The sequence below is a fragment of the Drosophila serrata genome, unplaced genomic scaffold (assembly GCF_035046125.1).
Source record: "Drosophila serrata isolate PLE 108 unplaced genomic scaffold, ASM3504612v1 contig_273, whole genome shotgun sequence".
In the NCBI taxonomy this organism is placed as follows: Eukaryota; Metazoa; Arthropoda; class Insecta; order Diptera; family Drosophilidae; genus Drosophila; species Drosophila serrata.
Genome location: NW_028257171.1, coordinates 1,584,117 through 1,728,295, shown reverse-complemented (window position 1 = coordinate 1,728,295; position 144,179 = coordinate 1,584,117). Strand labels below are relative to the sequence as shown.

General features: G+C 35.7%; 8 protein-coding genes, 1 long non-coding RNA gene and 1 other non-coding gene across 11 annotated transcripts; 5 read left to right on the top strand and 5 right to left on the bottom strand.

Annotated features, from left to right (window-relative positions):
* Nucleotides 1-46,856: 46,856 nt before the first annotated feature.
* Nucleotides 46,857-63,800, bottom strand: LOC147643452 (uncharacterized). Its single transcript, XR_015272115.1, has 2 exons — nucleotides 63,528-63,800; nucleotides 46,857-49,636 (listed from the first exon to the last, which is right to left on the bottom strand). It is a non-coding gene; the product is annotated as an uncharacterized LOC147643452 (long non-coding RNA).
* Nucleotides 63,801-65,825: 2,025 nt separating this feature from the next.
* Nucleotides 65,826-69,303, top strand: NijA (Ninjurin A). The gene is made up of 4 exons (XM_020945839.2): nucleotides 65,826-66,298; nucleotides 67,155-67,233; nucleotides 67,490-67,875; nucleotides 68,886-69,303. The coding sequence occupies exons 1-4, from the start codon at nucleotides 66,221-66,223 to the stop codon at nucleotides 69,069-69,071; spliced, it is 729 nt and encodes a 242-aa protein (XP_020801498.2). The 5' UTR covers nucleotides 65,826-66,220; the 3' UTR covers nucleotides 69,072-69,303.
* Nucleotides 69,304-69,485: 182 nt separating this feature from the next.
* ND-13B (NADH dehydrogenase (ubiquinone) subunit ND-13B) lies at nucleotides 69,486-70,235 on the top strand. 2 transcript variants are annotated; one of them, XM_020945781.2, is made up of 3 exons: nucleotides 69,486-69,583; nucleotides 69,704-69,865; nucleotides 69,925-70,235. In XM_020945781.2, exons 1-3 carry the CDS (start codon nucleotides 69,563-69,565, stop codon nucleotides 70,114-70,116), a joined length of 375 nt encoding a protein of 124 aa, XP_020801440.1. In that variant the 5' UTR covers nucleotides 69,486-69,562; the 3' UTR covers nucleotides 70,117-70,235. The 2 variants fall into 2 exon arrangements, with proteins under 2 accessions (XP_020801440.1, XP_086690868.1); XM_086834742.1 differs by lacking the exon at nucleotides 69,486-69,583 and having other exon boundaries at nucleotides 69,674-69,865.
* On the top strand, nucleotides 69,937-70,841 carry LOC110178596 (uncharacterized). Its single transcript, XM_020945782.2, has 2 exons — nucleotides 69,937-70,532; nucleotides 70,616-70,841. The coding sequence occupies exons 1-2, from the start codon at nucleotides 70,286-70,288 to the stop codon at nucleotides 70,660-70,662; spliced, it is 294 nt and encodes a 97-aa protein (XP_020801441.1). The 5' UTR covers nucleotides 69,937-70,285; the 3' UTR covers nucleotides 70,663-70,841.
* LOC110178594 (guanylate kinase) lies at nucleotides 70,821-72,619 on the bottom strand. The gene has a single exon (XM_020945780.2). It carries the CDS (start codon nucleotides 72,456-72,458, stop codon nucleotides 71,772-71,774), a length of 687 nt encoding a protein of 228 aa, XP_020801439.2. The 5' UTR covers nucleotides 72,459-72,619; the 3' UTR covers nucleotides 70,821-71,771.
* Nucleotides 72,620-72,840: 221 nt separating this feature from the next.
* On the top strand, nucleotides 72,841-74,711 carry Gr63a (Gustatory receptor 63a). Its single transcript, XM_020945882.2, has 3 exons — nucleotides 72,841-73,172; nucleotides 73,226-73,375; nucleotides 73,439-74,711. Exons 1-3 carry the CDS (start codon nucleotides 72,963-72,965, stop codon nucleotides 74,555-74,557), a joined length of 1,479 nt encoding a protein of 492 aa, XP_020801541.2. The 5' UTR covers nucleotides 72,841-72,962; the 3' UTR covers nucleotides 74,558-74,711.
* Nucleotides 74,712-74,842: 131 nt separating this feature from the next.
* Nucleotides 74,843-77,796, bottom strand: Fie (Fire exit). Its single transcript, XM_020945822.2, has 4 exons — nucleotides 76,940-77,796; nucleotides 75,807-76,188; nucleotides 75,603-75,739; nucleotides 74,843-75,547 (listed from the first exon to the last, which is right to left on the bottom strand). The coding sequence occupies exons 1-4, from the start codon at nucleotides 77,081-77,083 to the stop codon at nucleotides 75,458-75,460; spliced, it is 753 nt and encodes a 250-aa protein (XP_020801481.1). The 5' UTR covers nucleotides 77,084-77,796; the 3' UTR covers nucleotides 74,843-75,457.
* LOC147643451 (U11 spliceosomal RNA) lies at nucleotides 76,483-76,756 on the top strand. The gene has a single exon (XR_015272123.1). It is a non-coding gene; the product is annotated as a U11 spliceosomal RNA (small nuclear RNA).
* Nucleotides 77,797-119,702: 41,906 nt separating the features above from the next.
* On the bottom strand, nucleotides 119,703-140,583 carry Awh (LIM/homeobox protein arrowhead). Its single transcript, XM_086834741.1, has 6 exons — nucleotides 139,851-140,583; nucleotides 124,528-124,709; nucleotides 122,072-122,289; nucleotides 121,057-121,278; nucleotides 120,714-120,839; nucleotides 119,703-120,527 (listed from the first exon to the last, which is right to left on the bottom strand). Exons 1-6 carry the CDS (start codon nucleotides 139,854-139,856, stop codon nucleotides 120,466-120,468), a joined length of 816 nt encoding a protein of 271 aa, XP_086690867.1. The 5' UTR covers nucleotides 139,857-140,583; the 3' UTR covers nucleotides 119,703-120,465.
* Bfc (Booster for Crq) lies at nucleotides 123,371-124,341 on the bottom strand. The gene has a single exon (XM_020945811.2). It carries the CDS (start codon nucleotides 124,122-124,124, stop codon nucleotides 123,462-123,464), a length of 663 nt encoding a protein of 220 aa, XP_020801470.2. The 5' UTR covers nucleotides 124,125-124,341; the 3' UTR covers nucleotides 123,371-123,461.
* Nucleotides 140,584-144,179: the final 3,596 nt, after the last annotated feature.

The following is a 144,179-nucleotide window of genomic DNA, read 5'->3' as shown; positions in this document are numbered from 1 at the left end:
TGTAAGAACAAGAAGAAATTGTGCCCCCGAAGGCAAAAGGAAAGTTTGCCATCAAATGCAGAATAATCCCAATCCAAAAAGCAGCAGAACAGCTTCTTTGGTTTCTTGGACAAATGAGTTCCCAATGCTAATGAGCGCATATCTGACAGATACAATTTATAAATTTGACAAGTGCAAAAGCCAACGAACAACAGAAAAAACGAGAAAACCAAAACAAAAACCCGCGCAGTCAGCCAAATGGAAAAATAATAATAATAATGCAACCCAGAAGGGGACCAAATTCCAAAAGCCAAACAAGATTCAAATACATATATGTATATATAAAAAAAGAGACAAAAACGAACCCACCACAAACAATACAAATATCTCAAACAAAGGCAAATTATTTTGCATAAACGAAATTGTTGACAAATTATGATTTAGTACTGACCGCATTAACATATATCCGACATAACATATATATACATAAGAGAATACAACACGAATATTTATCTGGGCAGTAAGTTATGTGTTTGGGCCATCTGTTCATAAATTTCACGCTGCTTAATTAAAATTTTGAATATTTTATGCAGTTCGGGGCATGGCAGTAGCCCAAGTAGCCGAAACTAATGCCCGATAAACTGTCTGACCTTTTGACCATTCCTCATTTCCATAGAGAGGCAGTTTTCGGGCAAAAGTTTGATACCCATTGATATATGAGAGAGAAATGGGGTAGATTAGGCATTCGATTTAGTTAAATTTTGTGCAAATTAAATGTATATTTAATTACTAACAACTTAAGATTTCTTTAGGTTATATTTGTATAATTTTTAGAGTTATTAAAAATATATAAAACAACTTTAAAAACTTAGTTATTTTTTAGCTTACTTCCCTATAATTTGAAAGTTATTAATAAATATATTGAATTACTGAAAATTGAACTTTTTTTGGGTTACATTTCTTACAGAATCTTTCTCTTATTTGCACTGATTTTTCCATTTAATTAAATATTTTTCAGAATATACAATTAATTTTCTTATTTATTACAAAATATAATGATTAACTTTAGCTCATTTAAAAATATAAGAACTCCTTAATTTAATATTTCATATATTCCTATTGATTCTAGTTGAAAAACCTTTCTCTTTGTATTAAAATATAATAATTTTCCAAATTACAGGTCACTCTCTAGTCTCTTCCCTTTGAGCTTCATTCAAAATATTGCGAGGAAGCAAACATTAAAAATGCATTTTGAATAAATAAACACATAAATCGATGAGCCCAGCAGCAGTAGCACATGAATATATGTATATATATGGATATGTATATAGGAATAAAGTCATATGCATTTGAATATTACGTATACGTAGATGTCTACTTATGCAAATATTCTTGACCGCGAGGTGTTTACATTTCACTAAATCGACATCTTGACGATAGTTTTTTGTGTTGCTATTCTCACCTGAAAGATCCCTCGATTTTATGCTAAATAAATCTTTATCCGCCCCACTGTCCCTCGTTTGCATTAATTTTCTTAGCGATAATCACCAAAATTTACGCTTAAGTATTCGAAATTAACTTTGTTGCGGTCGCTCTTGTTTCCTGTGTTCTCTCTCTCATTTTGTGATAAATATTTGTTTTGGCTTTTGGCCCTGACGTGTGTCGTCGTGGGTTGTTTCTTTTGTTGCTCAGTGTAATTGATTATTATGCCAACTTTTTTTTTTTGCTATTGTTTGTTTGCCGGAAATTTATTTCCAACACGCGCCAAATGAATTGTTTGTGAAGTACAACATATCAGACATAGGTTTGAGGATCAAGGTTTTTGAGTTGGAAATTTTTGTCTAACTTAATTTGTTTATCTTTTAAATAAGGCCTAAGGAGTTAGCTAACTTTGGCTTGCGAGGAATATCAATAAGAAATTAGGGAAAATATCATTAGGGTTTAAATTAATATAATATATTTTATTTATAGGTAGAGGTCCCCAACAATGAAATTTAATTTTAAACTTAAATAGAACAAAATTAAGAAGCAAACAGACGTTAAACATAACTATTTCCAGTTTTAAAAGTGGAAAAATCACAAAAATTAAAGGTATAAGTTATAAGAAAAATAGATAATATACAAAATAAATTATTATAGAGTTCGTAAAGCAATGTTAAATGAGGTTTTTACCATAAAGTACATTAGTTTTCAATATTTAAAACTCTAAATTGATTTTAAAAAAATTTTATATACATCCGTTTAACAATTTACTACCAAATCTTTCTTTTTATACCATTATAATAATTTTTAAAATATAGAAATATATAGTATAAGATCCCTGACAATCAGATTAACCCAATCTGGCACCATCGATTGATCGATTTGCCAAAGGTCTAGACCGCAAAATCGTTAACCGGGTAATGATCAATCTTCGGCTTTCAGCTTTCATCAATCAACGATGGCCATTCAAAAATCTGTATCAGAATCGGAATACAAAATGTCAGCACTCTGTCAGCAGTTGACAGCGGGAAAGAAGCAATTGTCAGAAAAATGGGGGGAGAAGAAAGATTGAAATAATAATAAGAATAATGAAAGAGAACCGACAGTGTTTCCATCTTAATCTGTTTAATTTGCAGATGCAGTTGTCCAGATACCAGAAATGAGCAGGGAGAATAAATTAAGGAGCCGCGTCTCTCTCTCTTGCCTCGTTGAATATAATTTATGAGTCAATTTCAGACAATTATTGTTAAATATTATTAAGCATTCGTTGGGCTGTCAAAACACGCGCTGCCATCGTCTCGAATGATTTACAAGGAATTGAAGACAATTGTCACTCTTGCGAGTGTTGACAAATTTTAAGTGGATAATCTTCCATTATATGAAAACTGCGATTGAGCAATGGACTTCAACTTGAAAAAAAGAAACAGGGACGCAAATTAATGTCAACTTTGATTAAGCCTTGCAACCGCTCCTCTATGGGCCAGTTATTTGCGGGGGACTTCCCCGTTCTTCATCCTCGACAAGAAATTCCACAAATTTACACGGCGAAGACGCGTGGCTGCCAATTATGGTAAAAAAAAGAGAGAGGAACGGATAAAGAGGGAACTAAGGAGGAAATGGTGAGTAAAGACAGCCAAAACGAGACCAAGACAGATGGACGGGTTTATTGTCAATTTGCCCAATTGAGTTTGGATTCACAAGAACTAGTCTTTAGAGATATAAGGAAATTAAAAACATAGTTTTATGATAGAAAATAGTAGAAGAAAATAAATACAGAAAGGTATAGACAAATAATATAAAAGCACAGGTATGGCAATAAAAAAATATAAGTATTCTCCCTTTTTACAAAAGAATTAGATATAAATTAGTCAAAATAAAATAATAAAATAGTCTTATGATTGATTTAAATGCTATATACTATAAAGATTATGTAAATATATATCCTAAAAAATGTATTATATTTTATTATAAAAGTCAATGCCTTACTTTCCCTTAAAAAAATATTTTTATATTCTATAAAGTTTAATTTTTAAATATAACATATTTCTAAGGTATTCTAAGTTCATTTAGAAGCTTGTAACGCCTGAAGAAGTCATTTCCGACCCTATAAATCATATATATTCTTAATCAGCATCATAAGCCGAGTCGGTCTAGCTATATCCTGTAATTTTTTATTTTTTTCAAAATTTTTTTTATTTGGTTATATAAAAATAAATTTGTTAAAGTGTTAAATTTAGTAAGGAGATTTATTAATCTACTAAAAACTAACATATTACAGCTTTCCGAATTAAAATTAAAGCTTAATTAATTATAAGTATTTTAAAATTTGATTTGTCGAAAAAATTGTCATATCAAAGTATCGATAAATATTGATTTAAGTAATACGAATATTTTAATCCTTGTTATAATCGATTTCAAATACAATTCTATAAACCAATTGCAGCGTTAAAAGTATATAATCTTTGGTTTCCTTTCTGGTTTTAGCATAAAATTTTACAAATTCAAAACAATTTAAGGCTCTGTAACTTGTCTAAAAAATCCCTTATTATTTAAATAATAAAATAATAAATAATAAGAAATTCATCTTGTCATATTAGGAATAAATTAACAACGTAAATAAATCAATAAACATATAAGAATTGATTACATAAATCTCTCACAACAATCAAGGACTCGTAAAAATGTTAAATTCGCTTCTGAAATCCCAGCCAAAAACCTGCTACCTTTCCCCCGTATTTTAGCACCACCAACAAACAAAACCCTGTTAAGTAAAACAAACAAATTAAGACAATGGAACTCTACGCTTTGTCTCAGATAAAAATCAAAAGTAAACACAAAAAAAAAAAAAAAACAACCCAAAAGCAAAGCCAATAATAAAAAGCAACTCAGACTCGGTTCGGTTCAAATCAGCTCAGTTTGGATCTGCTCAAAATGTGTGAACAATATCGGTGTGCGGATCTTGCCCGGCAACCAAAACAGAGAGCTAACAGATATATATTTAAAAGGCGGGAACTCTGAGCCAAGTTGGGGCAACGTTTGTACCCCGAGAGACCTGTTTAAAAACCTGTTAATCAGCCTGAGAGCAAAATCAGATATATATTTATATATATGTATATATATATTATTGTGTATGTGTGAGGAGAAAGATTGAGAGAAGTGCAATATGCTGCATTTGTTGCGCTTTTGGAGCAACTCAAGAGCTGTACTTTTGCATAGTCATTGGGGGGGAGAGAGAGAGAGAGAGAGGAGAGTGAGATGGTTACCTTTCTCACTAAAATCACATATTTTTTAGTACTCTTACCCCCTTTCTTTCTCTTTTACAATTTTCCATTTCCCAATAAATAAAGAAACAAAATAGATGTGACACAAAACAGCATTTGCAAAAAAATGTCAAACAAAAAACACTACGCGTAATGATACCATTTCAGTCCATGTCACAAAAATATTTCAATTCAAATTCAAACAGCTGGATACACTGGGAAAAATTAGGAGAAAATTACAAGAGACCTTATATAATACAAAATAATATAATAGAATAATTCATAAAACGACTATTTAAAAATTAAAAGGATTATTATTTAGAGACCGTAAATAAAAATAATAATAAATATAATACAAAAATTATTATTTAGGAACCGAAAGTTATAATTATTTTATTTCTTAAATTATTAAGGAACCGTAAATAATAGATCTTTTATTTTTTAAAATAGACTATTTATGAATTTTTCTATAATCTTCCAAAACAATCAATAGGTTTGGGAAAAAATAATTAAAATCTTAAATAATCATAATTTTTAAATTTGTTTTTGTTGATTAAAAATCAATAATTCTTATATTATAAAAGGCAAAAGAAAAATATCTAAATATAATCATTAACATTTCATTTTTATAATATAATTTATAATGCTACGTTTCTTGGAAATATATAAGATATAATTAAGGTAAATACTTTTCAACTTGTAGTATTTTTCAGTATTTTCAAATAGATACAAATTTTCAAAAATTGTATTATAATTTTTATTTTAAGTGTAAAATTCCTGCTACACCCTTGATAGCCAACCAATTCAAGGGGGAATCCAATCAGCCACGCGTTGGTGATAAAATGCGTTAACAATACGTGAAAAGCTTTTTCCTAACTGTTTTCCCTTTGCTTTCCGTTTCCTGTTTTGTGTTTTGCCCCTTCCCTCTATCAGCCTCGTCTCGATTTTCGTATCCTTTTTGTTTTTTTGTTGGTTGCTTTTGCGGTATCTGACAGATTTCTGTGGGTTAGCCTAATGGGGGAAATAATGCCGGAGGTTTGCGGATGAAGGAGAGCAAAAGCTTCTTTTGAGGGATTGTAAAAACTTTGGATGAACAGGGGGAAGGTGGGATGTATCAGATTTTTTGGGGGTAGTATTACATACCGCATCACACCTGATTTTTGAGGGTAAGAATAAGGGGAATTTCAGGGTTTTAGCTTTGAAAGTGGATGAAAATTTGAAGAATATTTTATTTTTAATCAAGAATTAGCATACTTAATGGATTGTTTCTTAGGGGGATTTTATTAAAAGAATATTTTTGGGTTAAAGGAGAAAAATTTGAGTGAATTTTAAAATAATTATGAAGATAAATTATATTTATATTAAAAGAAAATTATAAGAATATAAAGATTTTGAGCTAATGTAATGTAAATATTATGTTATATAGGGGAAAAATAACTAAATAACAACCTTTAGTGCTAAAAAGAACATTTTAACTAAATAAAATAAATAATAATACTTCTTTCTTTAAATAAAATAATGTTATGACTTCAAAAAATATTATAAAACTAATTTAAAAGCAAAGTTCCTAACTGAAAATAAAACCTTTCCTTTAATAAAAAATTTTTCTTACCTTTAAAAACATTTTACAACCAATTTAAAGACCAAGTTAATACCATATAACACTTCCCTTTAAACACATGTTTAATTTTATACCCATTTCATCATTAAAATCATTACCCTCTTAAGCAAAATCAATTAAATAAAGCTTGTGGGAATAATTTGTATAATGCGATGAAGACCTCCTTCCCAGATTCTGACTACCAGATTTTATGAGCCGTATCGGATAATCTTAATTTAAATTGGTTTCCATTCCCCATTCCCAGTTTCCAAAACGACGAGGGCTTCTCTCTTCCCTTTCATTGCGCCACAATTAAGCATTCAAAAAATGGCTGATCATGTTATTTAAGCCAAACACTTGTCACAATAAATCACATTTCAATCCAAATATTTGCGCAATTCCCCCAAGTCAAATATCCCCCCTTTTTCCCCGCTGCTGTTCTTTCTTCTTCCCGCTTGCGTCCCTCTGGCGCATCGCTCATACGCCCCGTGTACAAAAAGCCGAATTGTCCACAGGGCAACCACCAGCTTGCAACAACAAAAGGAAAGTAAAAAACAACAACAACAACAAGAACAACAGTAAATTTGACTACAAAAAGGCAGAAAGAGAAGCAAAAGCAAAGAAAGTAAAGCGAAGTAAAGCAAAGCTTGAAGCAAACAAGGCAGAAAAAAAAAACAAAACAAAACAAACGCAGCTTCCATTTGCCCATTTTGAACTCCGCTACCTCTTCCCCCCTCCCCCTTTGGGATATATTCCCAACTCACTAAAAATACAAAAAAAATATATATATATATAAAAAGGAAAACACTTTTAAGCAAAATCAAATTCACAAGCATCAGAAGGGAAAAAGGATCAAGAAAGCGACTAGAAGGATACTCTATAACTTTAAATAAAAGGATATTTTTTTAAATTAAAAATATTTTCTCTTGAAATAATATTAATATTATAATCTATTAATACTTAATTATACTATAATATTGTTTAATATATAACATTTATTTAATTATTATTTTATTAAAAAAATTGGACTTAATGTAAATAAAATGTAGTTTGTTGTCAATAAAGAACAAAATAATTATGAGTTTGGAATTGTAGTGAAGCACAAACAGTTTATTCTATAGACTCCCTTTGTAGACTTTAGTTTAAACAAAGAATTATATATTTACAAAAATTTATTTGCTTAAAAAATTGCCAATATATAAGAAAATTAATATTTGTACCATTATTTTGCTTAAAACAGATTGTAAATATTGTAAATAATTACGGATTAACCATTTAAATTGAAAAAGAATTTAAATAAATGATTAATTGAACTATATTACTTTATCAGTGCTCTAAATTTAAGTTTGTTTAAAGGATCATTACTACCCTAATCCAAACAAATAAATTAAATAAATTATTAGTTTACGTTTTATACATTATAAGTTTATTATTTAAGGTTACTTTACATTTCATAAATAAACAAAAATATTAAATTTCATATTTTTCAACAATTAACATACCCTTTTCTTACCCCCAAAATAAAAGGGTATCTATTTTGTATTTTTTTGGTTGTAACAATCAAGCGCCCAGCTCAGGGAACGCTGCGTTTGGCGAGCATGACGAAAGTCCTTTCGCACATTACCACATTTTTTTGTTGTTTTTGTTGTTGCTGTGGCTGCTGCCACCCAGTGAGGCGAAAAAGCAACAACAACACCAAGAACAACAGGCAGCAACACGAAAGACAAAAGCTAAAAGCGACAAATGAAATAATAAGAGAGCTTAAATAACTCCACACGAGAGCGGACACACGCACACTCAGGCACAAAGGGGAGACTCCAGCGCACTCATACAAATATACAAACAAGTGGATATGGTGGGAGGGGGGGGGGAGGAATATGGGGATATATTGTGTTTGCATGTTTGTTGTTACATTGACTTCCGATGACGGGCAGCAGCGTCTCCCCCTATCTCTCTCTCTCTCTCTCACACTCTGTAGCTCGTTCTCTTTGCCCCTCAGGCTCTCTCGCGGTGGGTAGCATAGCCCCCTCCTGCCCCTCGCACCAACAACCACCCACTCGGCGGCAGCGCTGTTCGCTCAGAAGCTGCGAACTTGTTTGCTCAATATGTTTCACACACAAACGACACACGCACACACACACACACACATAAACACAGAGGGGGACACACGAAGCTTTTACATTCCACCCCCACCGCTCCTTCAACCTTCTTTGCCATAGTCGTTACACTGAAAAAAATTGTAAAATGAAAATGAAAAATAAGAAGAAAAAAAAATTAAAAGAAAAAACTGTTACTTCCTGAATGAAAATTACGGAGAAACGTTTAAAATTTTATATGAATATTCCAAGAATAAACTTATTAAATAAATTATGTTTTAAGTTATAATTTTTAACAGTTATTTCCTGAATGAAAATTACAGACAAGGGTTAAAAATTTAATATGAATACTAATAAAAAAAAAAATTATTAAATAATGTATGTTTTACATTAAAATTTTTAACTGATATATACATTTAAATTGTTTGTCAATCATTTTTTCAATTCTTAATTAATGTTAAAAAAAAGTTACATAAATTTATTTCTATTCCAGATAAATTATAAACATTTATTTATAAAATTTATTTCTTTTATTTAGATTACTAAACCTATTTTAATTTAACTTATTTTTTGCAGTGCACTTTGCTGCCACATTGCACGCTAAATAATGACTGACAGTATGTTGGTGCGCTTCCCCAACCCCTTTCCTCTTCTCCAATCCCGCTCCCTCTTACGGTGTGACCCCCAATTGCTCTCGCTCCCACTAAACTGACAATCCCAACAAAAACGCAAACAAACCAAAATCGAAGCTAGCTTAAAGCGTGTGAGAGTGACGGAGACAGAGAAGCTTGGCTCTCTCTCTGGCCCCCCAATCTCTGTTGTTGCGACCTAGCAGGTTGCATCGAACTTGTTGCGTTGCGCCACCTTGCGCCCGCGCTGCCTCGGCCGACGTCGCTGCCAAAGCTCTCGTGTTGCTCTTTGTGCTCCCAATTACTTTTTGCATGCTACCTTGGTGCCCCCACTTCACCCCACTTTGCTTTTGTTATTGCTTTTTACATTGGCTTTTTTGTGATTGCTTTTGGCTTTGCTTGGCTTTTGGTCAGCAGCAGCAATGACGGCGACAGAGACAGAGACGGAGACGTCGACTGCAGCCACCCGGCACAGGCATCGCAATCGTCATCGTTGTTGCTGTGTTGATGGTTCTTTTTTTCTTGCTTTGGTTTTAGTTTGTTTTTGTTGTTATTAGTTTGCTTTGTTTTCTTTTTTTTTCAATATAAGTTTTTTTTTTATGTGATGCTTTAGGCTATATAAACGTAATCCCTGTGGCGATGTCGGAAAGTGACGAATTCAAATGTGTTCCCCACTGTACTTTTCTTTTAGGCGAGTGTTTAGCTATGAAATTGCACTGAAAACAATGCAGGAATTAAAATGGGAACACATACTTCATTATTATGCTTAAGAATTTAATTAAAAAGTTTTAAACATAACAAAAAACAACTTAATTTCTATTTAAAACTTGTAAAGAGCAACTGTAAAAAAAGTATTGCCTACATTTTGGCGTTGGAGTGGAAATAGAAAATTGTAATATATTTATTAAATCTTTATACTTTTATACTCTTTTCTCTCAGTGTCGAAGTGAGGTTTGTATTTCAGGCCTGATATGCTATGTGAGACCCCCCCCCTCTCCCTCCCCTTACTCTTATCCCCCCCTCCCCCTGACGAGATTCAACATTTCGACCGCAAAAGCACTGGGGCCATGTTTTCACACAGAGCTTACACAGATAAACTCGCAAGCAGAAAGAGATGGCAATAGCACGAGAGAAAGAGAGGGAGCGAGAGAGCCCTGCGTATATGTGTGTGTGTGTGTGTACACATTAACATATCAAATCCAAAGGCGAAGGCATTCGAAAAGCGTTCTCATTTCGCAAATTGACTTTAATATTTTTTGTGTTTCTGTTTCTGCTGTGTGTTTGTTTGCCTTTTTGCCTTTGTTTATTTTGTTGCTTTTTCTGCGTTTTAATTTTATACGATAATTGTTTGATACGAAAAGAGAGAGAGAGAGAGAGAGAGTTGTGCAGACGGGTCCAAATTAATTGATACAATATTATTATTTATTTTTAAATGCTAATGCGACACTTTCGGCATTTAAACATACAGCTCTGGTTTCGCAAATTGATGGTCGATAAAAATGATCAGAAATTCGATTTTTATGGTTGATAAATTGGCGATCATTTGTCTGAAATCGATAAAAAGAAAGTCAGTCTCCGGATTTTAAGGTTTTTATCATGATTCTAAATTTAGCTAATTGATTAATTAACTTAATTTAATTAAAGATTTTTTTAATAAATATTCTCAAATAATTTTAAACTTAAAAAAATATATAAACAATAAAATGATTGTCATTTTTAGTTAATATTTGATAAGTTAATTTTTTCTATTAATTTTCATGCTATTATTAGCATATATAATTTTTTTAATAACTCTATTAATATTTAATTATCGATTTTATAAATAAGTAATAATAAATCCTTCTTAAAGTCAAAAATTAAGCAATTAATAATAACAATTAAATGCTACTATTATTTTTATTAGTTAATATTTGTAAAGTTAATTAATTCTATTAATTTTCTAATTTTCCTGTCACATTTTTTGTCATGTTTTTCGCGCTGTCAAAACTATTTAATCTAAATAACGGAAAACCGCAGAGTTTCGCCCAAAAAAGGGGGGCAAAAAACAATATAACACAAAAGCGCACACCAACGCGCACAAAAACAAGCAATAGCAACAACAAAACAAGCGAGAAAATACAAAAAATATAACAGCAAAAACAATACAGGCAACAACAAAGGCAAAGAGCAACAACAACAACGAGAGCGCAAACACCGCAAAATAATAAACCAGCTCGACAAGTCTAAATCACACTCATTAGCAAAAGCCCCCCGAAAAAACAACAACAGCAACAAACGAGTGACCCCAACATCTCGCTCTCTCTCTCTCTACCTCCCTCCCTCCCTCTCTCTCTACCACACAAATCAAAATACACACAAACACAGGCACACACACACACACAGTCACACCATCATATCTCAAATTGTTAAACGATGAGAACGAGATGAGAACCTAATAAGAAACCGAATACAAAAGATAAACACAAGCGTAAACATTTAAGTAACAAAATTGGCTTTTTGTTATGCTGAGCGAGAGCGACAGAGATAGCAGCATGCCTCTCTCTCTTTCCCCATACCTCGAACACGAACGTCAGAGAGCGCGAGAGAGAGAGCCAAGTTGCAGCACGGCCATATTGTTGCAGCACGGCCATATTCTTTTCTGAGCAGCTCGGCCATACTGTTTTTGAGAGCAACAGTATGAGAGCGAGCGCCAAAGTAACGGCTCATGTACGCCATTGAGTGTCTGTGTGTGTGTGTGTGTTTATGTGTTGTCTGTGCAATTGTTTTTTCAGTGGGACAGATTGGCAATTGATTGTTGTTGCTGGCGCTCGCTCGCTCGCTTGCTTGCTGCTTCTGTCGCTGCTGCTGCTGCTGCTGCTGTTGGCGTCGCCGTTGCCGCTTTACGCTTTTTGTGCGCTTTTCGGTTTGTTTTTTTTCACCACCCCCCCCCCCACCCAACATTTTTGTTTTTGCTGCCGACAGCGCTGCCTTCGGGGGCATAAATGCTTGCTGCCTGCCCCACAAGTGCAAACATACACACATATACGGCAAGCAGAGCGGCGGCACACACACTTTGATATACAGTGGAGGGTCAATAAAGATGTCATTTTTTTTAAGGATATTAATTATAATGGGGATTTTGTTGTTTAAGTAAATTATTAAATAAAATGATGTAAATGAAAATTAATAAATAATTATATATTTTAGCAATAACTTCGCGATATATGTATTATAAATTTTCTTTTTAACCTTAATAAAACCTTATATTCCTCAATTTTTGCTTCTTAAAGTCTTTTATAAAATAATATTTTATAATTTAATGTAAAATAAATATCGATTATACCAATCCCTTCGCAATAGATTATTAATTTCTTTTTTAACTTTAAAAAAATCTCTAAATCTCTAATATTCCACAATTTCTGACCTCGATGAATTTTTATAAAATATATCAAAATATTAATTAATGTTGTTGTCCTTAAATATTAAAAACTATCGTCAATGATTAAAATTTTAATTTTTTAATTGCGATATTTATCAATTTTAATAGAGGAAATCTTTAAAATGAATAAAATTTTTACATATTTAGATATCAAATTATTCAATATTAAAAATTTTCTTACTAATATTGCGACTAATAATACTTCCCAAGTTCAATGTATCGAGATCTAACTGTTAAATGAAGATAATAAATAGAAAATATATCAATATTTACTAATTGTAAAAAATAAAGCTATAAAATAAAGCTTTTCATTAATAAAACTTTAATTAAAATTATTGTTACAATAGTTGCTACTAATATTTCTATTAATAATAATTCCCCAAGTTCAATATATCGAGATTCAACTGTTATATGTAATGTGTTCGAGTTTGAGGCTGCGTCGTCGCCTGTTGTCGTATTTTCCATTTTCCATTTCCATATGTTGGCTGTGCTTTTTCTGATATTGTTTTTTGTTGTTTTGCCGCTCTGCTTCTTTTTCTTATGTTTTCTCAGTTTTTCTTTTTCTTTTGCTTTGTTTTTTTTCTCTCTCTTTTGCTCTGGTGTTGTTGTTTTGTTGTTGCGCAAAAGTTGTTAATATATTTGTAAAATGAAATTCATTTCGGAATTGCTGTTTGTTCTTTAGACACACGTGTGTGTGTGTGTTTGAGAGGTGGGTGAAAATTGGAGGGGGGTTGGTGGGTGGTGGGGTGTCTCACTTTGCATAAATGGGTGGAAAAAGGGACCAAAAACAGGGAAAAGGGTAACGGGAAGCTGGCTTCGCAGGACTTTTGCGGGCAACCAATTTTCACTGAATGACAATTTTGATTTATGATTCGTGATAAACACGAAGAGAAGTGAACCACAAGAAGGACACTGATGCTGAAGTTCAAAGGTCTACAAAGGTTACAATACGAGAGGTCTCTTGTATTTATGAATAAAAGGACTTAAATAGAACTTCTAATGAAAGAGAGAACTCCCTCTTATGCTGTTAATCCGTATCATCATTCGTTGGTTTCTTGTAATAACATGTTTTGTTTGTAGGAATTAATTATGATTAAAGTGAGAACATAATACTTGAATTTATTAGGGGAAATAATATAATTATAGATAGCAATGAATAAAACATTAACAAAATTAATATGGGGAATGAATATTTTCTGAAATATATAGTTTAATTTATCATTTATTGTTTTAGAATATAAAATCTTTTTGTTAAATAACTTTTACTTAAAATAAATGTAGAGCCTTAAAATCGTTTCAAAAAGCGCTGAAAAGTATGCAATGAATTATTGTTATTGTTGAATTTACAAGCATGAGACGTTGTTGAATAATTTTTGAAACCATTTTTAACAGATTTGATGTGCAAAATATATTTTAATGGGATCTATTTATACCCTTAACTCTCCCAATTAAAAACACCTTTTAAAAACAATAACAAATGCCCCAATAATGCTAACCAATCTCAAAATCCCTACAAACTCTACTTAGTTATACAGATTTAGACAGTTATCTAAGCGTAACTTTAGGACCTGGGTGCCATAATCTGTTATGGATATCATAAGTAACGATAACATTAGCCCAAATAGACCCATTTCCCAGACACAAACACATGCATACAAACGCCCGAGGAAAGTGAGGAAAACTCTTGTTGGTATATGTGTGTGTGAGTGTGTGTGTGTGTTCGACTTTTCAAAGCACAAAACCGCGCCAGGCTCCATTAAACACCCAAAGAGTGGGTGTTAGGTGGGTATGTGTGGGAGGTAGCTGTGGAAAAAGTGTAGAAAATGGGTTGTGGGTTGGATTTTCTGGGTGGGATTCGGGTCGGTTCGCTTGCCAAGAGCCAAGTATAAAAGTGTCAAAACTTTCTGTTGGATTTCGTTGTTTTTTTTTGTTATTGTTGTTGTATCCTTTTGTTATTTGTGAACACACACATACATATACAAACAACAAAGAGAACAAAAATAAAGGAAAGAGGCAGAGTGAAAGAGAGAGAGAGAGAGAGAGATGAAAGTCGCGCAAAAAGGAACAACTAAGGCAAAAAGCATAAGCTTTTGATACCCTTTAAAGGGAAGTGTTAGGATTTTGATAAGTTAAGTGTACAAATAAAAATAATTATAAAAGAGAAACTATATAAATCTTAAGAAAATATATAAAATAGATCAAAATAAATAATAATAATATAATAAATATACCTAGGGAAAGATTTCTTTCTATGAAGAGACTCCTCCTTTTCTTTGCTTATCAATTTTATGGCTTTATTTATTTGTTCATTACTTTATCATTTTATAGTATTATTTTTATCCAAACAAATAAATCGGCAGAACAATATTCAAAAATTCTAATAAAGAGTATTTCAAACTTCGATCCCTTAAAAAAATCATTTATTTCTTCTTCACTTCTGGTTGAGTTAGAAAGAGTGCGATAGCAACAAAGTGAGTGTGAAAGAGAGGCAATGACCAAGGAGAAAGGCAGAGCAGGGTGTGAGTAAAACAGAGAAAGAGAAAGAGCGAGAGTGACAGAAAGAGGGAGAGAGAGCGAACCGTGTGAGATGCTCGGACTTTTGTGTCGAGTTGCTCTACTCTTCTGAGCGCCCGTTCAAAACACAAACGGAATGATAATGATGTGCGTTAAAAAACACACAAGGATGCAGGATAAACGAAGTGATACAGAGAGAGAGGGAGAGGGAGAGAGAGAAAGCAGTAAAGAGTGTGAGGAGAAAAAGTCAAACAAGTGTCGCCGCCTGCTTTCTCTCCCTCTCACACCATTTTCTCATTATATCGCACCCATTCCCGCATATATTTTTATTTATAGCCAAAGCGCTTTTCCTTTCCCATAGTTGTTGTTGTTTTGGTTATTTTCCCCCCTGTGCATGTGTATGTGTGAAGGATATACACGGGAAATGCCTTAACACAATTACAATAACTTTGACATGAAAAGTGGAACAATAAACCAAACCAAACCAAACCGAACTGAACTGAACCGAACTCAACTCGCTGGAATTGAATTGAATTGAAGAGGGAGTTGACACCACAGGAGGCAATGGCGGTTTGTCCTTTTCCTCTACCTACTTCTTCTTCTTCTCTTCCTTCCCTTTTCCTTTCCTTCTTCCTCTCCCTCTCTCCTGGTCTTTCGCTCACACGCGCTGCTCACTTCCGCTTTTCCACACATCCATGCACTATGAAATAAAAGTTTGTCTGAAAAAGATTTTTAAAAGGATTTTTAGAAAACTTAATGAAAATGTTTAACATACTTATTTGGAAGAATTTCAGGTATTTTAAACTAATATTTTATTACTTTATACGTTTTTTTAAATCTTTAAATGTGTTAAAGAGTTTGAATATAGTTTTCTTTATGTTTAACTCTTTTTTTTCTGAGTGTCCTTGTGTGTTTGTTGGTGTGAAATGAAGCGACAGCCGTTGGCAAATGTTTCCCTAAACAACCAATACAAATACAGCAACAACTACAAGGACAAAAACATTTATTAAATGAAATAACAACAGCTAAAACAAAACTAGGGAGAAGAATAAAACATACAGATGCTCTGCATAATAAAAAAAACATATAGAAAAGTTATAGGAATATCGCAAAAAGTATATAAAATACATATATGCGCAAGGAATTCTAAAAGTAAATATATCAAATATTATTATTCAAATAGATATATATTATATACAAATAATATAATATTTTAATACAGTTTCAAATAATTATTTTAAAAACTCAAATTTATATTTAAATAGCATAAAAAGGATTTTGCATTCTGCTAACTAATACATAGATTAAAAAACTAAATACCAAAAATATTGATGATTTCTTCAATAAAAAATTAAATTTATTAAAAACTATATCGAATAACCCCATAAGCTAAATGTAGAGCAATCGCTGCTTGAGCAACTTATAGTTATGCCTCCAGCTGAGTTCTAAGCACGCAATATGCTCACACCCCTCACTCTGAGTGCCCATCTCTGCCACCCTATTACCCCCCCCCCCCCTCCAGCCCTATGCCCGCCTTTTATTAATTTAGGTTAGTGACTTAAGTTTTAGCATTTGCCGCAATTAACTTAATTAGAAATGCATTTTGTGGTTGGGCCAAAAAGGAGCAGCCAAAGTCAACGAATGAATGAATCAATGAGTGTGTGAGTGAGTGTGAACGTGATGGAGAGTGAGTGTAAGAAACTAGGGGGGGGGGGGGATATAAAGGGGGTACATATGTATAACCCATAAAACATTGTGGGTGTGTGGGTATGTGTATGTCACTTGCCCACTTCATTTAACTGAAGCAAAGGGAAAATGAATGAATGAGCGAGTGTGAATACAAATGTGAGTATGCTTTATGACCCATTATGGCAATGGGAAATACATATGAACATACGTAAAGAAACCTAAAAAAATTGTTTCAAATTCCAAAAACAATAACAAGATATAATACTAATGTATACATAATATCCTTTTAAAATATTTCTAGCTTTAAAATAGTCCTAAATGATGAACTAGTTCTTCTTTATTAGAGTTAAATCTTTTTTTTTATTGTTTATAGCTTTGTTTTTTATATAATTTTCTTTCAGTGCTTATACTCATTCTTATGAAAAGGCCTCCGTTTCGATTCGATTAACTAAATGCGTAATTTTACTCTATTTTTCTGCGGCAACATGGCGTATACGTCATGCCGACAGGCATACTTGAGCGGAAGTGAAAAAGAGCAGAAATTGAGGGCTAAATAAAGGAAAAGGAAAGGGGGGTTTGGAAAACATACGTGTTTTGTGGGTGTGTGTGTGTGTTTAGCTACTCAGTGACACATGGCTCTGCGGCGGGTGTAAATGCGTTGAGCATCCAAGCGAAAACTAATCCAAATCAAGCGAAACAAAAACCCCAAAAAAAATATATAGAAAACATAGAAAAAATCACACAAAAAACTTAAAGTTTCAATCCGGTTTCCATGGCTTGGCTTTTATTTTGATTTTTAGTTTTATTTTTTGGTAGAAATAAGTGAATTTTTTCGGTGTTATCCCACGCATGATCCGGAGCCCCCTTTGGACCCCCTTCTCTCTCTTGAACTATCCATCATGGGCAACACGTTTCGCTTCAACTTGTCAAAAGACTTTTCTGTTTTTTTATATTATTTTTTTTTTTGCTGTTTTTTTTATAATCATTTATTTTTATTTGATTTTATTTGCTTCCTCCGCATATTTTTGCGGTTGCTCGCTCTTGTGGTATTGCCAAAAAAAAAACAACAAATCAAATAAAATGGCAATAAAAAATTAGCGATATCTGTATAAATCTTTCAAAAACCGCATATTGTTGAGAGATTTGAGTGCGAATAGCAGTTGTTACGCAATTGGAATATGTTTTATAAATGAAATGTGTTGACTTTGGATTTGTTAAAAATATTTCATGCTTCTCTTGAATAAAGTTCAGTATAGAAAATTGATAAATATATAGAACCTAAATAGGTTGGAAAAGAACTAGCCGTTCTGTAAATTAAATAAACTATAGCAAATTATTAAAAATATAAAATTTATATAGTTTGTAAAAGAATTGAGCTTGCTATAAATTAAAAACATTCGATTTCCTCTTTTTAAACCTTTACAGGGTATTTCAAGTTCAGTCACAAGCTTATAACACAATGAAGGAATCATTTACGACCCTATAAATCATATATATTATTGATCTGCATCAACAGCGGAATCGATCTAGCTATGATTGACCAAAATTTAATTTTTTTTAAATTTTAAAATATTTTTATGTTAAAATTTTTAAAAATTGGATAAAAAATTTAATTTTTTTATATTTTTAGTTAGGTATGCAGATTTATTAACCCTATAAAAACTAACATAAAACTGCTTTCCGAATTGAAATTGATGCATTTTTGGCTTAGCTATGAATTTTTTTAACTTTGATTTGTAGATACAATTTTCACAAAAAATTGATAACTATCGATTCGAAAAATTTAAATATTTTAAGCTAAGTTATGATCGATATCCGAAAACTCAATTGCAACAACTCCGGCTTTCCAACATTAGTTTTCTTTTATAAGTTTTTATTTTTTAGGAATTTAATTGTAAAAAAATTAAATTTGTTAAGTTTTCTGCATTAAAAAAATATTCCTACATGTCAGATAGCTCATAGAAAAATCAATAATGTTTTTGGAAGTACCAAAAATACCTTAAACAACCTAACTTCATCCATTACCTTAAACTCCTTGGCATTTTAACACCTTTAAAGGTCAAATACATATGTTAGTTAATCTGTGAACCCATTAACCAAACACCACCCACAAGTCTTAAGCCTTTCGCAGTCATAAACATAATTCACGGAATTGATCCCATTTACAGCTTTCACTTAAAGTATTCATTACCATTACCAAATAACCAAATATCGAATAATACACACACACACTCATTCATTCGAATTTCGAGCACTTTGAGACTCGGCTTTTGAGCTTCGTCTCTCTCTGTGAGCTTCTTCAGCTTCATCTGTTAATTGTCTTTGAAGACTGGAAACCGAAGATTTGAAGACTGGGTCAGCCACTGGAGAGTGACTTGAATGGAAGTCAAGTGGAGCTAAACAATGGCAAGAAGATATAGACAGAGTATTAGGAAACGGCGACTCCCCCGCAGAGATATATATATTCACAAAATCGAAGGAATTATGGACAGGGAGAGAGGGGTAAAGGGGGATGGTGGTCGTAGGTGGCTCAACAAATTAGCATAACTTGTCATAAGTTGAAAAATCTCATTAGGCTAAAGATTCGCCTTTTGTCTCGTTACAGTCTCGTTTTGTCTTGTGTACAGTGAAAGAAAAATAACATGAACTTATGGGATTTTTATCAGAAATTATTATGACTAAATTGGGTTGCTTTTAAAATAATTTCAATAATTAAAGTTTTAAGTTGTTGAATTGAACATTAATTTAAGTTTCTTAAGAAACTTATTATTAAATATCTTTGCAAATTGAATTCCTATTTGTTTATACAGGGTTTACTTTTGATTATCTTTACTATGCGTTGACTTTGATATTATATAGAAATTAATAAGAGCTCATTAAAAATTACGTTTTCATCTTGTAAACCTATCAAATATATTTTATAAATCATTTAAAGTTATCTGAATAAAATAAAACTTTGTGAAATATATAGTTTTATTTATAATCCGTTCAAATATATTATAAAAATCATCTCAGATCTAAAAAGGGCCTAAAAACTCTCTAAAACGTATGATTTATTTACATACATGCCAAATAGACCTATTTTTCTCTGTGTTTCTTCCGATTGTTTTGTTTTGTTTTCTTTTTATTTTTTTTTGGCATCGTTGAAGGCTGATCAGGGCAGTCGATCATTAAGAAATTAACATTTTCCGCTTATTGGATTCCCTTCACTTCTCAAAAAAAATAATGCCAGACGCAGCAAAACCAATTAATTTGCATAACTACACAATGCAAAGATCTATTTCTGCCTCTCAACGAAATTTTATGTACCATTTCCATTTACATCTAAGAAAGCCGCAGAATGGTCTCAGCCTCTAGAGTAAGGGGGCGGGGTCTCTTTTATAAACCTTAATGATATCGATTAATTTGCATTTTCCTTAACCCCCCCCCCCCCCTTTCCCCTCCCCCCTCACACAGCTTCCAAGGTGGCGGTAACTTTTGCGTTGCGTTGTAATTAAAACGCCAAAAGGTGCCACACCCAAGTTACCCCTCCTCCCCCTCCGTTCTGTTTCGATATTTTATATACTTTGGGGCAGGACTCGGATGTTTTAATGTCTGGCAAAAGTTGGAGCAACATACAAAAAAAAAAAAAAGGAAATCCTCCCAACAAGAAATAAAAAGAAAACAAGCTGGGAAAATAAAGAGAGCAGAAAAGTAAAAGAAAGGAAAGTCAATGGCTGAAGAAGAGGACAAAGTTTTATGGAGCCCCCCCCAAAAAAAAAAGTAATAGGCAAAGGATGGGAGGATTGGATAAATTTTTCCCGGCAAATAGGGGGGGTGAAGGAGGAAGTAAATTTTCCGGCGAGTCGTAAGTAGCATTTAACAGCCAACTTATGGCCACTCGGTGGGTAAAGAGAGGCTGAGCACAAGTCAGCCATGAAACCCCATAAAAAGTTATACGTGGAAAAAGCCTCCCAAGAACATCACCCTCCGGAAAACTCCAAGCTTAAGTGGTGAAAAATATCATTCCGGGGAGGAAAATCAAAGCCGATTTGCAGTGTTGATCAGGGAAAGCCACAAATGAAGATGGCAGAAGATCCTCTTTCCTGAAGAATGAGTTTTCCTTCTTGAAGATACATGAAAATTTCATTTAGATTCTTTTTCCTTTCGTTGTTCTGTTTCTTTTTTAAGGAGTTTTTGGTTTTTCTTTTGTAGAGAACCAAAAACTTTTTGCAGCCTTTAAATTTGTCTGGCTTTTCTTTCTTCTCTCCTCTCCTCTCCACTGTATATATACCTTTTTTCCCATTGCAATCTCACTTTGGCTGGAAAAACTTTGTCTGCATTTCTGGCTCCTTCTTTTGCTTTTGGGGAGAGTAGGAAAAACTTTTGCCTTTGCTTTTTGTCATATTAACAGCAGTCGAGTAAAGGAAGAAGGGGTTTAGGAGAGGGGTTCTTGAGAGATGGTTATCAGACACAGAATGGCGAATGCTAAAAATAATTTCTTGCTTTTGGAGCTTGAGAAGTTTTCCACCCAACAAATTTCCCTGACCACTAGCTAGACTTTTCCTCCCATCCAATATCTTTTGGTCACTTTAAGCTGATATATATAATATGTTAAACTTTTGTAGAGATGTAAATATATATATTTGAGATATATATGAGATAGAGGAAGCCACAGCCGCAGGAATCGAAGAGAAGAAATCGCTCAGCAATCAAAAGGGGATAAAGAAATGAAACATTCCAAGCGATTCAATGTGGGAATATATTATATTCAGTGGTATCCTCTAGATACTCTACTTTTAGGAAAAATTTAAAAAGAAAAAAATAAAATAGTATATGCAAAGAATCATAATAATCCTTTAAAATAATGAAAGCAGTGAAAAATGATTATTAAATATATAAATAGAAAATAATAGCAAAAAACTAAAAGAGTCTAGATAACATTTATAGAAGTTGGAATATTGTTTCAATTTATTATTTTCAGTACTATAAATATTTATGGAAATAAATATTTAATATTTATTAAGTTTTCTTGTTTTATTTACTATTTTTATATAGAAATTTCCAGTAAACATAGTTAATTAGTAGAAAACAGATATTAAATATACATATGCTTTATATTATTTGTATTTCCCCAAGGTATATGTCTGCCGGAATAGTTAACTAATGACAAATTATAGGTTAAAAATCAAAAACCTAATGAATACTTAAAATTTTAAGGTATTTTATATTTATAATTTAATTTTTTTAGTTTTTCTATATAAATAAAATTCCATATAATATCGTTTTAACCCAGCTAATCCTCCCTTTTACTCCTTAGAGTATTCCCAATCTGTGACTTCTTTTCTCTGCCACTTTTTTTCCCTGCGCTTCGTCTTGCTACATCCTCGCCTGAGTGCATTAGCGTCTGTTGTCCTTGCCAGCACACTCGCACATTTAGTCACTAAAGGAGATTCTCACACACACACATACACTGACATACACACTCACACATAGACACACCCGCGAGTGCATTGGCAGCTTCCTTTTTGGCTTCTTTCACCCATTTTCTTGCACTCTGAAGGAGATTTCTTCAACGTATACGAACGACTATACGCCATTTCTTACTCAGTTTGTTCCCTTCTTGTTGCTGCTTTCTGGCATGTGAATGTACTTGAAGCATTTCCGGTGCACATTACAGCAGAGAAAAGCTGGAAACGGCGACGAGGACAACGAGAACGACGACGACAACATCGCCCATTGTTGGCATATACCACCTCCCAGGACAACACCCTGCCTTCTATAGCCCCCTTCTTTAGTTTTCTTCTTCATGGAAGAGTCAACTTTTTCTGCGCTTTCTTCATTTTATTCCCCAGTACAGTGGGGGAAAATTATGTACATAGAATTATCATTCTAAAGAAAATTATTATGGTTTAAAAAACAAATTTAAATTAATATTTTTACCCTTGCATGATATTTTAATTCTAGTCAGAAGCCTGTATATTGTGAAGGAGTCATTTCCGACCCTATAAATCATATATATTCTTGATCAGCATCAACAGCCGAATCGATTTACCTATGTTTGGCTAAAGTTAATTTTTTTGATAATTTTGAAAATTTTATAAGGGGTAAAATTGATTAAAAAAAAAATGATAAAAATTTTAATTTTTTTTAATTTTAAACTGAGTATGCAGGTTTATTAAACTTATTAAAACTAACATGGGACATCTTTCTGAATAAAAATTAATGCATTTTTGGCTTAGTTATGAGTTTTTGAAACTTAGATTTTTGGAAAAATTGTCGTTGTAAAATATCGATATTTATAGATTCAAAGAAAGCTATTATTAGTTAATTTTAATTATTTCTTGTTTAAAAAAAATTTAAATGTGCTTTATCTATTCTTCAGTAAATATGAAAAGGAAATTTTGTTATATTTAATAAATTGATATATGTATATATAAATATTATAATATTATTAATGTGTATTATTAAATATAAAATTATAATTAGTAATATGAATATTATTATATATAATATATGTATGTATAAATATAATATTATTAAATATGAATATTTTTATATTAATAACATTATTTATATATTTAACCTTTATTTTTTTTGCTGTCTTGCAACTTTTGCAGTTGCAGTTGAAAAGGCAAGGAAAAAATTATCAATTTAATTTTGTAACTCAACTTCCGTTCGCTGGCTTGACACCCTTTCCCGTCTTTCCCCCTTGACCACCCCACCCCACCAACCCCCCCTCCGCCTGCTCACTTAGTTGAACTGTTTTCCTTTCTTTACACTCCTCACACACTCGGTTTTCCTTTTTTTTTTTTTTTGTATATTACTCCCTCTGCTCTTTCGCTGGCTTTTCTTTGCTTTTTTTTATTTGTTTGCTTCCTTTTTCCGCCTTGCACACTGTTGACACTGCCACCCACTAACCCCTTTCGCCGGAAAAGTCCCCTTGGTCACGCCCCCCCTCGTTGCACACTTGTGGGTTACATAAGCCATAAGGAGTGTGTTTGCACTGTGCTACTCCTGCTCCTTTTGCTCCTGCTCCTGCTCCTGATTTTCCCGGCTAAATAGCAAAATGCAACGTATACGCAATATGCGCAAATTACGTATACGTCGTGTGGGCAAATATGTGTATTTTTTCCTTCTTTTATATATATAAATATATATTTGTATATATATGTATATACTCCTCTATAGATATAGCTATATAATGCTTGGCTTAAAAATTCATGGCAGCGCTCGGGAAAATAATGCAAAGTGCAACCTTTTCTTGAATAAGTTTCAGTGCAGTTCAGTGTCTTTATTTCTTTAGTTTTATCTTTAGAAGTTGATGATTGCATAAAAATGTAGGGAAGAGATTTCTTGGAAAGAGTTTTCAAGGATTGACACAGAAGAATATAGAATTATATAAATAACTTTAAAGGCAAAATTCAATGTATTTTACTTAACAAGAGATAATATAATTCTACAATAAGTCGTTAATCCTTTCTTCAATGTAAATCCTTGCAATGATTTAAAGTAAAATTTTATTATAAATTTAAGAAGCTTAATTCTTTTCATTTTACTTAAAAAGAAATAATGTAATGTAAGAGTTATTACAAATATGTAGTATATACAAAAATATCAAAACATTTTAAATTAATAATAAAACAAGATATATCAATATTTTGATCAATAAAATTGTGATTTTCTTTAAAATTTCTTTTTTTAAATAAGCAACATAACTATAATGATCATTTACGACCATAATCAGTTATAATTAATGAAATTAATTAATAGAAATAGAGAAATAGGGAAATCTTTGTTGTTAAAATAAATAATTCCTTGAATACATATTTATATTTAATAATCAACATAAAATAAATAATTATTTAAGACCAAAATTATCTCAAATTAAGTCTTTTGACTATTGTTATTAATGGCTGTTTAACTTGAAAACTTTCTTTATTATTAAGACATAAAACCTGCATTAGCACAAAATTAAATCCCAAACAAGGCCCAGAAAGGTTCGTAAACTCCAGTTCAAGTTAAGATACAAGATTAATGCTTAAATAGTTAAACCTTTTAGTAACTTTTGAGAACTTTCAACTAACCATTAAAATATCAGTAAGAAAGCATAAAAACAAGTAACTAAAAAAATATATAACCCACTTTTACTTACAGCTCTCTTTTGAGTGTACAATAAATTCCAGGTTACTATATCTTTTGTCTTTAATTTCCTTAGATTTTATGACCTCTACAGGGTTTTTCCAGTGCTACCTTCGTTTTTTTTTGTTGTTTTTCTGCCACCAGAGACAAGTTTCATTTCTCATTTATGGCATTTCTTTTTTTTTGTGGACTGCAGGGGGAGGAGAAACTGAAAAAGTTAACTGCTGGCAATTTTCAAACGTTTCGCCATTTTCTAGTTTTGCTTTTACCAAAAATTTCCTTTTATTTTTGCACGCTGCCATTGTTGTTGTTGTTGTTGTTTGTGCTGCTTTTAGCTTGGTTTTATGCGTTTGCCAGGTGAGTGGGGTAAAGACGGGGGAGTGGGGTGTGTGGCAAGTGAGGAGGTGAAGGTGAAACCACAGTAGCAACAACACGCAACGCAGAATTTTCGCAAAACCCACAGCATAAAACATCAGTTAGGTTCCCCTCTCCTCTCACCCCCCTCTAGGCACGCCCTTTTGCCGCCCCCTCACTTGGGGATTGCCTGAACAAACTCTCCTTTCCTCTCCTCTCTCCCCCCTCGACCTCTCCTCGGCTCCCCGCTTTCCACTTTACGAGCTCTGAATACAAAATGGGTTTTCCGCCGCTGCTGCTGTTTCAGCTCCCTCTTTTCTCTTTCTCTGTTCGTGTTTCCTTCACATTTCCATTTCCCTGGCAGTTGCCCGCTTTTCATACTCCTCACTCCGCTGCACTCCACTTCGGCTCCATTCCATTTTTCGTGCCACATCCTGTCGAGAGTGTGGAAGCTTGCCGCGTGAAATTGCCACTTGCTGCACACGCTTCTCGCCTGTTCAACTTGGCCTCCGTCGTGGCATCGATGTCGACGATTGCCGTGTCCCCTACTTCACTACGCCCAAGCGAGAGAGACCCTCTTTATCCATGCACTGAGAGAAATTTGAGGTATATTTATAGAGTATTTAAGTTATATTAAAATTATACAATAAAAGGTAAACCATATTTAAATACTATCGGTTTTAAATGGGACTGCAAATCAAGATAAATTTATGATGTTAGCCTTTCATTTTCAAAAGATTATAAAAATTAAAGAAAAGTGCTTTCAAACTTAAATTTGATGTAATAAATAACAAAATATAAATAAGTAATTTATAAATAATAAAATAATAATAAATATAGGTTTATCCTAAGAAAACGGAAATACATATACTTGGATATTCTCTAGATTTAAGTCTAATAAAAAGTGCCGTTTTCTACAATTATTATTTTAAAATAAAAATAAATAAATAAATAAAAAATTCATAAAAAAATATAACAATAAATATATACCTAAAGAAACAATGTTTAAGATTTAAGTTTACAAAAGGTTTTTTCCTTTTAGCTTCAGGTAACATATCACAATCATAGTTTAATAAATAAAATTCATATTATAATTACTTACTTTATATATTTTTAAAATTTTAATATATATTTTGAAATGTTATTGTAATTTCTCCCAGTGCACCCTTTCTCATCCTCAACTAGCCATAAAGTTTATTTCATTTTCGCGCACATTGCGTTCCCGTTGTCACAGCCACTCTTGCACCATCCCACCCTCCCTCCAGCTGCCTGCAGCATTTCCTCCAACAATTTTCCTCATTCCCTACTTTCCCTCATCCCTCCCTCCCTTCCCTCTTCTTATCCCGCGTGGAAAACAAAAGTGAGCGAAATGGCAGCGTCATCGAAGTAGAAGAGTGGCGAGTGGAAAGGGGAAGAATCGTTGTAGGAAAAGGGAAAAAGGGGGGAGGGAGAGGGACCTCTGTAGGAGAATGAAGAGAGAAAAACCGAAAATCATTTTCACCAGAAATTTCCACAACTGCAAAAGGAGGCGGTGGGTGTGGCGCCTATTGTTTGTGTGTTGGTGCGAGGAGAACTCGTTTTTGTAGCATACTTTTATGGGCAAACAGAAAGCGAAGAAACAAGCATGAGAATTTCAGTTTATCTTTGCCAGATCAGGCCTTGCCACACACCTCCTCCCCTCCCCCAAGCCACCTTAATATTTAACCCACAAAGAATGAAGCAACAAAATTATAACAACAACAACAGCAACAAATAAAAAGAAAAAACATTAACAAAAAAAATACTAAAGAAAAACATAAAGTCAACAACAAACACAGCCACATACAAACAGGCGGACAGGAGAGACAGACAGCTGAGCTAAAGAGAAAAAAGGGAGAATAAGGAAAGGAGAAAGGGATAGGGGAAAGGAGAAAAGAAAAGGGAGAAAAGAGAAGAGTAGCAGAGACAGCAGAGAGACAACAACAGAGAACGCAATCAACGCAGCTATAAGCAAAAAAAAAAAATAAAGAAAAACAAAATGGAAAATAGGGAAAAACTTACAAAAAAAGAAAGAAAGAAATGCAAGTGCCAGGAAAATCATAAAATAAGTAGTTGCAACTACTTTTTAAAACAGCCAAAGGGATACTTAGTGAAGAAATAATTAAATAAAGTTAAAATGTGAGTAAAATTTAAGTGTTAAGAATTTGTATAATAATTTTAAATAATCTAATAATATGCGATAGAGTTTTTATAACAGAAAGAAAGTTTTATAAAGTAAAAGCTATAATATCAATATTATATAATATATAATCAATATATAATACCAATTATATAAACATAGTATAATAATAAGTGTTTAAGAGATTGTATCATTATTTTAAATAATAATTTAAATAAATAAGTAAAGGTAAATAAGAATAGTTTATTCATAAATACAGTAAAGATATGATATGATATATATATTATATTTTAAAGTGCCTTTTCAAACAGATGTACTTATATGTATTATATTTATATCTTTACTGGCAACACTTTGTATATATATTATTCCCTATAATATATATTTTTCTCACATCCTAAGCTCATTCCCTATGCAATCCTACTCAGTCTTTAAGACAAGTCATTTCTCATTTTTCTTCTCTCACTCACTGAAAAATAGTTCACATACCTATCTATCCTGTTCCCTGGTCCTTCTACAAGTCCTTTTTCTCCTCCAGCTTCCCAGAACCATTTGCAGTCTTTCTGGACCTGAAGAAATAAAGGATCTCGTTTGCCTCATACAAAAAAAAAGAAAGAAAACGAAGAAGCAACAGCAGAAGTCGCAAGTAAAAAAGAAAATGTGGGGGGAAAAGCGTTGGGAAAAAAAAACGGAGAAGCCAAAGCCAAGCTCAGAAAAAGCAACAATAAAGAATAGGGTCTGATGCAAAGAGGGGTAAGAGGGGGTGGCAAGAAATGTTGATTTTCTTTTTCTTTTCCTTGTTTTTTTTTTTTTTTTTGTGTTGTGTTCATTTTTGTATATATTGTGCCACACTGGGGCATTATAACGTTATCCTTCTGGTTATGTTTCCGCTTGCCAGTCAAGCCCAAGCGATGACACGAGCCAAGGGAAAACGTGGGAAGGGAGAAGGGGAAGGGGAACGAGGGGGGAAATGGGGGGGAAATGGGGGGAGTGGCAAGGTGGTGTCCTGGAGGCGGTGGGTTGTGGGTGTGTTAGCAACAATGGCTGACTGACTGACTGCCAGCAAACAGAGGGAAACCAAAATCAAACACTGAGATTAAAAGACATATTTTTATAAGATAAATTAAGAAGATTTAATTGAGAAATTAAATAAAGCCTTAAATTGTATTTATTTATTTAAATATTTTATTAAATTTATAGCTTGAAAATTATATAAAGTATTACTAAAAGTTAAAAAGAAGAAAGTTTTACTATCTCTTTCATACTTTTAAGTCAATCAATAAATATTTGGGCTCAAGAGAAAGACAATTTGTATTTAAATATTAAATGAATTTATTATATTTTTAGCTTGAAAGTAATATAAGAAATTATTGAAAATAAAAAGAAAAGAGTTTTACTAGTTGTTCATATATTTTTATCAGAAGACAATACGAAAAGATCTTTATGCTCAACATAATAATTAAATAAAACGTTAAATACTTTAATCATTTATTTATTAAATGCATTTATTTTATATAGAAGATTATATTTATATAATAAAACGTTTAATTTAATACTTTATTTATTAAAATTATGTAAAGAACTACTAAAAGTTAAAAGGAATAAAGTTTTACTTGTTCTTCAATTCTTATAAGTAAAAATTTAAGTAAGATAAAACATAAAAACGAAATCAAAAATTAAAAAAAAAGCTTACCAATATTTTAATTTAAATTTAAGCATTAAAAACACATTTAATTTAAATAAATCCACAACAATTTTCCTTTCAGTGCACTGCCACACAAGCAAAGCGAGTAAACTTCTCTTATTTTGATGGCACAAAAAAAAGGGGGGAAAATGGGGCTGGGACAATAAGGAAAAGCCGAGGGGCAGGGGGTAGGGGGTGCTGGAAAATCGTGGCACGAGTGCAACTTATTTTTATGAGCCTCACACACACACACACATACACACACACTCAGGCAGAGGCAAAAGCAGCAGACACACAGCATCGCTGCCAGTGGCAAGCTCATAAAATTTATAACACAACGTCCTTGCCGCCTGCCGACTCCTTGCGGCTTTAGCTACAGCTACAACACCCAACCGCCCAACCACCCAATCCCCCCCCCCCCCCATAAACACCCACCACCCCTCTCCCTCTTCCTCCCCCTCTCTATGTGTGTGTGTGCGACTTATGTTTGAGTTTCGCTATGCGTCTGTGTGTGTATGTTGGCGGCTTCGTTTGCTTTTTCATAGCATTTTATGCTTTTTGTGTTGTCGGTGGCTCTTGTTAAAGAAGATTTGCCCAAAATGTCAGTTGGGGAAAGAGATGGAGGAGAATGAGAGAGATAGAAAGATAGAGAGAGAGCGAATGAGAATGCCGCCCACTTAAACGCTAAGTGGTGCAACTTTTCCACGGGCAAAAAACCCAAAAAACTGGCATGGGTTGGAAGTCACAGTGGCACCTGTCATGTATGTAAAGGACATAAGACGATGTAACTGTATGCGATACTTAATAATGCAGATACATAAGTTCAAGAATCTATACATTATATACATAAATATTTCCATGTGGCAAAATGCCAAAGTAAAACCAAGAAAAGCAAACTAAGAGCTCAAGAATACTTTACTATATCAAAGTAAACAATTAATTTACATAAAATTCGGCTCTTTCTAAAAGAGTTTTATCATGAATTTAAATAATAATATTTTATACCTATAAAACCCACCTTAATTATTTCTTTTAAAGCTCCTGATGATTAGCACATTTCACACAAACATCAAGGCTCTGACATGGCAATAGTTTTTTCCAGAATTACACCCATTCATCAGCATCAAACCCATTTCAGAATCATCAACAAATACGTAAAGGTCTCATTGGGACTGGAGCTCAGAGTATGAAATAATATCCATGTTGCCAGCCCATACCCTGGAGATACACACAACACACAGGATGTGTACACACACATACACATATGAAAAGCAAGGATTTTTTTGTTGGCCGAGAAAAGAAAAAGTTAAAAATTTTTGCTTACAAATTGCCAGGCGAACAGAAAACAGAAACAGCAAAAGAGCACAGAAAATGATGAGTTGCGTACCATTGAGAGTGAGAGAAAGAGAGGGACGAGCAGGGACAGGGAAAATTCACATACAGGACGAAAAGGACGACGATGACGACGACGACGAGGACTACAACGATTCACATGCAGGACTCTCGAACAGGTCAGGCTCATGTATACGCATCATACGAGTATCCACCACCAGGACAACACATCCTTTTTGCTTTTTCCCTTTCCCCAAACATACACACACATCGTCATTCACTTTAACCCCAGAGAGTTTTCTGTCCGAGTATTTCATGGGAAGGGCAGAAGGAGGAGAATTGTGAAGAGACCTCATTTTTTTGGAAAAGCATCGAAATTGCAGTTTGTTTTTGAGTATCAATGAAATGGTAAAGCAAAAAAAAGGTTAAAACTGAAAAGCAATATGAGAAAGAAAAGTTAAGGTTTTTGGTTAAATAAGAACTTAATTGAAAAGAGTTATTAGATTTTATTAATATTAAAAAGAACAAAATTAATTACTATTCAAAGTTTTTAAATGCCTTTAAAGCTCAAAAACTCCTTAGTCTTCTCTCTGCACATCCTAATCCTGCTCGAAGGACCAAAAATACTACAAAAGAAAATGATCGTGGTTTCATAATTTCTTGTTTAAATATTAACATACTTTTATATACTTTCCCCCTATTAATTTCTTTAAAATCTTTCATTATTTTAAACTCCATTTAACCTGATTTTTTTCCCTGGCTTATAACCCTCCCCTCATCTCTTCCCCAAAATTTCCTGGAAATTAATAAAGACAACAGCAATTGGTATCAAGGCAAACATTAACCGGCAAACATTCTCTCGATTGTCTGCATTTGCCCTGCAAATGTTTACAGGGACATTGCAGTCAAAAGGGGTTTTTGGGGGTGCAGAAGGATCCGATTTCGAGGACCAAAATGCATTGCCAATGTCTGTTTCACATAGTGCAAATAGGGAATCGAGGGGGGACTCCAGTGAGATCAACATTTATATAGACAACAGTCGACACTTTGGCCAAAAAGGGAGCAAAAGGACACACACACAAGGAGGATATACACACATATATATATACAAATTGTAACTGTTCCATGTCTGCCTCATGTGTGTGTTTGCCCCGGTTCATAGAGTGTGAGGAGTACTGGTTCCTATCTACTCCTGCCCCTCCTTGCAGCGTTACAAAAAAAAAAAAAAAAGTAAAAGGAAAAACTTTTGAGGCAGACAATGTGTGTTGCTGCCTTATACGTGCCCATATCTCTCTCTAGGTTCTCCTCCCCCTGTCTCTATTAATGTTTCTGTCTCTGTCTGCTCTACTATCTCTCTTTCACTCTCTCTCCCTGTCTATCTCTCCCTCTCGCCTCTTGGCTTTCCCCATTTGCAGCTGTATGTGTTTGCATAAATAGACAATGAGCAAACAGCTTGCGCACTGAATGATAACGCTGGAGCAACTGAAACGAGGACCCAGAGTCACAGCAACAAACTATGGGGCCTTCCTTCATTGTGCGCCATGTGGCAGGCAAAATGGCAGCAACAACAACAACAACAACAACAACAACAATATAGCACAGAACACACACACACTTACACGCAACCGTGTCACCCAAACACACACATACTCATACACAAAAGTGTAGATGAGATTCGCATTCAATTCGGAGGGGACTTTTCCTTTAACAGAAACTTCTGCATCCTTGTGAGATGAGAAAGTCCTGTGGTGGTACAAGGAATATTTAATAGTCTGAAGCAAAGATGCTCAAAGTGTGGATTTGGGAGCTAAGAGAGCTCAAAAATGATCTTAACTTCGGTCTAGATCTAAAATTCTAGCAATTTATCATTATTATTTAACAAGAATCCAATTTGATTTATATTTTTAGACTCTAACATATAAGAGTCCAGAGCTTATTTACCTTTAATATTCGGTTAGAAACAAGTTTTATATTTACTTCTTACACATTTTTTAAACTTCTGCACTGATCTATTAAAAATTATAGCAATTTACTAAAATCATTTAAATACAAGCAATCTTGATTTATATTTTTAGACTTTCCTAAACATGTTTAATTTTCATTTTTGTATATAAACAATAGTTTTATTTACCTTTGAAATATTTTTTAAACTTCTGTCCAGATTTATTTAAAATTCTAGCAATTGATTATTAATATTTCAAAACAAGCAAACTTGATTTGTATTTTTAGACTCTTTAAGACTTTCCCTAAGTTTATTTACTTTTACTTTTTTATCAGAAAAAATAATTCTAATAATTTCTTAAATATTTTTGTAAACTTTTGTCTAGATCTACGTAAAATTCTAGCAATTTATAATTAGTTTTTTAAAAACAAGCAATCTTGATTTATATTTTTACAACCTAAAAGACTACCAATAAATATTTTATTCGAAACAAGTATTATATTAATTTCTTAAATATATTTTTAACTTTTTTTTTAATGGTTTTTGTTTATACATTTTCCTCACTTTTACCTAGAGAAAAACATTTGCTTCTCGCAGTTACCAGAACCCCCCTAAAAAACCAAATCCCACACTCACACCTCCCCTTTTCACAAAGCTTTTGCTTTAATTTTCATTTTCATAGATTTTTCTCTTAGCTGGTTTTTCTTTTTCTTTTTTTTTTCCTGCTGTACGTTTTCCCTCTTTGTCTTCAGTTAGCTAGGCGAAACTTTTTGGCATTTTTGCAGCTCTGCTTAAACTTTTATGCGATGCTCTATATGCCAGAGAGTGTGTGTGAGTGTGTGTGTGTGTGTGTGTGCCAGCGAGTGTGTATTTCCGTGCGAAATTTGTATAAATGTTTTTTGGCAGCCTCTCTAAACGGCAGAGCAGGAAGTAGCACCACCACCATTGAGGAAAAACCAAAAAAAAAAGTAATAACAAAGGAAATAAAAACAAACAGGAGCGAAAAAAAGCAAAGCCAGGAAAGCGAACAACTCCAAAAAAACGCCTGGCACAATTTGCGCCTTTTCCAACTGTGAGTGTGTATATGTGTATTGTGTGTGTGTATTTGTATGTGTGTGTGTATTTGTATGTGTGTGTGAGTGAGGGGGCGGCGCTGGGGCATAGCTGCTTGTGTGCTCAACGGCCTTCGCACAATGTGGCGTATGCGTAATAATTAATACGCTTGAATTCATTAGTTGAGCAGATTTTGCATGCCATGACAAAAACGATGAATATACATATGTATGTGTGTGGATGTGTGACTGTGAGTGTGTGTGTGTGTGTGTGTGTGTGTGTGCACAGTGGGGGATGAGAATAAATTACTAAATAATTATTAAACTAAACTTAAAGTGGTTGAGAAATATCTAGGTAATTGTGGGAATTTAATCCGAAGATAAGCAGCTTAATATTAATTAAATTAAAATGTTTAGGATATGTTTGTTAAAGGCTTTAATTTATACTTATTTATTCTTCTAAAATCTCTTTATTTTGTATTTAGTACAAAACAAATCATTGCAAATTATACCATTTTAGGGTATTATAATTTTAATCAGAAGGTAATTTCTTTGTGAAGAAGTCATTTCCGACCCTATAAATCATATATATTCTTGATCAGCATCAAAAAACGAATCGATCTAGGCATGCCTAGGAGAAATTTTTTTTCGAAATTTTTTCACAATTTTATGAGTTGTTAAAATAAAAAAAATCATACAATTTTGAATTTTTCAACATTTCAAATTGAGTATGCAGATTTATTAACCCAATCAAAAATAACATAGGACCGCTTTCCGAATTAAAATTAATGCCTTTTTGGCTGAGTTATGAGTTTTTTTAAATATGATTTATGGAAAAAAATTGTCATAGAAAAAAATGGATTTAAAAAATTTAAAAATGTTAAGCTTAGTAAAGATCGATTACCGATACTATCATATAATTTAAAAACAAACTACAAGGGTAGTTTACTTTCTTGTTTTATATGTAATAAAAGAATCATTTATGTTTAAAAATAAAATAAATAATATTAATATAATTTTAATGAACATAATTATTCATTTCCCTCAATCTTACTAAAATAAAGTAAAAGAAAAGTTCTACAAATTAAGAAATCAACTTTGCCTTCCCTTTACCCTTTTTTTCCTTTTTGCTGCAAATATTACGTATACGTAAATGACGAATTTAAATATTACATTTTCTCGTTGCTCAAAGAGCAAACATTTCACTCATTAGCCTTTTTCTGCTCTTTTGTTACAATTTCCCCCTCCTGTCACCCCTCAGTTTTAACCCCTTTACAGACCCCCGCCCCCTTCCAGTGACTGCCATCAGGCGAAGGCGTTTTGCAATGAAATTATTATTTAAATGAAAACAGCAATGGAAAAGTGAGGCGTTGGAAAAGGACGATGACAACAATTACAATAACAACTAAATGGCGGCAACAACAACAATTGCCAGTGGGGGGAGGGGGAGGGGAGTGGTGAGACAGGCGGCAAGGACGATAATGTCGACAGAGTGACAATGCCAACAACAACGCCAAAAGCGGCAAGAGAGGCAGTGAACATAACAGCGAAAATGTTAATAATTACATAAATAACAACAACAGCAACAGGAGCGAAACAATGGCAGGAAAATGGAAAAGGACCCTCCCCTATATATATATATATATATACATACGTAATATATATATATATATATATATATATCTGTGTGCAGAGCTATAAATGGAACCGGGGAAAATAGAGGGAGCTGGCTTGGTGGGGCGGGAGGAAGGTGTCCTGGGTTTTTTGTCATTGTTCGCGGCAGCGGGAGCTCCAAAAGTGACAGCGCACAATATGTAATTATGTTTTCAACGCACATACACACACACCCGTGAACAAGGATATGACTGCATACACACACACACACACACTGAAACAGTGGGTGTACAGAGGGGGTGTTGTGTGGGTGCACACAAGAAATATGGAAAAAGGATGCAAAAACGTTGGCAATTTGTGTCGCGCCAAGAAGAAAAAGCAGCTCACTGGCTGGGGAGTTGCTAAGGCACTGAGAGAAATCAGAAATGGTTTTTTATAAAAAAAAACTAAAAGAAAAATATATAATTTCTTTAGAATTCAAATAAATATTACAAAAATTCATATGTAAATCTCAGTAAAATGAAGAAAATTATTTTTAAAATGGTTATTACAAACAATATCTTACTTCCTTTATTTATTTATCTTTTAAGCTCAATTTTTTTCTCCCTGTGTAGTCTAAAAAGAAACCATGGTACGTAGGGATCCCTTCGAGGGTATGTCCTTGTGCATTGTAAACTGGCATTGGCCGGGGCCGCCCTTAAATGTAAAAGGCAATATAGACCCAAAGGCTCAAAAAAAAGGTGAACTGCGTGCGACTTTTATTGCTCAAAAAAACAAAAAGAAAAACCAGAGGAAAGAGGTGCAGCAGTGCGGGGAGGTGGAGGGTATGAACTCGAGTTTGTTTTCGGGGTAGCGGAAAATTGGCGACAGGTGGCGCATGTGTTGACAACGCCGGCGGGCGCATAAAGGATTTCATATTCAAGGGGTGTGTGGGCGGCTGATCTCCGATACCCCAGAAAGTATGCTATAAAAGGCCAACTTCGTTAAAGGAGCCTCAGCAACCCCCTTGATAAACAATACAGCCGAAGCTCAAGCTTGGTCCTCGCCTTGCCTTGGTTCTCGGTTCGCCGGTTTGCTAATTAGCAAACGCGCAGCGATAGAAATTTTAATTTAAGAGTATAAACCACCCCCAACCCTCTGCCCGACTCCCTCTGCGAAAATGTCAATTGAGCAACCTTTAACCTTACCAGCGGGGCGTGAAACGCAACCAATTAAAGGTGAAGCAAATATATATTTTAAAGTTAAGGAAACAGTGGTGAACTTCATTTTGATTTATTTTTAAATATAAATAATTTAAAACCATTAAAAATATTATAATTATGCACTTTTTGTTATAATTCAGTGAAGAAGTCATTTCTGGCTATATAAAGTATATATGTTCTTGATCAGCATCAACAACTTCTTTGGTCTTTTTAATTTTCTGACTAGAACAAAGGTAGGAACGGGACGGATCGGACGACTATATTATATATCTGCCATAGGAACGATCAGAAACGATTTGTTCCTAAGCCTCTGCCTCTCGCTCTCCCTGCCACTCACTCTCACCCTCCCTCTGTATGACCATCTGTTTCTCGAGAGAAATCTATTTCACTCATACCCTCTTGCGCTCTCGCTCGCTCTTCTCTGCTCTGCTCGGGGACTATAAATAGAGGCGCTAAGGGCGCGCGCGCCTCAGTCTGTCCTAGGGGTACCTAGTGTTAACATCTCAAGTGATAGTGCAAGTGATCAGGCTTCCGCCTAATAAATATGACGTGGCCAATGCAATATCTATATGGATGACCAGCAGGAAGTTCACTTCGATGAAAAGCCTATTTGAAGTCACCAAGAATGTTACTCCAACCCTGGAAGGAATTAAACAATGGCAAAATAGGAGAACCTGCGGTAAGCCTTAATCATAACAATTATATTATTTATATAATAATTTTAAGTAAACAGCCTTACTTAATTGTAAATTATTCACGAATATTGATTTCTCACCCTAACGATAGCTTCAAAACTAATTAACATTTTACAGCACTATTATACCTTTTTTAGTATTTACATTTTAACAGAAGCTTCCAACGCCGTCGAAGAGCTATATTCTACCAAAATATTTCTAATATTTAACAATGTATAACCGATATGTTTTCAATATTTAAAATAATGCTTTTAAATTTAAAATATAATAACAAAAATATTTTAAATATTTCAAATAATGATTTTTAATATAAAATGTAATAAACAAAATATTCTTGAATGTTTTTTTTAAATCTGAGTCAAATATATAGAGTTATATTAAATAAAATGAAACGTATACTTGTAATATTAGAAATGTTTACACCTATGAAAAACGTCCAGGAAAAACCAATTTATTTATATAAATATCTGAGAGTATTTTAGACAATACTGGCAACCACGGTTCACCTGATGAATTTATGGTGTGTGGGTGACATGAAATGCCAATTTTCCACGCTAAAAAAAAAAAAAAACAAACAAGCAGGCAGTAGCTGCCTATGGCGTAGGCAGTTGTTACGTCATTGCTACCCAAAACACAGTGACGTCATTGAGATAAACTCCCAAATCTATAAATGGATACTTAGGAGCTGAAACAGTAACAGGAGCATACATACATATATAAGTAAGTCTCTACTCTGGTTGTGTTTGTCATGCATATTTATTAACCTTCAACTGCCGCAAGGATGGCGCGTCAACTTATTGTTGACCTTCGTCAGTTGGAGGCTCCTGCAACCCCCCTCCAAGCCCTTAGAGGGTCAGCTTTTGCTGGATTCATAAAGAAAATTGTAAGCGACAGACATGATCCACTATCACAACCACCCACTGGGAACTGTTAAAGCGAAACGACCTCGCCCACCTAGCCACCCATTAAAAGCCTTCGCCAATGGCAACCTTCGCTCTCTTTCAACGGGTCTCCAAGTAGCCTCGACCCATAAATACGAAAGACTTTCCTCCCGTCAATGTGTTTCCGCGACTTTGTTGAGGCAGAAACGTAAAACAAAATAAATTAAATATAAAAAACAAAAACAAAAACAGATTGTTGAAATTAGAAGAAAGAACAAAAAGATGATAACGAACCTATATGAGATTTTCAAACGCTTGTTCCATCATATTAATATAAAATAAGTATTACGGGAACACAATTTTGGCGAAAGTTTTCATTGTACATTCTTATAGATGTCGCTTCACAATTTAAATTTGAAACATATAATTATATTATATTGCATAAAGAATTCAAGTGTACTAAGGAACAAAAGCAAAACAATATAAATAAATTAATATGCACAAAACACACAAATCAAGTCGAAAACTAATATATACCTGATCCGTTTGAATTCATAATTATAAAATAAAATTATTTAAATAAAACAGCAACACTTTATGTTGAAATGATAAAAAAAAAAAAAAAATGTCGATAGACCTACATACGTTTGCATCCATTTTCAAATATAATAAGTAAAACAGAAACACTTTATGTTGAAATGAGAGAAAAATAATCGACTGTAGATATCCTTACGAATAAATCTAAATGTCAATAAGAAACAACCAAAAAGAATACAAAAAATAAAAATAAAATAAATGAATATAAATTAAAACAGTTGTGATCCGTACGACAGTCGCCAACGAACTGAAAAATAATGAAACCCTCACCACACACACAGGCTCCTAATCGATAAAAACGAATGACAACTAAGGCATAGCTCACTTTAAATCGATAAATTTGGATGTGGTGACGACACTGCGGGGAGGCATATCTAAATTTCAAAACTAAACACGCTTATTAAAAATCACACAAATTCGCTTATCGAATCGCAAGCGCAACATTTTCAATATAAATAACTTCAGTTTGAGCCATATCTCGGCCTGGCCGCTACACAAATAACAAATGCTAGGCCATATAAAACCAGTCCGATAACTGTTCATTGCCGATTAACCGCAGTGGCACGCAAGAGACACCACACCAACCTGACGGACCTGACCATCGAGAGATACTAGCTTTTCCTCCGCTCTCTGGGGATCCCCCTTGATCTTTGAGAACTCTGAAAACTTGGAGAATTGAAAAACGATAACTAAGAAGCGAAGGCCGTTTGGCTAGAAGCAGTGTTGGTTTGTATTTTAGTAGTTGGTTTAATTAAATTATGGGTACTTAACAAAGTGATATCAGTATAACACTATCGATATGTTATTATAAATAATTTATAAGTAAATAAGATATGTATTTCCCTTTTCTTGACCATCTGTTTCTTTAATAGAACTCTTAGTTACAAATTTGAAATTTATTTAAGTTAATATCGATATTCTTTTAAAGTTTTGCATATAAATGGAAATACTATCTAGTACTAACCGAGTAATATATAATTAAGGAAATACATAGGGTATTTATCTATTATTTGTATAGTAAGATTTTAAAGCATCTTTTTACTATTAGAAACAGTAGTAACCATTGCAAATTTAATTATGATTTTTAATTTATCATGGTATATATCGATTTACTAAATATTCGCTAAAAGTTTTTTGAAGAGACTATCGATATTTTCTTTATTTTATGATAAAATAAAAAAGGTATTTAAATTATTGTCTACGTTCTTTTTAAAAGTATCTTTCTTCGGCACAGTTTTTTTTTTTTGCAATGTATCTAAGTATTTATCAACACTCACTAAAATTTTTCATTAAAACCATTGATATAAGTTTTACTTTATGAAAAAATAGGGTATTTAGCTACCTGTCTAGAAATATTTTTCTTATGGCATCTCTAGATAATGGCAATAGTTGTCTCTGACCGAATGCTGAATACTTTTGATGAGCGTGAAATACAACAAAATCGAGAACAGCAACAAGTGGGTAAAATGGGCGTGGCAGAGTGGCAAGGACAGAGGAGGACAGTAAATAGTTGTTGATGTTGTTGTTTTTGGTGGCACCGAACATCAAACACCGGCACAGTGGTTGGTTGGTGGTCAGTGGTCAGTGGTCGTTCTGAAAGCCATCCAGTTCTTGGACCGCTGACAAAACGATCGTAAATAATTTTTATTTCAACTTTAAGATACAAAACTAGTCTGCGCCGGCAGAGCAGTTAAAGAAGGCAGAGAGGACAGGCAGAAGCTGTTGCATGAATTTTTAAGAAAGTTTTGCACAAACAAAAGACGATGATGCATAAAGAAATAAGCAAGTAGAATTATCCCGGAATGGAATTTATTATGGACTAAATAATACCCTGCAGAATTTTTGTTATTTTTTTCTATAATTTTTCTTTATAAAAACCCTGATTAAATTATGTTTTATCCTATGGTTAACAGAGGTAAGGAATCCTGAACTTTCTTTGCTCACAATTAAGTCCTTTAGGGTTTTCTTTTTAATTTAAATTTTTGTTTATATTTTTATCAAGCTTTAATCACAGTAATTAATATTTAATATTTTTTAATTTGTCTTTCTTCAAAGCCTTATCATTCGTTCTTTAAGCCTTTAAATAATTCCTAAAAGCTAGTTAAAAGTTATCCCTTACAGGGTATACTTTGATTCAGAAACAGAAGGTTTTAAAATATTACCCAAAAAGGTTTAGGCCTTAGGCCTATTGGACTAATGATAGCCTTGATGATGGGGTCTCCTTGGGGTCTCGATCCCCAGATCTTATTTTGACGGTCCGCTAAAGCCAAGGCTTCGGGCAGCAACAAGGCCAAGAAGAGAAAAAAACCTGGTGAGAGCTTACAGGTGAGTGGTGCCAAAATAAAAACACCAAACAAAACAAAAACCGCTTTTGGGCACATAGATCATCCCGCCAAGTGACGTTTTATGCGGTTACCTGAGTGGGTATCACCTGTCCCTCCCCCATCCAGTGCCATCGATGCGATGATGATGATGATGGTGATGATGCCCTGGCCTTGCCGGGATACATGTGACCCGAGAAGAACCGGGCTTTTGGCTTTTCTCAATGCCCTGAGCTGTCTGCTGTCTTCGAGTCTTTGGGTCTGGGGTCTTGGTTCTTGGTTCTTGGTCTTCTTGAATCTTTTGTGTGTTGTGTGTGTGTTGTGTCAATGGCCGCAGCAGACACAGAAATGGACAGAAAACAAGGAAACGGAGGGCATGACAGTGGCTTGGCTTGGGTTAGTCTCAAATCCTGGGAGCCGTCGAGCAATTGAAATGAAAATATTCGCAAATTGGCTGCGCCCCCTCCTCTGATGATTCCATCCCATAGTATCTTTGTATTTCTCTCTTTGATTCTCATTCTGGCTGGCTTCCTTTTTGAATTCTCTCTTTCACAGTGTGTTTGAGCCACGCAAATCTTCAGTTAGCTGGCAAAAGATATTCCCTGAGATCGTTTGGCTAAGACTAGAGGGTAGCAAAAGGGTTAACTGAACCAGGAAAACGTTTGGAATTAAATAAAATGAAATCATACAAGCATGAAGTACATGATTTAAAAGTATTCTTAACATTTAAAATATAATTAAACCTCATATAAATTCCCTAGAATTAATATTCTATTGAAGAGAAAAAACTTTAGTTTCCCTCAACTATTTCCATGTTCAAGTTTGGGTTATATCTTTTATAGAAAGTTATTCTCAATACCTTTTCCAGGGTATTTTTAGTACGAGACCCTTACCTTTTCCTATTCTTTTGAGCTGATCATTCCTGCTTATCGTTGTTGTGACTCCACAAAAAACTTCCTCACCTCCTTGAGGCGCTGCTTGTTGTTAGCGTTGTTATTGTCTCGTGTGTTCTGTGAATGTTTTCATTTCCAGGCGACCATGTCGATTTATTTGAATTTAATCTCTGCCTTTAACATGTTTCCAAGCCCCAACTGGAGCTGGAGCTGGTCATGGATGTGGAGATGTGAAGATGTGGAGACAGAGCTGAACCTGAAGCTGGAAGCCTTCAACGCCGGCTTGGTAGCCGTTTGCATTTGGTTTCAATTCGACTCGAGTCTCCTCTTTCTGCTGCCGCTCTTTTGTGGCATTCCTCAAGTTTATTATATGGTCTAGGACATCGACCAGGCTCCACATTCACAACGATCGACACTAGGTGCGGGATTGGGATTGGAATAAAGTAGCAGGAGGAGCTGGAGGAGGACCTGGAGTAGGAGGAACAGGAGCAGGGAGTTGGTTCTGCCCAGTGGAGGTCAAGCTTAAAACCTAGAGGCAGTCTTTAGAGCCATCTAGTCAGGGGTTTCCATTTTAAAAGGGGATTTACTTTTGACCTTTAGTGCTTTGTGCAGCTTAAAATTTTGTTTTTGAAGTATAGGGTATTTTTTGTTGGAAACTATTAAATATTGTACAAATACACTAATTAAATTTGATTACCAGATCATAAATAATTAAACAAAATCTATTTATTTGAAGGGTTTAATAAGGTTGAAGACTGCAATTTTAATAGATTTATACCAACATACAAAAATGTATTCCCATTTATAATACATACTTCTAACCCGTTAAAAATAGGGATTTAAACTTTTACAATTTCATTTAATACTCTTTTAAAGTAATTATAACCCTGACCTCTCTTTCACTTTGTGTTATAAAAGAATTAAAATATTATTCTAAACTTAAGACACTTTAGAAACTTATAAACCCATTATTTAATAATAATAAATACCAGGTATCTTTATGTCCTAGCACCTTAAGAACTCTCAATTCACCCTCAAGTAAAATAAGTAAAAAAAAGGAAATAAATTCATACGAATAGTCGTCGACCGCTAAGGAATTTGATTTATTTTATTTGGCGTTAAAACAGCCAAGTTGAACAATCATGTTTGGTGATCATCGTCGGGCGATAGAACTACAGTCTCCACTCTTTTGGAGTTGGAAAACTCAGCACATAGAGCTACTGCAACAAACACACATCCATAGATATATGTATATGTATCTGGAGTTGGCAATTGGACACGGATAGCTCAATAGCCATGGAACCAACTCTATATAGATGCAGGCTCCATCTGCAACTCCTGGTCTGGCTTCAGAGATTCAGAGGCAGAAGCTTGCCTTGGTCTTTGGCTTTGGCTTATTAGATGAAGGCATATAATAAAAGTGTTGCGGCTGCTGTGTCAGTTTTAAGGAAAAGCGCACAGGTAGGGGATACCGGGGAGGGGGGCAGGTGGGTGCCGGTGAGCTGGGGGTTAGGAGAGTGGCTTTGCTCGCAAACCAGTTGGTAAAAGTTGAAAAAGCAAAAAAGCAAAACAAAAACAAAAAAAAAAGCGGCTTAGATGCATTTTTACAGTCAACTCAACTCTCGGGCAGGTTTAGCCGCCGCAGTGGCCCTTGCTTCCTCGTTCGTTGGCTTTAATTTTTCCATTTGTTTTGGCATTTAAAAATGCGCTTCCTTGTAAGAGAGGGATAGAGAGATACAGAGAGAGGGATAGAAAATGGGAACTTGGCCCAAAAGGGGGGTCGGTGGGCGGTGGGCAGTGGCACTTTCAGCTTCTGCCTTTAGACCAACTTGCCTTGGCCTTAGCTCTTTTGGGCCTGGGCCACAAGCAAATGCAAAGAAGCCATTGAATTCCTTGGGATACTATTGACCCCTAGAAGTAAGATTTTTTAAGGGGTACTTAAGGCCACAAAGGGTATATTGTTTTAAGGTTAATCAATATATTTTAAATATAGATATTGATAAAGTTTATTGGGGAAAGAAAGCTGTCTTTTAGTGTTATGCTAGTTTTTTCCTGAGTTCTTTTCAGTAATATTTTGTAGGGTATAAGCTAGCCTTTCTAACTAAATATTGTTTTAAGGAAAAACCATATACTTTAAACATAAATATTGATTAAGTAGTATTTATTTATAAAGAAAGCTGTCTTTTACTGACTGTCATTCTGTTATAGTTTTTCCCTGAGTTCTTGTTATTCATATTTTATAGGGTATAGCCTAGTCGAAACCCTCAACTTTACAACTAGTTTTCTTACTATTTTCCTCTAATAATAAAGTTGTTGTTTTTTTTTCTTCAGGCTTATCTTTTTGTCGCTTCGTTTGTCTCATTTTGAATTTATTAAATTATATGCAAGTTGAGTTTGGCAAAAAGAAGCAAAAATATATATATGTACATATACACATACATATATATATATAATTTTTGTTTTGTTTTTTAACGCATTAATGCGAAATTTCTGAGAATTTTTTAGCAGCTGCTTCCTGTTGTCTCTTGTCTCTTAAAGCTTCCCTTTCACCCTGTCCTCCCAATCCTTCTCCTTTTTGGCCACTCGACACACGCACATTCCTCTTCCTCATCCTCATCCCACATTATCTTTCAGCTTTCTGCTGCAGTTTTGTGTATGGAAAAATTGCCACAAAAGATACAAAAAGAAACTTGAAAGATACAAAACAAAAGCCAAGATATAAAGTGCAATGTGTACCACAAAAAAAAAAATAATAATAAATAAAGAAAGAGAAGAGAAAAGTCAGCGAGAATGATTAAGCTAAAAATTATTAAAAGTTTTCTGAATGAAAAGAATTCACAGATGATCATTTTTTGATGTTGATGATTGTGTATATAATTGAGTGATGATACGAATGATTTAATCAGCATCAATTATAATTCATTATGCATGGATTTAAGGAAATAATGAAATCAAAACAGTTTGAAAGCTTTAAAAAGTGATTAAAATGAGTTGAAATACTTAATTTGATATTAATCTTAGTAAAGTTTTTTAAAGCTGATAAATAATATATATAATATTTAGTTCATTCTTAAACTACATAGCTTTAAGATACATTATGTATCTTTATTATAATAAATTATAAATGAATATGTTTAAAAGTATTCGAACTTATTTATTCTTCAAGTACATGTATCTTTATAATTATAAATAATAAATAAATATGTACATTGCTTGAAGATTCTTTATGTATCTTTTTAGTAGTATAAAAGAATATATTCTATCTAGTTAATTCTTAAATTTTATTGCTTCAAGATACACTATGTATCTTTTTTATTAATATTAAATGTATCCTTTTTCCTCCTAACTTTTCCACCCTGGCTTATCTTTTGATCCCCAGATCATTCATCTGATTATACCTTGACATTGGTCAGCTGCCCAATGCACCTGAACAATTTGTATTGCACATAAACAATATTAAATAAATAAAAATATGCAAGGACCCTTCTTTCACTGTGCCTGTTGTTGTTTCGACTTCTTTGTTGGTTGCATTTTGAGGGGCATTTAATGACCGATGCCAGGTGAAATATGCCAACAGTTGCCAATTCGAAACGAAACCGAAACGGAGCCAAAGACGATGGACATCGACGACAGGTACGGTCGAAAAAAAAAATACAAAAATACAGAAATAAAGAAAAATATTAACCATGTGTGAGTGCCTTTTGGGATCTTAACCATCTTGGCCATCTTCAGCGGAGGATGCGGTCCGGTCAAAGGAGGAGATGAAGCGATGGAGGAGTGGAGATGGGGGCGAGCGATCGCCAGGAATGTTGCAGATGCAGGAGCCGCGGCGGCGAGTGGAAGGAAGGAAGGAGACTTTGTTTTAAATATTTAAACTTGCAGCAGGATCTGTGGCCGAAAAGGATGCGGGGATGGCGTCGCTTTTGGCAGACGGATCTTTGATGTTTTGCCAGTGCTGCAGCCGATTAAAAAAATTTATAATGAGCGACGACGACGACGACTGGATCGAAGATGAGGTAAGGAACGTGGAGTTTGTGGGTCCTTTCAGGGGGGGATAGGAAGCTTTGAGGGAGGACAGACGGCGAAGGCGGCACTCGTATATTATATATATACATATATATTATATATATGCGTATATATATGCCTTATACCTCTTGATCTTCAGATTCGATTTCGCATTTAGACCCAAAAGTTTACTTGTTCTCCACGGGAAATAATACTTATAGGGTAGATATTAAACTTAAATATAATTAAGTTATATTATTGTTATAATTATTCTCTTATTTATTATTATGTAAAAGAATATATCTATTTTTATCTTAAACTAACTTCAGGAAGCCGAAATTACATATCCTTCCAGTTTGCTATCAATTTTTAAGATCGTACTGGAAATCGCTCATAACTAAGCTTAAAATATTCATATTCCTTAAATCGATATTTAAGATATTTCCATGCGAAAATTATATCCGAAAAAACAAATTTTACAAAACTCATAACTCAGCCAAAAAGCATTGATTTTAATTTAGAAAGCTGTTTTATGTTAGTTTTTATAAGGTTAATAAATCTGCATACTTAATTAAAATTTTTAATATTTTTTCCCCCAATTTATTATCATTTTAACCCCTTAAAAATGTTCAAAATTTTTAAAAAATTTAATTTTAGCCGGACATAGCTAGATCGATTCGGCTTTTGATGCTGATCAATAATATATATGTTTTATAGTGTCGGAAATGACTCCTTCAGAGTTTCTGACTAAAATTAGAATACCCTGTAAAGGTATAGTTATTTAGAAATATAGATTATAAAGCTTTACGGGATATTCAATATTTATTCAAAATATTTTTGAATAAACATAATGAAGAGATCCTGCAATTTCATTTAAAATATCTTATCTCTATAATAAATTTGTTTTAAATAATATTGTTTGTAAATATTGTACATAATATCTTTAAATTCTGGCTTAAACTTTATTTTTCCCTGTGCACACTTTTTTTCTCTCTTCTCTCCTCTCCCCTTCATTTTTCTCTCTCCATTTTGGCACTTAGTCAGTCATTTAGTCATTGGCCCGTCGTCATCATCGTCTCGGTCTCCTTTTTGGATTGCGTCTGTTATTATTTTATTTTATGTGCTTTTCCTTTGTCTTCTGCACCAATTTCTGCAAAAATTTACTTACACGCACAGGAGAGCAGGGGGGGAGAAGGGAGGGGGGTTTAAGAAAGAGGAGCCAGTTGCATTCCCATACAGATATATACATATATCTTTATATACATATATATAAATGTATATATATATAAGTTATATCCTCCGCCTGTCTGCTCCTCTCATAATCCACTTTAATTTGTCTTTTTGCTGCCTTTGGCCGCTTTTTTCCTCTTTTTTTTTTTTGTTATTTGTTGGTTTCTTGGCCGCTTCTTGGTCGGTCGGTCGGTTGCTTGGTTTGTTTGTTTGCTGCCAACTTCTGTTGTTGTCGCTTCTTGGCCAAGAATTTTAATTGAAACGAGTTTGAGCCGAGACTCCACCTCCCCACAGTGCAACCCAGAGAGAAGTCCAATCCGCTCCACTTCACTCCACTTGCCTCAGATTTCTTTTCTTTTCTTTTTTTTTTTTTTTGATTTTGTTATGCTGCAGTTTTGGTTGTCTAGACCTGGGTCAAGCTTTTCTTTTTGGCCAATAGAAGAAGCAAAGGAAAATACAAGAAACCAAATATTGGATAATGGTGCAAGAACAGGGTTTCCTTGTAAGGAATGTAGCAAAAAATTTGACTTAGGAATTATAAATAATAAATATTTATCAGTAAAAACGTTTTAAGATTTAAATTTATTTCTAACATATTATTTGACAATCAGTAAGGGTTTAGTTATAAAATAATTCAGTTTTATAGTCAAGTTTGTTATAAAAAAAAACAATACTAAGGTTTTTAATAAATAAAACCGATGATCATCAAAGACCATCATTGTTTATAACAAGAAAAGAAGTAAACGTCAGACTAAAATTATTATAAAAAATGCCTTGATTTAGATTTTGTATTTATCACATTAAGAATTAAGAATAATGCTCTGATAATCAACTTTTGACAATAAAAAGCCACTTAAAAGAGGAGTTAAATTCAATTTCTTATAACAACCCTTTGATCTGTTTGGCATTCCATATTTTTTTCCTAACGCATTTGTATGAATAAATAAAATCTCAAGGCTTGAAAACTCTCTCCAACACCATGTTCAAATCATAACAAAAAACCATATACAACAATAAAATGAAACCCAAACAAAACCAATAATTAAAATAAACAAGAAACTCAATAACTATATTGGATACCTGTTAAATTTTAATAACTGCCAATTTCAATTTGTATTTACTCAAGTGAAAACCTAAAGTCCATAAATAATTCAAAGCAAACCAGATTATTGGAACCATCTTCGTTCACAGGAAATCAAAGCAAAAAAGATACTGACTAGATATAGGGGGATCCTCCCCCTAACAACGCCGCCTTCCTTCCAAAGGCTAAATCCCGACATTCTCTGCCTGCCGATCACGACATGGCCGGTCCAACAACTTCTGTCTGCAGTGAGGCGGAAAAATCGAAACGCAAATATATCTGACAAAATACACGACACCTGATGGCATCCACATATATATATATATATATACATGGCATGCATGTGTGGAGAATAAACAGGAACGGGAACAGGTAAGTAAGAGGAGCAAACCGAGCAGCAGCATCAGCAGCAGCAGGCATTTGGAAGCCACTGTGAAGCCGCAAAACCGAATCCCAATCCCAATCCAAAGCCCGGTCTTGGCCTGGTCAATTTGTCTAGAGGGCAGCCCGCAGAAAACTGGTCGGATGCACGTGTCTTTTGGATTCGAACCTGAAACTCTGAACGCTGGGAGTCTCAGCGCCTCTGAGATTCTCGACAATTGACCTCAAACTGGGCGAGATGAGGACCAAGACGCTACCTTCCTTTCACATGATGCATTCTCTGCCACATTTTACTAATTGAATTCCAATGCCAACAATATTTTGGCTTATTATGTTATTACCAATGGACGGCCCTTCACTGCCACTTAGTCACGGCAATTGGGACGAACTTTCTTTCGGCATCTGTGTGATCCCTTTTTTTTAACCTCATATCATTAAAATTCACACTTCATGGGGAGTTGAAGGAAACGCGGAGGGGGCAATTGGAAATTATGTTGTAATGCGTTGTGGTAATTACAATTTGCGGCCGGGTTAATGCGCATGTGCAACAAACACGTCAACAGCGCCGCCGCTCACGCATAAAACCCGAAACAGGAGCAAGGAAACGATCAAGAAAACAGTTGCCAGGCCAAGAAAACCGGGATGAGGCGGGGGGATGTGGTGCTGGTGGTGGTGCCAAACAGGACTGAAATTTGAAACTGGCCAGGCCATGTAAAGCGGCCCAAACATGCGCCACAGTGGCCACCAAAATAAAAAATAAAATAAAATTAAGCGACAGTCGGTCGAGGCCCGAATCGGGCGACAATTTTTTAAAGAAAATTTTCGGTTAACTGATACAGGTGTGGAGTTCGGTTAGGTTTTGGAGCCCAACTGGGGGGCGTTATTAATAATAATGTATTTTTTTATAGATTTATATTAATTTTAAAGGATTAATGATAGGAAAATATTAAACTTTATATACGAATTAATTAAAGGAATATACTAGTCTCTCTCCCAAGCTACATATAGCAATTTTATATTTCAAATTTATCATTAAAGTAAAAATCAGATTTACATCTTCAATTTTTATGTATTTCAATATTTTTTGAGCATTCTATATCATGCTTCATGTTACATTAAAACATAATACATGTTATTTATACTTTTAATTTATTAAGTTAAATGAAAATTTTATATGATGCTTTTTGCTACTTTCAAACACAATACAGGTTATTTTTCCTTTTATTTTATCTATGTAAATATTTTTTTAAGCACTTTTTATCATGCATTTTTTTACTTTGAAGATTATAGAAAATTTTAAAATTTAATTTTTTAAATGTAAATCTATGATTGATGGTTTTTGTTAAAAAATTACTATAAAATGTACTCACCGTAATTACAGCAGCTTTTGTTGGGCGTTGTCCTCTCTGAAAATAATTAAACTTACCTAAAAATAAAAATAGTTCATATAATTATTATAACTATCAGAAATGTTTGACTAAAATTTCATAACAAAAATTTACAAATATATATAAAAGGAAAAGGCCCAACTAATTTTACTACTAAGAACCAAAAGCAATCGTTTAACGTATTTATCAATTAGTGTTTGTATTTTATGACTTAAAATGTTGACTATTCTTATAGATTAGTTCTGAAATTACCTTATATTATATTTTTCCTTAAAACTACAATTTAAAATGATAAGTAAATCAAGTTTAATTTGAGTAAAATTCCAAAGGACTCCCCCATTTCGTGGGCTCCTGTGTCCAAGAGCGCCCAAGGCTGTTGGCTTTCTTGAACCGCTCCTGCTTTGCGAGCTGGCTGTCTGGACAGGCTTAAAAGCTACACACGAGCAGCTGCAGCAGCACCGGCGACAGAGCTCCACATTGGGACTCACGCAGGTGCTGAAAACTTAATTATTGTATAACACACAACGACGCGAGGCGACGCCGCGTGCTGCAGTCTCAACGGAAGCGAGTTACTGAAAAGCGGTTCGAGTTAATTAATATTTCTTGCTGGCCGCAGATACCCGTACAAATGTTTTATTAATTCTGTTAATTAATATTGCCAATGAGCTTGGTTAAAATGTCAACGATAGTGCAGAGCTCCCTTCCTGTCTCACTCTCTCTCTCTCGATCGATCGATCAGAGTGATCATCTGTCTGTCCCTCTTTCTCCTTGCTCCTTTCTCCAGAGAGAGCGAGAGAGAGGGAGAAAGAGTAAGAGAGGGACAGAGAGAGAGAGAGTGTGAAAGAGAGGAACCTGTTTTGGAGCAGGCGCCAAAGTGCATGTAAAACTAATTGCAGAAACTGGGAAGAAACGATGGTGGAGACTGTGACAATTAGCACGGGCGCCTAATTAACTTTTTTCTCTTTTTTTTCTCTCTTGGCCAAACTATTCAAACAGATGACTCTATTGAGTGCAGAGAACCAAAAACATCAGATAGTTAAATGTTTATGTTACTTAAATAGATATTAATGAGTATCCCACTTTTAACCACCCTTTTTAGTTCGACTTATAAAGTCAAGAAGTAAAGTTTACTATAATTAATAGTTCGATTATTAAACTCTTTAATTCAATATCACATTTCTTTATTGATTAGTGTTTTTATTTTCCCCCTGTGTGGCTATCGATAACTCTCGGTCATATTTTCACATAACTGTCCAACTGACTGTAACTATTTACGACTCTAAATTGTCTTCGCTTGCGCCGAAGAATGCGGTTGAAAAACAAGTTTCTTTTTCAATCTGGTTGCCATTCCAATGATTGATGGCTTGACTGATTGATGATTGAAGGTCGCGGAGTCTCTCTTAAGTGAGTCGCTGACAGGTTCACTGGGTGTTGCCTTTGTGGTGTTAATTACACATAGCCACGCCTCCCCACCTCCACAATTCGCGTGCTGTCAATTTATTATGCACAAAATGCAACATTGAGAATTTTCGCTAAATACAAATGCAAATCGATGTTTTGGCCGTTTTGCCGAAATGCAATTAATTTGTATCTCCAACAATGTTGTGTCTCTGTTTTCTCTGTGTGAGTGTGTGAGTGTGTGGTTTGGGTCCACGCCCCCCTCAGTTTTCCCTGAAAATTCTCTGCTCTGCCGCCTACATAAAAACGAAGGCAATAAACTGCAAATTTCATGGCAGTAAATGCTATCTCAATGTTTGTAAAGGGTGTGAAAAGGGGGATACAGGCGAAGGGATGAATGAAATTGAATAAATTTATCGATAGGAAAGGGAATGTTCGATATATCAATGGAAAAGAGTATATCGATAATATGTATTCTTATAAGTTATTAAAGTTTAAGATTATAGAAACCTTTACGGTAACGACTTCTCTAAAATTTTTGGTAATTAGTTGTATTGGAAATATTTATTGATAAGAAAAAATATAGTTAATATGTTAATGGCTGTAATCGCTTTCCAGTAACATTAATTTTAGAGTTATAGATATAGGCTCGCTTTCGGAAATTATTTAAATAACTCTTAAGGCCTTAAATAAAAATATTTCATAGTATAAGAGAATATATTATGAATATTTATTGTCAAATATGACCCTAATAAATACCCCTATAACCTTTTTGAAATAATATTTATTAAGTAAACATTTTACAGGATATTCCCAAAGCTTCTCCATTGTTAATACTAAAGTATTTCCCACTTGTTTCACGTCTGCCACTGATAAAAGCATTTTCACATATCAGGCCCAAAACACACACACACCCACACACATAAACACCCACCGAGAGTGATGTACTCTCATGCTACCATAAATATACACAGACTGGCGCAAAACCGAAACGCATACATATATGAGAGCGCATATCCAAACACACTCACACAGGGACACAGACACGTAGTTATCCTGACACCGACACGCAGTCAAATGTAAAATGCAAACAGAAATTTCATGATTCTCCTCAGCTGCTGTTGCATGCCCCAAGCTCTCTGCGAGTCCCTGCATTTTCCCCGCACACAATCCCCTCTGCCCCTCTATGGTGTTTACTTGCATGCTGTGTATAAATACGAATTTTATGTTATTTACACAAACGTTGCATCCTCACCTGCCTCACATACATATCTCTCACTCCCGCACACGTTCTCTCTTCATCTTTCCTCTTAATGCACGAGTGTGTACGGGTGTGCGAGTGTGTGCATCCTGGCAAACTTTGTCATTTGCATAACCTTTTCTGGTAGCTGGGGAAAGGGTGGGGTTCGGTGGGTAAGCTTTTCTCTTTATTTTAAGGGGGTAGACCACCCTGACATTTTTTAAAAATCTAATTTTTTTTTTTTAATCAATCTTGATGCTGATATTCTTACGGTCATTTTAAGACATCGGGCTTAAAAATATCTCGTTACTTGTGGATTCTACAGCCATTAGAAGTGAGCGCTGCCGGTATACCGTAGAGTACTTTCTTTATCTTCTTTTGCGTTTTTCTCAAAACAACGTTTTTTAAAACGGTGTACATGATTTCTCAAAAACCGCCGGACCGATTCTCTTCAAATTTTTTACACAGCTTCTCTATAATGCCCTCTATGGCATGACGTAGGATTTTTTCGATATGTTTTTTTGTTTTAAAGTTATAAATTTTTAAATCAAAAATTTTGTTAAAAAAAAAAATTTTTTTTTTCAAAGTGCTCCCATTTGCTCAAAAAAAATTATTTCCAAAAACGGCTACGTCATGCTATAGCCATACTTATATAGCTTATAAAAAATTTTTGTTTTTGAATTTCGGATAACAAATGTGGTGTGCAGCATGTACACCATCCGACCATTCCCTAAAAAAAATTCGTTTTTTGACTGGCTATATCTCCGAGGTTCGTAAATATTTTTTTTCTTTCAATAAGTATTTTTTAGTTTAACATATGTACTTTGATGTACTAATAAATAAAAAGTTGTATTCCCAATAACTTAGTCAAAATGAATTTTTGAAAAACCCTCTAAATTTCATGCGTTCAGGGTGGTCTACCCCCTTAAAGCAATTTAAAATATTTAGTTACAATTACATGTCAACAAATATACAGAGCACAGAGACAGAGAGAGAGAGAGAGAGAGAGAGAGACTGGGAGAAGGACACACCAAAGGACATGCACGTACAAACAGAGGACACACTTGCATATTTTGTGTTTGCTCAAATGGTAGCCTTTTACTGTATCAGGATAATCGGTGTTTTGGGGGGAACTCCTCCCCCATTCGATGGGTCAAATCGAAAGAATGTAGAAAACTTTTACTCATTTTTATGCTGTACAACGATGCGTATGATTAATTTAAGTTTACTACAGACAAATATTAAGTATACGACGTGAGGAACGGGAGACAGACGTTATAGCAGAACTCGCTAAAATTTAGGAATGAGCCTGGCAAAGGCTATCAACCCAATAGAGACAAGTCTAGACAATGACACAATGGCGGCGAACAGAAAAGGACCGCTTAAACGCCATTAAAAGGACCAAGGATGGGTGAACTTTTAGACAAACCATAGAGATGGGGACGTGACAAGATATATAGAAGGGTTTCAAGTGTTTATAATTAAAGTAACCGTGAAGAATGTTATAGAATTATATAGGATAAGTAATAAAGAATTATGTTGGATAAGTAATAAGAAAATAAATGCATTTTTTAGAACTTAAAAATTAGTTATTTTCTTACGAATTCTTTTTAGAAACAATTTCTAGATTGTAAGTTCTAATTAGACGACCAACTTTACTACTTTTGTTGCAAATATTAATAGTATTTAATAATCGAAACACATTTATTAAGTGCATGGTGCCTTTAATCAGCCCCAAAAAGTATGCTACACTTATTGAAATCACTTTGTTGCCAAGATTGAAGGACCTTAAAAAAAAGTATACAAAGATTTAAGAAGAAAATCAATTAAATGAACAAAGATAAATAAATATGAAATATGTAATATTTTCCCTTAATTTCTCTACTTAAATCTCATCTCTCAATTGTAATATTTCATTTGTATTCATCTCGTCCATCTCTAAGCCACAAAGAAGATTTAATGGAAAAGTTGCAGAGCCCGCTGTTGGACTGTTGGACTGCAGGATGGCCAGGATGTAGTCAGAATGCTGCCTGCCAACAAACAAAACGAAAGCCGAACCAAAACCGAAAACCAAAAAGGGGCAACAAATAAACGCCAAGCGAACATCGTTGAGCACCTTTAGTCGCCAGTTCCTGTGCCGTGTCCTTTTTGCCTTCCCCCTGGCCCCAACCTTTACCTCTGTGCCTTTTCCTACCCTCCCCAACTACCTTATCCTTTTGCTCTGGCGTCCTGTCTGTTGTCTGTTGCCATATATAGAACGAAAACGCAATAACGAGAGGGACTGTAAGGAAAGCGAGTAGGAGTTCGAGGACTCCCATGTTGCATATGCACAGCGTAGACAACTCCTTTGTATATAGTCTCCTGGTATGTACATACATATAGGAACCTGGTCCTAGGCCCCGACATTTACTTAACGCTGGGGGGAGGGAGATACGAGGGGGTGAAAACCTGGGCTAAAGGTAGCACCCAGTCCTGGCCTGTGTTCCCTGCCAAATGGCAGGTAACATTCAACGCAATTTCACTACCAACACACACACACACACACAACAAAGACAAGGAGGCTGGAAGTAACTAGTTACTAAAGCTAACCACTTTCCAGGGGAAAAAGTTCAAGAGGTTAACAGCTCTGGGCGGTAGCTTCAAGTAACCTGTATGCTCCAAGTAATTAGGAATAGAATATGCTATTAATTTGAATGGATTCATAAAATATATATATATTTAAGCATTAATAATATTAAAGTATATTGGGAAAACAAAGATATATAAGTAAAATAAATGTAGGTTATATTTTATAAGGTTATCTATATTATAGATGAATAAATTTTCTTTTAAAATTCATCATTAAGGTAGGCTTTTTATAATATTTGTATTTTATATTTAAATAATTGAAATAAAACTTCACTTCCATATCCATGACTTAGACAACGCAAATAAAAACCTAAGATTTTCCGTAATAAAATTCCCTTCTGTTTTTGACACTTTATTGGATTAAATTCAAAACAAAATATACACATTTCTTTAATTGAATAAACCAAATAGAGAAAACAAATTCTCCACATGGACTGTGTGTGTCAGCATTTTTGGCTAACCAACTTTGATTACACATTTAGTCAGTATGTTATTTTAATTTATCGCCCAGTAATTTACAATAAACCAATAACCAGCAAAACGATACAAATAGCAAAAACACCAGATGGCGGAATGCACTGACATTAATGATGATATAGGAATGAAAGCCCGAAACATTTCACAATTATTTGCCATTTGAAACCGCAGTCAAAACAGGAGCAAAAGCAGGAGCTGAAGCTGGAGCTGGAGCTGGATGGAGGAGGAGCAGGGATAATGACCTACCAAATTGTATATCCCTGGATGATATCCCTGTCATACGCTTTTGCCGTCGTTGTCGTTGTTGCTTTTGTCACGAATCAACGTTAACAACAGCAACCTGAACAGCGGCAACTATGTGAAAAGGAGAGGAGAGGAGTGGAGGATTGGAGGAGTGGAGGCCAACAACAACGGAATCATCCACAAACCGCAGGAACCCGACACGGGCGCCAGGACGAAGGACTTATTATGTGAATTTATATGCCCCAGCGAACCCATGATGCACAAAGAAAAATGTTTAGGTTTCAAGAGGTTTAACTTTCTACAAATAATATTATTTCGGTCTTTTAAGAAAAAAATATAAAATTCTATATCAAAGTTAAATATAAATATATCTAGATTTAAGCAAAAATATTTAAAAACCTATGTCAGACTCTAAATATTATATGATAGAGTATCTAGATATATTTATAAGCTTGAAGGGTATTTTAATAATAGTCAAAAGCTTCAAAAACTGTGAAGGTGTCATTTTCGACCCTATATGTCATAAATGTATATTCTTGATCAGCATCAACAGGCGAGTCAATCTAACCATGTCTGGTCAAAATAAAAATTTTCTAAATTTTTTCGAAAAAAATATAAGGGATTGCATCGTTATTTTTTTCTTCAAATATTGAAAAAAATTTGAATATTTTTAATTGTGAAATTGAGTATGCAGATTTATTAACATAATAAAAAATAATATAGAACTGCTTTCAGCTTTAAAATCAATGCTTTTTTGGCTTAGTTATGAGTTTTTGAAACACTGCATTTGTTGAAAAAATGTTATATAAAAATGTCAATAAATATAAATATAAATAAATGTCGATTGCAAGATTATTATTAGCTTAGTTATGATCGATTTACAATACACTTCTATAATTATATTGCAAACTGCAGGAAAATTTAAACTCCTGTTTTCCCGAAGTTAGTTTCCTTTCTTGTTTATAAGACTATAATAATATCATATAACATTTTTCCCCAGTGCATGCTTGTGCGAGTGTAAATGGGGGGCGTGGCCATCGCCCTCGTCATGTGGTCCCGGGCAAAAATGTTATGCAAATTTGCATCATCCGCACACACGTGTGTAAATTGTTGTATGCATTGTTACCTTATAAAAACAGCGTAATTTTTTAAATGGGTTTTATTTACACTCAATCCTCACTCCCACAATTTCGCTGCTGCTTTTTGTACGGTCGTCCCCGGGTAAAAAGTGATTTTCCATACAAATTAACAAATAAAAACACACACAAAAAAAGGAGCAAACATCACAGAAACATTCGCAGGACACTCCACTCCGCACACATGGCGGATATATGTACACATGACTGACAGATATATGTTTATATATATATATGTATATATTTAAATGTCTCTGCATACGTATATATTATGGTACATATCTGTGTGCCATTTTATTTATGCGATGCCAGTGCAAAAGATTCAGGGGAAAATGTTGAAATTTTAATGCAAATATAAAGCACAAAATTGTATTTCTCTTTCTCTCAACTATATAGAAATATATGTGTGGGGGTTTTATACAAATGGTGTAAATATATATATGACAGATATACACATATATATATTTTTAGAGATGAAATGCTTTGGGTTTTTAAAGATTTAAATTTTATATTCTACTGAATTAAATATAAAGCTAGAAGAGTTAATTGTTTTATTAAATTATACTAAGTAAGCAGTTAAATATTTAAAAAGGTTTAATATAATTTATAAAGGGAATAATAATTCTTAAATAGTGAAGAACTTTAAAATATAGGTTTCATAATAACAAACAATAAAATAAATTTAAATATTATTTAATAAGTATTTCAGAAAGCTTTGTTATCCTATTTATTTAATGAAAATACAAATCGAACATTAACATTTGATAACAATTTATAATGGCAAATAAATAGATAAATCTTTAGTTTAAGTTATGCAAAAATAAAAGCATTGATATTTTATTTAAATATATACTATTTTTTAAATTGAACTTTATAAATAAAATGTCACAAAAGTACAAATATCCCTTTGTATGACAAAGAGTATGAAATTCATTTAAATTGTCGACTTCCCTATTTTTTTATTCGTAAAAAGTTGGGCAGCAGATTGCCAATTGGTCAGCCACACCCACTCTCTCACACACACACACACACAAACAAAAAACAAGGATATTCCGACACATATACCTGCATGTAATGGTATCACATTTTTTATACGTTTACTGGCCGTATGTCCAGAGTCCATTCCATGGTCGAAAAACGTTTATTTAAACAAGTGAAATGTAATTATTTTGGAATTTATTATTAAATTAATTTTAATTGTAATAATGTGCATGTTAAAATGGCTCCTGCATAAAACACACACATACATATGCACGTGTCCCTGCATACATATGTGTGTGTGTGTGCTTTTGTGGTTTTTATTGATTTTAATTTATTTATTTAACCATTTTTTGTGTGTGTGCCTCTGCCGGACAAGGGCTACTGTTTGTTGTTGTTTTTGTTCATGTGTCGGGGTTATTATGAAAATGTACAACAGTTTTACAGCGTTAATCAATTTCATTTTCACTCTGGCGAGCAGAAAGCGAAGCAAATTAAATGAAATTAAAAATGCATTTTCATACCTTGCAACAGCGCTTACCGTTAGGCTCCTGGTGTAAGCCAACAAGTAAACAAAAACCCGACCACACTTAATGCCTCATCTAATTGATGGGGGTGGCGGTGGGGCAAGGGTATGATGATGGCAACAATTTCATTTTATTTGCTTGCATATTTTAATTAACCCAAAAAGCCACACAAAACTCTCAACAATGCTTCCGCCCCCCCCGAGCAGCAGGAGCAAGGAAGGGGCGGAAGGGACGTGTTAAATCCTTGCTCAATTGTTATTAGGTGTGATTTGTAAACATAATACATATACTATGCTACTTGAACCTGTGGGCTACAGTCTGTGCTGTGTGTTTGTTTATGCTCTTGCAATGGGTAGCATTAATTTCTAATGAAGCCGAGTATTTGATGAAATGTAATAATAAATAATGCAACTGGAGTTTAATATTTATGATGGATATAAATTATTGTACAGATTTATGTAGCTTTCATAGAAATGTAATTAGTTTATTGTTTATAGAAAAGAAGAAATGCAAATACTTTTCAGATATGAATTATAATCTGTATTGTATCATATTATATCTATAAAAAAACTCTCCCTAATCTAGTGAAGATATATAGGAAAAGTATGCTAATGAAAAATGTTATTAAACTAACAATAAAGTGTTGGTAAAAAGTAAGAGGTTTAAGTCACATTCCATGTGACTATTTCTGCAAATTAAAAGTGTAAACTTCCTGCTCTAGGAAAGTAAATTCTTTAAATCAACAAATCTTTGGTTATTTTCTCAATTTTAGTCTCGAATATTTCAATTAGATTCAAAGAAATTCATAAATTAAATATTTAATATACAAAATAAGCATGGCTAGTAACTACAACCCTTTTAAGAGTATTTCTGTTAAGCCAATTTCAAATTCCCTTTCTGCTTTAGCCCAAAGATTTTGCACTATACGCACAGATACAATTTGTTGCCTACTTTCAGGAGCTCCTCATCTCCATCTCCCTCTCTCTATCCTTGTCTCTATATCTTTCTCTGCCTCACTAGCCAAATGCAATAGCCATCTCGCTCGGAGGCTGGAAATGGGGCTCGTTAGGCCCAAAAACGGACGTGCTTAAAATTTCATAGACACAGCGAACACGCACACAGCAAAAGCAAACATTCACACACACACACACAGAGGAACACGTGCATATGAAATGAACATGTGTGCGTATCCTTTATGGATTTAATCCGCATGCCTGCGGTCGGCCACAAGATCAACTGTTGGCAGAAGTGTGTCAACAAGGAGGAACTGGAACCCGAGAGGTGAGTGTGCGAGTGTGTGTGTATGTGCTTGGGTGGGGTGTGAGTGTGGATGGTGCACAGCAAGTGGTCATAATGGTCGACCCATCCACACCACCTCTCGCCCACGCACTTGCCCCAAAACTCACACACACCCACAGTACCCACTCTCTACATCTCTGTTTCACTGCTATTCTCTCTCTCCCTCTCTTTCTCTGCTTCTCCCTCTCTCTCTTTCTCTGTTGTGCTAATAATGACGCTTAAAGTACGTATGTAAGAGTGTGTGTGTGTTGGTTCTTCTTCACTTATATGTGTGTGCACTTAGAAAAAATAAATTTAGGAATTTTATAAGGGTTTTCTATAGCATAAAATATTTATTTTACATAACTTATACTACCTAAAATAAAGATTCTACCTTAAAGGAATTTTTAAACATTTTTCCTAAGCTTTTAAAAATATCTTAATGGACTTTAAGATACCATTATAAGTTTCATAAATTAACTAATAATTTATAAAGTATTTTATCTTTTTAATAGTATATATTATTACTTATTTGAATACTTTGGCTAGTTATTTTACTCAATTTCTTCGAGTGCTTAACTGAAAACTCCATGATGAGTCCTGCTTGAAATGTTTCAACAGCATTCAGCATCCTTTGCTGGCCGCAGACGCAGTGAATGTGAGTGGAAATGAGTGAGTGAGTGAGTGAGTGAGGAGTTAAGGCCAGACATCAGTCAGTTACACTCGTCAATAGCTTAAGCCCTCCTGATATGCTTTCCCCCCTTTTACCTTGGGAATCCTTTTAGCCACCTAACCACACTCACACATTGTTTTTGGCAGATATGTTCTCACGTTAAAGCCCCCTCAGAAACCTCAATTAAAATGCCTGTTATTAGACAAATATCAATTTGTTTCATTTCCAATCAAGTTAAGATGCCAATCTACACGATGGCCCAGGAGGCGTATACGCAATGTTGCTTTACATGGTCAAGTGCGAGAATTAAAATATTTGCAATAACAATAACTGGGCAAAGTGAAAGACAAATCGATAAGAGAGATTTTATTTGAAAAATATATCAAGAGTCAACATGGATTGCAGGAGAAATTTTAAATTGATTTTAATTTGATTAATTGAAGACAATAGTTTATGTTTTTCAATGTTTTCATTTAACTTTAGACTTTTAGGGGGTGCATAAAATATTCTTTGAGGTAATTGTTTGCTACTTATGTTTACCAAGTAGTAAATGGGCAATAAATGATTTGTTTACTCTAAAGAGAAGCTTTACGCATTAGTTACTTAATAACTTGATTGGTATACATAATTGTTTATAACTTAAGTTTGTTAAATATTACAAAGACAAGACATGAACTATAATCATTGTATAAATATGCTACTTATTGTCACATGATTTACCTTAAAACTAATATAAGGAAGAATTTCTTATTTTACTTAAAGGCATAGGGCTATTAACTTGATTTATATATCAGAATATGCTTAGTTAGTTCATACCTAAGAGACCTTTTTTAATATTAAACAAATTTAGCCCTTTCTTAAATCTATATAATCAAGGCAGAATTCACGCGGGAATATTCCTTTGTTTTTTTAAATTCGACATTAATTATACTAATTGACTTAATATATTTTGAAAAAATATCAAACATTTTCCTTAATACAATAACGAAATATCAACAAAAAGCTTTGTACATTTAAGAATTATTATTTGAAACTGTCCAGCTTAAGGGGAAATTCATATCTTATTTATGTTTCCTGATTTCTAAGTAAACAACAGAGCACTTTTAAGGAATATTTGTTATTCTTTAAATTACCTAAGCAAAGCAAAGAAATAGGTCTGAAATTTGAGCATTTCGAGTCTTCCCCCATTTATTTATGCAATTGTATGAATCACTGGCAAAAGATTTAGTTGGGATCTGCCATCTAATTCGACAATCAACAAAGCAATGGGATGCCCAGCATCCACAAATACCAAGTCATCCTTACACATTCACACAGGGGCAGACAGGCAGGGGGCTCCCTTTCTATGTCCTTTCCAGGATATTCAAATACATTTTGTATACACAGCTATTGAGGCGTGCCCGGTGTGTGTGTAACGGCAATCATTATTGAGGCAATGATGTGCATTTCATGAATTATCCACGGCAAGATGATGCGTTCCAATGTCGAGCATCGGGCATGTGTGTGTGTGTGTATGCTCGTTGGCTTCCTGCTCAAGGACTCGCCCTTTGCCATCCGGATCCATCTCCCTCCCGACTGTCCCTTGCCCTTTCCCGGACCATACACGGTTGGTTGAGCAATGCGCCGAGGTAAGTAATAAACTTATTGGCCCCATGCCTGTCCGTTGATTGTCCGTTTGTAATACACACAATATGGCAGGATATGGCGCAAGGAGCTGGACATATCCAGGGATGGCCCAACTTATTGATGGCTCATTTATGGATTAATCCAGTTAAAACGAAGTGCTCTAGTTTTCGAAGAGAGTCCGAGAATGAAAATATGATTAATCCTGTATGCATTTAGCAAAATGACAAGGCAATTAGGTGCTTAATTAAGAGTAGCCAAGTTGGATTAAGTTGGTTAATTAAATTGGTTTCCATATTGTAAAGGTTAATACAAGTTGTAGATATTCTAAATCAACTATTGTGAAATTTTGAAAGGTAAGCAACTTCTTTCAACTAGCAATAAAGGTCGGATGATGATTTTATATATATTTACTTTAACAATAATTATAATCCCTTTAAAATATAATTTATCCTATCCAATTTGGCAAACCAGTTAAGTCGTACCATCTCTAGCAACCAGATTGGCAAAATGGAATTAAGGGTCTGGGTTCGCAGTGGGTGGAACATGGCCTTTGTGAGCCGCCCACTCAAATGTGGCTGTATCATGACGAGCTGGCAATGCCAGCGGACGTTTCATCGTTAAATGTGGAACTGTTAAACAGATAATGACCGACCACACCACACACCGGCGCACACACACAACCAAACAGAGCCACCAACCACCCAAAACCACGGTTCTTCCTCTCCTGTTTCCACCGCAGAACAGATCGAGGAGGTGGCACTGGGCACATGGCAGTGAACTGACCAGAGGCTTTTGTTGTGCTACCCGGCCTTCATAACTGTATCAATGGCGGTGGCCAGCTGGGATGGAGCTCCCTGCTCCTGATCCTGCCAATGATGATGATGATGATTCCACCAACTCTGATGGTGTTATTATTCCGCCTGTTATTTGTTGGTGTTGTCCTGCGGAAACCAGACGACTGTCCTGCTGAAATTCTGATGCATTGAAATATAATTATTGGGAAATGTGCGATTGTCGTTGGGTTTCCGTTTACGTGCTCGCCATTTCGGTTTGGGTTTTGCTTGACGATTATGCATGCATATGGGGAAGAATGGGATGGAAGCCAGTGTAGGACATGATTGTTTGTCCTTGTACATGCGATTACAATGTGAGGCGACAAAATGGGAATGGTCCTTGCTATGTATAAAGGAAATATGATTGGTTTAAGTCTGGGTTTACTTTCTATAGATAATATTTGTTTCTAAATACTTAAACTAAATTTTCAAGATATAAGTAGCTAAAAATTAAATATTATTCAAGAAAATACGTAAATAAAATCAATTTTAATATGGTTAAATATTACTATAATAAATATTTTTTAGTTAAGTTATTTACCTATTATTTAAAACTACGAATTATTATTATTTTATATTTTTTACTTCATATATTTTGCGTTAATTACCACTGTAAGTGCACACACACACACTCTCGCATCGATTTGGCGCAAAGGAATTGATACTCCCCCTCTCGCTTCCTCGCATTCACCTAACGCACCTCCCCCCCCCCCCCAAACTCCCTCGCACGCCATGGCCATGCAATCATAATTTATGCAAACCAAATGACATAACAGTTGCCAGATTATTGCTGTGCATTAAACACATGTACGTATATAGTTGTAAATGTCGCTACATGCACATTCAATTACCATATTAACCGAAACGACTAATTAACTAAAGTTGTATTTACCTCAGAAGTCTCAATTGGCAACCCTCGCACACACACACTCGCATGTCATTGCCATCCGTGTGCATCTCAAATGCAAGACATTTGACAGGCTGAAAATGTTATGTTGCGGCTGCGTTTGCGGCTTGCATTCATAATCAGCATGTGAATTAAACGCTCCTCTACACATTCGCACACAATTTACACTTTGAACGCGACGTTTTATAGGACTTTTCGCGATTTTTCCGAGGACAAATTATCACTTTGCATTTTTTCACTTTCTCACCACACACCGTTATTCGCGCCATTATCGATCGTGCCATCGGCGTTATCGATAAGCAGCTGTGGTCAGTGTTGGAAAGCTCGCTAGCTACCATGGCGCACTCTAGCGGGAAATTCAAATCGTGTATATTTGAATGCTTAGTGATAATGTAAATAAAAATCAAGTGATATTAGCTTACATTTTATATTTTTATTCAATGAAGAAAGGGAAAATATTTGGTATTGACAATTTATTATTATAAATAGTTTTTCTAAGCAAAAATATTTAATTTACGCATTTTTATGGAGAAAAACACTAAAAATATTTTATTATGTGTATTTTAAAACTAAATAATATTATATAAAATTAAGAAAGGAACTTTGACACTTATTTTATCTGAAAAAATTACGTAAATAAATATATGCAAATGATTCATTTTGTAAATTAAACAGACAATTTATAAAAGAAAATACAAATGTTATAAAATAATTTATTGTTAATTTAATGCACAATTTTGGTCAGAAGCTTTTAAATTGCGGGCAACTCAAATTTAAAAACCTGCGCGCCAAGTGAAACTCACCATGGCGTTCAAGAAATGGGCAGTTTCGACAGTCAGTGTGGGAAAGTGTGAAGGCACCATCGATATCACAAAAGCGATTAATATCTGATAGGAACTAGAAGGCGGTCAATTTTGAAATTCAAAACATATTATGTATAAGGGTAGAAGTTTTATATTTTTATAATACTATATGTACCTATTTAAATTTAAGAGGACTAAAAAGTAAATAGCACAAAAATTCATTCTAGAATTAAATGTATTTCATTTGATTCTACGAAAAATACTATTTAAATTAAGCAAAATTCTTTTGTTCTATGATTTAATATATTCTTTTCACGGACCATTGATTGTTTCTAAAGATATGCATATATTTTTCAAATTTATTTATTTATTTATTTACATTTATTTCCCTATTTACGCTTTTATAATTCTTGTCTGGCATTCAATTTGCGCCCATTTAAAACCAAAGTCAACGGTCTCGTTGGCCAAAAATAAATTTAAGAAATATGGGATAGCCGCTGGGTATTTTACCAACATCTTCACATGCCATAAAGATGCTCAAAGTGTAAACTCAAGGTATGTTTGTATATGCTTAATGCTACCAATCGGCAACCGGTTTCTGCGTTTTTCTGACAGTTTCGATAAGGCCTAAAGAACTCGATTTGTATACAATTGTGAAAGTCCTCAGTGAGTAGTCCGCCTCCTCCTACCTGTTCCCATATTCTGATGACTAACGGGAGAGCAAAAATATTCCCTGTGACATTTTCCTAGCTAGCTCATTTGGGCATTTTCCAAGAACTCACAATTTTCACACAGCGGCAAGAAACAAAGCGAGCAGCTAAATTAATCTATATTAATGCTCTAGGTCATCGAGCTGAGTGCAATGACGTATCAGCATTAAATGCTAGCTGAATGCATTTTAATGCGAACGAGGAACTAGCGTGCTAGACTAAGGAAATAATTCGCAGAAAGAGAGAGAGGGAGAGTTTGAGAGAGAGAGAAAGAGAAAGCTACTAGAGAGAGGGAGAGAAATGGTATTCAAGCTTCAAACAACTAAACAACTTGTTTTCAGTTACACAGAGAGAATATTATGGGGTTTATTTACATTTAAGATTAATGAAAAATTAATTTATATAAGGAATATGAATAAAGGTTTAATTTTGGTTTGTATTTTTGGTGAAAACTTAGTGTTTGTAAATATAATATGAATGTTCTTGAATAATATATAGATTCAATTTTCAATTATGCGAAAAATAATATTAAGAAATATATAGATCGTCTAGGAAAAACCTAAAACAAACCAATGAAGTAAATATTATCCCAACTGAGTTTAATATATAAGAAAATAATAGAATTCTATAAATATACAAATAAGATATTTATATCTTTTAAAACTTGGTAATATCTTTATTAATATAATACACTATTAAATCCCCTATTTTTTTTTCTATGTATGCCGGTAGCTTATTTACACCTCTTCACAACACACACTCTCTTTGAGGAATGTTGTGTGTGTTTTTTTTTTATTACATGAACCAAAGAATTGTTGTAAACTATAGACTGAGAACGTGAAATCCCCAATGTCCGATTTGTTTGGGGGAAAACGTAACGCTGGCAACCGCTCGGGAAACGTCAGACTGGCCAAACAAGTGGGATCCGAGAGAATATTTGCAATATTATTCGAATCTCCGGTCAGTTGTCCGAGAAATAGCGTGCCGAGCAGTCGCAAAACGCGCACGAGTATTAATCAAGAAACCAAAAGTAAAAAAAAAGATATACAAAACAATAACAGAGTGATTTTTCCCTCCTAAAAGATACAGATCACGGAACGAAACAAAGAAAGATCATACAGAAATTCTTCACTTTTAATTAAGTTTTTAATTAATTAATTGTAAAATGAGTGACCTAGAGCATATTGCTTTGCAAATGGATAAACTACCTCTGGACGATGATAAAACTTTGGCTAGAAATCAAGTGAGTTTTTAGGTAATGGTAAGATAAACACTTGCCTATAAATCACAGCTTTGTTTAGATTGCTAATGAACTTTTCTAAAAAAAAAAAATTAGTACTTATATGTACTAGGTAATAGCTAGTATCTGATAATTGTTGTGTAAATAGAGGATGAGTTGATTCCCGGAGAAGATTAACATTTTTTGGGAAAGAGTGGCAGCTGAAGCGGAAAAAACCACATGAATCTTAGTCATTGAAATAGATCCCCCTTCCGAGCTCCATTAAAGACCACTTTTTGAGTATCTTGGGGTTTTTACTTGCAACATTGCATGAACAATATAATATATGTATATATAACAAGTTATAGATAGCAATGTCTGGGGATTTCCAGCATAAATCTTGGAGGGTTTTAAGAGATATATAATGGTTTCAGCTTTGTACATTATTGTTTATAAGAACTCAGACATATTTTGATTAAAATGTAATAAATGAAACCTAGATTGTCCTCTTTTATTATCTATTTATTAATATTTTTTCAAAGTATATGACTTTGAGCTGGATTATCTGTCCATTAAAGTTTTTTGTTTTAACCCCCACAACTATTTTGTTCAGATAAGCTTTATTTACAATTAATGTTTGCCGCAGTGGCTTATCTTTTGTATTTTTTAATGCCACTGAAAATGTCATTATACAGACTTACAATACATATATATAAAGATTTGTATAAATCACATTAACTATACAACATAGTTGTGCATTAATCTGAATGCAAAAATATTTAGAAAAAATTTCAAACGGAAGCTGTGGCTCTTACAAACTTGATTTGCAAACAAAAAGCATGTTAATATTCAGGAAATGGTCTCATTTACATTTCTATAGGAAAATATCAACAATCACAGCAATGGCGATGCAATCGATGGACGGACGACACGTAATAATGTTCGAGTGCCCCGAGCAGGTTTGTACCATAACTTACTACTTGTTTAACTCTCATAAAAAAATATAAAAAAAATATTAAGAAAACAAAAAACTAGAATCCATATTTCTGTGTGCTTGTCTATATATCTTTATGTAAAACGCTCTTGTGACTAATGGCGCTTAAAACCGCAATCTTTAAATCTTTACAATTAATGTAAACCGCATTCTTGTGTGTAAGTAACATAAGCCTTCAAATAACAACTCAATATTGATTGATTTTATTAATTACTTAACAGTTCCCGAAACGGATGATGATGACGACGATCGTCCCTTTGTTAAAGATGGGAGTGGTAATCCCGGCGTGGATGATGGTCTCCTTGGTGGCGTCGGAGGAGGTGGTGGGGTCACTGTCCTCGTACCCAATGGAGGAGGCGGCAGACGACCCAGTTTCTCCTTTCCGGGATACAATGGAACATCGGGTTTTGTGACCATTGACGGTGTGGAGACACCAGTGCCCGATGTGAATGCGTATCAGCATAAGAAGACTCTGGCCCAGGGAATGATGGATCTGGCTCTGCTTTCGGCAAATGCCAATCAGTTGCGATATGTGCTGGAAACGAATACACAGCATCCATACTTTTATCCCAGCCTGATATTCATCTCACTCAGCATTGTGTTTCAGGTAAATAGTACAAGAAAATTATATAATTTAGAATAAGAATCTATATAGAATAAGGGAGGGGAAAATATAGTATCAGTATTTTAGTCCGAAGCTAAAAACGCAGATAAGGAATCATTTGCGACCCTATAAATCATATATATTCTTGATCAGCATCAAGAGGCGAACCGATCTAGGCGTGTCTGGGATAAAAAAATTTTTTTGAAATTTTTTCAAAACTTTTTCTCTGGTTAAAAAAATTGATAAAAATTTTAATTTTTTACATTTTAAATTGAGTATGCAGATTTATTAATCTAATAAAAACTAACATAGTACCGTTTTCCGAATTAAAATTAATGCCTTTTTGGCTTAGTTATGAGATTTTTTAACTTTGAAAAATTGTCATATAAAAATAGGGATAAATATTTATTCGAAGAATGGAAAAATTTTAAGCTTAGTTGTGATTGATATCCGATTCTATCCTAAAAGGGTATAAATAATTCGGCTTTCCGAAATTAGCTTCCTTTCTTCTTTATATTTTGTGTTTGGTTTTTCAGCAACATTTTAAGCTATTTTAATGTAAGCTCATGGTCTTAAAAGCTATTTTTCAAGTGTTTATCGAAAAATGTTTATAAGAGAAGATAATAAAATCTGTTCAAATATACAACACATTTTTCATAGAAACGCGTTGCGAAATGATTAATGAATTTAAGGGAAATATAATGACAAGAAAATTATATAAAAAATTATATAAAAACTCTTACTAAAAGCAAGATATTTAAGGATTTTAGTTATAAAATTTTTTTAAGATAACATTGATTTTCTTCTTGAAATATAAAGAAATTATTGTTCATGAATGAACAACAGCTAAGAAAATCAATTTATAATATTATAATACGTTAAAAACCAACAAAGATATATTTTTATTTTTATATATTTGTACTTATACTATACTTAGTATATTCATAATTTTTGTCATTTATTTTTGGCATTATTTGAATTTATGTATATTTTTTTTCAACGCTTCATTGCAGATCGCTGTCGGCGTGGGACTTATTTGGAATGGCCGGTACAACATCAAGAATGAGCAAGAGATCTGTCGGGCGAACAGAATCAATAATTACACAGTCATTGGCATTTTTATTGTGACAGTGGTTAATGTCCTGATATCGGCCTTTGGTGTTGCAGAACGAGCCCCCGTTGTCGTGAATACTACTTAGTTCAGGATCTACTTTTGTATATATCGTAGATTCCTTTAGAGATTAGTATTTAGCCAGTTAAGCACAATCACATGTTTAGGAAATATTTACAGCCTCACCTCACCAGTTAGTTCTTTTGTTAAAATTCACACAAGCGCCTCATTTTTATACATGTAACAACTGAAATGTGATAAATATAATGAATCCCATGATATTAAATTAATGCAAAGAGAGCATTTTATTAAAAATAAAAGTTGATTGTGGTTTTAGTTCTGGTTTTGATTTATTTTTTGAATATTCAATATTATTTTGAATATTCTGGTTACCGCCAAACTATCGTTCAGTTGCGATAATTTTAATCGGCAATTTCACCAAAGTAACACTACCCCAAAAACTTTTATCAACACTGAAATCGAAGTGAGTTGGCAGCCCCATCAGCTGTTTCTGGTTCGACTACAAAAAATAAATTGTTGAAAATTTCAGCATTTGCTGTTTAAAAACGCTATTTTAAAATGGCCAAGATTATTAAGGCGGTAAGTCGGGATAAATATATATAAATAACTATTTGGAGTATGGGAATAACAAGTGTTACCTGCCAGATCAGTTAAATTCTGCCAATTGTTATGGTTATGTCATCGCTTCCTTCTTTGCAGTCCACGGGCCTGACCGGATTGGCCGTGTCCACCAATCCTCACCATACCCTGAGTGCTCTGTATGGAAAGATCCTGCGGGCGGTGTCCAAGATGCCACAGGAAGCCAGCTACAGGAAGTACACTGAGCAGTTGGTCAAGCAACGCGCCGATGCGGTGGCTAAGGTTTTATGTCTTTTCCCTTCTCTTAAAACTTTGCATTTAATGCTATTCAATTATTTTAGAACAAGGACATTGCTGGCCTGGAGAAAGCCGTGGGTTGTGGCCAGGTTGAGGAGCTAATTGTCCAGGCTGAAAACGAATTGGTTTTGGCCCGCAAAATGCTTGGCTGGAAGCCCTGGGAGAAACTGGTCCAAACGGCACCTGCCAAGCAATGGGACTGGCCCCCGGCACAGATCCTTGAGCCCAAGGTTTAGGAGATCTAAAGTCCTAGTCCCCACTTAGTACTAATTAATCTACGGCAAATGGAAAAGAGAGAAGAGAGAGAGAGAGCAATAAATCCGTTGATAAGCCAGCTGCAAAATCAACAACAAAATTATAGTGCTCCCGATTATTAAGCTCGATCCGGTTCAGTTTGTTTTCACCATGCGTGCTCTTCGGTACCTCCTGTTACTGCTGCTCCTCGTTGTTTGCAGCGCCTTTGTGGCCTCATCTGTGCCCCGCCAGCGTCGTCAGATCGATTTGACGCTCTCCGCGGAGCATGACGACAAGGACGATGAGACGGAACTGGCCCTGGAGGCAATAGCGGGCCTGTGGCAGAGCGCCGACAGTCGGACGAAGGTGGATGGATCCGCCAGTCTGGTGCATCGCACCATGGGCGGCACGCAATCGGGTATGGGCGGCAATACCAAATACCAGGCTCGCATACATCTGCACCATGACTATAAGCCACATGCGTATCCCTCGTAATCCAAGGTTCCGAGCAGGACTTTCGTCTGGGACTGCGTGTTACCTTCGAATAGCAGGACAGGCGAAACCGGCGGGATGGATGGGAGTTCCAGACATAGCCACCCGTTGAGGGAAATCGCTCGATTGCGTGTAGACGAGATAACATTTTGACCTTCCCAGCTCCAGTTCCAGCTGCTGCTTGTGCACAATATTCAGAGAACATTTGTGAATATACAATATTTTAATACCCGCATATTGTTTGCTTTATTGATTCCATTTCTCGACCGTGAAGGCAGCAGCGCAACAACTTTTAGCTTAAGATTACAAATGACAACAACGAATTTCTGCACAACAAATAGGAGGGATAAAGGAGGATGAGTAGAAGGAAGAGCAGGGAGGGGTTAATATAAATACAAAGCCATTTCTTAAGTATAAATGCCATTAGTCAACTTGGTGGTGGGGCGACGGGTCCTTCAATTAGCATGGATCACCCAGGAGAAGTGGTGGCCGTGAGGTAGGTTATTTATGAGGAGTTTCAAGAGTTGTTTGTAACTGGAAACTATGGGTTAAGTTAGGCTTTCCTTAAGTGATTCCAAAATGAACTAAAAGAACGCATTATTTGCAAGTCTTTGTTTCTTATTTGATTGAAATAATATTTTCAACAAGAAAGTCTTAATATCCTTTTTAGTTGGAGGTACATATTTAAAAATAAATAAGGCTTTCATTTAACTAATCAAAGTCTTGAATGATATCTTCTTTAACTATGAGTTTGTTGGAATCTTCATAAATGTTAAGCTTTTTTCTTCTTACGACTGTAAACTTAAAGAACCATTTTGTTATTGCATTTACTACCTTTAAAAAATATTTAAAAGTACAACTTCAAAGGATTTCTTCTTGAATCCATGCTTAATCAAAAATAAATTGAGCTAATATACCATTTAAAATATTTGCTTAAATAAGCAATAAGAACTAAAAACAAATCCTATTAAAGAAAAACAAACACTAGCTTTAGTTTCCAGTTCAAAATCTCTCTTAGAAACTCCCCGAAATCTTCCCAGAAACTACCTCTCTTACCAACCACAATTCTTGGTAACAAATAATGCTTGGACCCGGCGTCCCCTTTTGAGGTTAATATCATTGCACCCTGGTTAGGAGTGTAGTCCGATCATCTATCCAATATCCCTCAGTTTAGGCTGACGGTCACACCCTGATTCGCCTGCTCTGTGAGCTCCTGGACGACAAAATCGCGAAATTCCTGGTAGGCCACATCAATGTCCACATTGTTGATGATCTTGTGGAAGTTGCCCGCTGTTAGGCCGTAGTCCAGCTCCACCTGAGCGGCGTTCAAGCGCTTTCGCAGACTCTCCTCCGTCTCGGAACCACGTAGACGCAGTCTGCGCTCCAGTTCCTCAATGCTTGGTGGATTGTTGAAGATCAAAATGGGATTGAGATCCGTTCGTCGGATCTGCTCCACGCCCTTCTGTTCAATGTCCAGGATGCAGACCCTGCCCTGGGCCTGGATCTCGCGCACGGCTGCCTTGCTGGTTCCATACAGATTCCCCGAGAACTCGGCGGTCTCGATGAACTCGTTGCCGGCAATAGCGGCCTCCATTTCCGGCCGCTCCACGAAATAGTAGTGAACGGCATGCTCCTCGCCTTGGCGGGGCTTCCGCGTGGTATGTGAGATGCTAAATCCAAAGGTATTGGGAAAATCGGCAAAGAGGCGCTTCAGGAGCGTGCTCTTGCCGGACCCAGAGGGACCGCAGAGGACGAGGGGGCGTGGTCCGGCGGCGGGCATCTTCTTGCTCGTCAAGGTTGCTGCGGTGCTGCTGCTAAGCGCGCGGTTTACAATGAACAGAAAGCTTATCATCGCGTGGCCTTTTATTTGTCGCCGATACCAATACAAGAATAATTGCTAAAAAAGCTGGTTTTGTTCTTGTTTTTCGTGTTTGTTGTTCTTTTTTTAGACTAATTAAAGTATGACCGTGGAGACAAAAAAAACTGGCGGTTTCCCAAAAAGAGGTTTTTCTCCTTAACGGCAACTGGTCACACTACAACCCATTACAAGCAGTTGACGCATCTCGGTAAAGCAGTTCACACCAGTGCTGTAAAAATTCTTCCGGAAGTGCTGCAAATCTTTACATTTGCCCGCCATTGACACAAATTCGAATCGAAAGTGGGACACCAGGCTAAGGTTAATGCATTCAAAAGACAAACAACGCACATCAACAGGAAACTAAAACTTCGGCTCTAAGTCAACTAGCTAGGGGCGTGGTCAATAAGGGGGCGTGTGTACGGTGCATGGCTAATGCTTACGCTGTCTGGCGGGTAAAAGGCCACGGGCACAGAAATTCCGGGCACAGTCTCCTCCGGAATGGCCAACTATTATCGCCGCAAGAAGCCCGATGCGGTGTTCCTCAACGCCAAGCCTCTAAATAGCGCCAATGCCCAGGCCTATTTATATGGAGTGCGTAAGTACTCCATTGGTTTGGCCGAGCGCCTTGATGCGGACTATGAAGCGCCGCCAATGGACCGAAAGAAGACCTCGGATAGCACCGCCTCCAATAATCCGGAATTTACGCCGGTAAGTTAAGATTGTTTCTTGCTAAAGGATCTTTTTTAAAAAGAAGGGAATAGAGTGTATTTTATAGGAACATATCTCCGGTCAACTGGTTCCTACGGATTATTGGCGTCTTGCCCATCGTTAGACGTGGTCCCGCCCGTGCCAAGTTTGAAATGAACTCAGCTCCATTTATTTACTCTGTGGTTTTCTTCGTACTCCTGGCGGTGAGTTGGAAAGTAAAATCTTTAAAGTTCAGAAAGTTCATTTATATAATCTTTAACTCCTAGTGCTATGTGGGATATGTGGCCAACAATCGCATCCATATTGTGCGCTCTCTAAGTGGACCCTTCGAGGAGGCAGTGATTGCTTACCTTTTCCTGGTCAACATCCTGCCCATTATGATCATACCCATCCTTTGGTGGGAGGCTAGGAAAATTGCTCGACTATTCAACGATTGGGATGACTTTGAGGTGCTCTACTATCAGATATCTGGCCATAGCTTGCCCCTGAATCTGCGACAGAAGGCCGTGTACATTGCCGTGGTGCTGCCCATCCTCTCGGTCCTGTCGGTGGTCATCACACACGTAACTATGTCGGATTTGAATATCAATCAGGTGGTTCCCTATTGTATCCTGGACAACCTGACGGCCATGCTGGGCGCCTGGTGGTTCCTCATCTGCGAGGCCATGAGCAATACGGCTCACCTGCTGGCGGAGAGGTTCCAAAAGGCCTTGAAACACATCGGCCCCGCTGCCATGGTGGCGGACTATCGGGTTCTGTGGCTCCGTTTGAGCAAATTAACCCGAGACACAGGCAATGCCATGTGCTATACGTTTGTTTTCATGAGTCTATATCTCTTTTTCATCATTACTCTTTCGATTTATGGCTTGATGTCGCAGCTATCGGAGGGATTTGGCATCAAGGATATAGGACTAACCATTACGGCTCTTTGGAATATTGGATTGCTTTTCTATATCTGCGATGAGGCACATTATGCCTCGGTTAATGTGCGAACTAATTTCCAAAAGAAACTCCTAATGGTGGAGCTAAACTGGATGAATTCGGATGCCCAGACGGAGATTAATATGTTTCTCAGGGCCACCGAAATGAACCCCTCGACCATCAATTGTGGGGGTTTCTTCGATGTGAATAGGAGTTTATTTAAAGGTCTGATCACCACAATGGTCACTTATTTGGTAGTGCTGCTCCAGTTCCAGATCAGTATTCCCACCGATAAAGGTGATTCGGAGGGCAGCACCAATATTACGGTGGTGGATTTGCTAATGGACAGCTTGGACAATGACATGACCCTGATGGGTTCCACGACTACCCGAAGTTCAATAACAAGCACTAGTAGAACCACAATGGCACCATCGATTTCCAAGCAAAGAGGCAGAAAGGGTTGAGTATAAATATATACTTTGTAGTCTTAGAAAAAACATTGAAACCAAATATTAAGCAAAGAAAAAAAACATATGTGAAATAAAATCTACAAAATATATATCTGTAGTTGCGGCCAAAAATAATAAAAGCACTAAAAACTTGTTGGTAGATTTTAAATTACAAGATTTTTTAGGTAAAGTGGAATGATTTCTTAAAGTTTGCAAAAATATTATTTGTGCTAAAAAGTTTAGGGGTCTGCTTCCCTTAACTGATACTATTTACTTATCAAAAGTCTCTCTTCAACAATATATGTTTCATATTTGCACTTTTATTTGATATTAATATTATTTTAATTTTTTTTTGTGCTTAAAATATTGCAAGTTAGAGGAATTTAAGGCCAATATAGTATTTAACAAATAATTGCTAATTAAATACAGTTTTAAATAATTTTTGTTAAATAAACTCCTAGGAAAAACTTTCGCTGCTCAGAATTTAGAGTCCCGGGTTCGACTCCTATCAGTGTTTAATTTTTTTTCTTATCTTTTTCTATATCTTTCATGTTTTTTAAAACTATTTTTCTTCGTTGATAACATAATATTTAAGTGCTGAAGTGAGTAATGCGGCTTACCGACTTTAATAGTTAGTTTTACACAAAAATAGTTTGCATTTTATTTTTGCCGGCAAACGAACCCACAAGATCCCCTTTCGATTTCAGGCACTGCCTGGGGAGGGGATATAGACGGTATCAATTTTAACTATTAATATGCCCCTTGATCCATATCCATTGGCTATCTAAAATAGTATCTCTGCTATATCCATATCACACTCAGTTTTGCCATACAGAAACTGTTGGGCAAATTGCAATCAAGACACCTGATGGGGAAGTTCCAAACAAAAACTCTATATCTTTGGGATCAGAGGATCTAACACTGACCATCTGGAGATTCGGTTAGGATGTGCTTATAACCATTGCTGCCCAGATACATGTGCTCGCGTTGGAAATGATAGGGTATCTGTAAGATAAATAGATTTATTAGATATTGTATATAAATATAGTTTACAACTTACAGCTCCTGGTGCTGGACAGGGAATAGCCACAGTGGCAATCTCCCGGAGTTTGTTCATGGTCCTCAGGCTCTGATAGAAGCTGTGCATTACATACCACTTGCAATAATCCATACAGATCATGCTGTAGCATATTATAACTGGAAAATAATAGATTTAAATATATTAAAATAATTTTAAATCTCAAATTAATGATTTCCCACTCACAGTATGGCACTTGACCGCCTAGAAACTGCACCACCTTGGTGTCCCTCAGCATAAACACCAGTGCCCCCAGAGCAATCATCAGCAGGAACTCTACGATTAGCCAGGGTATAATCAAGCCAGGACGATTCTTGTAGACCCCAAAGAACAAGGATATGGCACTCAAGGCATAGGTACCAGCAATGCCTGCCATCACATAGAGAACATTTTCAGTGGCCGCCGCCAATTGAGCTGCTGTCTGCAGTCGCAAATCATTGTGGAATGGCGACATATTATAGAAACCATTATCCTTTTGGTCCAGGATATCCAGCTCCAGGACATGACACATCTGCTCAGCATGGGCCAGGCCAAGAAGCACCAGGAAGAGGGCACAATGTGAGATCAACTAAGGGAGGAGAAGTAAAAGGTATTTATTAATGTTTATAAAATAATATTAGGATTAAAAAATATATATATAATATGTCTTTTACTTAAATTTAAAATATGTATACATATATTATTAAATTGTTTATATCAATTCGTTTTATTATACACTTAAACTCGCAAACAACCTTTGCCAACGATCTCTCAACACTGCTACCCCTTGCTCTGCTTGCGATAACCGACAGCGTGTCCCATAATTCTCAACCACTTCTAGCTGCTCTCGCCATGACTTCGCCTGTACCGACTACCGAGTCTTTAAAAGGGCGCTCGTCCTGGCACGTTCCCGATCACGGAATTTAAGTGCAGACGCATTGCGCCGCAGGAGCGTCTCCTTCGCCGCTCGGCGGGGGCGTGCGTTCCATTGCCGCCTTTGATGGCTCCTTGCGCGCCCAGTGGGGTATGGCTTTGCATATCCAGTGCGTAATTTTTGTCTTTGGGGCATGCGGCTGCACCTCGAATGGGTCCGCTTGGATTGCTCGGGGATTCCCAGAGTCCACCTGCGTGCCAGTGGTCCTGTGCGCTGCGCCCCGCCTTAGAAATCAATCTTGATACTCTTATATAAGGATTCCTTGTGATATTTTTATGTTATTTAGAGGAAGTCATATAAGGCAAAGTTATCTGAGTACCAGTTTTAATGTTCGTTCTTTAACTACTATTGTCACACTTTGTTTTTCCCCCAGGTAAACACAGTTTTTCCTACATTTTCCACTCACCAATTGATAGATGCTGGTCAGCAAGGCTGTGGTCCTTAGATTCCTTGGTGAAACCGGAGCCATTAGCATTTCCCAGGTGCGACGGCAACAGCATTTCCATTTGCATCCAGCGGCGGATGCCGCACTCACCGACGGCAGCAGCATTTTCCACGGAGTTTTCCCTGGTTTTCCCCTCAATCAATTTATGGATTTTTCCCGCTTTGGCCGCAGCTAATCAGTTGAAGAATGCGTCGCAAGTGTTTCCGCGGCTGTTTCGTCATGCAATTGAATCGAAGAAATATCCAAAGGGTGGGGTTTTGCTGCTGGCGGTGACCTCGTCAGAGGGGGTTGGGCAAGGTGTGTTTGGCACCCACGCAAAAACAAACTTTCCGGGAAGCTTTGGCCTGTGGTTTGGGCCAAACTGCACTGGTTGAACTAACCGAAAAAAATGTGAGAATAGAAGGACAAGGTCTGTCAAATGTTTTGACTCGCGGGAGAGCTTTTTCCCCAGTGTTTTGTGGGGTTTTAGGGAAGGGCATCTTAGCTATGAGATGGGATTTGATTATAATTTGTTAAGAAATAAATTAGCAATTATTTATAGATAGTATAAGTTATTTTTGTTTACATTTATATATATTTAAGGAAGGTATACCTAAAAATGTGAAAGAAAACACAGACAAATGATCTGAAACTGGAATAAAACATAGGTAAGATCTTAAGCTTATATATTTTGGATAAAAAATTAAATCCTAAAAATATTTTTGATTGTATTTTTTAAACACTTAATCTTAGTTTCCACTAAAGAGTATCTATATTTTCGTCTTGAGTTGATATTATCAAACTTGGTAAACTTTCTGTTTGGGGGTTGTTTTCCCTTCTTGAAGCCGCACAGATGTTTATCACCCCCAAAACAGTAAGCTTTTTGGCATTTCAAAGCTTCCGCCAGAGTTGCCACTCGTTCGCAGGACCTTAAGCAATTAAAGTTGGCTAGGGACTTCCCCTTTTACCCGACTTCCTTCCCCACACCAATATTGACCGACCCCCATCCATTGGTATGATAAATTTTTGCATTTTAAAAGTCAATTTACACTGGAACTATAAAAATGTAACATAAATTCTGCCAAAGCAGGCCATAAAACTCCGGCAGTCGGCGCAGAAAGAGAATCAAAGTCGTGTCTTTGCCACTGGGCAACCGGCAGAAACCAAGGAAACCTCCTCATCATCATCATCATCATCGTCAATGATCATTTTGCACAGAGAAAATTTTATAAAATAAATAACTGGTAAGTCTCTTTATAAGAAAACTAAAGAACTTCCCAAGAAGCTTATGGAACTTTATTTAAACAAACTTGAAATATTTTAAAACTATTTTTTTAATTTAATAAATAACCCTACCAGTTTCTTCTTTAATTTTTCACAGTGCCTGCAACCCAATCTTATGGCGCTCCCTCTCAGAGTTGGAAGCTACTTGTGGGCCTAATTGATTGTTTTTCTACGAGCTTGGAGCTGGAAGCTCGTAGCTGGCAAACTTCTGGCGAGGATCGGGCTTTGGGATCGGTCCAGGGATCATCTCAACTCACAATGTTGGAACCCATTCGGATGAGATGATGAAGACCTCAGGGGCAATATATGGCCGAGTGCGTTGTTGTTAGCGGCTTGTTATCATTGGGCGTGTTTTATTAACTTTTAAGCTGCCATACACGCGAGGGGCCATAAAAAAGTGCAACTGCCGTGAAAGCCAGCCAAGCAACTGAAAACTGCAAAAGTCAATTAAAAATTTTTTACATTTGTTTGCACACAGAACGGAACGGAACGTAACGCGATTTCGGTTTCTGTTTCTTGTTTCTTGTTTCCATCCTGGCGCGATAATCATAACTGCAAAAAAGTAAGAAAACTACGCGCAGGCGTCGCCCGTCAATAATTTATGGCCCCAAAAGGATGGATCTTACCGGGGGTTAAGTGTGTGCATAGGGGGAGAGGGGGGCTAGGTAGGGGTGTTGCTGGGGTACAGGTGAGCTGCTGGGGCACAGGTGAGCCGGATAGCCGGCAGGCTGGTGTATTGAAATATCATCTCGCAACCATTTGCCGTTCAATTTGCGTTCGCAACGCTCTTTTGATTGGTTTTTCCAGCCCATCGCCCTCCGTTCTCCGGCTGTGATCCTCGCGATTCCACTACAAATTGATTGCCTTAAAGTAACTTGTAAAATGTATCTAAGAGATGCACAATGAGAAATTGGGGAACTTGAGAGATAATACATCTTCTAAATTTAGACAAGAAATCAGAAATTATTTTTGTTATTCATAAAAAATTTAAGTTTTGCTCTAAACATATTATTAGACACATATTCTTAGAATTTTTCTAGTTTCTATATTTTTTTTTGCGGAGAGATTTCCTAAATATTATAAAAGGTAATATAAATATTGAATTTAGGGTACTAAAATGATTTATTTATTATTCTATAATCCTGCTATAAATATGTTTTACCCTTGCAGGATATTAAAATTTTGTCAAAAGTTTGTCATATAAAATATATATATTTTTGATCAGCATCAATATCTGAGTCAATATAGCCATGTCCCTCTGGCCGTTTGTATGCAAACTATTCTCTTAGTTTTAAATATATATGAATGATATACTCTTAATATATATAATAAGCCGAAATGGGCCGGATCGAACTACTATATATATATATATATATATATAGATGCCATCGGAACGATCGTTAATCTATATCGCCTCTTTTCACTGGCTCTGTCGCTCCCACTCTCTATCTCTCTTTGTGCCTTTCTCTAGAGGTACCTCTTACGCTCTCGCTCTCTTGCTCTCACTTTCTCTGTTCTCTTCAGCTGGGACTATAAATAGAGGCGCTAAGGGCGCGCGCGCCTCAGTCTGTCCTAGGGGTACCTAGTGTTAACATCTCAAGTGATAGTGCAAGTGATCAGCCTTCGACCAGAAAAATATGACGTGGCCAATGCAATATCAATATGGATGATCAGGAGGATGCTTACTTCGATGATATCAAGAAAATAACTTCACATTGGAAGGAATTGAGCAATGACTAATATGAATGCTGGGGTAAGTCTTAACCATGACAATTATATTATGTATAACTTAATTATGTATATATATATATTTATTACTTAACCTTAAGATAGTTTCAAAACTTACCCTTCTAGGGTATTATAATTTTAGTCAGAAACTTGCAAAGCATTTAAGGAATCTTTTCCGATCTTATATATCATATATATTCTTGATCAGCATTAACAGCTGAATCGATCTAGACATGTCCGGTAGGAAAATAAATTTTTTCAAATTTTTTCAAAAATTTATAATAAGATAAGGGGTTATAATTTTCATAAATTGACAATGCATTAATGCATTTTTGGCTAAGTTATGATATATAGCATATTCGAACCAATGATAAATAAATATATATCAATAAACATCTAAAAAATAATAATAATAATAATAATAAGAATTGGTGTATGGTATAATACTTTTAGAGATTTACAATATTTTTCAAACAACTTAAGTTAAGATTTCAAGAACATCCTTTTAAAGTCTTGTTAAACCCACTCTTACATTTAGAATGCATTTAATTTTTAAAACATCAATACTTTTCCCTAAGTGTAGACTACCCTTGGTGTTGTTGTGGTGTTTTCTGCCGCTTCCTGGGCTCCTCTTTCAGCAAAAAACAGAAGCAACATTACAAATGTGTGGCGTTATTGCCACGGGGGAGGAGTCTGGGAGTCAGGAGTCAGGAGCATCGACTTCTTTTTGATTAAAAAGAGGAAAAAGGCCGAGAGGAGTGGGAGCTGAAATAGGAGTTCGTTCGAAGTTGGACTTCGTGAAGGGGGTTGTGGGGGGATTGAGGTGCTGTTGGACTGGCCAAAAGCAATCGACGTTGTTAACAAGCATTTCAGCGCATGACAATTGGCATGCACACCTCCGGGCCATTAATATGCAACCGATGCTGACACATTTGGAGCTGAACTCAGTTGCAACTATCCAACGAGGCATTCGTTTAGTTATTTAATCACAGAAAATCCTACGAACATAAATAACATTTCCCCGACTTATTTGTACAATTTGTTTGCCTGTTTTGACAGTCCCAGGTTTCCAGGCATTTTCGATAACTTTGCTTGGGATATATGATATGAAAGTTGCTGAGGAGGTTTCCAAGAAGATTGCATCGGGGAGTTGATCTTAGGGAAAGGAATGCAATTACAGTGGCATTTAATAGGCGTCTGATGGGGTTCTGAAAGTAATTAAAGCAATGGAATCCGATTAATATGGGTATGAGGAAGCGGATATTAATTGCAGTGTTTTTTCCTTAGATTTACAAAATTTCCATAAATCTATTAAGGCCCTGAAAGTATCTATAAATATCTTCTGTAAGACAAAGCCCTCTTAACATATCCCTCTTTATATCCCTGCGAATCCTTGACATCCTTCCCCTCCTATCAGTTTCATAATTTCGCTAAGCATTTCGCACCTCTGACTGAATCCTATCCCCAATCCAAGCATTGTCACGTTTCAGGATTCGCATTTTGACGGCAAATATCAATTGTAGCACATATTTGCATAGGCCAAACACGAAAGGGGGACTTGGATCTTCCCAAAAATTATCAAAGAAGGAATGGCAATGTATTGTCATCTCAACGTTTTGGGGATACATTTGCACATGACTGACTTTTGTCGCGGATTTTTGCGGTCTCGCAGTGAAGGAGATGTTCCTTGTGAGTTGTGATTAAAATTGGACTTTGGGGATGCTCTATATTTTATTATATTACAGTTAAAAAACAAGGTTAATAAAGTACGATCTAGTCTTTTAGGAATAGGTAAAAAATTACTAAATTTTAAAAAGGATTTCATACTTTATATGCACTTTATTAAACTTTCCCTCTGTTCCCTTATTATTCCTTTTAAATTCTTTAATCAATAATTCCTCTCAAACAAAAATATAGAAATTATATACAAATTGGAATGAAATATTTCACATTATTATGCAACCTATAAATTTGATTGAAATATCTAATCTCTCTTGTCAAAAAGGACATATTGCCAGCACTGACATTGCACCCTCCTGTAGCAGCAACATCGAACCCCGCAGCAACATCAAACATCAGTTGCTGCAACAGCAAACAAAACGAGTGAGAAAGCCCTCCACCCACTCACTCGAATCTCAAGGGTGTGTTCAATTGTGTCAATTTAACGCCTTTTATGGCACACCAACCGCCGACACCTCCCCCCTCTTGGCCCACATTCCACCCCCCTGTTAGCACCCCTGTTTCTGAATGAGTTGCTGCTGCTGATGTTGCTGCTGTTGCTGTTGCTGCTGATGTTGCTGCTGCTGCTGCACGTTGGGCATATTAATTATTGCATGGCCAACGGATGATTCAAATAGATCGCTGCGAGATGCTAGTTGCAACTGTTGTTTAACCCACTCGATGGCACAAGTGTTAATTATCCTTTCATCTGGGGGTATCGAGTGTATCGAGTACGTACTCCGGCTCGTGTATTTGCAAAATGCATGCTCGCTTTACGCCGGGCCCAAACACGATTATTAGTAGTTGCCTGTCTAAATATTGGAAATTGACAATGTGCAGCAGTCGGAGCTGCTGCTTAAATGGTTTATAGATTGGCATCCGAAAGGATGGATTGCTCACATCAAGGATGCAGAGCAAACAGCAGGGTTTTGCTGGCAAGGAAGAAGGAAGCATCTCGGTTGCACTTGTGGGCGGGGTTTGTTAACGGGATTCGTAATTAAATTGGTAGTTGCACAAGGACCTTACTAGGATTCAAATATAGTTTAGATATCTGCATTTGAAATTTTGAAGAATTTAATTTAGGTTTGATTTAAGACCATTGAAATGACTATTATTTTTAGACCTTTGTAGGGTATTCTAATTTTAGTCAGAAGCTTGTAAAACTGTTAAGGAGTGATTTCCGACCGTTTATAGCATATATATTCTTGATCAGCATCGTCTGAAGAATCTATCTAGGTATGTGTGGGAGAAAAATAAAATTATGCAATTTTTTTTAAAATAAGTTAAGGGTTAAATAGTTCTTTTTTCCAAAAATTGAAAAAAATATTGCATTTTTTAAAACATTAAACTGACTATGCAGATTTATTAATGTGATAAAAACTTGTACAAAACCGCTTTCCGAATTGAAATTAACACTTTTTTAACTTAGTTATGAATTTTAAAAGTTTTGATTGATAAAATTATCATACAAAAATATAGACTCAAAGATTGGGAATATTTTAAGCTTATTTATGATTTATTTTTGATATGATCCTAGAATATAATAGAAAACTTGTGGAACAAATTAGCTTCGGGATCTTTAAGTTATTTTTCTTTCTTGTTAAATTAAACTCCTAAAAACTGCGAAGAGTATATACAAAATATAAGTTTTGAGCTAAACTTCTTTAATATTTAACCAATACCCAAGAATAACCTTCTGGCCAAATATAATTAGACTCATAAATTATTGCTACATTGTTATGAATTCTCAAAGGATATATAACTACAAAAAGGGTTCATTATAATATGTAGTTTTTATTCCCAAAGGATAATCTTTATTTGATTCTCTTTGTTTACTGATTTCTTAACCAAAATTAGGCAATATTTCCAAACTGCCCAGTGGCTATACATGTAATCAAAGATATCCCTAAAACCCAGTAAATCCTGTAAGTCATACAATTCATAGGCTTAAAGCATTGGGCAAAAAGGAGCAACGGCAGTCGCGCTTGCCTGGCAAATATCCTTGATATCATTTAGTCAACTGGAAAAAATTCAATCAGCATACTTGGCAAATATTCAACAACGCTCTGGCTCTGGCTGTGCCTCAGGATGAGGACAAGGATGAGGATGAAGAAGGATGTGGATGTGGATGCCGATGACGATTGTTTGACATCCCAAAGGGGGTGGTGGTACATAGTACTGTGGGTGGGGCTGCATAAATCAACAGCAAATAAATGCTGATACGCTGAAAGTTCGTCTTGGGATGCTTTCGGCTGAAACAAAAAAACACTCGAAGCGGAAACGAAAAGAACAAAAAAAAAAGAGGAGAAAAATTCGCATTCGATAATTGAATTTTCCGTGGCATGGAGACTAGGAATAGGGAAAAATGTCCAAAAGAAAAGCACCAGAGGGGGCGTGATGGTGGTGGTGGTGGTGTGGATGTTGCGAAGGACCCAGCAGCGTGTCCAGCGATGCATGCGTCGCACGTAGCCCGGAGGAGCAGCCAGCGAAAGGGAGGCAGGGAAGAGGAATCAAATGAGCAGGAGCAGGAGCAGGAGCAGGAGCAGGATGGGGCTCTGGGAGCTGGAAGCTGGGAGCTGGGAGCCTGGGAGCTGGTAGCTCCAAGCTGCTCCCATATTATGTGCACAATAAATAGACGTGATCAGCATGAGCAAGGTGAGGGAGCAGCTCGCTGTCGCTGTCGCTGTCGTTGTCGCTATCGCTGTCCTTCTCATCCATGTCCTCGTCCTGCTTTTTCGTCCTTTTACCCAGAAAGCTGTCCTTGCGCTTGGCTGAGCGGCCACATCGCTGGCTGCATGCTGACAAGAGTAAGACACTAAGGAAAAAATGGTCTTAGCAAATTAAGGAACAAAACTTATTCAATTTCTAATCATTTTTCAAAGCATGTTTTTAACAAGAATTTAATATTGTAAAATATTTTAGAAGAATATACTATATTCTTTATGTTTATAGCCAGTTTTCTACAATTTTTTAAACCTATTTTTAAGGAGTATTGGGTTTTTTCTTAAGTGCAGGGACTTGGAGCGCCAAAATCCCCGAGTGGCAAGCTTTGGCAGAACAAGGATTTTGGTACTGAAGGAGCCTCGGCAAAAGGAAGCACTTGAGAGGATGTTGACTGAGTTTTTCCTCAGCTTTTTCTTTTTGTCGACAGTTTCCGGCTTTTGTTGCACGAAAAGTGCTCGACGGGGTCTTTTGTGTGCGTCTCTCCCTCTCTGCGTGTAAGCCCTCCGAGGGGGTTGGCTAAGTATGCCACCACCCCCAGCCCCCAAAAAAGATGTTGAAACTTCCGAAAAACAAGGCGCCGCTAAACTTTTTTTTATGCTAACTTACTTTGTAGTTTCTTCTTATTTGCAACTTTGATTTTTGTTTATTTTCGCTGGCAAAGAGCCACCCCCACAGAGCTCACAAATGAAAAAAAAAAGAAAAAAGAAGCTCCAAGGGTTGGCTTGGGATACGCAACCCCCAGAAAGAGAGGGTCTGCTCACAAGTGAAAGAGACAGCAGAAAAATGGCGGCAAGCAGGCAGCAGCAGCTTCAAGTAGCAGGAAAATTTCTTGACACGGAAAATTTCCTTGGACTTTGTTTTTCATCGACGTCTTTTTTCTTGTGCTTTCCTCGTCACTTTCTTTCCTCTCTTTCGTTTCACTTTAAAATGCGCCATTTTCTTGTTTGCTGACCCAGGCCTAACCATCGCCATCGTCCCCCGATATTTCAAGCGGAAGTTTTATGAATTTTCCGACAAAAGCAGCCAAGTTTTCCCCCCCCTGGGTTTCGCCTTTCCTTTCTTTATCATTTTTCTTTCGCAGGAAAATTTCTATCTTTGCTGTGGAATCACTGCAGTGTGAATAATGACAAAAAGCAAAGGAAATTGTTGCTGCTGCTGCGTCAGGAAATATTCATAAAAAAAAGAAAGAAAGAAATCATCAAGAAAATGTCTGTTTTCAAAGGGCAGCCAAGAAATGTGACAAGAACTTGATGGTTCGCCATGCGGGTTGGTTACAAAATTTTCAAACATTTCACTTCAGTTTTTTTTGGTACAATTAAAATAAACTGAAAAACGTAAGGGTGTACAACCCTTTTTCTTTTGGTTGAAATTAACATCACCTAATGAAGTTATTAGGGGCATCAATGAAGGTCAACGAATTGACATTTAATTAAGTGCTAGAAGCCCGCAACTCGGGAAATGATCTTTTAATTGTGGAGCACCTAATTTCGACTTTAATCATCATTTTCTTTTTAGAGTTTTATATAGGAAAGTTGTATTACTTTCTGAGGTCTGTCAATTGACAGACCGTGAAGCGGAAAGTGTTTCCATGTGTCATTAGGGGAGTGACATTTGTTTTGGGAGTCAGAACAAGTCAATTAAATGGGGGAAATTAATGGATGATAGTAGAACTTAAATTAGCAGAAATCAAGAGGTATGTTATAGTTAAATATTATTAATAATTTTAATCAAAACGGGAACTGCCATAATTCTTAATTAAAAGAATAAGCTTAGAGATTTGTAATGGTAAATTACTTTCTTTAAGCTTGTGAATTAGGTTGTGCTAATGTTAAGTGAAATATTAAATCACAACTCAACTTGAGCTTAAAGTTTATGCTTTGCTCTATTTATAATATACTTTTTATTTATTTGGTTGCCTTTCTCAGACAAATTAGCATAAATTATGCACGCCCACTTGCGAATGCAGTTCGTGCGTGTGACCTCCTCCTCCTCCTCCACCTCCCCCCTTTTTCATGACGCCCTTGCACGTGCCATTTTCCATTTTCCACTGGCAGGTGAGGCGACGCACAATTAAGCGTCAAGTGGCAGGACCAAAGGGATGCCACTGCCACCCCCCAAGGAGGGGGTCGGGGTCGCCTCTCAAGGACTCCCCGCGTAGTTTATTGAATTTTCATATTTTATGCCTGCGACTCGCTCAACTATGTAAAGTGAATTTGGTAAACGAATTAGGTATCTCGCTGGCTTGAAACTTTGGCCAAACAAACAACTCGGCAGCAGGGCTTGCAACAAAAAAAAGGCCATAGAAGATATATATATATGCCACGCCCCTCAGGACTACCAAACCGCCTTCAGCTCAGCGGGAGTTCTTAGCTTTTAGAAAAGTGTAAAAAAAGAGTGTACTAACACTGAGAAATATATTTAAAGTACAGATTTTTTATGTTTCAAATTTTTATTTAAATCCAGAAATAATTTGATATTACAGGGGGAAGAGTTTTAGTCTACATAAAATACATAAAATTATTTATGTTATAATGTGTATGCTTTATAAATAATTATTTATGAATAGCTTTACCCAAAAATTTAAACATTTGATAACATTTTTAAATAACCTTACTAATATGTCACTACATATTATAACCTAGTTAAAAAACTATTCTTTGAAGCTTTAATTTTTATATTTATATTTTTTTAAATAGTTAAGCAACATATTAATTTAAAAAAAAAATTGAATAAATTAAATCAAGAACTGTTGTTCTTTAAAAGAAAAATTTTTATTACATCTTTTAAAATATAATTCCCTTAAAAAAACTCTAATTATTACCAACCCCAAGCTTCTGATTTTCCTGAAGACTTTTTCTTCAACTGTATTATAATCGAATTTATTTGTCTGAGGGTTTTCTTTTGGCAAAAAAGTTTTTCGCAAAGCTGGCAGCGGTTTTCAGTTTTGAGTTCATCTTCTGCCCTACCATCACCCCTTGGAAACCTCAGTTCGACCGAGGAACTCAACCCCTAACCGCATTTGCACACGCTCGTCCACACACACACACACGAGATTTGATTTTATTTTATTTTATTTTATTTCAATTTCACTTTATTTTACTTTACTCGGGATCCTGCTCAGAAGCTGTGTAAAATTAGCAGCATAAGATTGGATTATATCCTTATGTGTGGCGCAACTTGCCTTTCCCCTTTTTTTTTTTTTCTGTCGTTCTGGTTTTTCGGTTGGACTTGTTCTCGGTTTTGGAAGGATACCGAGTCAGTCCCTGGGTCCTGTGATTAAATATGTCGAAGCACGTGCCACGATTAGGCGAGTTGCGTTGCGTCGAAGCGTGATCTAGGGGTTAAGGTTTGGGTTTGGGTTTGGGTTTGGGTTTGGGAGTTTATACTTGGGGAGAGGCGACACTTTTGTTGAATTGCTAATTTGCTTAAAGTCAGCCTTTCTTTCGCCTGAGTGACCAATGGACCGACATACCCCTCTAAAAATGGGATTATTTTGAAGTGGCATTGGTTTTTTTCGGAGACAGAGAGATAGAAATGTTGACGGAAATAATGGTGGCATTATAGGGTTAGTCACACGATTTAATGCAGAATTAAGGGGAGATCATAAAGTGACAAATGTTTAAATTAATATAAGGAAGATCTATATCAAGGCTAGAAAGGTTGATCAACTTCTCATAACTAGATCATAAATATGTTATATTTTAGCTTTAGTATTTGTACTATATTAAATCTTATAGGTTCCATATATGATCCTTGATAAGTTCTTATTTCTAGGAAACAATTTTTGATAATTTTTCTAGGACTCTATAATATACTGTTTGAAATATTGTTGACCCTGGCCATTCATCTCTCGGCTGGAAAAGGCTTTTCCCAGCTGGCCAAGTAGGCAAACGAAACGCTGTCTAATTGGAACCCCATTGACTCCCTGGGCTCTGTAATATAGTCGTTCTATAAAGTCTGTTCCCCCCTCATACCGGGGCCATAAAGTCAATTAATCGCCTAAAGTGCGGGATAATAATTCCGGGACTGGGAGAAACCAAACCGCGACAACCGCCAAAAAGCGGCTCAGCCCGGCACCTCCGCAGAGACGTCTCAACTATAAATTGCCCCGAATGGTTAAGGAAAAGGTATATGCTACTCGGACTGGGACTGGGACTGGGACTCAGACTGGGAATGGGAATGGGAATGGAACCCTCCTTATGGATGGATGAATGGTTGGTTTGGGGGATTTCTTGTTTGTGTGCCTTGCGCCTCGCGCCTTTTGCTGTTTGTTTTTTGATGTTGATGAATGTCGGTGGCCGCAACTTTCCGCTGTTGTTTTAGTTGAACATACAAAAGGTTGTACGTACACATATATATATTTATTTCTGACCATTTTCTCTCTTGTTTCCCAGTTAATGTTTTCATTTTGTGGAGTGGCTGGATTTGGGATTTGGGATTGCGTGCTGCTTGATGCATGTTCCCTCACATTTTACAGATCCACTTAACCTCGTGATTGATATGTTGCAATAATTCTTATCAAACAATGACCACCGAAACCTGTGAAAAATCGACCATGGAGCGAAGTTTTTCAAAGATGGTACAATTTGAAAAGTAGTTGGGATATATAAAGGGGATTTTATAAATATTACAAAATTTTTAAACTGTTAAAAACTTATTATTTGTATACCTTTGCAATGTATTTTTATTTCAGTCTGAAGCTTAAAAAGTAATAAAAGAGTCATTTCCGACCCTATAAGGCATATATATTCTTCATCAGAATCTCCTGCCAAATAGATTTAGGTATGTCTGGCGAAAAAAAACTTTTCGGAAATTTGTCAACATTTCAAAATTTTATAAAGGGTTACATCGTCAAAATTTGACAAAAAATTGAATTTTTTAAAACTTTAATTTAAGTTTGCAGATTTATAAATCTAATAAAAACTAACATAAACCTGCTTTCCGAATTGAATTTAATGCATTTTTGGCTTAGTTATGCGTTTTTCATTTTCAATTTAATTCAAAAAATTATGTCATAAAAATTTGAATAAAAATATATTTAAAAAAATCACTTTTTTCTGGTATTTAAAATTCTTTTAAATTATAGTCTTGGCATATAGAATTTTATTTACTAAAATTTTTAAACGTAGATTTCACCAATTCTAAGCTATAAACATTACTCTAACCTTCCTGTAAAAAAAAGGTCGCACTAAAAAAACTTGTATTCCCCAAAAAATGTACACAATTCTCACTATTGTAAACAATATTAAGAAATATTAATTTTCATTTATCATTTTGATTGAGCGATCAAATCAAAAGAGAATCGCTGCCATCTCCGGTTGTTTTCTCGTGTGATTTCTTTATTATGATAGCAGAGATTCTCTTTTAATGATCTTTTGCGCCGTCTTGATTTATGGATCCCAAAAAACAAACACAGAGACCCGAGAAACCAAAAGGCAAAGCTAACCCAAACTCGATCTCAACTTTAGCCGCAAGGTGTCGAAACTGCAAGTTTTTTTTTGGGGAGGGGCTTTTGAAACATAAAGATGTGTCTTGGGGCTTGGGAAAATTGGGTGAATAGAACGCCAATCTAACGGGGTCCACTCTAATAGAGGGTATCTATAGAGGGCGTGGATCAGCGTGAAAATGTGTGTGAAAATGGGGAGATCATCAAAAGGTTCCCAGGCTTTATAAATATTATTATATGTTAAGCTATCAGCCTGTAGGGCAGAGTTTAAATGGATTTGTTTAAGGTTGCTCTTAAATAAATAGTATTGAAATTAATCTCAATTAAAAACAGCATTTCTAAACAGTTTGTTTTTATATATTTCTATAATTTTCAGCTTTAAGTTAGCAAAATTTTATAACATTGAAAGCAAACTCTGTTTAAAGCGTTCCTTTGAATAGAAGCGTGTCCTTTGGGACAGAACCCCGCCTCCGTCAAAAAATCCACCCACTTTTTCTCCTCCCTCGGCGAGAGTGCCTTCGACTCTCGACTTTTGTTCTTTTTTTCCGGTTCAGCCAAAGACTTAACTTAATTATACCCTGTAAATAGGCGTTCGAGTTGTGCAATCCCTTTTGGACTTTTGTAAAGCGACGGTGGGAGGAGTACTCCGGAGGGGTGGGTACTCCTGATTTCCTGCCCCGGCCTCTACAGACAGAGCGATCCTTTTGTAAGCCGCTTAGATCCCGAAGGGGGTTCCTGTTTCCTCAGTCACTCTGACCAGTGTAAAATGTCCTGTATGCAAGCGAACAAATTAAAATTCGGTTTCTGCGGTTTTTCAGCCACACTTGCATAACACCCCTCGGTGCAAACACCACCGACGCGTCGGGCAAACAAACCCATAACCAGAAAACCATCCGATCCAGAACCAGAAGCAAAACCACTCCTAAAACCACACCGACACACCGCTCTCTATAATTTATTTTGACATGTTTGCCAACACATTTCAATTGATTTTATTGTTGAGCGCGAGTCTAGCTACCCGCCATCAAAAAAATAAAATAAAGTGAAATCAGATGAAAAGTATCACAATTATTGAAATATGAGAACTTTTGACAAGCGACACACTTGGAGAAAATCAGAGGGAATTAAATAAATAGTAGTGTAAGAGGGTATGGAAAAGGGAAATGAGTAAATTATAATACATAATGTTTTATTATTTTTAAAATATTTAAAGCAAAAGGGTATCCAATTAAAAACAGTTAGGGAATTAACAAAAATATTTAGAAAAGGTTTAAGTTTGTATTTTGTTAACTATCTTTTTATTAATGTTTGCTTATGCCTTTATATATTTTCTGTATTATATGAGTTATCTTGATATATGAATTTCAATAACGAATTTATAGGTATTTTCTTTATTCTTTAAGGTGTCATATTTTATAAAGTGTAATATCGAATTAACTAATAATTCTGTTTAATTTAATTAAAATACTGTCATTATTATTTGGAGAATGTTAGTGCCAGAAAATATTACTTTTATTATTACTGGATCTACCTTTTATTTTCTTCTACATTTTCATCTGATTATTTAAACCCCCTTTTATCTATCCAACTATACTTAATTTATCTTTAGAATTTTATCAACATTTTTTCTTCAATTCCAAAAACAAGATTTATTTAAAGTGCATCTCTATAGTAATAACAAGTTGCAGTTATCGCCTACAAATCACCCGAAAACCGCAGGGCAGACAGACTCCCTCGCTGGCAAATAGTTTTGCGGATTTGTAAATTAACAAATTGAATTAAATGCGCGACTGGGCAACAGAATCAGGGGAAGTCCTCACAAATCCTGGCACAACTTTCACAAGCCTCCCCTCTCCCAAAAGGTGGATTTTTAGTTTTATTTTCGACTGGGCTTTACGCCTATTTGCATTTCCCTTGGTTTTGCCCAGTTGGTTGGTTGATTTTCCTTTTTTTATTTTCCTATCTATCTGGAAAATTATGAATAATTCTCTGTGTTTGTTGTTCGATGATATAATCGCGATGGTAATCGGTATGTGACATCATGTGGCAAATTGCGGCAATTGTTGTTAATGATTAGGCCGTGCAAAATTGCAGAGATCAATGGCCTTTGATTGCGGTCAGAGATATATTTGAATTTCTGCAGGTGGCCCCCCGATTTTATATGAGATTTAAAGGGTGCCTTTTCCGCCTTTTTAAAGCAATGTAAATAACTTTTCTTAAGTTGAGAGAGATTTTATTTGATTTTTTTGTATTGCTCGCAAAAAAGGGAAAATTTGATATTTGTGCATATTTTAAAGCAAACAATTTGCATGCAAATACACATACAGGCGGAAAAAAGTTTTCCTTCTGTGTTTGCCATATGCCATATGTACCAGAATGTGTGTGTGGGTGTGTGTGTGTGCTTTGGTTGTGTTTGTATTTGTAATGCCTCCTCCGCCTGTGAAAATATTCGACATATTTTCCAACAACCAAAGCAAACATCAAAGGCTACCATGGAAACGAATGGGAAATGCTCTAGGAAGTTTCCAAAGAGGGTAGAATATCTTTGGGTTTATGATGAGATCTTAAAGATTTAATTAAGTTCTAGAAGTTGAGAAGAAATATGTCTTTGAGAATGACATACTGGAGCGTTAAAAATACAATTGTTTGACTTTTAGGCCTTCAAAAGATAGTAAGATTTAACAATATGCATTACTTTAACTTGTAGTTGTTTATTCTAAATATTTAAAATATTTAAATTCTTTATTTTTCTTTTATTTTTCTCCTATTAAAATATATATTTATGTTCTAAACTTCAACTTATTTGAGTCTTAGATAAATTGCTCATAAAAGCGGGAGCGTTGAATAGGTTTATTTATGAAGATGCTCTTGAATCTTTGAGTTCCTAAGTGAAATTTCTTAGGTACAAGTATTCAGAGCTATATTAAATAATAAACAAACTCAATAAGAATTAATTAATTTAAAGTATTTTGATGTTTAATGTTTGATCAAAACCTTCAAAAATTGTTTAAATAATTTCAATTTTAAACAATTTAAAACCGTTTTACTTGGACTTTATTATAAATAAATAAATAACTACAACAAGATAACTTCAAGATCTTCAATATAAAATAAGTAAATACAAATATTACATTTGAAATACATTTTCATAGACTCTACATAATAATTCTACAATAATTCATATGAATTATTTTATTTAAATGATTAAAGGTCTAATCATTAATAAAAGTAAGCACTTAGAAATCCAATGAATTTTACTGGCACTTCCTTAAAAGTTTTCGGAAATACCTCTTACTCTCCCATTGGAGCCCTTCCCTAGCAAGCAGTAAATATGCATTTTGTTGAATTTTCCATTTCCATTTCCATTTCCATAGCCTCTCCCCCCCCATCTCTTTGGCCATTTCCATTTGGCCAACCATTTTGCGCATTTTTATGTTGTTTATTTTTGGTAGCTTTTTAAAAAACATCAGAACTTTTCATTTACATATTCGCTTTGTAAAGAGACACACACACACACACACACACAGGATGGATGGGGAGCCTGAGCTGGTGTCCTGTGAATCCTTCGGAGCGTTTGCTACATTTCGCCTGGTGCCGAAAAATTTGCATAAAATGCAAATGATGCTGGGCGGGGAAAATCGTGGGGGGAAAGGATGAGCTACCTCGGTTACCGCTGTGGCTTTTTGTGGTCCTTTGCGATATCATATTTATTAAAAGGATTATTGGTGCTTCACTGGCATATCCTGTTAGCTCGCTGCTCAACGAACGAACATTCGCCACCCAAGGGGGACAGCACCGCAAAAAATCAACCAAAAAAAGAGGGGAATGGGTATGGGTCTCCGTTTTCCCCATTTATGCAAATGAACAACGGCTGCCTTTTGTTTCAGGGTTTTTCCTCCTATCGCCTTTTCCATTCGAGAAAATATGCTGCTCTTTTCTTTTTATTATTCATCGCCGCCATATTTGATTTAAAAGTTGACGCCGCCGAATCGTTTCAAAAAGCCTTGTAAAAAAAAACGAAGAACAAAAATTATACAAATACAATTAAAATGGGCGAGTTTTTTCTTTTACAACTTCGGTGGAATTTTCAGTGAATTTTCACCTGATTTCACACCTGGCACTTAGCACTCGGAGCTGGCGCTATCTTTGGACTTGGCGCTTTGTTATGATTGCACTCTATTTACCTGGATTTTCTCACCTCCAAACTGGGCTTACTTCTAATGAAGTCGAACATTTTTGGTTGCATTTTTATGGCCCAGTGAGCGCCTTCAATTGGAGGCTGTGATGGGAAATTCGAAGGATTCCTTGGGAAATTCATAGGATTTCTTTGGGAATCGAGTTGGTTTCGATTTTTATAGGTTGGTTTTCCTTAAAGTTTGGTCTTCAGCGGGTGATAATTAGTTAGGGATTTCTCAAGAAGACTCTCCTTTTTTGGGGTTCTGTTTTTTAAGGTCCTTGAAAAATGATCAAAGGAGTGTGGTTTATAAAAGAAAACAACAACACAATATATTTCTTGTATAAAAAATTATTTTTGTAAGCTACACAAGAAATTAAATTAAATAAATTAATGTGCAAAAAAATGTATATATAGAAAAAAACAGTTGTTAAAACCCTTTCAAAAATAATGCATGTTATGTATTGTTTCTTTAGTCAAAAGCTTGTTAGGCAGTGAAGGAGCCAATTCCGACTGTATAAATTATATATATTCTTGTTCTGATTTTTCTATTTTAAATTGAGTATGCAGATTTATTAACCTAATAAAAAGTAGCATAAAACTGCTTTCCGAATTGAATTTAATGCATTTTTTAGTTAGGTTAGTTAGTTATGAGCGATCCAATTTCTAGGGTCTATAAAAGTTGGCTCTCCTTTCTTTTTATATCATCTAATGACCTTAAATAATTACCAAAACCTCGTTTTAATTAAATTAACCTTTAATATAATTCTTAAAATAAGTAAAACACAAATCTAATTGTACTCACAATAAATATTTTACCAACCAAAAATCACATTCCCTTAAAAACCAAAATCAAAATCCCTTAATTCATTCAACTCTCAAAAAGGCCTTCATCGACTATGCCTTAATTTAAGGTGCCCACATTTTAAAGGCCTCTCCCATTCGCCTTTTAGTATGTCAATTCAAGAGTTCGTTTCGGCATGACATATTGCAGCAAGTGGAAATTTTGCTCGATTCAAGCAAAACCCCTGGGCCCCCAAGTCATCCCCCAGTTTTCGGGGAAAAGCCAGCCTTCCGTCGCACACAGATAGCACCCTTGGCCACACAGATGACACCCACATATGGCACTAACACCGCCAATTTGACGCCAAGTGAGTGACTGCCTGTGTGTGTGTGAGTGTGTGTATTTACCCCTGCCACATTTTCCCCATTTTCCATACCCGGAAACCCCACACCCCCCTTTCGATGTCGATGCCCACTTGTCAGTCATTTTACGAAAATGTGAAAGTATCAAATTCATTGGAATTGCGTTGAGAATGTTTGACAGTTCATAAATGCCCGACGCTTGACTTGCATAAATATTTTGCAAGGCCTCACGGAACGGAAAATGCCATGGAAAATGGGTAGCTGAGGGGTCTGAAAACTGTGTGTGTGGCATGTGTGTGTGTTCGGCTCTGAGCACTTGAAAAAGTTTCCAAAATGCGAAAAGTCAAACAAACGTCCGCGCCTCCGCCGCAGCTCTTGACAGTTCTCCTCCCATTCGTTTTTCAGTTTTCCGCTTTCCCTCGCATTGCTGAGCATTTCCCCCCCACATTTCATGGTTGCCATTTTGTTTCGAGAGTCGTAAAAAGTTTCCCCCTCATTGTTTTTCTTTCATTTTTCAGCTTATTTTTTATTTATTTTGTTTGTTTTTCTATATGTTTTTTCTCACTTATTTTTTTTTGTGGGGGTTTGCTTCGGCGCAATGTGAAAGTTGCTCAACCGAAAGAACTCACTCAGTGCTCAGCGTGTGGCCACTGCCATGGAGTTGAGCCACTCGACTCAAAGGGGGGCGTTACCTTAAAATCTTGAGTGAAACGCACACATTCACTTTGAGTGGGTGAGTTTCTTGGCGAACAGGGTGTTTCTGTTTAATTCCACATTTTCAGCTGCTGCTGAGGGAAAAACAGCTGTTGATCGGAGAAATATTGAGAGTTTGCAGTTGAGTTATGTTTTGTCCGAATGCCTAGGGTCCTTGTTATGGACCTTTCAGGACCTGGCCTTAGTTGGCTTCGTGGAAATGTGAATGACAGGAGGCGTTGTCGCCGCACGTTCCCTGTACGAGGGAGGCCTAGCGCCGGCGAAACAATTCCTGGTGCTTCGAATGCGAATGTAATATAGGTCCATGTGGTTTTTACACATTTCTATGGGTCACTTGGGTCTGCAAATTAAATATATTAATAACATAAAGGTAATAAAAAAAGGAAGAACTGGAAGTTCTATGAAGTTGTATTTACATTTTGGCAATTTGATTACATTAAATGGGTAATATTTATCTCACATTTAAAATTAAATAAAATGAAAATATAATATAATTTAAAATACCTTTAAGTGATAGCCAAATTAATTTTATTTGAATTTTTAAATTGGTAATTATAGTAAAACATATGTCAGCTTCATTCTGTCTAATTAAAGCACTTCCTTTCTTTGCTTATTTGTATGCAACTCTTTTAATATAGTTTACGATGAGGCAAATATTCTATTATTTAACATATGTTATTGTTAATAAATCTGTTTATTGTTTGTTGTACCTCAAATCTCTCTTTATAACAAAAGACACATTTTACAAATTTAATTTGTACCGTAGCTGTCTGACAATTTCGAAACTCTTTACTTCTAAAGACCTATACTTCCTTAATAATCCCTTCTTAAGCTTAATCCTCCACCTGTTCCCACTCAAATACCTTTATACCAAAACCCTTTTCCCCGTTAGCTCCATCTTAAAAGCCCTTTGGCATCATTCCCACTTCAGTTGGCTAAAATTGTATAAAATGGGGGCGACAGGTAAAGGCGCCTAACAATTCACTTCCGCGTCTACAACCATTTCCGCTGCACTATTCAACAAAACAAAAGAAATGCCTAGAAATGCTGCAAACAAAATGAGACCTCGAAAATAAAAAGAAAGCATACGGAAGGCAAATAAATAATAACAAAAGCTGAAAAAGACGCAAAAGTACACAAAATAGCGAACAGGAAAAAGGTGAAAAATGTATGTTTGAGGTGTCCGCATGTTAAAGTTTCTGGTACACAGAGAAAATTAAGAAGCTTAAGGGTTTATAATCATAGGAAAATAGTATAGTACATAGAAAAATATTATAAGATTTTTATATTTATGAAATATAGACATGATAAACTATACACATTTTAATAGTAAAAGAAGCAAGACTATAAGGTATGAAACGTATATAATAATACCCTAAAAACCAACAATTTATTAAGGTTGCTAGTAATTTTTTTCGACTGTTTTACCTATTCATAAACCCATATATATATAGCCCCCTTAAGGTGCCCCCCTTTTGTATCCCCAATATTGATGGCTTCTGCACACGAAAAGGTGCAGAACGGCGGTGTATGACGCGATTAGAATCTGTAATTAGTTTTCGTGTAAATGCAATTGTTGTTGCTGTTTGTTTGTTTGTTTGCTGTTGTTATATTTTACTTTTTTTCTTGCTGGGAACTGCACTTGTTTGGCGGCTAAACTTAAAAAGGCGTTAAAACGAGCGCCGACGCTTCAGACACGCGATGTTCCCTGTTCTTTGGGCTCCTTGGCCCACGGTTCTTGGTTCTTTGGGGCGAAAAAAAAGTATACAAACAACTTGGGGGCGGTCTGGGGAAATCATCATGATGAATGGCATCCCAGATGCAACACCAGCGGTGGAAAATAAAAAGAGGAAGCGACCTGTCATGAAAGCCAATTGCCGCTGTTTGCCCTCGGTTCTCTCTGAATGGTGCCACAAAATTGAAAGGCTAACATAAAACCATAAAGTGTATGCAGGATGCTCTTAAAATGTGTTCTTATTGTATAAGCTAAAGAACAAATTTGTTTTTAAGCTACTGATTAATTTTTAGAACTTTTCAGGGTATTATAATATCATTCAGAAGCTTCTAAAAGTTATTTCCGACCCTATAAATAAGATATATATGCTTGATCAAAAATTTTTGAAAAAAGGGTAAGGGGTTACATCGTTAAAATTATTAAAAATTTGAAGAAATTGATTTTTTTTAATTTTAAACTGAGTATTTAGATTTATTAACCTACTAAGAACTAGCATAAGACAACTTTCAGATTTTAAATAATTGCTTTTTTGGTTAAGTTTGATATTTTTAAACTTCGAGTTGTTCCTATATTTCCTATTTTTTCCTATAAAAATATGGATAAATATCGATTCAAAAAATACTTTAAGCTTAGTTATCGATTTTCGATTTAATCCTAAAAGAGTATAGAAACTTCGGCGGTCCGATGTTATGAAAATATACATATTTAAGACTACGATATCGTTTCTAAATATTTTTGACACCACAGGACACTTGATAGTTTGAGAAATCAACAAATAATTTAATAAATAATAAAATGTAATATTAATTTCGGCTGTTTCCCTTTATTTAAAGTATAGGGCTTTTGGTTATCGTTTAAATTATATCGATTTCGTATCATAATCGAATGTTTGCTGCTTGTCCGTTTGTCGTTTGGCGGCACCAACGTCATCATCATTGTCATCATGCCCGAGATAACAACTACAAAAACACCGACACCACACACACACACACACATACACACACTCATGTGGCAGAAACAACAACAATAATCAAGGCACAACAGCAACAACAACAACAACAACAGCAGCAATGGCAAACAGTAGTGGCAACAAACAGGCTCATTTGCATATTTACCAAACAAACACACACACGCACACACACTCGGTGCGGTGTGTATGCGAGTGTGCCAAAATATACGATATCGTGTGCTCATAATAAGTATCTGATAAGTAATGATATACAAACACAGATACAAAGATATAGATACAGATACAGGCCGGTGCAAAGTGTGCCTCCCTATCACTGTGTGTGTGTGTGTGTGTGTGTGTGTGCGATAAATGCATTCACAAAATGGCTGAACACCGCAACGCACACCCACACATGCACACACCCGCACAGAGAGAGAGAGAGAGTGACCGTTATGCAAAGTGCAATGGCTGCATTTGTTGCACTTTGTTGCAGAAAGCCAGCAAGTGCACTTGAAGGAAATATTAAAATTTAATAATAGTAAAATGGGTTTTTTAGGTTCCTTAAAAGCTGGAGTTTATCAAAATTTTTTTAGAGATACTTTTCTTTATTTTAAGAAGATAGAACAAGTTCCTAATTCAAAAGAAATATACAATAAATGATAGCAGATATATGTAATAATAAAATCGTAGGCACAATATACAATTTTAATGAGATTTTGCTACCAACAAGTCTGTTAATAAATTCTTTAGAATTTGGATAATATTTAAAGTATGTCTTGCTTAGTAGCGTTTTTATGTAGATATAATTCTAATTTAGTTCTAATAGCAGTCTTATCACTACAATTCCTTATTTTTGACTTAGTTATAGCAATTTAGAAACCAAAAATTCTAAAAATATTCCTATTTGTTATACCCTTGGAGGAGTATTTTAATTTTATTCAGAAGTTTTATTCAAGTTTTTAATTTTCAAATTGAGTATGCAGATTTATTAACCTAATAAAAACTAACATACAACTGCTTTCCGATTTGAATTTAATGCATTTTTGAGTTAGTTATGATAAATCTTAATACGGTTAAATGATCTTATTGCCAACAGCAAGACAATCCTGATGTTAGTTTCTTCTAGTTATTTTTTTTTTCAAGTGTATTGCACCTTGCATTTGCTGTCGGTGCTTTCGCAAAACTCTCGTTTAAGTTTGGCTTTGTGGCGCATTTTTGGCGTAACACAAAGTGAAACACACACAGTGAGAGCCATGGACAGAAAACCAAAGTCAATGACAGCTGAAACATCAAAACCAATTCCACAGCAAAACGAACCGAGCTAAGAGTCTGTAATTTAATCAATTTAAAATTACAGCATATAGGGAAATTAAAGAGGTTAAATGGGTGTAGATGATAGCTTAAAATAATTATTGCTTTTATAAATAGATACATAGTTGCAATTTTAAATATTAAATATATCCAAGCCTCTTTAAAACATCATCTCCATAGAGCTTCACGCACCTTTAACATTAATCACATTTTGAAACGAGAAACGTGCTATATAAAACCTAAAATGGAACTCGCTTGACACTTTGCTCGAGTTTTATGGCCAGTCTTGGGACACAACAATGAAAAATTATTTATTTATGTTTTTTAGACGCATAAATTGTGAATACGTTCCAAGCCGATCATAGATCGTGGTTCCGTATATAAAAAACAAAAACAAACTATATACCTGCAGCACATTAAAGAGCCATTAAATTGCGGGAAGCTCTTATTTTAATGGATCCACCGAAAAACCGAAATATTTTAGTAATGCCCTCAAAACAAGATTCTTGTTTATAGAAAATCAATTAAAAAACAATTCCATTCGAAGGAGGTTAATTAAAAAATGAAATTCCAAAGAATAGAGTCATTTGATGGTAAATCTCTATTGGACAAATTATAAAGTTTATTGGCTTTAGCATTTTATCTATTTTGAAGCATTTTAACTGTAGTTTGAGTGGAAAAACTTGAAGGCATCATAAAATTACAACATTACGAGTTTCAAAGTTTGTTCCCCCAAAAAAATATCCATGGAATATTGAATTGTTTTGGTTTATTTGGATTATACTCGAACAGAGACGGGGAGGATAATGAATCCTGTTTTGTTAAAATAGCGAATCCCACGCGAAATACTAAAGAGAAATCAATCAAATGAGCCGAAAGCCCTCGAGCAATAACAATTCCTACCCCTGCCTATAGAGATCCCATCTTGTTGACTTTTTGTGTCACGGGGATGGACACGTAATAATTGTTCAATGATTAAGTCCAGATATGCACAGAGAAAAAAGAAATATTACGAATTTTGTACAACAAAATAAATGGTTTTAGATTTTCACAATAAAGAAAATATATTGGGTTAAATGAAAACAAAGTTAAAGTAAGAAAAACCCCTATTTAAGGGTAGCCTAGACATCTTTAACAACGTTAACTTATCTATAATAAACTTCTAGAAAATCTAGTTTTAGTTTTTATCCTGTAATAAATTCATTTATTTTCTGAGTTATTTAAGATTCTCTTCGAAATTTTATTTATTTTTGCAGTGCATCCCTTAAAATCGACTCTATAACCCCCGGGCGCTTCCCACATTATTGTGTCATTTGTCATTGTTAACTTGTTAATTTCATTTGATTGATTTTTAATACAACGGCATACAAATCGTCGTCTGATGGACGGAGGACATATAGTTATGATTAAATCAAGTGAGACTCGCACGCGGCTTAGGTTGCCAGTGAGTTCGACAAAAGGACGAACCGCCAAGTGCAGCGAGGGCAGCGAGTCAAAAAGGAAGCTGCAGGCACGTGTCCTTAATCCGGTAATTACAGAGCCGTTCGTCCTGCCAACGCGACACAGCTTTGTGGTTTGAATGCCCAAAAAAAAAAAAAAACAGAGATACGGAGATGCGAAGACAAATAGATTCAATCCGACAGATCCCCAGATATGGACTTCTTTCTGCTTTTCTGCTTTTCCCAGGCTGCGGCGTAACAAGTTAATTTATGTTCGATCCCTAGCCCCAGATAAAAAGGTAACTCCACCAGATTTCCCTTTTTCCATTTCGTGACCAATGTGTGTGTGTGTGTTTTTAGGGGTATCCGATTTCGGGGCGACCTGTTGACAAGTTGCCACATCCAAATGGATGACCACGGCAGCCCGAAGAAAGGGGGCCATCTAATCGCCTTGGCATCGGTTCACAGTGGTTTAAGTAGTCAAATAATAATACTCATAATAATATATATTTTATACATTAAGAAAAATAAATAAGAAGGGAAAGTAACTTCTGGAAGTCGCAGGATTTTAATTGATTTGACTTTATTATTTATTTAAGATCTTTTGAGGCTATAAGTATAATACTTTTAAGTAACTGTTACGTTAAGTTAATTGCGAAGAAAAATATATATTCCTTTTTGCAATCATTATCTTTTTTGACATCTTATGGCTTTAATAAATTTAAATTTTCATTTTTCTGGAATCAAAAATCTGCATTAATTTCAATTTAATTTTTATGCTAGCTTTTAATACGTTTATAAATCTGCATACTCAAATTAAAATTCAATTTTTTGTTAAATTTTAACAATTTGAACGATGTAACCCCTTATACAATTTTGAAGTTTTGTAATCAATTTTTGAAAAAATTAGTTTTCACCCAGACATACACAGATCGGTTCAGTTTTTTATGCTGATCAAGAATATATATGATTTATAGGGTCGAAAATGACTCCTTCACTAAGTAGCAAACTTTGAAGTGCGTACGAGTTGCATAAATATTTTTAATAGGATAATACAATGTATTACTAATAAATTTAAAGAAACAAATTTTCTAACTCCACTATAATTAATCTTAAATCACATAACATTTTAGTTGATAGTTTCATTACTTTAATTTTTTAATTTTATTAACTCTAACCACTGTGCAGTGAAATGAAAAATAAATGTTAAATGCTTGTAAATCCGTATCTAGTCGCTACTAAAATGTCCGCATAATAGAGTTATCACAGCGACCCCGGTCAAATCGAGTCGAATATATATAAAAAAAATATATATATATATATTCATAGATAACCCTAGAAATTTTGATTAATTGTCTGTGTTTGGGCTTGCGCTTTTAATTTTTCCCGCTCAACGCCGCCGTTGTCATCCCCTCATGATGATATTAATTCACTGTCTGCGGCTTTAGCGTTGAAAAATTCTTTTGTTTGTCGCATTGTTCAACTAAAAATCCGGCATGGAGCCTATCATACACACACGCTCAGAGGCACACATTTATTCAATATTAATTCAGTCGATGGCGGCACGGCGCAACAAAGTCAAATCGATTTTTTATGAAAATCTCTCTGTCTCTTATGGGCTTTTAAATGTTTAATCGTTTATGAATTTTGATAACGCAGCGCTACTAAAGCGATGGCTTTAAAGATGAGGATGAGCGACCAGTGCGTCATTGATCCACAAAAGAAATAAGTATCCAAAAGAAGCGGTTTTCAGAGATTATAACTTTTTTTGTCTCAGAATGTGCTAAAACGAAATGATGGCTTAATGTGTGAAATTTGCATAGGTCAGAATGCTAAAAATGAGCTTTAAGATGGGCTTGATGGAATCCTTTTAAAGTTAATGGTTTTTATATATTTTAAGAGCTTTACTATGCCTATTTTATTACTTAAATACAAACTTTACTACATAAACATTAAATTCTAAATACGATTAGTAAGTTCTTGACTTCATTAAACCAAATAGTTAGTGTGAAATTTACGATATAAAGTTTAAGATAAAGTTTCATTTGAAAGAAATCTAAAGTTAATGAAGAACATAGATTATAACATTTTAAAGCTTTTCAATTTTAATATCAGTTACATATTTTCCACATAAGAAAACATTAACAAATCCGCGGCAAACAAATATAAATAATTTTCCAAAGGCAATCTTTTATTGAACAGCAATAATAAAAGGAATTTCTTAAATTAAATTTTAATGGCAACTACTCCAAGATTATTTCAATAAAAAATAAGAAGCCATACTCCACCACAGTCATTAGCATTTAACAGTATTTAAACACTAATTACATATAAAAAAAATGTAAACAAAAACACTTAACACATGGGTTTTTTTTTCGTAATTTTAGTGGCTAATAAGCCCCAAAACTACTCAAAAAAATCGTTTGCATTTATGGGCTACCGGTGGAGCAGGGAACCACCCACAGTTCCACATTAAATCTAAATTCAAGCAGGAGTCGTGTTGAAGTGGCAACAATGTGGCGGCGCCTCCAACCTTTCGCCATTTTTTATGGCCCACCTCGACACACAATTTTCCAGTCGAGTGCGGAAATGCGCGCATCACCTCGACCAAGATGATGATGAAAATGATGATGAGGACCGGCATTTGGAGGTGGCTTAAATTCGTATACCAATTCCGATTCCCAAGTCCAACCAGGTGCCAGAGCCGGGTGCACCTTTCCAATGCCATAAAATAGCCTAGCTCCGTTGCGGTTTCGGTTCGGTTTGGTTTTTTTTAAGTTTTTGATTCGGTTTCGGGATTGGGGATTCAGGGGATTCGAGTTTTGGGCTATCAGCGCGATGGCATCATTGTAATAGACTCTTCACAGTGCGCATTTTTACGATGCTTACAAGCATTTCAACAAGTTTTACAGCTTTTCCACTAAAAGCCAGCCCCCGAAAAGCGGTCGGCACACAAAATCTCCATGGCGCTACGAATGAAAATCCAAGAAGAACTCCCCCATCCTGGAAGTTCTATCTTTTTGTGGTGCTTTAGGTGCACTGGAAGGAAGTCTTTGGATCAGGAGACAGGTGAAATATTATTATTATTTATGTATTATTTGCTTTTTGCTATTAAAAATCTGCCATGAAATAGAATAAAGTTTGAAGTGGCTTTTTCTATATGTTTATAATTGTTTATAGGGGGACCTTTTCAATCAATTTTCCTATAAACAATGCGTTATGTTTTTTAATTATTTACTTAACCATTCTATTAGTTAAAACACTTAAATTGTATATACTTTTTTTCAAGTGTCCCCACAGAAAAGAAATCAATTCGAAATGAGCCATTAAATGCTGCTAAACACGCGGGCATTTTCCACTGTTTCCACCTTTTCCACCGCTTTCCTTTAACCTTTTTCGTCCGGTGGCTCCAACTCAGCATCCCTCTCCGGTTCAGCCATAAATTTTCCAACAAAAGAATGTAACCTGAGGCCTGGGCAGGTTTTTCGTTCGGTTTCCCGTTCGATGGCCGGCAGTCCCGATTTCTTCTGAATAAATTAAAATTAAAATAAAAATCGTTTGTTTTTTTTTCGCCGCCTCAAACGTGGGAAATGTGTTCATCACCAAAAGGTTTGGGATGCATTTTCGGTACATTCCCCCCTCTACATACAGAGATACATATATTTTTATATTATTTCTCTCCTCTGTTTCACAACATTATTTTTGTTATTTTAATTTAACGATCTCTTAAAAGTGCATTAGAGCCAAAAAGCTTGACCAATGTAATGTCAATGATGTCATAATATGGGAATCGGTATCCATATCCTCGACAAATTGGAGGACGTTGGCTGTCTACCCTCGTCGAGGCTGAGCATGTCTTGCACTTTGTCAGTTGAGCATGACCGACTGATCTAATTAGGATATTATGTCACTGGCTGGAAATAACTCTTCTCGGGGAATATGGAAACTTTTCCATTAAAGCGGAAGCTTATAAAAAATAAGGCAGAAAGTGAAACAAAAGGGACAGTCAAGTGTGTGATTTAAGAAATATAATCATAAAGTTTCAGATACATTTGGAAATAATCTAAAACAAAGAACAGTTTGAAATCTTTTTAATTTTAATGTCACCATATTAAAGACTTCATTGCGAGACTCTACTTAAAATCATTGATTTACCATATATATATTTTTAAATTAACCATATCGAACTATGATCTTCTTATGGATAGTTCCTCAATGAAACATTAAGGCATTTCTCTGACAGGGGAATTATGTATCTCATAAGCTGTGTCCCATTTTCAGTAGAGATATTTTCTTCAATATGCTTTCTAGATATCTTATCGTTCCGGTTTCGGATCCTCATGTATATTGTCACCAGCCCAACAGGCACTAGCTCAATGTAATCTCCACTCCTGTCTCAATTGCCTGAAATTCCAGCTAAATACCCGCGAGCCCGATAAGATTTTTCCGCCTTACACATATGTAGGTAAAAGGGTTCCAGGGATTTACCAGATCCCAGCGGCAGCAGCTCCCAATCTCAATCGCAGGCCCATTTCCAATTCCATTTCCATTTCGATTCCCATCTGGTGCTCACATTTGACATTTAGAGGCGAGCAGCATATTTCTCTCAAGTCTATGCCGCATGCTCCGCCAAATTGGTATTAAATTACTCACTTTGGTGATAATCGAAATGGACACGACACGATTACGGACGCAACACGCCAAGATCAGGGAGATCGGGGAGATCGGGGATATCGGGGAGCTCAGGTGGGCAGGGACAGGGACAGGGACAGGGGCTTATCTCCCTGGCCTGGTGGGATCCCAACTGTGAACCAGTTCTTCGGCCTGGCGAGATCATAAAGAAAGTAAAAATATTGAGACGCAGACAAGTTGAAAATGCCACCACATCACATTTTGAGCGTTTTCAAAACGATCGATTCCAACGATAAGACAGGGGACACATGGGGTCTTTAGCTCCAAGCAGATTCCATCTGCTTCTGGGAGCCACAAACGGATGCCACAACAACTATATTAAGGCTTTGCATTATTCTTATACCCGTGCAAGGTATTATAGTTAAAATCAGAAGTTTGCCATATAAAATATATATATTCTTGATCATAATCAATATCTGAGTCGATATAGCCATGTCCGTTTATCCATTCTTACGCAAATTAGACTCTTAGTTTAATAGCAATCTAACAGAAGTTAGTTACTCTTACTAGTATATAAGTCAAATCGGGCCGGATCGAAGAACTATATCATATAGCCGGCATAGGAACGATCTGTCCACATTTCTCATTTACTCTATACCGCCTTGTTTCACTGTCTCTGTCGCTCCCACTCTCTATCTCTCTTTGCGCCTTTCTCTAGAAGTACCTCTTAAGCTCTTACTCTCTCGCTCTCTCACTTTCTCTGTTCTCTTCATCTGGGACTATAAATAGAGGCGCTAAGGGCGCGCGCGCCTCAGTCTGTCCTAGGGGTACCTAGTGTTAACATCTCAAGTGATAGTGCAAGTGATCAGCCTTCGACCAGAAAAATATGACGTGGCCAATGCAATGTCAATATGGATGACCAGGAGGATGCTTACTTCGATGATATCAAGAAAATAACTTCACATTGGAAGGAATTGATACTGAAGGATACTCAGGTAAGTATTAACCATGACAATTATATTATATATAACTTAATTATAAATAATTTATTATACTTATTACTTAACCTTACGATAGTTATAAAAAACTGACCCTTGTGGAGTATTATAATTTCAGTCTGAAACTTGTAAAGATGTGAAGTAGTCATTTCCGACCCCTATAAACAATATATAATCTTAATCAGCATTAAAAACTTAATCGATCTAGACACGTCCGGTAAGAAAATAAAATTTTCAACATTTTTTCAAAAATTCAAAATTTGAAGAGGGGCTAACAATTTCAAAATTAGTAAAAAAAATTAAATTTTTGTAAAGTTAAAGACTTAGTATACAGATTTGTTCGGCCTACAAAAACAAAAACCAAAGAAATTACCCGAAAGTTAACATATACAAAAATCGATTCAATATGTATATCTAGAAAATTTATTTATTTATTTTGGAAGTATAACATAAAAGAAATCCTAATGGGAAAGTAAACCATGTTCTTTTTAAAGTCGTAAAAATAAAACAAATAATTAATATTATAATATAAAATATATAAAAGTTTATCTTTATCATTCTTACCCCCTTTAATTCCAAATCCAAGCCCAGTTTCAATCTCAACATGTGTCAAATTGGGCAACTAACTGACTAATCTCGGACATAAACAGTTGCCCAGGAACAAGTGTTATTATTTCTCTTAATGTTTGGGATCAAAACAATTCAACTGTCAAATGGAATTGGCCAGAATGTCAGACAGAGCAGCACACACAGACAGAGAATCAAGGGAAAAACGGAAATCCTATTTGCATTTCAAACATTGCAATCCAGGGACTATTAAAAACAAATATTTGTGGGCACCACAACAAATACAAAAAAGAAGACACATTGGTTTGCTTGCTTATGAACTAGACTTTGGGATACCCTTTAGTTTTGGGATTCTAATTAGAAGTTTTATACTTTATAGAATCGAATCGGATCCTATTTGTTGAATCAATATTTATTGATATCTTTACATGATAAAATTTGCAATAAATCAAAGATTAAAAATATCATAACTTATTCAAAAATGCATACATTTTAATTAAGAAAGTGTTGAAAAATTTATGTTTTAAGCGGACATGGCTAGATCGATTCAGCTTTTGATGGTGATCAAGAATATATTTATAGGGTCGGAAATTACTACTTCACAGCTTAACAAGCTTCTAGAAATATATTTTTATAAGGAATTAACTTGAAATACTAAATAAACAATGATCTCCTATGTTTTTCTTAAATCATTACTGTAAATTCTTCTGAACACTTTACTTCCTTTAAAGCCTAATATACTCTCCTTTTAATGATGGATATTAAAAAGGATCAAGGCGCGAACACAAAGTGAACATATGTATTAGACGGTTGGCTAGGACACCCCTTTTGGCTGCCTAATCCTCTACCCTCATACCCCCTCCTGCCATAGAACTCCGCTCCTTTTTTGGCCTTTGCCCGCACACAGTGGACACCCGGAATGGAATCCGAGCTCGAACTATCCCTGGCAGCGTTTCCGCCTTGACAATTTGTACAATTGTCGCTCAATTTATGTGCACAAAGGGGTGGAGTGGAGCAGGAGGTCCAGGGGCAGGAGCAAACGAACAACTTCCGATTACAACTTCATTTGTAAATGTTTCCTTCGAACCATTTTTATCCTGGTGCACAAATACACAATGCCTTTTGGCACACGTTTTGCGAGGGTGCGAGTTCAAACGAAACACACTTAAAGAAAAACAAAAATAAAGTAACTATTTAAATGCTAACTAAATGAATTTGATTAGAAATTGTTTTAACTTTAAGAGGGGAGTTAGAAAACCAAATGTGTACTAATAATAAATTTATATTTATTTAATAGCAAAGTACAACTAAAATTTCCCATTTCCAACTTAAAATATATTCTTGTATAGCTTTCTAAACCAAACACATTTGTATTCAATTTAATAAATATATAAATAATAATTCAATACATTCAATTTGCATTGTTAATAAATATTAAACATTAGAACGATATATACTTTTTTTACAGTGCTACAAAGCAGAAACTGAGCACAACCCACATCTGTCAACTTCAATGAAGTGTCAAATGGTGGGAGGTTCATCGTCACCAGGAATAGTTGTTTCGTGATGATTTCTTTTTTATATTTATTATATTATTTGTTTCTGTTACTGTTTTTATTGCCGGCTGCTGTGCAGGGACACAGTTCATGGTGGGTGGTGCGACCTTGCGGTGGGGAGGTGACGCAAATTAAGCCTCTGGTGAATTTGGATCCCTCAGATTTAACACGCTCTTGTCCGCTGTTGCTGCTGCTCTTTGAAGGCTGCTAATCACTTTAACATACATTTGCATTGCATTTACACGCATTTTGACCCTCATTAATGCGCCGCCTAATAGCCCCAGGGGCAAGTCCTTTTTCCAGGGGAATCCTTCGAATCGAATGGTTATGGAAAAGAGGTGTGGCGGTTGTGCAATAACTTTATTATCCATGAATATTTGTTTAACAACTTTTTATCTATTTCGGGATTGGGTTTAATGAAGGGTAAAGGTTAAGGTTGAGATACTTTATTGGCTTTGGAATTATGAAACCTAATTTCTAAAAGTAATTTTAGATGGCTAAGGATACTGGATGTATTTTTTAATAGCTTTAAAATCTAGTCCTGGCTTTGGTTTCCTGTTATCCTTATTTTTTTAACTTTCTGTGTAAAGTTTTCGAAGAACCTGTGAAATTTCGCGCCTTCTGAGAGTTCAAACAGAGAAAGGATTTAAGTATTTCATTATTTTCCGGACTGAGACAATATAGAATCTCACCAGCAGCTGCCTTCCCGCATTCCCCGCTCTTGTCCTCTATTCTCTGCCATAGATTTTCTTGGCCTGTTTTTGTTGCAATTTCCGTTTTTAACATAGATGCGGGCCCCGGAAAGTGGAAAATGCTGCTGCTGAATTTCATCTTTGAATTGTTTTTTTGCGCCAAAAAACTTTTGTTTACTTGGCAAATAGAGAAGACTCCAAGACCGTCTCTTGCTTCCTTCTTTATATATATAAATAAAGCTATGGACAAAGTTTTATGTTGACTGCCAAAATCTAAGCGATTGTTTAGTTGCTTACCCCCTCAATTTTCCCTAGACTTCCCTCTTGAAGGTTTTTGGTTGCATAAAAGTTTTTGTTATGTTTCCTCCTCGCTGCCATCATCGTTAAATTTTCGTGTTTTTGTTTTCTGCAAAGTCTTTCCCTATTTTTTCACAGTCGAATTCACCGAAATTTGTCACGTTTGTTATTTTTGCGAGACAAGAGTTTCGGTTGTATTTACTCAACTGATTTTGATAACATTCGTGTAACATGGACAGCATTTAATAGTGGGAGTTGGCTGACAGAAAGTAAAGAGTAAATATTTTATATAGAAAATGTATCTAAATGTATCTATTAAATTTTTATTAAACATTTTAAACTAATTTACAATAATTACAAATACTTGAAAAAAAAGATATTATATACTTCCTGTAAGTCCAAAAGGTCCAACCTTTTTTGCTTCACATTTCCACCAACAAATCCGTTCTCTAAGGGCCACGCCCTTTTTGGCCAATGCGCCCATAAATCGCCAACATGAGCATTTTGTCCTTTATAAAGTCTAATCCGCATTTATTTTATGCCCGGCTACAAATCGTCGCTTTAATAGTGTCACCATGAGTTATTGGAGCAGATCCTCCGTAACTCGCCCTCTCACTTCGCATTGGGGTTCCCCCGCCAATTGCTCCATGGAAGCTGGCCCAACAAAAATAACAAAAATAAATGCATGCATTAGTTAATGTCCAGTCGTTGTTGCCTCTGCCTCTGGATCCTCAAATCTCCTGTCTCTTGCCACGTCCCTGTGACCATCTCCTTACCACACGGGGGCAACGGATCGCAGCAGGATGCAGTTTATAAGCGGACCGAATCGAGCATCCAGTTGCTCCGGACCCAGCTTCACTTGATCCAAGCACTGCGAAAAAAATGGCTCAAGAACTTTAAGATACTAAAATTAATATTTAGTATTATGCGTGCTTATAATATTTAAAAATAATTAATCACATATTCAAAGCAATTAGTGTTATACCTCTTTAAAGATTAGAAGTAGCAGCTGATAAATAAATTCATACCTTTAAAATTCCTTTAAAATAATATTAAATAATATTGCATTTTTTTATAAATATTTTCTTTAAGTGTATATACCATTGGTGTTGCTCTGAATGTTACTGTTTTTGTTGTCGTCGAAGGCGGCGGCGTCGCTTAAGCCAATTCAAAACGGTGGCCGCTGATCTGATCCCCTCCCTGGCTTGTGTCCAGCTCCGGCTCCATTTCCAGGTGCCAGGTCCCATCTCTGGGTACCCAGGGTCCCCAGGACCAGATCCTCACTTCGCGTATTACATTTCGCGCTCGATAAATCTCCGCTGCCTGCCGCCCCGACACATATTTCATATCAACGCAGATAGTCTCGAGAACAGTGGAACCATAAATGTTGCAGTTTTTAAAACATTGGAAATTGAAGCTTTTGACCAAAATAGAATTCCGCTTAAGGGGAATTTTCCTTAATAAGGAAAATCTATTTTATTGGCAATTTTTTTTTGAGATCCTAAACTAATATCTCTTACCTTAACTGGTATAAATTTAAAACCAATCTCCCTATAGATTCAAATACTCTTATGCTAAATAATAAAAATGTAATTGAACAAGCTAAGCAGCTCTTTGAAAATGAAAAGTATTAAACGAAATATTAATGCCTATTTAAATATATCAATAAATGTTCCAAAACCTGAAACCACAAAAAGTAAATACATTTCAGTCTACCTTAAAATTATTTTGCAAGCCACTGTGCATAAGAAGGTCGCGCGGTTGCGCATCATAAAGCAAATTTCATTTTGAATTATTTTCTTATATATTCTTTACTTACTTATTGCTGCGATGTGGATGTTTTTTTTTCTCGGTTGAGACGTATTGTGCTCCACGGAATGAGAGTATTCTGTGGGGCAGAAAAGGTGTTAATGATGATCATCATTGAGCTCATCATCATAAGCATTATCAGTGGAGATGATATATCGACAGAATATCAAATAATATATATAACATCAAAAAATATATGAAATTATATTACTAGAGTTCTAAAAGAATTGTTAAAGGAAGTCTGGGTTTAGAGAACAACATTAAGTTATATGACAACGCTTGATAAAATGCCTAGAAATAGGCGTAATTTTTCAATTTAAAAATGATAAATAATATATAATTATATTTATATATTAAACCGATAGCAAAATATTGATATTTATTTTTAGCCATCCCTAGTTTCCATCACCAGAGAAGTGAGTATCCATATGTCCATTGATGGCGTTGAACGTACGAACCTCAGATGTTCTTAAGTAAAATTTAGGAGCTTTTCGGTGTCCTGTCGCCGCACTTTAGGTTGATTTGCTGTGGCGAGCATAATTCACTTGAATGTGGATCCAGATCGGGAGAATAGCTCGGCGGGGTGATTGCAATAACTTGAGGATTTCAATATACATTTGTATGTATATATATCTCCAGAAGACGTCGGCATTCGGGACTTGAAAATTGTCATAATTTATGAAATTAAACCATGAAAATATTTACTCATCTGCAGCACGAGTCGCTGTTGCTCATTAAAATTGCTAGTCGTGGGTACACCTGGAGAAAGAAACTTATTCTGTTGTGGTTTATATTAATAATATAATTATAAAACAAGATGCTTTGCTGCCTTTCTTAAAATTTTAAAAAGGAAGAATAAGTAAAGGTAAACAATCTCCTTTAGGCTTAGAAAACTTTAGCAAAAAGTAGTTTGATTTTAAAATAATATTCTTTATATTTCTACTAGTTAGTATTTAATTTCTTTGTTTATGTATTTATCTTATAATAGTACATATTTTCTTTACGTGTAAAACCAAAGTCAAAGCAAATGCTGCGTTGACAATGATGTTGCTGTTGGTGGTTTTCTGTCGCTGCTGCTGTTGCTGCTGCTGTTGCTGCTGCTGTTGCTGCTGCTGTTGCTGCTGCTGTTGCTGAAAATGTTGCAACCACCCGAAAGTGGCTAATAAAGCAAATCTTGTTGACAATGCCCAAGGCGGCAGACTGGAGAACTTTGCAGCCTCCCTTTTCGTTTCGATGTTCTGTTTTTGGTTAAGCTCTACATGGAAATTTCGCCAATTAACACCTTTTAGCATGTTGGCCAAAGACAACGACAGCAGCAACAGCGGGAGGAAGCGACAACAGCAGCAGCATCATCGAATGCGTTAATTAAAATTATACTAAAAGCGGCAACAGCAGCATCAACACAAACTGAAGCCAACGCCAACATAAAAAATAAGAATGAGAAATGAGAATGAAAAGGCACCTCGCCGGGCATCCAGACTTCCTTACTGTCGCTCAGCTATTAATATATATAAAATACGGCTAAAATACGATTAGCCAAGTTTGTGCTTGGACCGACTCGGCAACATGTTGCTCCGACTGGGGCGCATAGTAAATATTGACAAGCTGCGATGCCAACAGTAACGGCAGCAACATCCACCGAGAGCCGCAGCAACATGAATATCGCACCTTGTAAACTCATTTGCGCGTACGTGTTGAAACAAATGTTTGCGGGGGGTAAGTGAAATAAGCAAAAAAAATATATATATATATACGTAAAAAAATGCACAAAAAAATTGCCATCCTGCCAAACCAAAAACAACAGGAACTGCAACGGCAGTGACTGCAGTTTGAGATTGTCGCGTGATTGCAACGTGTGGCAGCACGAAACTTAATCAGGAAACACATTTTAGAGAGTTTTAGTTATGGCATATAAGTTAAGCTTCTTTATTAGGCTTTTATTTAAGTTAAATGATATTAATTAACAATATAAAATAAGCATTCTCGCTAAAGAACTCAGGGTTCAGCTTCGTCGTTTGTTAGTCCAGTAATCTTCTTTTAATTTAATAATAATAATTTCCATCAAACCATATTAATAAGAAGCAAATAATACGTAGCTCTGGATAGAAACAGTCACGCCCCCATCTTTAACAGCCTCCTGCCCGTCAGCAACAAATGTTGCATTGGCAATTGCCATAAGTCAGACACAGCAGCAACTGCAACTGCAACAGATGCAGCGCAGTAGCAACATGGCCACGCCACAGGAGTGAATTTCATTGCATGCAGTTTATGTGCGGCCTAATGGGGCTGTTGTTGCTGCTGCTCTTGCTGCTGCTGCTGTTGCTGCGTTGCAGTTGCTGCTGTTCTTGTTGATGGGAAGCCACCAGCAACACGTCCATCTTCATCAAGGGCAGCAATGCAACCTCCCTAAGGCCAAGCTTACTCCATCATTGCTGCAAAAGGGAATTTATTTAATTTAAAAAATATATAAGTTTTAAAAGAGCAAACAAAATAATTCATAAACTTCAAGATAAACTCAATTAGTTTTAAATATATATCTATAAACATACTGTTGCATACTGTTTAGCAGATGCAAAGTGAGAATTTCCTTTTTGCCAACGTAATACTTTTCTCAATGACTTGAATTTAAATGCTCTAAATCAAATAATAAAAAAACTAAAGGCTTAATAAAAATATATAAAATATATATATATTTAACTAATATGATTTCATGCTTAGGTTTTCTTATAATCTAAGAGTTACATATATGAGTAAAGCGGACTGAAAGCACTTTTGCCTTTTGAATTGGTCTGGTTTTTTGGGCACCATGACACCAGTAGAGCATCCCACAAAAAGGGGGGCCATGTCCACCCTTCTCGCCTTTATGCAAATTCGCTGTTGCTGCTGCTGATGCTGTTGCTGTTGCTGCTGCTGATGCTGATGCTGCTGCGTGTCAATGCAAACTTTGCTGACTTGCATGCGAATGTTGCTTGCACAAACATTGAGGTTGAGGTGTACTGCCAAAGTTGTCGTCATTGGAGGACGTTGCAGCCAAAGGAGTCGCCAGTTGCTGGACTTGTCTTTGCCGTTGATGTTGCACAGTAAGAAAAGTTAAGATATTAATAAGAATTACAAGGTGATTTGTTGCTATTATCTTTGATCATTGGAGGAGATTTCAAGCAGGGTTCAATTGTATCTGTTAAGGTAGTTTATATATTTTATATATAAGTTCCCTTTTGAATTTTTAGCATTCTTTTAAAATATTTTGTTCAGTGCAGTGCTGCTGCTGTTTGTGTTGCAGCTCCAGGAGCAACCACCGCCTGGCTTGTTGGCCCGGCGACCACAGCTGGGTGTCCTGTGCGCGCACAGTCGAGTCGAGTTAAGCAAACTCGGTGGCCACCGGACAGGACAGGCAAAAGGCAAAAGCTAAGGGCAGGGGATTATTCAGGGGATTCGCAATTGGACGGGACTTGGCCTCGGGAATCACCCAAAACGATTGAACAGAAGCTTCTTGTAAATCAGTGTTGAGTATTCAATGAAATGGCTTAAAGCTAAAGTTAATCATATAATGAATCTATACTTTGAAGGGATATATAATATTTTAATTTGAAATATATAAACTAAAATATAGATGAATATATTTGTTTACATATTCAGGCTTAAAGTTGTGTGACAATATTTATGAGTCTTAGCTCTTTGCTTTGATTAATTATTCTTTAGATCATAGATTACCCTTTAAGAATAATAAGTTATCTCTAAAGTTCTAATACATTATTATCTGTATTTTTTCTTTTAAAACTTGCAGTAATATTAACTTAAACTTTGGCTTAAAATAAACCAAATAGCCAGCTCAAAGATGCGTAAGTTGTCGATTCCTCAGGCCCCGCATTTCAGCCAGTTGGTGTTACATTTTTACGTGTTCCAACGCCCAATGATGATGGTACACACACACACAGCGATGGATGCTGGGATGCCTCAAAAGGAGAAGGAGCATCATCGGGAGGATGAGGAGAAGTGTTGACCACCGGCCAACGCCTACGCAGTGAGTCCAATTCGGATGCGGATTCCGATTCGGATTCAAAAAGGAGTCAGGCAAAGAGTTGGCGGCCAGCGCAGCATGATGAATGTCCCATTCCCATTCCCATTCCCAGCTCCTAGGTGAGCAGCGTTCTTTGTACGTGCCTGAATTTGTTGGCAGAGGTGTGGCCCAAAGGGGGCAACATAAAAACCCTAGATCATCAAAGAACATGATGTTTGGATTTCAGATTAATATAATCCTTTTTTACCCCCTCGCTTTAGGGTATTTCATACACCTCTGAGTGGAGGCCGTAGAACGTGTGCCAGCGGGTCGGAATCGTGTGTCTCTGTGGTGTGAGGATTTTGGCACAAAGATTTCTGCGCCCCCCAAAATCAATTAAAATGCCAAACGGCATGAGTCACACGCAACATGGTCTCGACACCCGGGTCAGGCCTGTCGCTGAGGTTGGTCCCCGTCGCCGTGTTGAAAGGACCGGGCGCTGCCTTTTGTCCAAAAGAGACCTCCTCGATGGATCATGATGATGGAGCCTGGCATGGCGATGATGGGCCAATGGCCAGGAATTACAATGCTTATTGCATCTGGCCGAACTTGGACATTTGCATACCCAATCACCGAATGGCAGGCGGCATCCTCCCGTCCAATCCTCACTCTTGACCCCGTTTTCAATGGACTCTGGCACGTTCTGTAATCGATCATCAGTGCCTAAAGTGGCCACAAAGATTCAACTCCAAATAAGAAAACCAATGTTCGAAGATGGGAAACTGAAGACGGAAGACTGTAAACTGAAGACTGGAGATTGGAGACTGAGGGCCGCCTCTCATCAAAGTCCAACAATGCGCATACCACAGATATCAATTAATTTCAGCAGGCCAGCGTGGATGTGAAAAGGCCAACAAAATCGTAATAAGTCAATGCCTTTGATGGATGCACAGGGAAAAATAATATTGCTTAAAGATTTCTGACTAAGAAATAAAAGTACGAAGGATTTTTTGAGAAGCATAATGCTATAGTGTGATTTTTCTTCATTCTTGTAAAAAATAGATTATTTATTGTCTCAATATTTAAATTATTTTTCCCTGTGCCTCAACAAAGCTCTCAGTTCCACGACTTTGAACCTCTTTTTCATCGCGCGTCTATTGATAAACACAAATAATTTTGTTGCAGGATGGATATGAATATGAATATGGATATGGATCCACCTCGGCCAGTCACAATCATCATCAATCGGTTAAGAAAATATTTAACAAGTGTTTGAATGATTTTGAAAAATGATGTGCCTGTGCGGCAGCATGTGCAGCAGTCTCGCGATTTAAGCTTGAGATTTTTTTTTTTTTGTTCAAACTTTGCGATCTGCGATCTTGCGATGTGCAATCTGCACGTTCCTCTTCTCGGCTTTAGTCGTCTACAAATTATTGCACGCGATCGCTCATTTCCAGCAGAAATAACACAAACACGGCAGCAACATGGAGTGGCACAACAGCAACATCAACATGGGATCGGGATCGGGATGGGGATCGGGATGAGGACAGGACAGGAATCGGGATGGAGGGAACGGGCTTTGGGGCCAGCTCCCAATCTTGCGTCTGAAAGGCGATGTAGATATAGCAAATAAGATATGGCTGGGGCATGTCATGAGGCCCGCGACTGTGAAAACATCTCAATGGCAAAAGTATCACATCATTCATAATTCCATTGCCGCAGAAGGGGAAACTCGAACTCGTACCCCAACTCCGACTCCGACTCCAACTCGAATTGAGTTGTTGTAGCTGGCCACGAAAATCTCTCGCTTCAAGTGTTGAATGTTTGCTCAAATAACAACACAGCTCGGAATCGAGAGATATCTCCAGGGGATATCGGGGATTGTGAATCTCGGATCTGGGATCTCTCGGATCTCGGATCTCAGATCTCGGAGATCTCCCCCAGATCTCGGTGAAATTTGACAAATGAACCGGGCAGCCCAAAAAATAAACACACATTCATACAAAGAAATATACCTTGTATACCTTGGAGTGCATGGGATGTGTGATAGAGCAACCGTGGCCTGAAGTGATCATTATTAATGATGACGATTTGTTGATATTTTTGTAACGTGCTATGGAAAGCCCTTTATTTCCTTTTTTTTCTTTCTTTTTGGTCTGCAATGCGATCGCACAATTATAGACCAACAACAGGAATTACAAACAAGTGCAGGGTCCCAAGTCTCAGTCACAATCCGAGTCACTCGCAGTCTCATCGAATGCCAAGTCATGCCCACCCATTGGATGTAGAGACCTACTACACTTGACGAAATTAATATTCCATTTAAATTTAAATTTTATAGAGAAATACTCTATAAAATTCTTCATGTTCCTGTATAAGAAGGTGCATTACAATTTAATAAAGTTTAAGCAGAGTTCTCGACATATTACTTTCAGATCAAATTAATCAATCTGAAATGGTTTTTATACATTTAAATTAGCGTAGAACATTAAGACGGAATATAAACCAATTTATATTCTTTTAGTTCATAATAAAAACTAAATAAATTTAGCTCTAAAATGTACCACTCCTTTTTTCTCACTGTTCAAAACCCACATTCTCAATCCCAATGCCAATAAGCATGATCATGGTGATGATCTTCCACACAAATTGCCAAACAGCTGGCCAGAGGCAGGAAACCTTTGCATAATCTAGGCTTATAATTCAATTAATGCCTCGGATCGCTCGACTGCCATCGCCGCGATTCGTTTTTCATTTTCGAATCTCGATTTTCGATGCACTTAGCTCTCGAACCTGAAGTGCAACACTAGAATCCAGCCACATGACTGGCACCTCAAGTGCCCGCATCCATGGGGATGGGGTTGGATCTGGAGATCTTGCTATGGGGATATGGCTATGACGGTAATGCGGACCTGGGAGTCGATGATCAGGCGCAAAAGTCGTCGTCACACTGTCTGCGGCAGATGCTTTAAATGATCGCTCAATGGGTTGAGAACAGCCACCAGTCACTAGCCACCACCGGCCACAGGTTGATGATCGAGCACCCGGGGGCTGCACACCGGAAATCGATTTCGAGTGTTGCCCAAAAAGATCGTTTGGCATTAGCAAACGCTGAGCCACAAATTAAGATATTAACGAAGCGATTTCCTTTTGTGGGTTTTAGCTGCCTGAATGTTTACAAAAGTGACAGAATCAAAAGGGAAAATACTTTAAAATTTAGAAAAAATTATTATCTTCTTTTGTAGGTATGATCATCTTTAGCTGTTCCTTTTTATATTCTTTGCTAGTTTAAATATTTGCATAAAATTTGGGGGTTATTCAAAAATTGTTTAAATATTTTTAAGCTGAAATATAGATATATCTTGAAAATAAATTCGACAACCCCTCTTAATTCGAGAATCTTGCCTTCAAATTTCTATATTTCTGCAGGGTATTATAACTCTAATCCGAAGTATAAAACAAAGTGAAGGAATCATTTGCGACCCTTTAACTCTAATATAATATTAATCAGCATTAAAAACTGAATCGATCTAGCATAGTCCGGGTTAAAAACAAAATTTTCAAATATTAATATAGGGTTACATCTTTAAATTTTTTAAAACTTAGCAGACTTGTTACCGCTATAAAAACTGAAACTGAAACGCTTTCCGAATTCAAATGAACCCATTTTTGGCTTAGTTATGATAGATTCAATATTCCATGATCCTATGGTTAATTGCAAGGGTATAGAAACTTCGGCTCCTTTCCTGTTTAATATTAGTTCCCTAACATCAAACGTTTTCATAAACCCCCCATTACCATTCCCCAAATAAATTCGCACAAGTTTTGTTTTTGTTTTTGAAAAAGTTTCCTTCTTTAATTTTCTTATATTTTTTCGTTTTAATTGATTTCGGTTCATTTTTAATTGTATTTTTATAATTTGTGTTAACTAAAGTTAGTTTTTTTTGTTAGCTGTGTAATTTCCTTCATTTACGATTCTTTATCTTGCGTTGCTTATCAATTTCGGCTATAATTACTATTTACAAATGCCTGGGCCAGCTATGTGTGTGTTTAGGTTACGACTATTTTATATCGATTTTATACATTTAAAAAACAAGAAAATAAACAATAACAACGTTTCGCATGGTATAGGTAGGTATAAGACAATGATTGGTTAGGCGTACACATAAATATATTACAGGAGCCTTGGCAAGCAGTTATCCCATCTTCGAAATGAATGGGTTCTTGGTAAACACTTAACGAATACTAAACATTAAACTAAATTAAATTTAAATTTCATTTAAATTAAATTAACTAAGCTCTGCAGTTTCTAAGCTGCACTACAATGCAGGAATGTATCTTGTTTTGTTGTTTTCGATGAGATAATGATGATGTTGCTGACGATGGAATGGATGGATCTCTTGTGGTTTACAGAATTACAGATGTGCTCAAAGCCTGATAAACTGGGACTGGCTGCTTTGTATGGTGGATCTCTTGTGAGTGTTTCTTCTGTTTCGTGGACGATTTACACAAAAATTTTGACTAGGAAAGGACGTTTCTTGGGTGTGGAGGCCAGCTAGCGATGGGCACGAGCTGGCGAGGATTGCTCTAGTCACACCTCACTGGGCATGCAATGCACACTCGAGTCCTGCGACAATTCATCCATGGAGGATTCTAAATGAGAGAAGGATATAGATAATTAGTTGAAGATAGTTGGGGTGTAGCTAGATTATTTTTAAGTATTTTTTTAAGGTAACTTTCTTACAATTAATAGAGATGTTTGTATACCAAAAGGGTTCAAATAGTCTCTATAATTTCCACAACTTATTAGATTATAATTTCTTATAGTAAATTCCTTACCATGTGTCGGGTATAGACCCGCTTTAGAGCCGTTCATATGCATTGGATTCTGTGCGTTATTCTGAAATGAATACGTTAACTGCAGGTTAATATGACGCGCAAATGAGCTTCCTTCCGGTTCGCGTACTGCAATCAAAAATCGTTTGTTGAAAGTAGAAAAAAAAAACAGAAGAAATTGTAAATACTGTGTTAGCATCTTATTCTCTGTGTGTGTTTGAGAGGGGGTTTCTTTTTTTTTTTTTTTTGTGTACAGGATAGCTGGATTCTACGGGGGGGAATCGGGGTATATCTCTCTCTAAGGGAAGGCATGCTGCACTAATCCACTACTTACTTTTATTCTTACCAGCATGTATGTGTTTTTTCTGACGCGCCCGGGAATTCTGGAACCAAACTTGCGTCACACGCTTGCTGAGACCGGTCACCGAGGCGATCCTCTCCAGATCCTGGCCATCCGGATTACTGTCAATCTGAAAGTTGGCCTGCAGCACTTGCAACTGCTCCTCGGTGAAGGTGGTACGCACCCGTTTCGTCTTGCTCTTGTGATAACCATCGCCATCACAGCCATCTGGAATTGAAATCGAAATCGGTATATAAATATGTGAAAAGGACGTGTGAGGATTGGAAATTTAATCGCTATATATAAAGGCACTTGGAAAAATAATATAAATGAATTTCATTCCTAAGAAATCAATGTAATTATATGGCTTATTAATATCATTCCCTAGTCTTTTATTTATATACTTTCGCAAATAAAATGTAAACTAAAAGTTCCTCATCTCTAACTATTAAATCTTTCATAAATAATATCTAGTTATAATGGCAAGTGTAATAGGCATTATTTTTGCTATTTTTCCCCCTCATAAACCAACTTCGCAAAAGGGCCTTAAGGTCTCTCATCTCTCGTTGAGTTGAAGCTGGACTTGGCTCTAAAAGCATTTTGACAGTCGGCCAAATTGAAAATGTCAAAAAGTGTTTATGGTTTATAGAGCTGCTGCTGCTGCCGTGCTTTATGTGGCCACCGTGCAAACCCGGTGGTCTCTTCCTCCTTTAGAGTCTTTGGAATGGGGGAAAACCATGGTCTACGACATCTACAAGCCGATCACGTCGTCTCAGAAAATGCTGGAGTGGTTTTTTGTTTTTTATTTTTTACGAGTGTGACACGATTTCGTCAGCAGTTGCGTCGGCGACTGGCTGGCGCTTAGTGATTCGCAGCTTCACTGTACCGAGTCTTGGCACAGTGAAGCGTTCCAAATTGGCAAACCCTTCTGCCACCGAAGCATGCAGCCATGTTTCCAACTTGTTTTTACTGTTTATGTTTTATGTTGAAACAAAAAAAAAAAAGGGGGGAAAACACTCACCGTCACTTGATGTGGTGCCACCCTCGACCGTTTCCAGATAATGAGCCTTGCAGAGCACCCGGTCATCCATGAGGGCGAACTGCTCCCCGGTGGACAGCTGGCGTCCGCACTGGTCACAGGCGAAGCAGGCCAGGTGGAAGACCAGCTCCCGGGCCCGTCTCACCCAATCGGAGGCGGAGATGCCGCGACAGCACTTGGAGCACTTGGCGCCGAAATTTCTGCAATTAAAAAAGGGGAAAACGGAAATTGCAAATCAGTTTTGGTAATAAAAAGGGAATATATTAAAAATTCATACAAACTCATACATTCTCTTAAAAGCAAGAGGATTTTTGTAGAGATTTGTAAAAGAACCTAATAAAATATATTTATACATAACCTACAGATTTCCTTGAATTATTCTCTAATTGAAACTGATCAAATGAAGTTGTCAATTAAAAAATCTTCCTGCAACTCTTATTATTATTTTGTTGGTACAGAAAAATCCAAATTGAAAATTGAGTGTAGTGAATCATTTGGATACGGTTTTCGATATTTTCCCGTGTGTGTGTTTTTTTTTCCGGGACTTTTTTCCAAGCGGAAGTTGTTGCCAACAACGATGCTCCGGGACAAACGTTTTTCCAAATGAGTCGGCAACTTTCGGTGGCTTATTGTTAGCTTTTAAGCTTATTTTTACAACAGATACAACAATGTATGGCCAGGGCATGACTCGGATGTGGGATCTGGACGTGGTCGTGGACCTGGAGCTAGCTGGGATGCGATACGATGCGATGCGATGATGTCTCCATCGGGCAGGCAATGCACACTTAAAATTCTTAACTTGAAAAATAAATATTTTTACAGCATCTCACGGTGCGTTTGTTTGTTTATTTTCATTTCGTTGGACGTCGACACCGTTTTTCCTACAACTTCTACTTCTTCAACGTCTCCATACACACATTTTCTCGATTTTGTATCCATCAGATACGAAAGATACTGGCCGCAGTTTGGTTTGCAAGTTGCAAGTTGTCTCGTAAAAGTTTTCATTTCATTTCGTTACGTTTTGGCCGCATCTTTGTCGCTGTTGACTTAATGGATTAAGTCGAATTGTAACAATTAACCAGGCAATGGAAAACTGTGGGAAACTATTCGGAAAACACTTGTGCACATACAAAAGGGAGTTGGTGGAAAATCGATGGGAATTTTCGAAAGTTTAAGGGGGGTTTTTTTAAATAAAGAAACCTGCCAGCTGTTGGCTTGCTTTTTTACTCGCTTTTAAATTAGACTATATAATCTTTAAGGATGTATTAAATCTTGGGAACCTTTTGTAGTATTTTAAAAAATGTTTATTCTCCGTTGCTTTTTTAAAATCGAAACTAAAATTTTGCTGTTCAAAAGCTTGAGACTGTGACACTCAAGAACATCCAAGACACGGGCACTTGGGCTTCGGGGGATTAAATTCGAAGGATGATACGATGGATGGTCCACTGCAAACTACTCTCATCAATAGAACCAAATTTCCGGTTTGCATTTTGCATTGATTGAATAGGGGCAACATCCGCTTGGTCAGCTCCGAAGTGGCTATATACTGCTCCTGTCGTTCTGGCACCGTGCCATAGCAGGAACAACTATTGGCCTTGACACACTTCTTCAACCTCGGCTTAGTCTTCACATTGTACATCACGCCCTCCTCCCAGTTGAGATTCTGTGCATCAAAGTCTTTCTTCACCCGGTCGAAGATCGGTTTGGCCTGCATCTCGGCCATTCCCAGAAGATATTTACAATTTCCCGATCGTTTCTTGTAAACGTGAATGTACAACTTATCCTCATCCGTAACCGGTGAGTCCAAGGTGAACATTACGCACTTGCCGACCTGGGGCGACGTGGGATTCACGCAGGATCCGTACTCCCGGTCGCAGACACACAGGTAGATGGACGACCTGAAGGTGATCTCAACACAGGTGGGATACTCCTCCGGTGCACATTTATTCTGACGCGTTATTAGCAGATCGTCCACCACGAACTCCATCATCCAAAATAAGTTTCCGCGAAAACCTGATTGTTTTTCCGAACCCATCTTAATCCGCGAAGCCCACTCAACACGTTAAAACCTATGGCCGAAATTTAAAAATTTTGAATTTTGAAACTGGAGATTTAAAAAGAAAATAATTTAAAAATTCACTTCATAGCTGTTAGAAGTGAATGTATAATTTAGAAGCCTGACCGAAAGAATGAGAAATGGTTGTTGGAAGGGATTGTGATTGTAACTGATTGTAAGGTCTAAGTCTACTTTGAGAGGTAGAGAATTTATGTACCCCAGAAAGTTAGTTTCAAAAATTTTAAATCTAAGAAACAATATACATTTTTAAGGGTGTTTTTATAACCTAAATGATTCTTTTAGCTCCTTCGATGATGTAGCTTTTAAGAGGAAGTAATTTTAATATATATCTTATATTTATTATGATATTTCTTGTACTCACTTGCTGTAATCAGCCTTGCAGTACACCTGTCGCTCCCGGATAAAGCAGGATTGTTGACGATCCAGGGGGCACATGCACATGCAACACCGGAGGCAATGGGCATGCCAGGAGCAGCCGCCAACCTCCAGGAAAAACCTATCCGAGATTGGTTCCCCACACGCTGCGCAGGAACGCAGCTCAGTCTGGAAAAGGGAAAATAAAGAATATAAGAAATAAGGTTACAGGATAGGAGAAAGGTTTTCCTTACAAATAAGTGTTTTTCTATATTTATATATATTATATTTAATTTTCTAACCCCTTTTAGCTTATGTCTTATCAGGAATTGTAGATAAATCTATACTTATATAAACATTAATCTTAAAATGCTTCTAGTATGCTAATTTCAAAGCTTTTTTCTTTATCTTTGGTGGCCTGAGAACCGGATCGATTGGCTATTTTTTCTATGGTAAATCGATCTGATCTGAAATCGTAGCGCCCGTCGGATTTGTTTCTTCTTTTGTTGTGCCTTCAAATGAAATCGTTCAATAAATCTGGCAAATGTCCCGGCGGCTTCTGTTTTATTTCGCGGCTGCAGCATTTAACTTATGTATATTAAACAAAATTTCAATAGCAACAAAAGATGGGACGACGAGTTTCAGTTTCGCTTTGTTTTGTTTTGTTTAGTTTAGCTTTGATTTTCTTCTTCTTGGTTTTCTGTTTCGCTTTTTTTTTCTTTTTGTAAATTGAACCATAAATTTAAAAATGTTATGCTAATTGTTGTTGGCGATATTATTATTGTGCGACGGCAACTGCTACACTCGGAATCGATCCGAGTTCGATTTTAATTCCAGGTCCCCCCACGAAATGTGAAATTTATTGACCCACCATCGGATCGATCTAATGAATATTCAATGTCTCGCCTGCATGTTACGCCGTTTTAAATGAGTGTTTCAAACAAATTTTATTGCGTTTCATAAAGTACCGAAAAAGAAAAAACACAAAAGATACACCGAAACGAAAAAATAATCCGTGGAGCATTATTCAGATTGTGAGTTTCTTAATTGATTTTTTTTCTGTTCGCTTCTTTTAGCAATTATTTTAACAGCTGGCAAAAGATACTAATCTACATTAAATGGGGGAATTTCGAGGGTCTGGAGAAAGCAAAAGTAAATAATTTGTAATAATTCGAATTGAAATATAATGATATTAACTTATTTTAACAGAATTACTGTCACTAGGTGCTAAAAATAATATGCAAACACGAGAATAAATCACTTTACGATTTGAGAAAATCTTGTTTTGTATTTAAATATTTAAACTTTGCCTGATGCCCTCATAAAAAATCAAATAATTAATTTAAGCCTGCTCTCATAATTTCCCCATTAATGCAGTCTCATTATCCTTCACTTGATGGCGAAACACTTCAATTTCTCGATCTGGTTATCGTTGATTATGATGTGCAAATTCAGTTTGGAAATTTCAATATAAAAAGAATTGACTGCCATACTTGAAACATTTAATTAATGGCCGGCATTTTGTATATATATATTTTCCATTCATTAAAAAATATATACAAAATAAACTGATGGCCACATAAAAATGTTTTTTCCATTAATCAAAAAATGGCCGAGAAAATAAGTTTAACTTTTGCTGCTGGCAAAACAATTGAAACCGCAAATAATTGTCGCTAAACTTGTAGCAACTTGTTATTAACTTAGCTGACGAATTTCCTTTTTCCCTTGCCGCCGCCAGACATTGACAGAAAAAAATAATAAAAAATAAATACAAATAAATACATATTTAAACAAAGACTTGGCCGTGACTAGGCCCAGATCAAAGGGCCCGACATTTACGGCTAAAGCAATTAATAAAACAATGCCGAACTCGAAAAAAGAATAAGAGGGTTTAGTTTTAGTTTCAGACACCGAACCTAAGAATGCTCTTGTTAATCAATTATTAATTTTAATAAAATGGTTGAAAATATTCTCATTTATATGGGAAAATATAGAAATTGTTTACACCAAGGTTAATCAAATATTTATATATTTATATATTTAAATATATATTTATATATTTAAATGCTTGGAAATGATCAATTTTTATAAGGGGAAAATTTAGAAATCGATTAGCATAAGGTTTTAGGAATATCTACATATAAGCTCTAAAAAATACTTTAGATGTCTAGAAATAAAACTGAGACCTTTGTATAAATTTACCCAGAAGTCTAATTAAGAATAATCGGACTTAGACAGTACAAAAACTTTTAAAAATATTTTAAAACAATTGAAGACCTCATATAACCAACTAAAATACATGAATTTATGTTAAAAACTCTTCAAAAAATCATAAATACCCCATACACCAATGAAACCTGGATAACCAGCAGCCCTCGGTAATAGATATCTATGAGAATAATTTATGACAGGCCGCAGCAGACTATCAGATACAAATGTATCTTTTTGTCCAAAAGGGGGGTTGACGGGCGTCTGCGGCTGCCCCGAAATTCCAGTGAAATATGCAATATGGCCACCGTCAGTTCCACAGGCGCAACTGGTGAGGATTGTGTGTGTGTGTGTTGCAGATACAACTACACACGGACACACAACACACATCCTAACATGGCCGCGCTGCTCATTTCGTTCAATTTTTCCTCGCTCTTTGCGCGCAGCCGCTGCCGCTGCCATTTAACTTTTCAACTCCGTTGTGTGTGACACGTTTAATAGCAGTCGCAACCCCAACCCCAACCCCCCTTAGCCACCACCTTTCCTGCGCCTACCTCAGTTACCTTTTTCCCCTGTCCTGCCCTCCCCTCCCCTCGATTTTCCCTCAACGAGCCTGCGCCTTGCCACGTCCCTCTTGGCCTGTCACTTTCGTTTAACTTTTCACATTGCGCGCCCGAAAAAACACAACCAACAACAAGGACATCATGGGGAGGGGGGGGGATGTATGGTGTGCAGGGAGGAAGGGAGGGAGGGTCCTGCTGCATTTTGCGGGGTGTTTTCAGCAATTTGTTTTCCCAACGCCCGTTTTAACACACAAAAACGGAGGCTGAGACTTTGACTTGAGTGCACTTCAAAAATTAAATGTTTGAAAATGATTTTAGGAAATTATTTTTCATAAAAGTAATTTAAGAAACTATTACATTTTAAGGTAAATAAAAAGGAGGTTAAGGGAGTTACAAATTAGCTTAAATTAAAATTAAGTAAGCCGAAGTTTCTAGTACCCTTTGAATTGCATCATGAAAATCAATCATAACTGAACCAAAAATGCATTAATTTTAATTCGGAAAGCTGTGCTAGTTTTTATTGCTAAATTGCTAAATTTAACATTTTAATTAATTAATTTTAACATTTGGCCTAGATCAATTCTCCTATTGATGTGGATCAAGAATATATATACTTTAAAGGTTCGGAAATGAATACTTCACTGCTTTTCAGACTTCTGGCTAAATTTATAGGACCCTGCAAGGGTATAAAAATAAACAAAGTTGTGTTTTCAGAGCTCTATAATTAATCAAAAATGGTCTCAAACCACTTAATAAACTCTAAAATGGTAGAAAATAGTAATAATTCTTAATAAAATATTAAAAATTTATCAAAATATAACCCATATGTATCCATATCTATAACAATTCTTTTATTAAAGTGTACAGCACCCGAAACTGTGAATTGCAGTCCCTCCTTGTCGGCTTGTTGGTTATACACATGCAATTGTCGTTGTTGTTGTCATGTCTATGCCCACTTTTGAAAATATGTCAGTTGTCAGACAGGCAGCCCAAGAGGGGAGGGGGAAAGGACGACCGGGACAGAGCCAGGACAAGAGGGACGTGGGACGTGGGACGAGGGACAGAAGGACACATTTGAAGTGGCATTTTTGGCGAGCATGTCATTTGACTGTAATTTACTCGTGAGTGTCGTGCCGTGAACCAGCCTGCTGCGGTTGAGTATTCAAACCGAGATGCATAAATCTGCCCATGAATTTTAAATGGGTCTCTCTTGTGCACAACGAGGTCTTAGAATCGCTGGAAAGTTGTCATTTCCATTTGAATTTTCAGACAGAAAAGTGTGGAAAATGTTTTTAGTAGGCCAAAACTAGAACGAAGATGAAGTTGATGGCAAGAGACACATTTATTAAGAGGTTAATTGAGTTGGGTTTGGTATTTTTAAATGGAATTTAATATTAATAAAGAAATTAAGTTACATTTTAGAGAGTTTAAAGAGATTTATCTTGATAGTCTTTCAGAAATATTAAAGGTAACAAAGCAAATACCTTCACATAGAGATCCTAAACTCATATCCAATAATATAGCTATCAAACACGAATATATATGAGGGTCTAGACCCTTAACTATAAGCAAAAGGTAGCAAAGATTTCCGGAATTGATAGAATATGATGATGAATTCGCCAGACCTCTGCGGGTCGTAAGATGCGATAAAATATATGTAGCTCCCCTTGGTTTATCTGTGGGATCGTGGCTAGTTCTTTGCCAGGTTTTTTTCTCTATCTTTTATTGTTATTATTTGCTACGAATACTCAGTGTTATATAAGCACTCCCTATGCCGTCGGCCCTCATAAAAATTCCACAGTTTTAAAACTTGCACCTTGCAACTTTTGGCTCGAAATGCCGTAAATAACCCGACTTGGCAGTCGTATAAAAGTGGGAAAAACAAAAGGCCAAGACAGAACTATAAAAGACACTGAAGAGTATGCAATAAAGTTTATAATCCTTCGCCCCTCCCCCCAACTCCACTGAGAAGGCAAGGTGCCTGCCTTGTGAGATGATAATGGTGTGAGTATTTTTGGAGACTGGACTGCACACACACACAAACGGTAGCCAGGGCTAAGAACTGTATCATCTTTGGGCCTGAAAAAATAAAAGAGGAACACGCCTAGAAGATCGATTACCCGAAAAACGGACAATCTTTCACGTCATTGCGCAAATTGAGCGATCATCATTTGGGGGAAAGGGGAATACACTGGAAAGAATATTTAAAAGGGGCCTTAAGGAGGAAATTTATATAACAATATCATGTTTAAAATTGTGGTAAGATATACTATTAATTAAAGAACAATTTCCCTGATATGAGTGCTTAAAGTATTCCAAATGTTTTTCTTCCCTAAAACTTCATCCTCTGAATTTTTTCTTCAAGTGCAGCCAACTCCCCGAATCGATTTCTTTCTTCGATCTCAATATCAATGAATTGAGGGATCGTTGAAACGATGGCTGCTCGGTTTTGATGACAAAAGCCTTGGCACTCAATTGATCTCTGTGGTTGTGACTTGTCATCTCTTTGCCTTGGCTATCCATACATCCATCCACCCAGCCACCGTGAGAATGTTGTGCTCCCAAATGAAATAAAAAAAAAAAAAAAACACAGAAATAGAAACTAAACAAAAGCCGATTCCACAATGGACATATCTTTCGGCCGATATCGTGGCAGTTATAACAACACAACAACTTGAGCACTTGTCACTTGAACGGATTTTGGCAAATGTTTTCCTAAGGCCTTTCGATCTCTCGCTTTAAGCTGCTTTTCAACAACAAATTGCAATGAAGGCTAAAAACCAAATAGTAAATACTACCACAAAAATAATAATATATTTGGTTTAATTCCAATATTTTTTATTAAGTAAACTTTGTGATATTTTCAATGTGATTTTTTGTTGTCGAAATAAAAATGTTGAAAATGTACAAGTACCTTTTACTGATTACTTTCGATATGGGTGTATTGCTTTTTTAATTAGATATATAAATATTAAGATTTTGAATATATTTTCTAAGTTTTCATTAATTTTATTATTATTATTTTTTTATTTTCCAGAGACTTTGAACCTCTTGGTTATAGTTTAACCCTAATTATGAGCTTCTTTTCAACACCCAAATTAATACGTGGGTTTAAAAGACTACCAAAAAACTAATATATATGGTTTTAGTTTCTATATTTGTATTGTGTAAACCTTTTCATATTTTTGAGGTGATCTATGCACCATGAAAATTGTCAACGGGCGTCTGTCAAATAAATACTTCGTTTTCTGGTTTTGTGACTTTCGAAAAAGGCGTGCATCGTTTTTTAATTAGAGCTACTTTTTTGTGTTATCCCAGTTGAGATGTGCGTGGGCTCCCCCTTCTGAATTTTGTGTTTAATATATTGAATTATGCTAAAATATCACTACCAAAAAGATTACACGTCGGCGTTTGTTTGGCGTTAAGTTTCGGGATCATCGTATCTGATTGTTATTTAATGGCCTCACGAACCGCTCTTTATGAATGGAATCGCCGCCAACAAACGCCCACGTTTTTCACGGTTAAATAAAAGTTAAAATAAAAATACAAAACGAGTGGAATAAAAAGAACCTCATGCAAGTTATATCCATAATACGAGCACGCTCCATAAATTGGCTAAATGTTTACAAATATTTCATCGACAAACGGTTAATGGCAATCGCACCTCCTCTTCCCTCTGCCACATATAATCGGGTATATATATAGTCTATATAGTCTATAGCTGTTGCTGTTGTCGCACCCATTGATCCAATCAAATTGATGGGCTGCTATAACTGAGCAGAGCGAACAGAAATGGGGAAAAAAGGGAATGCATTTCTATGGGAATACAGTGGAAACTTAGCACTGGAGAAGAATAATAATAAGAGCTATTATATATAATATTTCAAAACAATTACTTTTATCTATACAGCCTAAAAGATTATTTAAAAACATTCCCCCTAGGGTAAAAGATATCCTTTTCCGTATAAGATACTTTTCTTTTGAGAAAATGTATCTGTATCTTCTTAACTCTTAAACAAATTTAAAGATATTATTTGCAAGTTTCCTATGATAGCTTTTAAACCACACTTTCTTCTATATATTAAGCTATCCTTTTAGCGACTTTTCACTGTATATCCGCAATGCATTCACACTTTTAAAACCTGTCCCACAGAGTGTGTGTTTGTGGCTGAGCCTTACTGTTGGTTTGTGCATCTCTTCGGCAAACTTAATTACCGCTTTATGTCAATGGTCCCTTCGTGTTTTTGCTAAATTTATCAGCGTTATTAAATTTTATCACTGGCGACAAAATGTGCATATGCCATTCAATTTTCACAACATATTCGCACAACCTTCCCTTCTCCACCATGTCCATTCCCAGTCTAGGCAAATACAAATATTATGATGGCAGACAACTGGCCGTTGGATGATGGTGGATCGAATGGCGAATGGAGAAGACACCGGGCTCCAGTTGTGGGCCCAACATTGGTGTAACATCGTAAAATATTTTACGGCCAAATGGATTCCATTGCGGCAAAAGTCGAGAACGTTTTTATGGGCCGGAAAAACAAAGGGAACCAATATGCCCATTGAAAATTGAAAGAAGAAAAGCTTCCAGTTTTCCACTGTTTTTCATTCTCCCATTTAAGCCTCTAAATGGATAATTGACAATTGCCAAAAAGTAACTAAAATGCAAATGAAATGTCTATTAAAGATAATATACAGCCCCTCATTAAAACGTTAAGACCCAAAACGAACAAAACCTAAAAGAAAAAATAAACCCTGTTAAATGTTTATACTTTATATATGCATATATAAAAAGTTTTATATCACTTTATATCTTGGGTTATATTTTTGAATCGCTTTTTTTCCTGGGTTCTCGAGATGACAAAGCCTTGGCTCATCTGTTGAGGGGGCGGTGGGGGATATTATGTGATGGGGTTGGGTGTGTAAGCTACACCGGAAACAAAAATAGTATAATAGTAATTACAACATATTATTCATAGATTTAATTGGGAATTTAGGTTTGAGAATATAATTTATAAACATTTATTATGAGTCAAAAACGAAGGAATACCCCTTTATGTTATAAAAACATAAGATAGTTTTATTTACAATTTAACTTTATGATGAGAAATCATCTCTAGGGTTCTAGAAATATACAAAAATGTAGTGCTAGACTTTAAACTTTCATTTGGGTATATTTTTATTTTATTTCACCATTTAAATATTATTTAAAATATTTTCCTTATTTCAATATCTATTTTCTCCCTGTGTAAGCCTACCCCAGATATCCCAGAAACCCCAGTGTTGACAAGTTATTGCCCAAAGAGCGGCATCGACTTAAAATGTCGCACTTTATTACACTACAAAACACAAAACTGAACTCAACGCGAGATGATCATCTCCGCCGGGGCCTCCGTTCGGATCACCTTGGTCTGGACTGGGGGGGAGATTTGGGTTTGGATCTTTTGGTTCTGGGATCTGGGATCTGGCACTGAGACTGGAGAGTTTCAGTTTTTACAACCATTTCGGTGGATCTTGTTGGGCTGTTGGCAAACATCGGCCTTTGTGTGCGCTCCCAGCCGCGTTTTATTATAACTGTTGACTGCTCGCATACGAAATAAATTTCATTTTAATACTTTCTTCGTTTTAGTTTTCGTATATTTTATTTTGTCGGTGAGCTCGGAAAGTGATTTGCATACAGGTCGGCGTTCTCACGCGTTTCCCACCGGCGATCATCCCGTGCCGAGGGGGAGAGAAAGAAGTCAAGATCCCAGTTTCCAGATCCCAGAGCTTGATAGATCGCCCCGACTTATGCAGCTAATACCGTTTTCGATCCAGCTTCCAGCTTCTATAGTTTAACCGACGCACAGTGGAGTTCTTTTTGGTAAAATCTTTAAGTTCTAAGTTGGTCTAGACTTTAATTTAATTATAAACTAAGAAAGAGTTAGGGAAAATTTAGTTAGCCATGTCCGGTCGACTCGGCTATTGATGCTGATCAAGAATATATATGATTTATAGGATCGGAAATGACTCCTTCACATCGAAACAAGCTTCTGACCAAAATTATAGCACTCTGCAAGGTTTAAATAGAACGTAACTTTTGAAAATCAATTCTTGACTTTGGAAATTCCTACAAAATAAACCAAGCTGCCAAAATGATTAAATCTTTTAGCATAAATTACCCGTATGAATTCTATATTTAAAAAATATTTGAAGATACCCAAAACATAACCACTTATATTTAATATTTAATTTCGAAAAATGGTCCACTGTGCATCGCCGGCTGCCATTTCCACTAACCATAAACATAAACAGGTGGCAATGTTCATTTGCATAGACAACGTTTCGATATTAAATTTCAAAGCGAACGACCAGCGTCAACGACATTCCAAAAACACTAAACAAAAAACATGAGAAACAACAAAAACAACATTAAACAAAAAACAAAAAAACACAGAAAAAACAACCAAATCGAAAAACTCAATATTCAGTTGGCGGTGGCAATCTGAAAATGGCTCTTCGATTTGCTTCTGGTCCCCATCATAGGAGACCGTCTATAAGATATAGTATATCTGTGTTTTTTTTAGTGGTTTCCTGAACTTGTTTCGAGTTTTAATCATTTGCGGCTTTCGGCAGCTGTCCCAAAATCGAAACGAACTTGTAAATTATATATATGTCGCGACAGATCCAGCCACAGCTCCAGCCTTTTGTTATTTGAATTGATAAGCTCGAATTAAATGGTAATGGGAGCGAGAAATTCGATTCGTTTTCTATTTAAATTTAAAATATTCGGTAGGGGTCAATAAGCACTTAACTTCTTTATTTTAGTTCTTAGTTGGTTTAATAATATGTGAGTTAGATTGCAAGAGAAACAAAAGATATGGGCTTTCAGTATAATTTAAAAGGATTTTATTGTTTTTTGAGAATATGGAAATATAAGTTGAAATGTGTATTATCAAATGTAAAAATTTATACCAATAAAATATATTTAAAATTGAATAGTAAATAAATAAATGGTATTTAAAAATTAAGATTCAAGAATCAATGAATTTTCAAGTTCCTAACTAATAACAAATCTCTTATCATTTTAATATATCACTTATCAGCTTTAAACTATTTTCTATTACAACTTTAGCTCTTTTTCTACTTCCATATTTTTCCAATTTAATAAGCACCGATTGATTATCTTTTCCAAATCTATATTCATGGCAATTCAATAGCTTGTAGCAATGTCAAATTAAATTATGCTACCCCTTTGTTTCCATCTTGATCTGACCCCAGCACGTTTATTAACTCTTAATTAAAGATAATCTCTATCGAATTTGTTTGAAATGCATATAAAGTATGCGAGTTATTGCGTTAGTTTATAATAAAGGAGCACCCTGTGGCTATGCAATTTGCTGGCCAATAAATTTCAATAAAAAATAAAGCATTTGCATTCAACGGGATACGTTTTGAATGGGTGTAGCCACCCTCGCAAGCACTTCGTTGCCATTTTTTTATCATTTCATTTTATGTTGTTTTGTTTCTTTATTTGGCCATAATAATATTTTTATTTTAGCAGGCTTTTTTGCATAAATTTAGCAGAGAAGAACGTCGATGTCAGTGTGGGGCGGCAGTTGTGCAAACAAAACTCAAAGTCTGGGAGAGAAAATCCACAGCCAAAGTTCTCGGAGCTGTCTGACTCTTAATAAATCGCTTATAAATGGCTCGCAAGTATCTCAAACATTTTCGACACGCGTATTTCTTGTTCCCTTGCTGCCTTTTTTTATTATTTTATTCCGTGGAGGTATCTTTTTTTATTCGCATAATTCTGCGCGCATTTTTAAGGCATTCATCATATAAATGTTGGCCGAGGGTCGAAACTGGAGATAACCGAAATGCCTTTTGTCTTTTCGTCAACATGTCACAGCCACTAAACATCAATAAGTTGGGCTTTTATTGATTTCGTGTTTTTTACAGCTCATCTTTGTGCAGAGTTTTTAGGGGGATTTTCGTGTTTGATTTCTTATTTTTTATTGAGCATTGGCCACAATTAATTAGCTAAATCTGCATTTTGCATAAATTACTATACACAAAATATATAATATTTTCATATTTCAGTTTCGAGGGGCTCTCATGCAAATTGGCTTTCGGCTATTGTATTTTGGTGTTTCTGTATCTCTCCCTTACTTTATTTTTTGTGGGCCAATAAATCACATTCGAAGCTGTTATTTAGGTTTTTTTTGTGCGCCACCGCCAAAGTTCTAGCCAATAATTTATTTGGGTGACTTTGAATGATTTTAGCGGTGGCTTTCAAACACCAGAAAAAGCATTTGGGATCGATATTGAAACTAGTTTCGCTTCCCTAAAACTAATCACTTTGGCTACTGTTCGTAGATGCCATCGATAAGCCCGATTTCAAAAGCTGTATTGGCCAATTTGCAATTGTCAAACCATTAAATGCCAATATATTTGGCAGAGATAAAATAGGAACACTAAGGAAAATATTGTTTAGTTTTTAGAAATAAGATATAGCATTATGTTATGTCAAGAAACATAATATATTTCCTTAATCTAGTGTTGCTTTTTTATTTCTCAAATTTTTAAGAAGTAGAAAATATAATAATAAGCTTAGTTTTGCCTTATCAAATTATAAAAATATATATTTCCATTACTCAAGTATTAAATTATTAAATGATAAACCGTATAATAAATTGCAGTATTTAAATATTCATAATATATATTTAGTAATCACATTTTAGTCAGAAGCTTAAAACGCATAGAAGAAATCATTTTCGACCCCATATATCATATAAATTCTTGATCAGCATTAACAGCCTAATAGATCTAATCATGTCCCGTCAAAAAATAAATTTTTAACGTAAGTTTCAAAATTTATTTTTCCAAATGTTTTCCTAAATTTTTTCTCTAGGTGCACACAATCCAGACAGTGAACATTTATTTTAGCAAACGATGAAAGTTGTGTGGAATTTTAGCTAAAAATCAAATCGAATGGTTTGTCGTTAGGGACAGTTAAAGGGGATGGGGTTTTCGGAAGGGTCTTGCCCCTGTAAATTTTAGGGGCGGGTTTGGGTTTGGTTTTTCCTTTTTTTTGGGTGCTGCCAGCCAGCCGACAGGAGTTGGAATGATTTGTGGCATTTTACAATTTTATTTGCTGCCCCGAAACCCCCGTACCCCGAGCATCATTTGTAAGCCAACTAAGCGTCCTTTAAGGACTATTTTGTGGATGCACTCGAACGAACAATGGAGGACACTCGACTCGCCTTCTTTTGTGCGGTTTTCGGGGCTCAGTCTCTCATACGATTTTCGTTTGAAGAGGAAAATGTACGGAAAAGCAGGGGACTTTTCGCATTTACCTGCTAAAAATGCTGCTGGGATTTTGACACGTTTCAGATATATGTATATATGTGTATATTCCCCTGGAGAGTCAAGGGATCGACGTCCGCATGCGCAATGCAACCCAAAACTGACCAGAAACTCGGTTCCTCTTCGGATCCTTTGTCTATTTTTATATGCCTGTGTATGAAGTATGTTTGCAAGGCCCAAAACAAAGGTGTGATATTTGTTTCTCTTTTGTCCCTGATCAGGGCAATTGGCTCAAGTCAAGATGCATTTTCAGGCCCATTTCCATTGTTTTTCCACCGCCAGCAAGGCGTAGACTTCTTGTCAGCGTTGACAATTAGCCAAAAAGCCATAGAAGATAGTGGTCACAGGACACAGGACTCTTGAGACAGTTGCCTCCTTTTTGTTTGTGAATCCAATTATGAGGGGCTTGCTGAAAAATCTGCTGACCGATGGTCAAGGCAGCTGGTTTTCCCACCTTTCTTGCATTTCCTTTTTGGCATTTTGGAAAAATCTTTGCCACCGGCACGCGCTTCTCTTCTTGTGTTTCTTGTGTGGGATTATGTGACACAATGGAATTAGGCATTTAATCTACAAAAGGTGTTTTGTTAGCCACTCAAAGCTAATAAGTAGATGGCCAGATATGGAAAGAGTCATAGGAATATATTTTGAAGAGGTTATTTGTTGTGGGAAAGATGTATCTTAAGGCATATACTATAGGTTTTAATAAGATATATAAAATATTTTTTAACAAAGAGTTTAAGGTACAATTACATTACAAGTTCCCAATAACAAAACCTTTGTAAAGAGTTAGATTTCAATGATTTTCGAATAACTTTTTAATCCAATTGCAAAATTCATAATAATTTGTAAAGAAATTCAAGAGCTAAATAATTAATATAAACCCCTTCTTAATCTTGTATTTAAAACTCTCCAATCAAGGAAAACATTTCCAGCCTCCACAAGAAGGCGTCAACGACTTTTTACAACACAAGAAAGAAAAGACTCAAAACTCTATGATATTTATGGGAGGTTTAGTTTTTTCCAATCTTTCAATTTTCTTGTGAATTATTAATGAAAAATCAGTTATTGAAATATGTATATATATGTTTTTTATAGCTGCTTTGCAGGCATTCGACATTTAAACGCTTAAATATTTATGCCTTTTTTATATCTCTTTCTCCGACTGACTACCTAAGAGCAGATCCATACATTGTTGAATATTCATAAGCCAGCAGCGCCTAGTGGCGTCATTTTCGGATTTGGATTGGGATTCGGATGATATAGTCGGGTCAAGGGGAGGGGATCCGGGGACTGGGGTCCGGCCAACATCTGGGGCGGGTCAAGATCGATGATGTCAAGGGAAAGAGGTCGGATCGGTCGGTCGGATGAGAATCCCCTCTTTTCTTTCTTTTATGTTGACATTTGATTTCTGGGGCTTATCGCATTCTCAAGTTGTAATCCGCGGCGCTGTTCCTCAGATGCCCAGCCCCCGCTGTTCGGTTATCGAAATGAGTTCTACCAATATAAATCCATAAAGCCAACGCCGATTAAATATATAACGCAGAGCAATAAGCGTCAGCACCTTGTCCAATTTGCTATGGTAATGAAAATTATATTCGTTGAACAAAGCCATGGCAAATCGATCATCGGCGAGCATAAATCATGATCGATTCTCTGCACACTCATGCCAAATATTTCTTACAGTCTTACGGCTATCTCAAGAAATCCTGTGGGTGGTTTACACACATATACAGGAGAAAAATGCTATAGCACAGCGGGTGCAAAAATCGATTAAACGTTTTCGAGATAAAACCAAAAAAAAAAATGTATTTGTTGAATGAACATTGAATTGAGCAACATCATCTAGGCGACACGATCACTGCAATGTCGAAGGGGGAAAAAAGCCCAGCTCTCTCGGTTATTTTTTGGGGTTTGGTTGCAGATACATCCGAATATTAGCCTTCATTTCACAGCCAATATTTCAAGATGCCCTGAAACAGTGAATGCTCGAAAAGGGGGAAAATTGGTAATACTTTCATGGTTTTAATCTTCATCTTAATTTTAAAACTTAAGGAATAGAAAAAGTGTTTGATTTGCTATTTATATTTGATAATGTTAACTAAGCTTGTTCCATATTAAAACTGTTTTAATTTAAAGTTGGAAACTTGATGTAGGATCTCCAGGAAGTTTGACTTTGTCAAAGTCTCAGGGAGTTTTAGATCGGAAAAAGAAAACCTAGTAAATTTAGTAATTAAAATCATATTTAAATTCCATTTCCCGTACCGAGTTATCACTGTATTCAAAAGCCAAAGTGTGGGCTGTGATGTGAGGCTGTTTTTTTGTAAGTTTTTCTGTTTTTTGTCTGACTTTTTCAATGCACCCCACTGTGCGATTTGTGTGCTTTTCATATTCACCGCGATGCGAGTATAAACCATCTAAGGTGGTGGCCTCTGTCGTCTCTGGTTGATTTTTGGGTTTTTTGGAAACTCATCGTTTTCCAGCGTTTATTAGCGGGATCCCAATGAATTGAATTGGTTATGAGTTCGGGAACATGGAGATGTGAACTATTTTGCTCTGATTTTTTTTGTCTTAAGTCCGGAGTCACTCTGTATTTTCTAAACGCCGCCTGTTGCGTTTTGCTGACCCGCAGGGTTAAGCAACCCAAAAAGGAAAACAATACTCTTTTATGGGTCACTCTAGGGTCCGTGTTTTATGTCCAGAAAATTACAGAGGAACAAATGAATCTATATACATATATATCTATTAAACTGTGTGCAAAGATCGATCTCAGTTTCATTACAAAGTACAAAATCAGCCATTAAACTCAATTTATATATGGTGTATTTTTAAATCGAAGTGATTGACATTTATTGAACGTGTTACAGGGCTTTATAAATGCAATATCAAACAGCATTCTTAGGGTATATATGAATTTATTGATTTTATATTACATACCAGTGGAGGTCAAAAGAGAAACACTTAATTTCTTAAGTAAACATGAGCTCATCTACCTTTGATATTTATAAAATTGTTTTACAAAGTAACAGGGTCCAAAGTACTTTCCATTAATATTTGATGATTAGAAATTTAAGATGTATCTATTCAAAAAATATACTATATATTCTATGGAAATATAAACCTATTCTCTTTGTAGATGTTGTATCTTATATTATAATTTGTATATACGTTTTCCTCAGTTAAAAATATATATTCCCTGACAACTCACCTTCATTTTAAGTGCCTCCACAATTTTGGCGGTTTTTAATCCAAGTCTTTTGCACAAAATTCTTTCGCCAGCTTTAGCTTTGGGTTGAAGCCAAACCTGAGCCAGTTTACAGATGTTAAGATGTATTTCTAAAGATTTATTTTGTTTAATCAATGGGTCAAGCGGTGTCCCATTATAATGATTATATAATTATAATTATTTGCCAGCTAATAATAACTCGAGATCGAGTATATCCGAGATGTGGATCAATTCGCAGAGATCTGCAACATTTTCATTTGCTTAGCAATTAGCACATTCGATAACAGTTCACTTCAGTTCCGACGGCAAAAGGTTAGCAATATTGCCTCTCCAAGTATATGAATTACGGGTTTTATTTGACGGAACGAACGGCTGCCTTATCGCGTGCGGATGATAACACGTTACACGTTACACGTACGGAGATTCTCACGATGTTATTCTCCTCTCTCCGGTAGAGAAGGAGATGTCTGAAGCGGACGCGAGATGTTGTTACAGCTTCGAGGCCACTGCGCAAACTGCCGGCGCTCGAGGTTCGAGCTCAGGGATCTGGCTGACTGAAGCGTTTCATGCCCGGGCCCACCACCACACGCTCACATACTCACAGGTAAACTAACACAGCACTAACTGAACCACCACCACCAGCAACACACACCACCAGCAGCAGCAACAGCAACACACACCAGCAGCAGCAGCAGCAACAGCAGCAACATCAGCAGCGAGCATCCCGTCCAGACTCCTAACTCGACTCGAAAACCCGCTCAACTGGTTTCTGAGCCGCCAGCTGTCGCTGTGCTCGGGAATATGGTGGTGGCTCTCGATTGGCCAACCTAACCACGCCCCTCGTGTGCCGGGAGAACGAGTTCCGGACCGGCGTCCCCCATTTTGAGTGATTTCTCCCCCGCGACATCCCACTGGGCTAAGGTTGATACCTCTGGCCAATTGAGTGCGCCGGCGCGTGCCAACGCGAGTCACTTGTCGATGAGTGAGTGAGGCATCTTGTGAGTGGAAACCGGTGGAGTCCCAATGGCTGGATTGTTGCTTACGGTGGTGATGTTGCTGCTTGGTTGCTCTTCATGTTGCTGTTGCTCATGCGGACAGGTGGGGGTGTTGCAGATGTTTTAAGGCATTTTTAGCCATGTTGCTGCTGTCTCTGCCATTAATGTTAATCTTTCTTTTAAAGTTTCTAATGTTACTGATGGTTTGACAGTTTCTATTGATCATGCTGCTGCTGTTCTGAGCTGCTGATATTGGTGTCTTTTAATTGTTGCTTCTGCGGTTGTAGGTTTTCGTTAACGATTTTTAATTTGTCTTTGTAGTTCAGATGTTGCCCAGTTTCATTACTGGTATTTCTAACACAAATGCTGCAGTTCCATCATTGCTGCTGATATTTTCAGAATTTTTAATGATTTGACTTGTATGTTATAAATAATGTAATATATATCAAATTTTTAGTTAGAAGAGTAAAACGCATAGAACAGCTTTCCGAATTAAAATGTATGCATTTTTGGCCTAATTATGATGTTTGGAAAATGCTGATTATTTAAAAAAATTGTCTGTTTTTATACCTATTTTTAAGTTATTAGAATTTTAGTCAGAACCTTTTTACAGCATCAAAAAACGCAGTATGCAGATTTGTTAACACTTTAAAATCTAGCACATTACAGCTTACCGAATTAAAATTTATGCATTTTTGGCCTAATTATGATGTTTGGAAAATGCTGATTATTTAAAAAAATTGCCTGTTTTTATACCGTTTTGCAAGGTATTAGTATTAATCAGGAGCTTATAAAACAATGAAGGAATCATTTCCGACCCTATAAATCAGATATATTCTTGATCAGAATTAACAGCTGAATCGATCTAGCCATGTCTTGTGGAAAAATACATTTTTGCATTTTTTCCCAAATTTCAAAAAAAGATAAGGGGTTACATCGTTAAAATTGGCAAAATTTGGCAAAAAATTGAATTTTTTAAATTCAAAAACTGAGTATGCAGATTTGTAAGCGCTATAAAAATTAGCACAGAATAGCTATTCGAATTGAAATTAACGAATTATTGGCTTAATTATGATGTTTGAAAAACACTGATTATTTAAAAAAATGGCCTGTTTTTATACCTATTTTCAAGTTATTAGAATTTTAGTCAGAATCTTTTCACACCATCAAAAAACTCAGTAGGCAGATTTGTTAACACTTTAAAATCTAGCACAGAACAGCTTTCCAAATTCAAATTTATGCATTTTTGGCTTAATTATGATGTTTGAAAAACACTGATTATTTAAAAAAATTGCCTGTTTTTATACCTTTTTGCAAGATATTAGTATTAATCAGGAGCTTATAAAACAATGAAGGAATCATTTCCGACCCTATAAATCATATATATTCTTGATCAGAATTAACAGCTGAATCGATCTAGCCATGTCTTGTGGAAAAATACATTTTTGCATTTTTTCCCAAATTTCAAAAAAAGATAAGGGGTTACATCGTTAAAATTGGCAAAATTTGGCAAAAAATTGAATTTTTTAAATTCAAAAACTGAGTATGCAGATTTGTAAGCGCTATAAAAATTAGCACAGAATAGCTATTCGAATTGAAATTAACGAATTATTGGCTTAATTATGATGTTTGAAAAACACTGATTATTTAAAAAAATGGCCTGTTTTTATACCTATTTTCAAGTTATTAGAATTTTAGTCAGAATCTTTTCACAGCATCAAAAAACGTAATATGCAGATTTGTTAACACTTTAAAATCTAGCACAGAACAGCTTTCCGAATTAAAATTTATGAATTTTTGGCCTAATTATGATGTTTGAAAAACACTGATTATTTAAAAAAATGACCTGTTTTTATACCTATTTTCGAGTTATTAGAATTTTAATCAGAATCTTTTCACAGCATCAAAAAACGCAGTATGCAGAATTGTTAACACTTTAAAATCTAGCACATTACAGCTTTCCGAATTAAAAGTTATGCATATTTGGCTTAATTATGATGTTTGAAAAATGCTGATTATTTAAAAAAATTGCCTGTTTTTATACCTTTTTGCAAGATATTAGTATTAATCAGGAGCTTATAAAACAATGAAGGAATCATTTCCGACCCTATAAATCATATATATTCTTGATCAGAATTAACAACTGAATCGATCTAGCCATGTCTTGTGGAAAAATACATTTTTGCATTTTTTCCCAAATTTCAAAAAAAGATAAGGGGTTACATCGTTAAAATTGGCAAAATTTGGCAAAAAATTGAATTTTTTAAATTCAAGAACTGAGTATGCAGATTTGTAAGCGCTATAAAAATTAGCACAGAATAGCTATTCGAATTGAAATTAACGAATTATTGGCTTAATTATGATGTTTGAAAAACACTGATTATTTAAAAAAATGGCCTGTTTTTATACCTATTTTCAAATTATTAGAATTTTAGTCAGAATCTTTTCACAGCATCAAAAAACGCAGTATGCAGATTTGTTAACACTTTAAAATCTAGCACAGAACAGCTTTCCGAATTAAAATTTATGAATTTTTGGCCTAATTATGATGTTTGAAAAACACTGATTATTTAAAAAAATGGCCTGTTTTTATACCTATTTTCAAGTTATTAGAATTTTAGTCAGAATCTTTTCACACCATCAAAAAACTCAGTAGGCAGATTTGTTAACACTTTAAAATCTAGCACAGAACAGCTTTCCAAATTCAAATTTATGCATTTTTGGCTTAATTATGATGTTTGAAAAACACTGATTATTTAAAAAAATTGCCTGTTTTTATACCTTTTTGCAAGATATTAGTATTAATCAGGAGCTTATAAAACAATGAAGGAATCATTTCCGACCCTATAAATCATATATATTCTTGATCAGAATTAACAGCTGAATCGATCTAGCCATGTCTTGTGGAAAAATACATTTTTGCATTTTTTCCCAAATTTCAAAAAAACATCGTTAAAATTGGTAAAATTTGGCAAAGAATTGAATTTTTCAAATTCAAAAACTGAGTATGCAGATTTGTAAGCGCTATAAAAATTAGCACAGAATAGCTATTCGAATTGAAATTAACGAATTATTGGCTTAATTATGATGTTTGAAAAACACTGTTTATTTAAAAAATGGCCTGTTTTTATACCTATTTTCAAGTTATTAGAATTTTAGTCAGAATCTTTTCACAGCATCAAAACACGCAGTGTGCAGATTTGTGAACACTTTAAAATCTAGCACACTACAGCCTTCCGAATTAAAATTTATGCATTTTTGGCCTAATTATGATGTTTGAAAAATGCTGATTATTTAAAAAAATTGTCTGTTTTTA

Excerpts from the sequence above, each read along its gene's own strand:
- Awh (XM_086834741.1), bottom strand. Across the intron at positions 121,279-122,071 it reads TGGCACCACATCAAGTGACG|ATGGCTGTGATGGCGATGGT; the intron begins GTGAGTGTTTTC and ends TTTCAATTCCAG. Across the intron at positions 120,840-121,056 it reads GAAAAAACACATACATGCTG|TACGCGAACCGGAAGGAAGC; the intron begins GTAAGAATAAAA and ends TTTTGATTGCAG.
- Bfc (XM_020945811.2), bottom strand. The coding sequence starts at position 124,124 with ATGGGTTCGGAAAAACAATCAGGTTTTCGCGGAAACTTATTTTGGATG.
- LOC110178594 (XM_020945780.2), bottom strand. The coding sequence starts at position 72,458 with ATGATAAGCTTTCTGTTCATTGTAAACCGCGCGCTTAGCAGCAGCACC.
- ND-13B (XM_086834742.1), top strand. The coding sequence starts at position 69,674 with ATGGTTATGTCATCGCTTCCTTCTTTGCAGTCCACGGGCCTGACCGGA. Across the intron at positions 69,866-69,924 it reads GCGCCGATGCGGTGGCTAAG|AACAAGGACATTGCTGGCCT; the intron begins GTTTTATGTCTT and ends CAATTATTTTAG.
- Gr63a (XM_020945882.2), top strand. The coding sequence starts at position 72,963 with ATGGCCAACTATTATCGCCGCAAGAAGCCCGATGCGGTGTTCCTCAAC. Across the intron at positions 73,173-73,225 it reads ATAATCCGGAATTTACGCCG|AGTGTATTTTATAGGAACAT; the intron begins GTAAGTTAAGAT and ends AGAAGGGAATAG. Across the intron at positions 73,376-73,438 it reads TTTTCTTCGTACTCCTGGCG|TGCTATGTGGGATATGTGGC; the intron begins GTGAGTTGGAAA and ends TTTAACTCCTAG.
- NijA (XM_020945839.2), top strand. The coding sequence starts at position 66,221 with ATGAGTGACCTAGAGCATATTGCTTTGCAAATGGATAAACTACCTCTG. Across the intron at positions 67,234-67,489 it reads TGTTCGAGTGCCCCGAGCAG|TTCCCGAAACGGATGATGAT; the intron begins GTTTGTACCATA and ends ATTACTTAACAG. Across the intron at positions 67,876-68,885 it reads CACTCAGCATTGTGTTTCAG|ATCGCTGTCGGCGTGGGACT; the intron begins GTAAATAGTACA and ends GCTTCATTGCAG.
- Fie (XM_020945822.2), bottom strand. The coding sequence starts at position 77,083 with ATGCTGCTGCCGTCGGTGAGTGCGGCATCCGCCGCTGGATGCAAATGG. Across the intron at positions 76,189-76,939 it reads TGACCAGCATCTATCAATTG|TTGATCTCACATTGTGCCCT; the intron begins GTGAGTGGAAAA and ends CTCCTCCCTTAG. Across the intron at positions 75,740-75,806 it reads AGGCGGTCAAGTGCCATACT|TTATAATATGCTACAGCATG; the intron begins GTGAGTGGGAAA and ends ATTATTTTCCAG.
- LOC110178596 (XM_020945782.2), top strand. The coding sequence starts at position 70,286 with ATGCGTGCTCTTCGGTACCTCCTGTTACTGCTGCTCCTCGTTGTTTGC. Across the intron at positions 70,533-70,615 it reads CATGGGCGGCACGCAATCGG|GTTCCGAGCAGGACTTTCGT; the intron begins GTATGGGCGGCA and ends TCGTAATCCAAG.